This window comes from Pan troglodytes, chromosome 19 (assembly GCF_028858775.2).
Source record: "Pan troglodytes isolate AG18354 chromosome 19, NHGRI_mPanTro3-v2.0_pri, whole genome shotgun sequence".
Classification (NCBI taxonomy): Eukaryota; Metazoa; Chordata; class Mammalia; order Primates; family Hominidae; genus Pan; species Pan troglodytes.
In genome coordinates, this window is record NC_072417.2 from 72,978,447 (window position 1) to 73,093,799 (window position 115,353).

The window sequence follows — 115,353 nt, forward strand, 5'->3', positions numbered from 1 at the left end:
GTCACCCGGGCTGGAAGGCAGAGGCACGATATCAGTTCACTGCAGCCTCAACCTCCCAGGCTCAAGTGATCCTCCCACCCAAACCTCCAAAGTAGCTCGGACCACAAGTGTATGCCACCACACCCAGCTAATTAAAAAAAAATTTTTTTTGTAGAGATGGGGGTCTTACTGTATTTCTCAGGCTGGTCTCAAACTCCTGGCCTCAAGTGATCCTCCCACTTTGCCCTCCCAAAGTGTTGGGATTACAGGTGTGAGCCACCATGCCCAGCCCATTATAAGTAATTTTAAAGTAATAATTGAATAAAATCAATATCTGCTCTGGCATTCCAAGATCCAAAACAAAATTTGAGCCAATTTTCTCATGCCCAAAAAGTTTAAGAAAAGCACACTAAGTACACATTTACCTATTTACTTTTGTACTTAAGCATAAGCATTTATTACCAAAATCCTCATATTTATTTTTAAATAGCTGCTTAGAGTGGAAACTTACCCTGTTACAGAATATTCAAAATACATGTTCACACTGTAGCATTTGACAACATCTCCCTCCTGTGGTTCAAAGCGTTCATTTCAAACATGAATATATTAAGTACAGAATTACAATTCCTTAGCTTGAAATTATGCTGTGAAAGTTTGGTTCATGCTTTGTGAGTTGTTTTTGGAGTTGTTTTGGAGTAAAGATTTAGGAACATGTAGACAAAGAGAATATTCTCTTTTCTTGGCTAGTTCCAGAGTCCCAACATTTCAGCAAAGTGTTTCCCCAAAGTTCTTTATAAAAGCACCATTTTTTTTTCTTACAAATGAAATACCAAGTGAATGTTTTCATTGAAAACATGCGATTCTCCATTTAAAAAGTTTTCTTCCTTTCCTGTGGGCATAGTATGCAGAATAGACTCAGCATTCTACGTGGTTACTTTAACAGAATGGAACTTTGAAAATATTTTTTTTTTTTTTTTTTTTTGAGACGGAGTCTCGCTCTATCGCCCAGGCTGGAGTGCAGTGGCGCGATCTCGGCTCACTGCAAGCTCCGCCTCCTGGGTTCACGTCATTCTCCTGCCTCAGCCTCCCGAGTAGCTGGGACTACAGGCACCCGCCACCGCACCTGGCTAATTTTTTGTATTTTTTAGTAGAGACGGTATTTCACCGTGTTAGCCAGGATAGAGAACTTTGAAAACTTTACAGAGAAAATAGTATTGAAAATATTTTAGTCCAAAAATGCCTTAAGGTACTTTTCCCATTGTTCAAGATCAGAGATTACAGTAACTGGCAACAACCTGCTCTAATGACGTGAAACTGTCTAAAAAGTCCTCTTCTTCGATTCCAAATTTTGTGTACTGATGAATGTAGGCTCTGGTAGAAAAAAAAAACAGAAATTACAAAATAAAAAATGTCTGGCAAATGAGTAACTCTTAAACAATAAACAGACCTTTTCTAGCTGATGAACATTTGAAGATCACATAATCGTTCAGAAGTCTTATATTTGCTTTGTTTACTCCAAAGATTAGTGAATTTTCTTTTTTTTTTTTTTTTGAGACAGAGTCTTGCTCTGTCACCTAGGCTGGAGTGCAGTGGCGTGATCTCGGCTCACTGCAACCTCCACCTCCTGGGTTCAAGCGATTCGACTGCCTCAGCCTCCCAAGTAGCTGGGATTACAGGAACGTGCCACCACACCCAGCTAATTTTTGTATTTTTAGTAGAGACGGGGTTTCACCATAATGGCCAGGCTGCTCTGGAACTCCCAAGAACTCCCAACCTTAGGTGATCCACCCGCCTCGGCCTCCCAAAGTGCTGGGATTACAGGTGTGAGCCACCACGCCCAGCCTGAACTTTCAAAATTTATGTCAAGCTCCCTGGTTTTTCAGTGTCCAAAAAACTGGCAAAGGAGAGGCACCCGGGAAAGAGCAGCATGTTCAGATTTGGCTATCTACTCTCTCTCTCTCTCTCTCTCTCTCTCTATATATATATATATATATAACACCCTATATTCAGTATAAACTCTGAAAAGTGCCTGAAAAGTTTCATATAAGCCTTGAAACTAGAAAACACATCAGTCCAGTTCTAGGAATGGAGTGAAGCCTCCCAGGTGCTCCCAGGACATTTAATTTGTAGTTATGCCAGGGTGGTCGGTCCTCTCAATCCCTCCCACCCCACAAAATTTTTTTTTTTTTTTTTTTTTTGAGACAGGGTTTTGCTCTGTCTCTGTCACCCAGGATGGAGTGCAGTGGTGTGATCTCGTCTCACTGTGACCTCCGCCTCCTGGGGTGAAGCAATTCTTGTGCCTCAGCCTCTCAAGTAGTGGGAATTACAGGTGCGTACCACCACACCTGGCTAATTTTTGCATTTTTAGTAGAGGTGGGGTTTCACCATGTTGGCCAGGCTGGTCTTGAATTCCTGGCCTCAAGTGATCCACCTGCCTTGGCCTTCCAAAGTGCTGGGGTTACAAGCGTGAGCCACCGTGCCTGGCTGCTCCCCGCAAATGTTCTGAGGCACAAAAATCATGTGCAAAAAGAATATCAAGGGCAGACATGAATTAAATTGACATAATAATGGCTGCTACCATTTAACGAGAGTAGGAAGGGAATGACACCAGAAGAGGACAGAATTCATGGCCCTGTGGAGTGGGGTTTTTTTGTTTGTTTGTTTGTTTTTGAGACAGAGTCTCGCACTGTTGCCTGGGCTGGAGTGCAGTGGCACCATCTTGGCTCACCACAACCTCCACCTCCCAGGTTCAAGTGAGTCTCCTGCCTCAGCCTCCCAAGTAGCTGGGATTACAGGTGCCCGCCACCATGCCCAGCTACTTTTTGTGTTTTTAGTAGAGACGGGGTTTCACCATGTTGGCCAGGCTGGTCTCAAACTCCTGATCTTGTGATTTGCCCACCTTGGCCTCCCAAAGTGCTGGAATTACAGGTGTGAGCCACCGCGCCCAGCCTGAGTGGGGTTTTATGGAATGGTCACATGCAGGATGGCTGGGCCCTGGGGTATCCGAGCTAATGAAAGTTATAGGTGGCTGGGCACAGTGGCTCACACTGGTAATCCCAGCACCTTGGGAGGCCAAGGCGGGCGGATCACCTGAGGTCAGGAGTTTGAGACCAGCCTGGCCAACATGGAGAAACCCTGTCTCTACTAAAAATACAAAATTAGCTGGGTGTAGTGGTGCATGCCTGTAATCCCAGCTACTTGGGAGGCCGAGGCGGGAGAACTGCTTGAACCCAGGAGGCAGAGGTTGCAGTGAGCAGAGATCGTGCCATTGCACTCCAGTCTGGGCAACAACAGCGAAACTCCATCTCAAAAAAAAAAAAAAAGAAAAAGATAGTTAGAAGCCTTGTCCACTCATTTGAAGAATTTTGCTTTGACTTAAGTAACTGTGGTAGAGATCAAGAAATCTGCTAAAACATGTTAGTATGAAGTAGACATTTCTTAGTATCAAACTGAGTTGAATTTAATCATAATCTTATTGAGGAACATAAGGATCTTCCACTCTCCCAAGAATCCTATGTTTTTTAATTTAATTTTTTTTTGAGATGGAGTCTCGCTCTTGTTGCCCAGGCTGGAGTGCAATGGCATAGTCTCGGCTCTCTGCAACCTCCACCTCCTGGGTTCAATCGATTCTCCTGCCTCAGCCTCCCAAGTAGCTGGGATTACAGGCACCCACCACTATGCCAAGCTAATTTTTGTATTTTTAATAGAGATGGGGTTTCACCCTGTTGGCCAGGCTGGTCTTGAAATCCTGACCTCAGCTGATCTGCTCGCCTCAGCCTCCCAAAGTGCTGGGATTACAGGTGTGAGCCACCATGCCCGGCTGGATCTTATTTTTGAAAACTATCTTATTGTCCCTGCTTCATAATAAAATTCCACTTTAATAATGTCAAACAATTACTGAGCATTTACTAGCCAGGCACTGTACTAGCTGTTTTACAAGATTATCTTATCTTATCCTCGCCAGAAATGTCCTCAGTTAGGACCCACTTATACAGATGAGGCAATGAAGACTGAAGTCACGTGCCCAAGGCTTCATACCTTCACACCTACAAAGTAGTAACTATGCTTCCTGCAGATCAGACCTCATGCTTTAACGCTACAGTATCTGCTTATAAGTTAGAAAGGCTGCAGTGCATGGTGGCTCACGCCTGTAATCCCAGCACTTTGGGAGGCTGAGGTGGGCAGATCCCGAGGTCAGAAGTTCGAGACCAGCCTGAGCAACATGGTGAAACCCTGCCTCTACTAAAAATACAAAAATTAGCTGAGTGTGGTGGTAGGCGCCTGTAATCCCAGCTACTTGGGAGGCTGCAGCAGGAGAATCACTTAAACTCGGGAGGCGGAGGTTGCAGTGAGCCAGTGAGCCGAGATCGTGCACTCACTGCACTCCAGCCTGGGCAACAGAGTGAGACTCTGTCTCAAAAAAAAAAAAAAAAAAAAAAAGAGAAAGGTTTGTAGACTTATTTTATACTTACTTTGAAGCAAACATATTCCATGCCTTCCCAACAATCATATCAAGTGGTTTTACTAAGAACTGGCTGTTGCTGACCAACACTGCAGACTTCTCATATTTGCTAAAGGCCCGCTGGGTTTTCCACACGTTGAAAGCATTAACAGGCTTCAACCAGGAAGTATACAGAGCTGGATCTTTAAATCCCTCTAGAGTAAAAACAAGATAAGCCATCTTTTTATAGCATAAATTAGTAATTGTGAAAACAAATAAACAAACAGATATTTTCTTGTCTATTTCATCAGAGATCTTTTTTTTTGCCTTTTAAAACTTGTGATGGCTGGTGCAGTGACTTCCAGCAATTTAGGAGGCGGAGGAGGGTAGATTGCTTGAGCCCAGGAGTTTGAGACCAGCCTGGGCAACACAGTAAAACCCCAGCTCTACTAAAAATAAAAAATATTAGCTGTACATGGTGGTGTGCATTCTTCTTAACACTTTTCTGAAAGGTGTGAATTATTACTAATTTTTTTTTTTTTTGAGACAGCCTGTTGCCCAGGCTGGGGTGCAGTGGCATGATGTTGGCTCACTGCAACCTCTACTTCCTGGGCTCAAGCAATCCTCCCACCTTAGCCTCCTGAGTAGCTGGGATTACAGGTGCCCGCCACCATGCCTGGCTAATTGTTGTATTTTTTGTAGAGATGGGGTTTCACCATGTTGGCCAGGCTGGTCTCGAACTCCTGGCCTCAAGTGATCCACCTGCCTCAGCCTCCCAAAGTGCTAGGATTATAGGCATGAGCCACTGCACTGGTCCCTTTCTTTTCTGTACAATGAATATGGATCATTTATTCGAAAATAATATACTGCTAGTTTTGTTTTGTTTTGTTTTGTTTTGAGACAGGATCTTGGTCTGTCACCAGGCTGGTGTGCAGAGGCACTATCACAGCTCACTGCAGCCTTCACCTCCTGCCCTTAAGTGATCCTCCCACCTCAGCCTCCCAAGTAGCTGGGACTACAGGCACACGCCACCATGCCTAATATTTTTATTTTTTGTAGAGATGGGGTCTCACTATGTTGCCCAAGCTGGTCTCAAACTTCTAGGCCCAAGCAATCGTCCCACCTCTGCCAAAGTGCTGGGATTACAGGTGAGAGCCACTGTGACTGGCCCTATTTTAAATTATTATTTGTTCTTTCTCTAAGGGGCATTACAGGGACTAGATTGTTCGGTTTTCTTTTTTCTTTTTGATAATGGATCTCACTCGTCGCCCAGGCTGGAGTACAGTAGCACCACCATCATTGGTCACTGCAGCCTCAAACTCCTGGGTTCAAGTGATCCTCCTGCTTCAGTCTCCCTAGTAGCTGGGACTACAGGTGTGCACCACTATACTTGGCTAAAGTTTAAAATTCTTTGTGGAGATGGGGTCTCGTTATGTTGCCCAGGCTGGTTTCGAACTCCTAGCCTCAAGCGATCCTCCCGACTTAGCCTGCCGAAGTGCTGGGATTACATATACGTGCCACTGTGCTGGGCCTTGGTTTTCTTTGCATCACAACAAGAAGTAGCAAACATGATACTTGCTGAAGTCATGATAAAATGAACCTGGAAACTTGCCATAGAAAAACAAAGCTAGTAAGAATAATGCCCTTTCAGCTGGGCGCAGTGGCTCACACCTGTAATCCCAGCACTATGGGAGGCCGAGGCAGGTGGATCACTTGAGGTCTGCAGTTTGAGACCAGCCTGGTCAATATGGTCAAATCCCATCTCTACTAAAAATAAAAAAATCAACCGGGCATGGTGGCGCATGCCTATAATCCCAGCTACTTGGGAGGCTGAGGCAGGAGAATCACTTGAACCTGGGAGGCAGAGGTTGCAGTGAGCTGAGATTACACCACTGCACTCCAGCCTGGGTGACAGAGTGAGACTCTGTCTCACACACACACAAGAAGAATAATGCTCTTTCAACTTCCTGAAAAATTTGTAACAAAATGCTTTTCACAGATACCACTGGTTGTCCAGCAATTCCTGCTCCTTAGCAATTCCCGCTCACCCCTTCTTCCTTAGTATCAATTCCCCTAAACTTTAACTGAACTTGCAGTGAGGTGTGGCACAGAACTCGGTCCCAGTCAATGGGACAGAAATTCAAGTGTGATATGGGACTTTCAGAAAAGGAGGCAAGCCTAGCTGGGCGCAGTGGCTCACGCCTGTAATCCCAACACTTTGGGAGGCTGAGGTGGGCAGATCACCTGAGGTTAGGAGTTTGAGACCAGCCTGGCCAACATGGAGAAACCCCGTCTCTACTAAAAATACAAAAATTAGCCCAGCATGCTGGCATCTGCTTGTAATCTCAGCTACTCAGGAGGCTGAGGCAGCAGAACTGCTTGAACCTGGGAGGCGGAGGTTGCACTGAGCCGAGATCACACCACTGCACTCCAGCTTGGGCAACAGAGTGAGACCCCGTCTCAAAAAAAAAAAAAAAAAAAAGGAAAGGAGGCAGGTCCTTCTCTGCTCATTTCTATAAGGAGGCAGCCAGATGGTAAAGTAAGGGTGACAGGGCAGCCAGATGTTCAGAAAACAATTCTTTTTTTTTTTTTTTTTTAATAGAGACAGGGTCTTGCTCTGTTGCCAAGGCTGGAGGGCAGTGCCATAATGATGGCTCACTGCAGCCTTGACCTCCTAGGCTCAAGCTATCCTTCTGCCTCAGCCTCCCAAGTAACTGGGACTACATGCGTGTGCTACCACACCCGGCTAAAGGAATTATACTTTTATCTTCTTTAAACCACTTCTATATTGGTGTCTAGTCACATACTAACTGATGCCATGGTCAAATTTTGCCACTAAAACACACAGTTATTACTTTCCTTTCTCCAAGAACACAGGGACTTTTTAAAAACCATTTGTACCATATAGCATGTACAGGTACAAAATGTAAATCTTAATTTTCACCTGAATTTCTTACCCACATCTGCACTTTGCACATCTTTCCCACGAAGAATGACCAAGTTAGCAATGGAAGTGTTAAAATGCAGGTCCTTGTTGAGAGACATTTTACTAAGAGGAGGAAGTCCTGATAAAGGAGGCCGTACATGCCTATCAATACCTACCAAAAGAAAAAAAAAGCAAGAGGTTTTATTTTATTTTATTTACTTAGTTTTTTGAGATGGAGTCTCACTCTGTTGCCCAGGCTGGAGTGCAGTGGCATGATCTTGGCTCACTGCAACCTCCGTCTCCCAGGATCAAGCGATTCTCCTGCCTCAGTCTCCCCCAGTAGCTGGGTAGACAGGATTACAGGTGTGTGCCATCACGCCCAGCTAATTTTTTTGTATTTTTAGTAGAGATGGGGTTTCACCATGCTGGCCAGGCTGGTCTCGAACTCCTGACCTCAAATGATCTGCCTGCCTCAGCCTCCCAAAATGCTGGGATTACAGGCGTGAGCCACTGCACCCAGCCCAAAAGCAAGAGATTTTATAAATGGCTTTGAACAAGAGGAGAAAAATGGTCTTGTGGTATGTGTATTTTAGGTTTTTTTTTTGGACAGGGTCTCTCGCTATGTCACCCAGGCTGGAGTGCAGTGGCTATTCACAGGTGTGATCATACCTCACTGCAGCCTCAAACTCCTGGGCTCAAATGATCCTCCCGCCTTATCCTCTGATGTAGCTGGGACTATAGGCATCATTTTTCCTGTTTAAAAGGGAGGGTCTACCAATTCTCCTATGCCTACTCCACTAGACTTTGTTAGGGCAAAAAATTGTACTCAAAGGGCTATACTCAAGAAATCTTAGGATGGGTGTGGTGGCTCATGCCTGTAATCCCAGCAGTTTGGTAGGCTGCGCTGGGAGGATCTCTTGAGTCCAGGAGTTCAAGACCAGCCTGGACAAAATAGCGGACTCTGCTTCTTAAAAAAATACAAAAATTTGTCTGGCATCTGTGGCTTGCACCTATAGTCCCAGCTACTTGAGAAACTGAGTGGGGAGAATTGCCTAAGCCCAGGAGGTCGAGGCTACAGTGAGCCGTGATACTGCCACTGCACTCCAGCCTGGGTGACAGTGCGAGAAATCCCACTTGAGGAGTATAAATCCATGCTGCTTTTGGAGGATAAGATTTTGGACCGATGTGCTAATGGGATGTAACTTTTGGGGGCTTTGGGAGGGGAGGAGTGTACTGTGCATGTGGGAGGACATGACTTAGGGACAGCGCAGAGAACAGTAGTCAGCCTCCAAAATGACCCCAATCATCTTTGCTTCTTGGTATTCAAGCCCTTGGGCAGTATGCTCTCACACTGGAGAGGGCTGACCTTAACCAAAAGGATGTTGCAGAAATAACATCACAAAAGGTCACAAAAGGCGTTAACTTCAAGGCCGGGCATGCTGGCTTACGCCTGTAATCCTAGCACTTTGGGAGGCTGAGGCAGGCGGATCACTTGAGGTGAGGAGTTTGAGACCAGCCTGGCCAAAATGGTGAAACCCCATCTCCACTAAAAAAAAAAAAAAAAAAAAAATTAGCTGGGTGTAGTGGCAGGTGCCTGTAATCTCAGCTACTTGGGAGACTGAGGCAGGAGAATCGTTTGAACCCAGGAGGCAGAGGCTGCAGTGAGCCAAGATCGTGCCACTGCACTCCACCCTGGGCAACAGAGCGAGACTCCATGTCAAAAAAAAAAAAAAAAAAAGGGCATTAACTTCTGCCTTGCTCCCTCCTGGATCACATATTCTCCCTAATGGTAGAACATGCAGAAACAGATACTGATGGTGAGAGAAATAGGGTAAATCTTTACGTAGAGGCCAGGCGCGGTGGCTCATGCCTGTAATCCCAGCACTTTGAGAGGCTGAGGTGGAAGGATCACTTGAAACCAGGAGTTCAAGACTAGCCTGGGCAACATAGTCAGACCCCATCTCTACAAAAATAAAAGAAATAACAAAATTAGGCCAGGTGCAGTGGCTCATGCCTGTAATCCCAGCACTTTGCGAGGCAGAGGTGGGGGATCACGAGTTCAAGAGATCGAGACCATACTGGCCAACATGGTGAAACCCCATCTCTACTAAAAATACAAAAATTAGCTGGGCGTGGTGGCACACGCCTGTAGTCCCAGCTACTCAGGAGGCTGAGGCAGGGGAATCGCTTGAACCCGGGAGGCGGAGGTTGCAGTCAGCCAATATTGCGCCACTGCACTCCAGCCTGGTGACAGAGCGAGACTCCATCTCAAAAAATAAATAAATAAATAAATAAATAAATAAATAAATAAGAAAATTAGTCACTTATGGTGGTACACACCTGTAGTCCTAGCTATAGGAAGCTGCAATAGGAGGATCACTTGAGCCCAGGAGTTTGAGGCTGCATTGAGCTATGATTGCGCCACTGCACTCCAGCCTACGTGACAGAGTGAAACCCCATCTCAAAAACAAAACAAAACAAAATCTTCCCACAGAGCAAAGAATATATGAAGAGTTATAAAACTAGATCCTTCAACCTGGTTTGTGCCATATATATATATTTATTCATATACTATTCATACATGTGTATGAAAACATTTATATGTTCAAACTATACAACTGTGAAAAAATGCTGACACCCGGCCGGGCATGGTGGCTCCTGCCTATAATCCCAGAACTTTGGGAGGCCAAGGCGGGCGAATCACAAGGTCAGGAGTTCAAGACCAGCCTGGCCAATATGGTGAAACCCCGTCTCTACTAAAAAAAATACAAAAATTAGACGGGCATGGTGGTGCGCACCTGTAGTCCCAGCTATTCGGGAGGCTGAGGCAAAAGAATCGCTTCAACTGGGAGGCTGCAGTTGCAGTGAGCCAAGATCACGCCACTGCACTCCAGCCTGGGTGACAGAGCAAGATTCTGTCCCCCCCGCCAAAAAAAAAAAAGAAAAAAGAAAAAATGTTGACACCCTAAAAGTTCCACATGGGAACTCAGCAAACTGTGGTTTATTGACCTAAGAGAGCTCTGAGCAGCATGTCTCACATGACTCTAAGGAACATTGTGTTCCTTGTGGTATTAACAGGTATTGCTCGAAAAACAGGTACTATGGCCAAAAAATTCAGGAAGCACTATTTTTACATGTAAACTTTCTACTTATCTCCAAACCTCTGGCACTATAATCTAAAATCCGTAAGATATTACAAATAAATGTTGAGAAAATCTACTCTCATAGTATAAAAGCTTAACTTAATTTGTGGTATAATATATGCTATTAATACCTAGTAGTGATTTCTAGTTACACACGACAGACTGAGCATATCAGTTTCCTGCCACTCTCTCTCCAGATCCTGCTTAATCACTAAAAGGATAAGCACAAACAAGAAAAAAAGGAACAGGAGAGAATACAACAGCAATAAAATTTTGGAGCTGGAGAGCAAATGGTTACTGACTGCACAACAAGAAAAAGCTAAAAATTTTGCCCACAATTGAGGTCCTGGAAGTAGACCAGACACTTTTCAAAGTGAAAAAAAGGCTGCGCACGGTGGCTTATATCTGTAATCCCAGCACTTTGGGAATTTGAGGCAGGTGGATCACTTGAGGTCAGGAGTTCAAGACCAGCCTGGCCAACATGATACAACCGCATCTCTACTAAAAATACAAAAATTAGCTAGGTGTGGTAGTACACATTCATACATTGGTAATCCCAGCTACTTGGAATTCTGACTAAGGTGGGAGGATCACCTGAACCTGGGAGGTGGAGGTTGCAGTGAGCCAAGATGATGCCACTGCATCATCTTAGGCGACAGAGTGTGACTCCATCTCAAAAAAAAAAAAAAAAAAAAAAAAAAAAAAAAATCAAAGTGTAAAAATACAGGAGGATTAACTAAAAATCTATTTGAGAAGCAGTGAGAGCCCCTTCCCCACTCCCTGCAGTAGGAGGAGTGTGCTCTTCCACCCTAGAAGGTTTCTGCTGTGAAAAGGCTAAACCTGGGAGGCTCTGGCCTCAGTGACACCTGGCACAGCCCTGTAGAGAACCTTTGGAAAACCAGCAGCCTTTGCAGGAAAGTGTAACAGTCCATGTCTTCCCTGTCCAGCTCTAAAAAGGCTGGCAGCCAGGCTTATCATGCCTTCAGGAAAGAGATGGAGGAGGAAGCAACTGATCAAGAGATAAGATACGCTGAGTATGATATTTGGAAGTCCAGCAATAAAATGGCCAGGCAGATCACCTTACTGTGAAACCCACACAAGTCTGCAATGTCCGTAAGGGTCCATTCAGTGCCCGGAGCAACTAACTCAGCAAATAATCACTGAGCGTTTACCGTTCCAGGCTCCAAAGATGCAACAGTAAACCAAATAGATTAAATAAAGCTTACCTTCTACTGAGATAAACCAAAGACCCATGTCAAGTACTTTCAGAATGCTGGGGACAAAGAGAAAATCCTAAAAGCTTCAAGAGATAACAAAATAGGATTGGGAATCAGAACGACCTGAGACTTCTCAACAGCAACGCTGCAAGTGAGAAGATGATAGAGCACTGGCTTCGAAATACTCAGTAAAAAGAAAATGATTCCCAACCTAGAATCCTATCCCTGGCCAAACTATCATTCAAATGCAATGGCAGAACAGAATTATGATATTTATTTATTTTTGAGACAGGGTCTCGCTCTGTCGCCGAGGCTGGAGTGCAGTGACACGATCTCAGCTCACTGCAACTTCCCTCTGCCTCCCAAGTTCAAGCAATTCTCCTGCCTTAGCCTCCTGAGTAGCTGGGACTACAGGCGCCCGCCACCATGCCTGGCTAATTTTTTGTATTTTTAGTAGAGACGGGGTTTCACCATGTTAGCAAGGATGGTCTCGATCTCTGACCTCATGTTTCACCTGCCTTGGCCTCCCAAAGTGCTGGGATTACAGGTGTGAGCCACTGCACCCGGCCAGAATGAAGATATTTGTAGCCTCAAACATTTTAATTTCCTTGTACTCTCTTAGGGAGCTCCTGAAAGGTATGGTCCATCAATATGAGGGAATAAATCAAGAAAGCAGATTTGAAATCTAGGAGGTACAGATATAAATCAGGATGAGGCAAGCAGAGATGCCAGGGCTGGCTGCTTATCAAGCCTAGAGAGCAGTCAGTCCAGAATGGAATGGGAAGATAAATGCCTTCCAGAAGATGTCTCTAGGCAGATAATGGAAGTAATCACTTACCTGATGGGTTTAAACATATTGAGAAAGAATTCTTTTTTTTTATTTTTGAGACAGGGTTTTGCTCTGTTGCCCAGGCTGGAGTGCAGTGGCATGATCACAGCTCATTTTAAACTCAAACCCCTTGGTTCAAGGGATTCTCCTGCCTCACCCTCCCAAGTAGCTAGTACTACAGGTGCATACCACTATGCCCAGCTAATTTTTTTTTTTGAGACAGAGTCTCGCTCTGTTGCCCAGGCTGGAGAGCAGGGGTGTGATCTCAGCTCGCTGCAACCTCTGCCTCCTGGGTTCAAGCCACTCTCCTGCCTCAGCCTCTTGGGTAGCTGGGATTACAAGTGTGTGCCATCACGCCTCACTAATTTTTTGTATTTTTAGTAGAGATGGGGTTTCTACTACATCCGTGTTAGCCAGGATGGTCTCGATCTTCTGAACTTGTCTGCCTCGGCCTCCCAAAGTGCTGGCTAACAGGCGTGAGCCACCCTGCCGGGCCAGCTAATTTTTTTAAATTATCTTTTTAGAGATGGGGTCTTGCTTTGTTGCTCAAGCTAGTTTTGAACTTCTGGCCTCAAGCGATCCTCCTGCCTTAGCCTCCCAAAGTGCTGAGATTACAGGCGTGAGCCATCACATCTGAGAAGGGATTCATTTTTTTACAGAAAAGTTTCAGGATAAGTTGGTAATAGGTACAGAAAATATCAACTGAATAAATATAATGATTAACAACTCCAGGAGGGAAAAATAAACTGTACACACAAAAAAATATAATCTATGTACACAAGGCTCTACTCTGAATAATATTTAGATAGCAAAAGTAGTACAAACATTGAAAACTGATCTAACTCCCAAGTATGTTAGAAGGAAGAATGAAGAATGTGTGAGTATGTGTGAGTGTGCACATGTGTCAGTATATATATGAAAATGGGAGTGTGTGTGTGTGTGTGTGTGTGTGTGTGTGTGTGTGTGTAGAGGGGGTGTAAGATGATTCAATTCTCAATTTTCTTTTTTTTTTTTTGAGATGGAGTTTCACTGTTATCACCCAGGCTGGAATGCAATGGCACTATCTTAGCTCACTGTAACCTCTGCCTCCCGGGTTCAAGCAATTCTCCTGCCTCAGCTTCCCAGGAATTACAGGCGACTGCCACCACGCCCGGCTAATTTTTTTGTATTTTTTAGTAAAGAAGGGGTTTCGCCATGTTGGCCAGGCTGGTCTCGAACTCCTGACCTCAGGTGATCCACCCACCTCAACCTCCCAAAGTGCTGGGATTACAGGCGTGAGCTACTGTGCCCAGGCCAATTCTCAATTTTCACACTAGGAATGCAAGAGATAACAATATAAGTAAGACATTTATAACTATGGAGGCAAATTGTAGATGAAATAGCTAGACGTTGAAAGTAGTTTCATCTGTGTAATGGGGAGGTGTAGGATTGCTGTTTTTCCTTGTCATAAATTCATACCAGACATTACTTAAGTTGTTTTCTGTTGTTGTTTTTTTTTTTTTTTTGAGAAAGGGTCTCACTCTGTCACCCAGGCTGAAGTGCAGTTGTGTGATCACAGCTCACTGCAGCCTTGACCTCCTGGGCTCAGGTGATCCTCCCACCTCAGCCTCCTAAGTTGCTGGGAATACAGGCCCATGTCACCATGTCCAGATAATTTTTTATATTTCTTGTAGAGATGGGGTTTTGCCATGTTGCCCAGACTGGTCTCGAACTCCTGGGCTCAAGTGCTTCTCCTGCCTTGGCCTCCCAAAGTGCTAGGATTATAGGTATGAGCCACCATACCTGGCCCATTACTTGACCTTTTAAAAAACTGAGATATAGGCCGGGCGCAGTGGCTCATACCTGTAATCCCAGCACTTTGGGAGGTCGAGGTGGGTGGATCACAAGGTCAGGAGTTCGAGACCAGCCTGGCCAATATGGTGAAACCTCGTCTCTACTAAAAATACAAGAAAATTAGCCAGGCATGGTAGCACACGCCTGTAATCCCAGCTCCTTGGGAGGCTGAGGCAGAAGAACTGCTTGAATCCGGGAGGCAGAGGTTGCAGTGAGCCGAGATCGCGCCACTGCACTCCAGCCTGGGTGACAGAGCAAGATTCCATCTCAAAAAAATAAAATAAATAAAAAATAAAAAACTGAGATATAATTGGCCAGGCACGGTGGCTCACTCTTGTAATCCCAGCACTTTGGGAGGCCAAGATGGGTGGATCACGAGGTCAGGAGATTGAGACCATCCTGGCTAACACGGTGAAACCCCGCCTCTACTAAAAATACAAAAAATTAGCCGGGCGTGGTGGCAGGCGCCTGTAGTCCCAGCTACTCGGGAGGCTGAGGCAGGAGAATGGTGTGAACCCGGGAGGCGGAGGTTGCAGTGAGCTGAGATCACGCCACTGCACTCCAGCCTGGGCGACAGAGCAAGACTCAGTCTCAAAAAAAAAAAAAAAAAAAAAAAAAAAAATTGAGATATAATTTAAATACAGTGCAATGTATGGATTTAAGTATATATTTAAATGAGTTTTGGCTACTTGATTTTTAAAACTATGTTCATTTATTACTTTGATTAAAATAAAAATTAAAAAAAAATCTGGCACTCATTTGAAATGTCTTTTGGTAATGAAACTGTGAAGTGATTAAGAAACCCTCCTAAGATGTCCTGGTGAGTTTCTGCCGGAGTCTCTCTAGCCAGAAAAAGGGACCATTATTTAAACTGGTCCAAGCCAGTTTATATTGAGACTTCAGGACAGACATTTTTTCCAGCTTGTGGGCTGCATATTTTTGGACTACTCTTTACCTTCTTCCATCTTTGCATTAGAAATGAGCATCTGTCTCAAATGCTTGAGGAGGCCAGCCCAAGTAAATGTGGTGTATGCCAATGAATTCTCAGACATGTGAGGAATGTTACGAACGCTCAGCATCTTGAATTCAGGATGGGGAACTAAATGCTCCATTAAGTCTCCTGTAAAGAAAAAAAAATCTGAACTAATTTTTTTTTATTCTACATTGTTGCCAATAGTCTATATATAACCATGATTTGAAGGTTTTCTGGGCCAAATGTTTTTTCTCTTCTCAGATCAGAATTATTTAATCTTTAATATAAATACAATTTCAGAGACAATGTCTATTACACACCACCTCTTTGCTTCAATTAGCACTGACTTGAGCATGAGTGAGAAAATACACTTTGCCAAAAAGCAAACTACAATTTAGAAGCTGAATAACTGGAAATGTGAATGAAATATTTAGGTAAACTCCAGGAAAACAAAGTACACATGAGAACTGATATGCTTTTCTTGTCATTCTATGTTCACTAAATATTATTATATTCTTTTTTTTTTTTTTTTTTTGGGATGGAGTCTTGTTCTGTCACCAGGCTGGAGGAGTGCAGTGGCGTGATCTCGGCTCACTGCAACCTCTGCCTCCCACGATCAAGCGATTCCCGTCTCAGCCTCCTGAGTAGCTGAGACTACAAGCACGTACCACCACGCCCAGCTAACTTTTTGTACTTTAGTAGAGATGAGGTTTCACCATGGTGGCCAGGATGGTCTCGATCCCCTGATCTCATGATCTGCCTGCCTTGGCCTCCCAAAGTACTGGGATTACAGGTGTGAGCCACCGCACCCACCCTACTACTCTTTTAGAAATGTTACTAGATTTTTACATACCGTATCTGGTTAGGTGATAATCAAACCCTGTTAACATGAAAGTTAATATAAGCCAGGCACGGTGGCTCACGCCTGTAATCCCAGCACTTTCGGAGGCCTAGGTGGGCAGATCATGAGGTCAAGAGTTTAAGACCAGCCTGCCCAACATGGTGAAACACTGTTTCTATTAAAAATACGAAAATTAGCCAGGCGTTGTGGCAGGCACCTGTAATCCCAGCTACTTGGGAGGCTGAGGCGGGAGAATCGCTTGAACCCGGCAGACAGAGGTTGCAGTGCATCGCACTCCAGCCTGGGCGACAAAGCGAGACTCTGTCTCAAAAAAAAAAAAAAAAGTTAACATGAAACTCTATTTGGAAAGAAGACAAGATTAGATATTCCTTAAGATAGGAATGTGCCTATCTTTAGAAACTTGTATTTACAATGAAATAGAATTAAGGAGAAAGGCTACTTTCCTTTACATTTACAGCTGTCTCATATGTTTATAGAAAATACCTTGAGGATAGGGAAAAATATATTACCATAATATGAAACAAACTTTATAACACTGAGTACAAACTCATAATGTACATCCTAAAGAAAAGAACAAATTTTGACACAAACATCTATAAGATGCTACACAGGCGGGCTTGTGCTAATGGAGTGTCCTCTAAATGTAGAATTCTTTTCTGTAAAATACCTAGAGTTGAATTCTATTGCATAGCACAAGTAAATATACAATAGTCAGAAAATAATTCATGAGCACCAAGGCATGAATTCTTTTTTTTTTCTTTTTAGACAGTGTTTTGTTCTGTTGTCCAAACTGGTGTGCAGTGGCGCAATCAAAGCTCTGCAACCTTGAACTCCCAGGCTTAAGCGATAGCCCCACTTCAGCTTCCCTAGTAGCTGAGATTACAGGTGCACACCACCATGCCTAACTGTTTTTTTTTTTTTTTTGAGATGGAGTTTCACTCTTATTGCTCAGGCTGGAGTGCATTGCGTGACCTCGGCTCACTGCAACCTCTGCCTCCCAGGTTCAAGCAATTCTCCTGCCTCTGCCTCCCAAGTAGCTGGGATTACAGGCATGTGCCACCATGCCTGGCTAATTTTGTATTTTTTTAAGTAGAGACAGGGTTTCGCCATGTTAGTTAGGCTGGTCTCGAACTCCCAACCTCAGGTGATCTGTCCGTCTTGGCCTCCCAAAGTGCTGGGATTACAGGCATGAGCCACCACACCCGGCCACTTTTTAAATTCTTAGTAGAGATGAGGTCTTGCTATGCTGCCCAGGCTGGCTTCGAACTCCTGGCCTCAAGCGATCTTCCCACCCTGGCCTCCTAAAGCACTGGGATTACAGAAGTGAGCCATGGTGCCCGGCCAATGCATGAATCATTAATTGTTGCAATCTGTTCTCCCTTCCAGCTTTCTTGTTCAGCTACTCTTACCTTAACCATTCTTTTTTTTTTTTTTTAAATGGAGTCTCGCTGTCGCCCAGGCAGGAGTGCAGTGGTGCAATCTCAGCTGACTGCAACGTCTGCCTTATGGGTTCAAGCAATTCTCCTGCCTGTCTTCTGAGTAGCTGGGATTACAGGTACCCACCACCACGCCTGGCTAATTTTTGTATTTTCTGTAGAGCTGGGGTTTCACCATATTGGCCAGGCTGGTCTCAAACTTCTGACCTCAGGTGATCCACCCTCCTCAGCCTCCCAACGTGCTGGGATACAGGCGTGAGCCACCACGCCTGGCCACCTTGACCATTCTTAAACCTCCTTGAGACCTTAATCCATGGAGCACCTGCCTTTCAATCAATCAGTCTTCCTCTTTCTGGCAAAATCCCAGTCTTGGGCCAACCCTGCTCCTCACCTTCTCTGTCAGAGCACAACTACGGAAAGTCATGCCACATGGCAGACTCGGACCTCTCTGAATTCCCAATCACCAAACACAATGCTGACGTGCACATTGACAACTCTGGATGAGATGGGAAACCTCAGGAAGGTTCTGAAAAGGGGAGCAACAGGATCTGACTTATGCTTTTAAAAACTGCAAAGCCAGAGTTCAGTCTGGCTGCTGTACTTAAGAAAAGGCTAGGGCCGGGTGCGGTGGCTCACGCCTGTAATCCCAACACTTTGGAAGGCCGAGGCGGGTGGATCATTTGAGACCAGCCTGGCCAACATGGTGAAACTCCGTCTCTACTAAAAATACAAAAATCAGCTGGGCATGGTAGCACGTGCCTATAGTGTAGTGTAGTCCCAGCTACTCAGGAGGCTGAAATAGGAAAATTGCTTGAACCCAGGAGGCGGAGGTTGCAGTGAGTCAAGATCGTACCACTGCACTCCAGCCTGGGCAACAGAGTGAGACTCTGTCTCAAAAAAAAAAAAAATCATTGACTTGTACACTTTAAATGGGTGAATTGCATGTTAGGTGAGTTATATCTCAACATGGTTTCTATTAAAAAAAGAAAAAAGAGAAGAGAAAGAATCCTGAAGAAGAGCAGTGGATACCCACTGCCCTTTAGCAACTTCTCAAAGCTTTTCAATAAGACAGTTCAGAGAACTAGCAGATGTGAAGAAAGGGTTTTGAGATGAGCAAGACTTAAGTGTATCTTCAGGCAGAGGAGGAGACAGAAAGAATAAACTTTGAAGCTTTCAGAACCTAAGGCTTTCCTATAATTAACGTATAGAGGGACAAATACCTAGTGGATTTCGTCTGTAGTGAAATGAGCTTTCTGCAGAATAAGTAGGCTGGAACACACTTCCCAGCTGATGTGCGAGGACTTGATTGATATCACTAAAGGAGATCTGCTTGATATTCATCAGTTTTGCACAGATCTTATGGATGGCATCATTCTCATGAAGAAGGAGGGCGTCTGAAGATCGGTACAAGTGAGAAAGTGTCAAAATGGAGTTGTAGTTTTGAACAATAACCTGCAGAGGAAAAGGTCAGAAAAAAGAAAGGTAGGAGAGAATAATGGTTAAGATTACAGATTCTCAAGGCATCCTGGCAGGGTTCAAATCCGGGCTCTGTCACTTTCTAGCCGTATGACCTTGGACAAGTTTTTTAATCTCTCTATGCTCAGTTTCCTTTTTTTTTTTGAGATAGAGACTCACTCTGTCGCCCAGGCTGGAGTACAGTGGCACCATCTCTGCTCACTGCAACCTCAGCCTCCCGGTTCGAGATTCTTGTGTCTCAGCCCCCTGAGCAGCTGGAATTACAGGCTTGTGCCACCATGCCCAGCTAATTTTTGTGTTTTTAGTAGAGACAGGGTTTCACCATGTTGGCCAGGCTGGTCTCAAACTCCTGGCCTCAAGTGATCCACCCGCCTTGTCCTCCTAAAGTGCTGGGATTATACGCGTGAGCCACTGAGCCCAACCAGTTTCCTCATTTGTAATGGCTTCCTAGAACTGTAAGGATTAATGATATAATGCAAGTTAAACACTTACAACAATGCCTTGTATGGGCACAACAAAAATTGGCCATTATTATCATACTTATCTCCTATTTCATTTCCTATAGTGACTTGTCTCACCTGATTTGTTTCTTCAGCTAGGTTGATCAACAGGAAACTGGCTTATATAGAAATTTTCAAGCTGGGAGCGGTGGCTCATGCCTGTAATCCCAGCACTTTGGGAGGCTGAGGTGGGTGGATCACCTGATGTTGAGGGTTCAAGACCAGCCTGACCAACATGGAAAAACCCCCACCTCTACTAAAAATACAAAATTAGCTGAGCGCATGCCTATAGTCCCAGCTACCCGGGAGGCTGATGCAGGAGAATCACTTGAACCCGGGAGGCGGAGGTTGCGGTGAGCCAAGATCGTGCCATTGCACTCCAGCCTGGACAACAAGAGCAAAACTCTGTCTCAAAAAAAAAAAAAAGGAAAGAAATTTTCTCCCAATGGAAAGAAAAATTACTTGAGGGTGGCAATGGCACCATGAATCCCAACATGAGGTCAAGGTGTCTGCTTTATGTACTGGAGTGAGAGACATTCTCAGCAATCAGTTCCTGAAAGAAGCACAATCATCTTCTCTGACTTTTTTTTTGAGACAAGAGTCTTGCTCTGTGGCCCAGGCTGGAGTACAGTGACATGATCTAGGCTCAATGCAACCTCTGCTTCACAGGTTCAAGTGATTCTCCTGCCTCAGCCTCCCAAGTGGCTGGGACAACAGGCAGGAGCCAAAACACCTGGCTAATTTTTGTATTTTTAGTAGAGAAGAGGTTTCGCCATGTTGGCCAGGCTGGTCTTAAACTCCTGGCCTCAAGTGATCTGCCCATCTCAGCCTCCCAAAGTGCTGGTATTACAGACGTGAGCCCCAACTGCCTGGCCATTCTCTGAAAAAAAATTTTTCTTTTTTTTTTTTAAGACGGGAGTCTTGCTCTTGTTGCCCAGGCTGAAGTGTAGTGGCTTGATCTCGGCTCACTGGAACCTCTGTCTCCCGGGTTCAAGAGATTCTCCTGCTTCAGCCTCCGGGTACCTGGGACTACAGGTATGTGCCACCACACCCAGCTAATAATTGTATTTCTAGCAGAGATGGTGTTTCTCCATGTTGGCCAGGGTGATCTCGAACTTCTGACCTCAGGTGATCCATCCGCCTCGGCTTCCCAAAGTGCTGGGATTACAGGTGTGAGCCACTGCGCCCAGCCATTCTCTTAAAAAAATTTTTTTTTGAGATGGAGTCTCGCTCTGTCACCAGGCTGGAGTGCAGTGGCGGGATATCAGCTCACTGCAGCCTCTGCCTCCCAAGTTCAAGCGAAATCTCCTGCCTCAACCTCCTGAGTAGCTGAGACTACAGGCCAGCGCCACCATGCCCAGCTAATTTTTGTATTTTTAGTAGAGACGGGGTTTCACCATGTTGGCCAGGATGGTCTCGATCTCTTGACCTCATGATTTTTCCACCTTGGCCTCCCAAAGTGCTGGGATTACAGGCGTGAGCCACTGCACCCGGCCTCTCTGAAATTTTAAATGCAAGGATACCTCATCTGTTTGGAAAAGTTTAAGGGAAGATATATATATATACCATACATAATATGGTACTCATATTAAATAACCATTCTGGAAGCCATAACTTAACATTTCCAATGAAAGGGTGAGCACAATCTTTATTTTTATTTATTTATTTTTTTTGAGACGGAGTCTTGCTCTATTGCCCAGGCTGGAGTACGGTAGCGTGATCTCGGCTCACTGCAAGCTCCGCCTCACGGGTTCACGCTATTCTCCTGCCTCAGCCTCCCGAGTAGCTGGGACTAGAGGCGCCCGCCACCACGCCTGGCTAATTTTTTGTATTTTTAGTAGAGACAGGGTTTCACCATGTTAGCCGGGATGGTCTCGATATCCTGACCTCACGATCCGCCCGCCTTGGCCTCCCAAAGTGCTGGGATTACAGGCATAAGCCACCGCACCTGGGCGGTGAGAGCAATCTTTTACCCATATTTATTTCTATTGCAAAGAACATAAAACATAAACTTTTCAATTAACATGTCCATACCTCACCAGTTCCATAAGGCCAAATAATCTGATTCATTTTCAATGAGTTTGAGTACTGATCTTCTAAATTCTGTGTAACGAAAGCTCCTAATCCTGATCCTGTGCCCCCAGCCATACTCATTATGATGAAAAAACCACTGAAAGAGTCACATTTCTCCACTTCCTTCCGGATTATGTTCATTATAGATTCTTCATGCCTGGGTCCATGAACAGAGTAACTATGCAATGGCAAAAGAAACAAACACAAACACTTTTCAATTTAACCACAGATATGTAATACAGAGAGAAAGATACAGGATAGAGAGGTTTTTTCAAAACTACGGAAGTGAAGGAACTCTCATGAAAGGTACAGGTACCCTGACTGACAAAATTTTAAATACATAAGTTGAATATATTTAACCCACTTATGCCTAGTGTTCCATTATTGGAACGCTAAGCATGTGGGAGTTATTTATATCCTATTGCTCAAGGTTATTGCTAAGGTCGGATTTTTCACTCATGCAAAAATTTAAAAAATTGCAACCTCTGGCATAAATGGGTTAACAGGCGAACAGGACTGCTAGCAGAGGGAATTTACAGAGTATAGAAAGTTCTCTTTATTTTTGAGGTTTTAATCAGATACTTTAATATTTGGGGTTTTCATAGCTGTACTTATTTTGGGGGTACATGTGATATTTGGATATGTGTATACATGTGTAATGATCAAATCAGGGTAAATGGGATATCTATCACCTCAAACATTTATTTTTTCTATGTGTTGGGAACATTACAATTCTTCTCTTTAAGCTATTTTTTTTTTTTCTGAGACAGAGTTTCGCTCTTGTCACCGGGGCTGGAGTACAATGGCGCGATCTCGGCTCACTCCCCCTCCCGGGTTCAAGAGATTCTCCTGTCTCAGCCTCCTGAGTAGCTGGGATTACAGATGCCCGAACCACACCAGGCTAATTTTTGTATTTTTAGTAGAGACGGGGTTTCACCATGTTGGCCAGGCTGGTCTCAAACTCCTGAACTCAGGTGATCAGCCTGCCTCAACCTCCCAAAGTGCTAAGATTAGAGGTGTGAGCCACTGTGCCTGGCCGCTTTTACTATTTTGATATATACAATAAATTATTGTTAACTATAATTTCCTAACTGTATTATTGAATACTAGAGTGTATTTCTTCTAACTGTATTTTTGTACCCATTAGCAACTTTTTTTTTTTTTAAACAGGGTCTCACTATGCTGCCCAGGCTGGTTGTGAACTCCTGGCCTCAAGCAATTCTCCTGCCTCAGTCTCCCAAAGCGCTGGAATTACAGGCATGAGCCACTGAGCCCAGTGAGCAACTTCTTTTAATCTTCCTCTAAAAGCTCTCTTTTGTAGGCTATTTTCTCCTTTTTAATTTTTTTTGTTTTTGTTTTTGTGTTTTTTGAGACGGAGTCTCACTCTGTCGCCCAGGCTGGGGTGCAGTGGCACCATTTCAGCTCACTACAACTACCTCCGCCTCCCAGGTTCAAGTGATTCTCCCACCTCAGTCTCTTGAGTAGCTGGGATTAAAGGTGCGCGCCACCACACCCGGCTGATTTTTGTATTTTTAGTACAAACAGGGTTTCACCATGTTGGCCAGGCTGGTTTCAAACTCCTGACCTCAAGTGATCTGCCCACTTCAGCCTCCCAAAGTGTTGGGATTACAGGTATTAGCCACGGCACCTGGCACCCCCCATCCCACATCTTTTTTCCTTTTTGAGTTAGGGTCTTACTCCGTCACCCAGGCTGGAGTGAAATGTGAAGTGCAGTGGCAAAATCACAGCTCACTGCAGCCTTGCCTTGACCTCTCAGGCTCAAGAAATTATCCCATCTCAGCCTCCCAAGTATCTAGAACTACAAGAGCGTGTAACCATCCCTGGCTAATTTCTTTCTTTTTTTTTTTTTGAGATGCAGACACGCCCTGTTGTCCAGGCGGGAGTGCTGTGGCATGATCTCTACTCACTGCAACCTCTGCCACTTGGGTTCAAGTGATTCTCCTGCCTTAGCTTCCCGAGTAGCTGGGACCACAGGCACAGGCCACCACGCCCAGCTAATTTTTGTATTTTTAGTAGAGACAGGGTTTCACCATGTTGGCCAGGCTGGTCTCAAAGTCCTGACCTCAAGTAATCCGCCCTCCTTGGCCTCCCAAACTGCTGGGATCACAAGCGAGAGCCACCATACCCAGCCGCCCGGCTAATTTCTTTTTTCTTTTTTTTGAGGCAGAGTCTCACTCTGTTGCCCAAGCTGGAGTGCCGTGGCACAATCTCGGCTCACTGCAACCTCTGCCTCCCAGGTTCAAGTGATTCTTCTGCCTCAGCCTCCCAAGGAGCTAAGGCCACAGGCACAGGCCACCACACCCATCTAATTTTTTTTTTTTTTTTAAATATTTTTTGAGATGGAGTTTTGTTCTTGTTGCCCAGGCTGGAGTGCAATGGTGTGACCTTGGCTCACTGCAACCTCTGCCTCCTGGGTTCAAGCGATTCTCTTGCCTCAGCCTCCCGAGTAGCTGGGATGGCAGCCGTCACCACGCCCAGCTAATTTTTTCTAGTTTTTAGTAGAAACAGGGTTTTACCATGTTGGCCAGGCTGGTCTCAAACTCCTTTCCTCAGATGATCTGCCCACCTCGGCCTCTCGCAAAGTGCTGGGATGACAAGCGTGAGCCACTGCAACAGGCCTAATTTTTGTATTTTTAGTAAAGATGGGGTTTCATCATGTTGGCCAGGCTGGTCTCAAACTCCTGACCTCAAGTGATCCACCTTGGCCTCCCAAAGTGTTGGGATTACAGGCGTGAGCCACTGTGCCTGGCCTCACCTGGCTAATTTCTTTTTAAAATTTTTTCGTAGCGATAGGGCCTCCCTTTGTCGCCTAGGGTGGACTTGAACTCCTGGGCTCAAGCGATCCTCCTGCCTTGGCCTCCCAAATTGCTGGGATTATAGGCATGAGTAGTGGCCATTCCTTTACCTGGGGCTTTTGATACCAGGTAGTTCTACAAGTTTATGATACAGTATAATATTTAATATTCCTAACAGTCCTGAAACAGTGGTTCTCAAACTGTGCTGCACATGGCTGGGCACGGTGGCTCATGCCTGTAATCCTAGCACTTTGGGAGGCGGAGGTGGGTGGATCACTTGAAGTTAGGAGTTTGAGAGCAGCCTGGCCAACATAGGGAAATCCAGTATCTACTAAAAATACAAAAATTAGCCGGGCGTGGTGGCATGTGCCTGTAGTCCTACCTACTCGGGAGGCTGAGGCAGGAGAATCACTTGAACCCGGGAGGCAGAGGTTGCAGTGAGCCGAAATTGCACCACTGCACTCCAACCTGGGCAACAGAGCGAGACTCTTGTCTTAAAAAAAAAAAAAAAAATTTGCTGCACATTAAAGTCACCTAGGGACCTTTAAAAAGTCCCAACATCAGGCCAGGCACAGTGACTCACGCCTGTAATCCCAGCATTTTGGGAGGCCGAGGCGGGTGGATCACCTGAGGTCAAGAGTTCCAGACCAGCCTGGCCAAACTGGTGAAACCCCGTCTCTACTAAAAAATACAAAAATTAGCTGGGCATGGTGGCGGGCACCTGTAATCCCAGCTACTCGGGAAGCTGAGGCAGGAGAATCACTTGAACCTGGGAGGCAGAGGTTGCAGTGAGCTGAGATTGCGCCACTGCACTCCAGCCTGGGCGACAGAGCGAGACTCCGTCTCAAAAAAATAAAAAATCCCAACATCAGGCTGGGTGCAGTGGCTCATACCTATAATCTCAGCACTTTGGGAGGCCGAGGCAGGTGGATCACTGGAGGCCAGGAGTTCCAGACCAGTCTGGGTAACATGCTGAATCCTTGTCTCTACTAAAAAAATACAAAAATTAGCTGGGCATAGTGGCACACACCTGTAGTCTCAGTTACTCGGAAGGCTGAGGCAGGATAATTGCTTGAACCCAGGAGATGGAGGTTGCACTGAGTCGAGATCATGCCACTGCACTCCAGCCTGGGTGACAGAACGAGACTCTCTCTCTTAAAAAAAAAAAACACCAAAAACCCAACATTAGGGCTTTACCCCAAACCACTTAAATCAGAATCTCAGCAGAAGGGAAATGTGAAGGTGAAGATGGCAGTGGCCAGGGCCAGGGTCCTGGGAGTCCAGTGGATGCAAAGGGCATCCCAGAAAGTGGTGCTGCTGGGCGCACGGACAGCCTCCCGCATGACCAATGACATGCTCTCAGGGTCCTATCCTAGGACCCCAAAAGGACAGGCCACTGCCCTGAAGAAGTATAACATGTGTGTGGGAGACTACGAGCCTTACCCGGATGATGACATGGGGTATGGTGACTACCCAAAGCTCCCTGCATGAGAGGGATCCATGGTATAGCTGGGACCAGCTGGACCTGAGATTGAACTGGGGTGAACCGATGCACTGGCAGCTAGACATGTATACCAGGAATACGTCCCCCACACCTGTTTCTTGGAATGTCATGTGTATGCAGCTGTTCGGCTTCGTGGCTTTCATGATATTCATGTTCTGGGTGGGGGACATGTACCCTGTCTACCAGCCCGTGGGACCAAAGCAGTATCCTTACAATAATCTGTACCTGGAACGAGGCGGTAATCCCTCCAAAGAACCTGAGTCGGTGGTTCACTACGAGATCTGAGGAGGCTTCGTGGGCTTTTGTGCCCTCTAACTAGGACTCCCTCATTCCTAGAAATTTAACCTTAATGAAATCCCTAATAAAACTCAGTGCTGTGGTTAAACAAAACAAAACAAAACAAAACAAAAATCAGAATCTCTCAAAGTGAGCCCTAGGCATCAGGACTTTTCCAAAGAACCTCAGGAAATTCTAATGTGCAGCAAAGTTTGGGAACTACTGTCTTGTAGTATTCTCTATCATTGAGATATCTGCCAGATATGGACATTACATTGGTAAGTTAGTTTGCAGCATGACAGTGAGAAGATGGAAAACCCTGCTGAAAGATATCCTTCATTTCAACATTACCTGTACCTTAAGCACAGACATAGGCATGGAATGAAAGTTTCTTCTGGGTAAAATAAAATTCTAAATCTAAAACAGCAATTTCAAGATTATGTGCTTGGTATATCAACTATACAGTTCTAACTTCGCTATCTATTAATTGACTGTGTAGCTGTCACTAAACTGAAAATCACAAGAAATTATTCTTACCCATATGCCCAGTTGTTTCCAGAACCTTGTTTTTGACAGAAGCATGCATGTTGACCATATTTCCATTGGCCAGACTGGGCAGCCTTTGACAGCGTTTGATTGATAACTTTGGGTTCCATGTCAACAAGAACAGCCCGGGCAATTGGAACTAGAGGGGGAAAAAAACCCAAAAACATCAAAAGAAAAAAAGATTTATTATGTCTTATTTGGGTAACTCAGAGCATAAGTGTCCAAATCCAAAAAAAAAAAAAAAAAAAATTCCAGGGGTTGTGGTTAGAAAGATCTGTCGTACTGCTTAGAAATCTCAGTGGGCAGCAGCAGGCATATGCAGATGTTCACCAAGCCCAGCATTTGCTAAGCAGGCTGAATCAGTGTGGGCCTAAAAGAGTACCTGGGTCAGATTAGCCGGCGTGGTGGCATGTGCCTGTAATCCCAGCTACTCGGGAGGCTGAGGCAGGAGAACTGCTTGAACCTGGAAGGCAGAGGTTGCACTGAGCCAAGGTTGCACCACTGCACTCCAGCCTGGGAGACAGAGTGAGATTCTGTCTCAAAAAAAAAAAAAAAAAAAAAAAAAAAGAGTACCTGGGTCAGGTCTACAAACATATGCTGAATGCTTATGATGTGCCATGGACTGTGCTGGGAATATGGAAATGAAGACATCAAACTAGCCTTAGAAAGGGCAGGTGGGAGGCTGGGCGTGGTGGCTCATGCCTGTAATCCCAGCATTTTGGGAGGCTGAGGCAGGTGGATCACTTGAGGCCAGGAGTTGGAGACCAGCCTGGCCAACATGGTGAAATCCCGATGCTACTAAAAATACAAAATTGGCCAGGTGCGGTGGCTCACACCTGTAATCCCAGCACTTTGGGAGGCCGAGGCGGGCGGATCACCTGAGGTCAGGAGTTCAAGACCAGACTGGCCAACATGGTGAAACCCCATCTCTACTAGAAATACAAAAAATTAGCTGGGCGTGGTGGCAGGCTCCTGTAATCCCAGCTACTCCGGAGGCTGAAGCAGGAGAATTGCTTGATCCCGGGAGGTGGAGGTTGCAGTGAGCCAAGATTGAGCCATTGCACTCCAGCCTGAGCAATAAAAGCAAAACACTGTCTCAAAACAAACAAACAAACAAAAAACAAAAATACAAAATTAGCAAGACTTGGTGGCGTGTGCCTGTAATCTCAGCTACTCTGGAGGCTGAGGCACGAGAATTGCTTGAACCCAGGAGGTAGAGGTTGCAATGAGCTGCAATCACACCACTGTGCTCCAGCTTGGGCAAGAGTGAGACTCTGTCTCAAAAAAAAAAAAAAAGACTTGTGGGAAAGATAAATACATCAATACTTAATCACACTGCAACATGATATGACCAAATAAATCCACACCAAAGGAACATCATATTTAGAGGTACAAAGTACCATGGGTACAACATCCAGCTCAGAATTGTTGGAGCAGAGGATGGAGAAGGAGAGGGTAGAAGTGATGGATGGGGATGAAAAGCAGGTAGGGCTCAATCTTGGAAATCTTTATAGGCAATGCTAGAAAAGCCTGAACTTTATCTTTTAGGCCATGATAAACCACCAAAAATTTTCAAGCAGGCGAGGAATAGTTAAATGTCTGTCAATCATAATTCACTGCAGCCTCAAACTCTTGAGCTCAAGCAATCCTCCCACTTTGGCCTTCTAAGTAGCTGGGACTTCAGGTGTGTGCCATTACACCTAACTAATTTTTATTGTTTATTTTCTAGAGACAGAATCTTGCTCTATTGCCCAGGCTGGTCTTGAATTCCTGGCCTCAAGCAATCCTCCCACCTTGGTCTCCCAAAATACTGCAATTACAGTGAGACACTGTGCCCAGCTGTTAGATGTCTTTTTTTTTTTTTTTTTTTGAGATGGAGTCTCGCTCTGTCCCGCAGGCTGGAGTGCAGTGCTGCGATCTCAGCTCACTGCAAGCTCCGCCTCCTGGGTTCACGCCATTCTCCTGCCTCAGCATCCCAAGTAGCTGGGACTACAGGCACCCGCCACCACGCCTGGCTAATTTTTTTGTATTTTTAGTAGAGACGGGATTTTACTGTGTTAGCCAGGATGGTCTCGATCTCCTGACCTCATGATTCGCCCGCCTCGACCTCCCAAAGTGCTGGGATTATAGGCATGAGCCACTGCACCCGGCCGATGTCTTTTTAAACACAGCAGTACGGAGACTTCAGGCAAGGAATCCTAAAAGGAGTGTCTTGAGACAGTCCAGGTAAGAAAGAACAAAAGCCAGACTAAAGCAAGTCAGTGAAGGTGGAAAGGGAAGAACAGTTTCAAGGAGTAGATAGGAGGTCAAATAAGCAGATCTTGTTTGATGGTATGTATGCAGCAAGAGCACAAGGAACAATAATGAATGCCTTGGGCATAGAGATGTTGAGTTTCAGGTTCATATGAGAGATGTGGGTGGAGATATCCACTAATCTGTCTAGAGCTTTTAAGAGAGGCTGGGCTAGAGGTCTGAAAGTCACAGGTGTAATAAATGTAGCAAACTATGACAGTGAAGTTGCCCAGAGAGAACTATGCAAGTGAGGACAGGGGAGATGCAACAACTGGAGAAGAAAAGTGGGGTGACTAGGAGAAGGAGGTTCAAGGAAAGAGTTGTTTTTTGTCTTTTTTTTTTTCTTTTTTGAGACGGAGTTTCGCTCTTGTCACCTAGGCTGGAGTGCAATGGCACAATCTCCGCCTCCCGGGTTCAAGCGATTCTCCTGCCTCAGCCTCCCAAGTAGCTGGGATTACAGGCACGCACCACTACGCTCGGCTAATTTTTGTATTTTTAGCACAGATGGGGTTTCATCACGTTGGCCAGGCTGGTCTCGAACTCCTGACCTCAGGTGATTCACCCACCTCGGCCTCCCAAAATGTTGGGATTACAGGGATGAGCCACCATGCCTGCCTTTTTTTTTTTTTTTTTTTTTTTTTTGAGACAGCATCTCGCTCTATTTCCCAGGCTGGAGTGCAGTGGCGAGATCTCGGCTCACTGCAACCCCCCTCCCGGGTTCAAGTGATTCTCCTGCCTCAGCCTCCCGAATAACTGGGATTACAGGTATGTGCCACCATGTCCGGCTAATTTTTGTATTTTTAGTCGAGACGGGGTTTTACCCTGTTGGCCAGGCTGGTCTCTAACTCCTGACCTCAAGTGATCTGCCTGCCTTGGCCTCCCAAAGTGCTGGGATTATAGGCGTGAGCCACTGCGCCCTGCTGGAAAGAGTTTTTATACGTTACTGTTATCAAACGCAGTAGAGGAGTAAAGTGAATTAAGAAAAGAAAGAGGCTGGGCACAGTGGCTCACGCCTGTAATCCCAGCACTTTGGGAAGCTGAGGTGGGCAGATCATTTGAGGTCAGGAGTTCGAGACCAGCCTGACCAACATGGTAAAACCCTATCTCTACAAAAAAAATTAGTTGGGCGTGGTGGCGCATGCCTGTAGTCCCAGCTACTCATGAGGCTGAGGCAGGAGAATTGCTTCAACCTGGTAGTCGGAGGTTGCAGTGAGCCAAGATCGCACCACTGCACTCCAGTCTGGGCGACAGAGCTAGACTCTGTCTCAAAAAAAAAACAAAAAAGAAAAAAAAAAGAAAGACAGCCTGTAATCCCATCACTTTGGGAGGCCAAGGCAGGCGGATCACTTGAGATCAGGCATTCGAGACCAGCCTGGCCAACATGGCAAAACCCTGTCTCTACTAAAAATACAAAAATTAGCCAGACATGGTCGTGGGCACCTGTAATTCCAGCTACTTGGGAGGCTGAGGCAGGAGAATTGCTTGAACATGGGAGGTGGAGGTTACAGTGAGCCAAGATCACATCACTGCACTTCAGCCCGGGTGACAGAGCGAGACTCTCTCAAAAAAAAAAAAAAAAAAAAAGAGAGAGACAGAGAAAAGAAAGAGCCAGGCATGGTGGCATGCACCTGTAGTCCCAGCTACTCAGGAGGCTGAGACCTGTGAATAGCCACCGCACTCCAGCTTGGGCAACATAGTGTAGTAAGAACCTGTCTATACAAGAAAAAGAAAAAAAGAAAAGAAAAACAGTAGTTGGATCTGGTGATTCGGAGGTCACTGGAAACTTTTGTTAGAGCAGCTTCAATGATGCTATGTGGGGCAGAAGCAGGATCATAGGTGGTTAAGCAGGGTCCTTTTATTTTTTTTGGAGATGGAGTCTCGCTCTGTCACCAGGCTGGAGGGCAGTGGTGCGGTCTCGGCTCACTGCAACCTCTGCCTCCTGGGTTCAAGTGATTCTCCTGCCTCAGCCTCCCGAGTAGCTGGGATTACAGGCACATGCCACCACGCCCAGCTAATTTTTGTATTTTTAGTAGAGATGGGGTTTCACCATGTTGGTCAGGCTGGTCTTGAACTCCTGACCTTGTGATCCACTCGCCTCGGCCTCTCAAAGTGCTGGGATTACAGGCGTGAGCCACCACGCCCAGCCAGCAGGGTCCTCTTTTGAGAATCTTAGATGAAAGGCAAAGAGATAAGAAGAAGAAAGCCAGTCAATAGATGAGTTTTGTTTGGTTGGTTTTAAATTGGTGAGATCTGAGCATGCAGAAGGGAAAATGCCACTGGAAAAGCAAAGATTATTAACATAGAAATGAAAAGCAAAAACAAAGTAATTCCCTAGTGAGATGGGAAGGAATGGGGTTTGAAAACCATGTGGAAGGCCTGGCTTTGAAGGGGTTGGTTAGATCAGAGTAAAGGAGAGGACTGTGGGCCACACCTACCTCCATTCTCCTCCTCACTGAAGAATCTTTCTTTGCAAGATGCTTGATATGCCTCATTCTCTCTCATAGAGCAGAGTCCCTGGGAACTGTGTGAGTCACTAAGCAAAGCATCAAAAACTTCAAAACCAATCTGATTGCCACACTGACCAAGTTGCACTGTTACAATTGACATGCTGAGCCACAAACTAGGTGTATTACCTCTAAAAACAACCTGTAATCGAAAAAAATACGCTTTGAGAACCACTACATTACTAATAAGAACAAATAAAATGCCATGTATGTTAATTATACATCAATAAAAAGTCTTTTTTTTTCCCCCTGAGACGGAGTCTTGTTCTGTCACCCAGGCTAGAGTGCAGTGGCATGTTCTCGGCTTAATGCAACCTCCGCCTCCCAGGTTCAAGCGATTCTCCTGCCTCAGCCTCCCGAGTAGCTGGGATTACAGGCACGTGCCACCACGCCTGGCTAATTTTTGTATTCTTAGTAGATATGGGGTTTCACCATGTTGGCCAGGTTGGTCTTGAACTCTTGACCTCGTGATCCACCTACCTCAGCCTCCCAAAGTGCTGGGATTACAGGCGTGAGCCACCACGCCCGGCCAAAAAAGTCATTTTAAAATGCCACATACGTATGTAATATTGGAGATAGAACAGTTGTGTTGTCTAAGGAGCTAGTCATTCAAGGAAGTTCTCATACTCTCTACATGGTTTTGGGATTTGTGATTTACTGTACCTGAATCCATTCATACACAGCTCAATAGTTTCCAAAATCTGATTTGTAATCACTTTTTTCCTAAACATACGTTTAAAACAAAACATTCTCCTCAGTTGAGGAGTGATAAAAGAAAAAAAGAGGCTGGGTGCGTGGCTCACACCTGTAATCCCAGCATTTTGGGAGGCTGAGTTGGGAGAATCACATGAGCCTGGCTGTTCCAGACCTGGTCAACATGGCAAAACCCTGTTTGTACAAAAAATACAACCATTAGCTTGGCGTGGTGGTGTGCGCCTGCAGTCCCAGCTACTTGGGAGGCTGAGGTGGGAGGATCCCCTGAGCCTGGGAGGTCCAGGCTGCAGTGAGCCAAGATCTTGCCACCGCACTCCAGCCTGGGTGACAAAGTGACATCCTCCTGTCTCCAGAAAAGAAAAAAAAAAAATTAAAATTAAAAAAATAAAAGCAAGACAAAACAAATGCTGATTGAAGAAATTAGTAGTACCACCCTTCACACCACATGAATATGTAGAACACAGAAGTGTGCTCAACATTGTACATTCAATTAACATTAATTTTCTCTCTTCTAAATAATAGCTTACGCTTTCTCCACTAGTCTAGCCTGGTAACTTTAGTAAGACCTGTAAGAAAGATTTTGTGTTTAGCTCAGGTAGGACAGCAAGAAAGATGCAGCTTGGAGAAAGAAAACCAGATGAAATATTAACCGGGCGCAATGGCTCATACCTGTAATCCCAGTACTTTGGGAGGCCGAGGCGGGAGGATCACCTGAGCCCAGGGATTCCAGACCAGCCTGGGCAACACAGCGAGACCCTGTCTCCATTTGAAAAAGAAAGAAAGCAAAAGAAACATTAGAGCAGGTCCTCATTATTTTTACCTAAGAAAAGACAAGTTTTGATAAAGACTTCACATCAGGTCTATGCAGCACTGGAAATGAGCCGTGGGTTGTGAGACAGACTCTGCGCTTAAAATGTCAAACCGGCAAAGTAGGTTTATTATTATCCTCATTTTACAGATAAGGAAACTGAGGCTCTGAAAGGTTATTGACTTTTCCAAGGCCACAGAACTAGTAAAGAGCAAAGCCAAAAGGTCCCCCGTTCCCCACGGGCCCCAGGAGTTCTCCACATGTAACCCGACTCACCGCCAGACGCCGACCAGCGCTTCTGTCCGGTTCAAACTTCGGACCAACCTACTCACCATGCGCATGCTCACTTTCAAAACGAAAACCTTACTGAGAACAAATGCGCATGTTCCATAAACGGAGAGTTTTGTTGTGTATATATTTTTTCCTATTCAGAAAGATTAATTACGCATGTTCAATTTCAATTTACGAACTTCAGATATGGTACGCATGCTCACTGTCCACCGAACGCTCCAGCTGACAATGCGCATGCTCTAGTCCTCCAAGCGCGACTTCGGCTGGTGTTTTGCGCATGTTTCTGCCAGCGCCTGGATCCTGGCGATAGTTCTGCGCATGTCCACTGCCCACTGTTTGGCTTCACGGAACCCTGTACGCATGCTCCTGCGCTGAACTTTAGGAGCCAGTCTAGGGCCTAGGCGCAGACGCACTGAGCCTAAGCAGCCGGTGATGGCGGCAGCGGCTGTGGTGGCTGCGGCGGGTCCGGGCCCATGAGGCGACGAAGGAGGCGGGACGGCTTTTACCCAGCCCCGGACTTCCGAGACAGGGAAGCTGAGGACATGGCAGGAGTGTTCGACATAGACCTGGACCAGCCAGAGGACGCGGGCTCTGAGGATGAGCTGGAGGAGGGGGTGAGGCCCGGGGTCCCCGGGGGCCCGAGGTGACAGGGCCGGGGCGGCGGCGCGGGCTCAGGAAGCGCGGTGTGTCCTAGAGCGTGGAGACCCAGGGGGGCTCCTGAGGAGCTGAGGGTCGCGCGGCCCGAGACAGGGGAGCGGGCGGGGCGGTCATGGCCCTAGGTGTGAGGCCTCTGCGGGGCTCGCAGGTGCAGGTCGCACCCTTAGCCCCAGGTCAGCGCAGCCCCGAGCGATCTGAAGAGGGAAAGAGAACGGGCGCGTGGTCGATTCCTCGAGCTGTTGGACTTGAGTGTGGCGGGGAGCGGGTGGCGTGAGCGTGTGTTGGGGAGACGGGGGCTGCTCTTGCTGGGTGTCCCGTAAGTGCAGGCGAAGTGTGGAGGGTTTCCCTTCGAGTCTAGAATTTCAAGTATTGAATCTTCAGACCTCCCACAACCACCTCTCTTCTCGGCCTGTCGCTTCTCTCCTAGGAAGCGCTCAGCTGTTAGAAGTGACAGCTGAAAACTTCTGTCGGGAGTAGCACTGCCGCTGCTGTTACAGCCACCAGGAGTTTTATTTCGGGAGCAAGGGGGCTCTGCTGCATCTTCCAATCTTCCAGGGTTTGTTTGTTTGCTTTTTTTTTTAACCCCCTTCCGTGTGACTTTTTAAAATAAGCATTTATAAGGACACACGGCACTTGTAGCCTTTCCCCAAGTTGAAGATGTCTGTATTTTTTTCAGAATAATTAATGTAATTTTGAGGTGGAAAAAAAAAAACAAAAACCAGTTGACAGCCTTGATTTAGCTTGCCAGAAATAAGTTGCCTGAACAGAGACTTGTGAATGGTGGTATGAGGGCTTTCTTTGCTGTAATTTAGGGTGCTAAATTTAGAATTGTATTTCCTAATGCATAGCTTGGTTTCACCTTGGCTGGCTTAGTGGTTTGTTAATCTTTATGGAATAACTTTTTTTTTCCCTAGATAAATTTATCAAAAAATGACAAATTGTACCTGAAGTTCAAAAATGTTGTCATACTAAATCACTGATCCTGGACCAAATGATCATCAGTTGATAACCTCTTGGTAGTTTAGCATCTAAATTCCAATGTCTAGTTGAATACATGGGTTAATGACTGATGTCAGATGTTTGCTCTAATTACACAGGGGCTTCCTTTCCCTTGCCTCACCCTCAGTTTTTCTCCTCTGGCACCTGCCCTACTGTTGACAAAAGATTGAGATGGTGTATATAAAGAATTTTGAACACTTTAAGAAACTAAGTGGCCTAAAATAATACTGTTCTTCTTGTTTGTTTCTTTTGTTTTGTTTTGAGTTGGGTCTCACTCTATCACCCAGGCTGGAGTGCAGTGGTACGATCTCAGCTCACTGCAATCTCAGCCTCCTGGGTTTAAGCGATTGTCATGGCTCAGCCTCCCAAGTAGCTAGGATTACAGGCATGCGCCACCACATCTGGCTAATTTTTGTATTTTTAGTAGAGACAGGGTTTCACCATATTGGCCAGGCTGTTCTCGGACTCCTGACCTCAAATGATCCACCAGCCTCGGCCTCCCAAAATGCTGGGATTATAGGCATAAACCATCATACCTGACCAATACTGTTCTTTTCATAATCAAATAAGACTAAATCAAAATCACACGGTTTAGAAAGTGGGTATTGAGTTGTGTGCTTTTTCTTTTCTTTTCTTTCTTTCTGGTTTTTTTGTTTTATTTTGTTTTTGAGACAGTCTTGCTCTGTCACCCAGGCTGGAATGCAGTGGCGTGATCTCGGCTCACTGCAACCTCTGCCTCCTGGGTTCAAGCGATTCTCCTGCCTCAGCCTCCTGAGTAGCTGGGACTACAGGCGCGTGCCACCACACCTGGCTAATTTTTTGTATTTTTAGTAGAGATGGAGTTTCACTGTGTTAGCCAGGATGGTCTCGATCTCTTGACCTCGTAATCTGCCCGCCTCGGCCTCCCAAAGTGCTAGGATTACAGGTGTGAGCCACTGCGCCTGGCTTTTTTTTTTTTTTTTTTGAGACAGGGTCTTCCTCTGTCACCCAGGCTGGAGTGCAGTGGTGCGATCTCGGCTCACTGCAGCCTCTGCCTCCCAGGTTCAAGCGATTCTCCTACCTCAGCCTCCCAAGTAGCTGGGATTACAGGGGTGCGCCACATCACCTGGCTAATTTTTTGTATTTTAGTAGAGATGGGGTTTCACCATGTGGCCCAGGCTGGTCTTGAACGTCTGACCTCAGGTGATCACCCGCCTCAGTCTCCCAAAGTGCTGGGATTACAGGTGTGAGCCACCCCACCAGGCTTTTTACTTTATTTTATTTTAATTTTTTTTGAGATGGAGTCTCACTGTGTAGCCCAAGCTGGAATGCAGTGGCCTGATCTCGGCTCACTGCAGCCTCCGCCTCCTGGGCTCAAGCGATTCTCGTGCCTCAGCCTTGCGAGTAGCTGGGACTACAGGCACGCACCACCATGCCTGGCTAATTGTTTGTATTTTAGTAGAGATGGGGTTTCACCATGTTGCCCAGGGTGGGCCTGAACTCCTGAGCTCCAGCAATCTGCCAGCCTTGACCTCCCAAAGTGCTGGGATTACAGGCGTGAGCCACTGCATCCGGTTGGTGTGTGCTTTTTCAATGATGTTTTCATGCAGAATTCCAATTAGCCTCTTAATCGAACATAATGGTACACTAGATACAATTGGAAACAAATATGAGATTACTTTCATTATTTATACCATATACCATACTCTTTATCAGTTATGTTGGTTCTCTATGACAGTGGCTTTGGAGCAGGGCAGGGGAGAAAACTGGATAGGAAGGTGCTTTATATCTTCATTAGTTGAACTGATAGAATTTCCATACTGGGTTTATTTTATTTTATTTTATTTTATTTTCTGAGGCAGAGTCTTGCTCTATTTGCCCAGGCTGGAGTGCAATGGCGCTATCTCGGCTCACTGCAGCCTCCACTTCCCGGGTTCAAGCGATTCTCCTGCCTCAGCCTCCCGAGTAGCTGGGATTACAGGCACCCGCCACCAGGCCCGGCTAATTTTTGTATTTTTAGTAGAGACGGGGTTTCTCCATGTTGGTCAGGCTGGTCCGGAACTTCCAAACTTGGGTGATCTGCCTGCCTTGGCCTCTCAAAATACAGGTGTGAGCCACCACACCCAGCCAGGTTTATTCTTTTTTGAAAGTACAGTACTCTGTTAAAATTCCTGTGTAAACTGGGACTTTTCTTTTCACTTTCTTGTGTTTCAAGAACAGTAGGTGTTCCAGGGCTTTTGTCCTGCTGGGTACAAGCAAGTAGGATTTTGAGAAGGTGTGAGGAGGAGGTCAGAAAAATTGGTGGAAATAGGAAAGAGAAAGAAATATGGCCCCGATTTTGGGGAGAGAAAGTCTGGGGAAAGAGCAAAGGCAATTAAAGAGGATTTTGAGGAAGAGACTTCTGTAAAATATGTCTTAGCAACACTTTTTGGAGTTGAAAATATTTCTTTTTAGTGTGTTATTTTTTCTAAGAGGTGCCTCAAGATGGATAATGGAAGATTTGGAGTAGGATTGGGTTGGCAATCCAAGGAGATTCGGTGACATCCAGATTACCCTGAAATTAAAAAAAAAAAAAAAATTCTGGAAAATGAGAGAAGTTTAGATTCTTAGAAAATCTTCTGATAGTTTCTATTTGTGAATTTATAGACTTTAATTAATTTACACAAAGTTTTTAAACATTGGTGCATATCAGTCTTCCTCATTTTATAGTAAGGAAACTGAGGCATAGGCCATATGATAGCCAAAGATCACATAGTGGTAGTGTCTTCTGACTTAATTCAGCAGGCTTCATTGCACAGGTTCTTCATTGCATTTACTAGTTGTGTTTATAATGTTCCTCTTTGTGGTATGTCAAAAGTGAATTCAGATTCCTTTGGCCATACTCACTCTGTGACCTGGAGTAAATTCCTTAATCTCTGATGTTTTCTGTAACATGAGGGTTACATTAAATAAGTACGTAAAGTACAGTACTCTCAAAATATCCTGGCGTATTAAGCAATTAGCTAGTTCACAGAAATTCAGCTTGTCTTGTCATTGCTAAGGAACCAATCATTCAGGTTTAACCTCGTATACCTAGAGACTTAATAATTGCAGTTAAACTCGAGGTGCTGTATTTTCACAACTGTAGTATCATAGTGTGTATTTTTTTTTTAAAATATACACACTGTTTAGAGATCCTGTTTAGAGAGATGTGCCTTTCAAGGTACGTTACAGAGTGACTATGCGTTAGTAAATATAGGTATTTCCATAGTTTATTTAATTAGAGATTAAAAGATGAGACTAAATGATACATTTATGGACAAAGTTGAATATCTGCCACCTAACTTAAAAAAGATCCTGTTTAAGGCCGGGCACAGTGGCTCATGCCTGTAATCCCAGCACTTTGGGAGGCCGAGGCAGGTGGATCACGAGGTCAGGAGCTGGAGACCAGCCTGGCCAATATGGTGAAACCCAGTCTCTACTAAAAATACAAAAATTAGCCAGGCATGGTGGTGCACACCTCTAGTCCCAGCTATTCAGGAGGCTGAGGCAGGAGAATCTCTTGAACCTGGGAGGTGGAGGTTGCAGTGAACCGAGATCACACCACTGCACTCCAGCCTGGGCGACAGAGTGAGATTCCGTCTCAAAAAAAAAAAAAAAAAAAAAAAGATTCTGTTTAAATATCTCAGAGGAATATAATCAAAGCCTATTGGTAAGAGGGGAGTTTTTGGGCGGAGGGTGTCTTTTTTGTTTGTTTTTTTGTTTCACTGTTGATGATATCATTTGGGGCAGTAAATTGAAACTAAGGAAAAGTTTTCCTTCAGAGAATTTAGATTGCAAAAATGTTGGTATCTTCTCTGCTCTCTATAGCATTAAGAGTAGTAGAAAACTGTAATGCAATTTTAAAAATTCTCACTTTGTACTCTAATTCAAAATTTGAAATAATCACGCAGGCTTACTGTACAAGTTTCAGATTGGGACATCAGATTTTTATTGAGTAAAAGGTTTAAAATTTTTGAAAACCAAAGTGCTATATAGATAGTATATACTCAAATATTCATGATTATGAAAAATTATAGAAAAAATATCAATACTTATCTTGCTTTGTAATATATACTTACTATAAAGCAGCAACTTTTTTTTATTTTTTATTTTTTTGAGACGGAGTTTTGCTCTTGTGGCCCAGGCTGGAGTGCAGTGGTGTGATCTCGGCTCACTGCAACCTCTGCCTCCTGGGTTCAAGCTATTCTCCTGCCTCAGCCTCCCGAGTAGCTGGGATTACAGGTGCCGACTACCACACCCAGCTAATTTTTTGTATTTTTTTGGTAGAGACGGGGTTTCACCATGTTGGCCAGGCTGGTCTCAAACTCTTGACTTCAGGCGATACACCTGCCTCAGCCTCCCAAAGTGCTGGGATTACAGGCATGAGCCACCGTGCCTGGCCAGCAGCAACTATTTTTAAATAGCCCAAGAGTTTAGGCAAAGTTCTACCCTTTCTTCCATTTCCTCTAAGTTACTGAATCTTGTCAATCCTAATGAACACAGCAGACATTGGATAGGCCATAAAGCTTAAGGTAGCAGAAAAAAATTAGGAGTAAAGAGTTTCCTGGCCAGGCGGGGTGGCTCATGCTTGTAATCCCAGCACTTTGGGAGGCCAAGGTGGGCAGATCACCTGAGGTCAGGGGTTCGAGACCAGCCTGGCCAACATGGTGAAAACCCCGTCTCTATTAAAAATACAAAAATTAGCCGGGCCTGGTGTCAGGCACCTGTAATCCCAGCTACTCGGGAGGCTGAGGCAGGAGAATCACTTGAACCTGGGAGGCAGAGGTTGCAGTGAGCCAAGATCGCGCCATTGCTCTCCAGCCTGGGGGACAAGAGCAAGACTTCGTCTCAAAAAAAAAAAAAAGGAGTAAAGAGTTTCCTGTGAAAGAGAGTTGTCAGTATGTATTACATAATGTTATTTGACACTTCTTGTGTGAGCCTTCTAGAGGTAACACTGAGTAGCAGAAAAGATTTGTGCCTCAAATGCTTCTGTCCTAGACAGTAACGGTAGAAGTTATTAGCACAATATGCAGGTGCCAGCATTATAGGTCTGGCCAGCTTAGGAAATGAAACATAGCTACAGGGCGTATCTTGTGAGGTGGCTTCAAAATCATGGTCCAGTCTTAACTACTCTGTAGTCTTTAATTTAGAATTAAGTAAAACTAACATTAAAGAAAAAACAATTATGTAATACCAGTTTTATCACATCTGGAAGAAGTTAGTCTTTTGTCATAAAAGTGAAGCCATCCTAGGCGATTATGTAGAGCAACAAAGACAAAAAAAACCTTTAACCATGACCACCCCCATATCCCACACATAAAAGAAACTGTATCCAGTTAAAATGGTGAGAATTGGTTTTTTCCCCCTTGATACTGCCCCATCTCTTTGCCTGTGTATAATCATGAAGTGTACATTCCTGGTATTACATGTTATCGTGATTTGGTCACACCATGAGTGAGTTATGACTAAAATTTTGTGTTTTGGGGGCATTTGAACATTTATTCTATAAGAATACTATCAGTTTTTGGCTGGGTATGATAGCTCGTGCCTGTAATCCCAGAACTTTGGGAAGCTAAGGTGGAAGGATCATTTGAGGCCAAGAGTTCGAGACCAACCTGGCCAACAAAACAAGACCCTATCTGTACAAAAAATTAAAAAAATAAATAGTGGGCATAGTAGCACACAGCACACGCCTGGCACTAGTGACTCCAGAGGCTGAGAAGAGATGATCACTGGAGCCCAGGAGTTTGAGGATGCAATGAGCTATTATCCTACTACAGCACTCCAGCCTGGGTGACAGAAACCGAATTGCTAAACACACACACACACACACACACACACACACACACACACACACACACACACACACACACACCCCTATGTGTTTTTGTTGTGTATGTTGGCTGTGTACTGGTAGTTTTGAAGAAAGATATATTCACTTTAATATCTTAACTACTCTAAAGTTTTGACATGATTGCTTAAAGACTTGTAATGTTTTAGAGTCTATTTTCTTTTTCTTTTTTTTTGAGATGGAGTCTCACTCTTGTCACCCAGCCTGGAGTGCAATGGCGTGATCTTGGCTCACTGCAACCTCCACCTCCTGGGTTCAAGCGATTCTCTTTCCTCAGCCTCCTGAGTAGCTAGGATTACAAGTGTCCGCCACCAGGCCTGGTTAATTTTTGTATTTTTAGTAGAGGCGGGGTTTCTCCATGTTGGCCAGGCTGGTCTCGAACTCCCAATCTCAGGTGATCCGCCCGCCTTGGCCCCAAAGTGTTGGGATTACAGGCGTGAGCCACGCGCCTGGCCTGGAGTCTATTTTAAATTAATTAGTATTCTTTCGTGTAAACTGAGAGTTCATAATCAGATTAGATTCATTTTAAAGCTATATATTATAATGTCAGTAACTGAAATTCTGCTGCCAAGTTTTTTGTTGTTTTTTGTTTATACAATTCAGTGACTTTGAGTATATTTACAGAGTTGTGCAGCCATCACCAAAATTAGGTTTTAGAAATTTTTACCACTCGGCCGGGCGCAGTGGCTCAGGCCTGTAATCTCAGTACTTTGGGAGGCCAAGGCAGATGGATCACTTGAAGTTGGGAGTTCAAGACCAGCCTGGCCAACATGGTAAAATTCTGTCTCTACTAATAATACAAAAATACCCAGGCGTGGTGGTGCATGCCTGTAATCCCAGCTACTTGGGAGACTGAGGCAGGAGAATCGCTTGAACTTGGGAGGCGGAGTTTCCCATGAGCCGAGATTGCACCACTGCACTCCAGCCTGGGCAACAGAGTGAGACCTTGCGTTTTTTTTGAGACGGAGTCTCGCTCTGTTGCCCAGGCTGGAGTACAGTGGCGCGATCTCGGCTCACTGCAAGCTCCGCCTCCCAGGTTCACGCCATTCTCCTGCCTCAGCCTCCCGAGTAGCTGGGACTACAGGTGCCCGCCACCACGCCCGGCTAATGTTTTGTATTTTTAGTAGAGACGGGGTTTCACCGTGTTAGCCAGGATGGTCTCGATCTCCTGACCTTGTGATCCGCCCGCCTCAGCCTCCTAAAGTGCTGGGATTACAGGCGTGAGCCACCGCGCCTGGCCGAGACTCCATCTTAAAAAAAAAAAAAAAATTTTTTTATCACCCTATAAAGAAATTTTGGGGCTGGGCATGGTGGCTTACGCCTGTAATCCCAGTACTTTGGGAGGCCAAGGCAGATGGAGCGCATGAGCCTAGGAGTTTGAAATCAGCCTGGGCAACATAACAGCACCCTATCTCTGAGAAAAAAAAAAGAAAAAAGAAACAGAGTTTTGGCCAATTCAGTTACTTCTGATTCTCACCCTCAGCCCCAGGCAACTAACCTATTTCTCATCTCTATAGATTTGGCTTTTCTAGGCCCAGTGTGGTGGCTCATACCTGTGATCCCAACACTTTGGGAGGCCGAGGCAGGAGGATCACTTGAGACTAGCCTGGGCAACATAGTGAGACCCGTGTCTCTACGAAAAATAGAAAAAAATTATCTGTCTTGGTGGTGTGCGGCTGTAGTCTCAGCTACTTGGAAGGCTGAGGTTGGAGGATCGCTTGAGTCTCCAAGGTTGAGTTTGCCGTGATCCTGCCACTGCACTTCAACCTGCGCAACAGAATGAGAACCTGTCTCTAAAAAAAAAAAAAAAAAAAGCTTTTTCTGGACATTCCATATAAATGGAATCATATAGTGTATGACCTTTTTTATTTGGTGGCTTTCACTTTTTTTTTTTTTTTTTTTGAGATGGAGTCTCACTCTATCACCTAGGCTGGAGTGCAGTGGTGTGATCTCTGCTCACTGCAACCTCTGCCTCCTGGGTTCAAGTAATTTTCCTGCCTCACCCTCCTGAGTAGCTGGGACCACAGGTGTGCGCCACCACACCTGGCTAATTTTTGTATTTTTAGTAGAGATGGGGTTTTGCCATGTTAGCCAGGCTGGTCTCAAACTCCTGACCTCAAGTGATCTGCCTGCCTTGGCTTCTCAAAGTGCTGGGATTACAGGCGTGAGCCACAGCGCCCAGCTGCTTCTTTCACTTAACATAAAGTTTTTGAAGATCATCTATGTTGTAACATGTATCAGTACTTCATTTCTTTTTAGGGCCAAATAGTTATTCTGTTTTATGGCTACAGTGCATTTTGTTTATCCATTTACCGGTTGATGTTCATTTGAGTTATTCATTCAGATGTTCAACTGAATTGTGATTAAAGCATTTTTTGTTTCTTTTTTTTTTTTTTGGAGATAGGGTCTCACTCCGTTGCCCATGCTGTAGTGCAGTGGCGTGAAAAAGCTCGCTGCAGCTTCACCCTCCTGGGCTGAAGTAATTCTTCTGCCTCAGTCTCTCATGTAGCTGGGACCACAGGCACGTGCCACCATTCCCAGCTAATTTTTTGATTTGTTGCAGAGATGGGGGTCTCGTGATTTTGTCCCGGTTGGTTTTAAACTCCTGGCCTCAAGCAATTCTTCTGCCTCTGCCTCCCAAAGTGTTAGGATTATAGGCATGAGCCACCTCCTCGCCTGGCCTGAATAAACCTTTTAGAAGGCTGGGTGTGGGGGCTCATGCCTATAATCCTAGCACTGTGGGAGGCTGAGGCAGGTGGATCGCTGGAGTCCAGGAATTCCAGACCAGCCTGGGCAACATGATGAAACCTGTTCTCTACAAAAAATGAGCCGAGGCTGGGCACGGTGGCCTGTATTCCCAGCACTTTGGGAGGCCGAGCTGGGTGGATCATGAAGTCAAGAGTTTAAGACCAGTCTGGCCAAGATGCTGAAACCCCATCTCTACTAAAAATACAAAAATTAGCCGGGCGTGGTGGCGGGTGCCTGTAATCCCAGCTACTCAGGAGGCTGAGGCAAAGAATTGCTTGAACCTGGGAGGCAGAGGTTGCAGTGACCCGAGATTGCACCACTGCACTCTAGCCTGGGCGACAGAGCGAGACTCTGTCTCAAAAAAAAAAAAAAAAGAAAAAAGAAAAAAAAAGAGCCGAGCATGGTGCTATGCACTTGTAGTCCCAGCTGTTTGGGAGGCTGAAGTGGGAGGATCACCTGAGTCCAGGAGGTTGAGGCTGCAGTGAGCCGTGATCGCACCACTGCACTCCAGCCTGGGTGATAGACTGACACCCTGTCTCAAAAAGAAAAAAAAGAAAAAAAAAGTTTTTATGAACATTAGTGCCCAGATCTTTGTGGAGCATATACTTTTCATTTCTTTTGAGTAGATACATTGGAGTAGATTTGCTGGGTCATGCAGTAGTAAGTCTATGTTTAATTTTTTAAGAGACAAACTTTTCCAACACGGTTGCACCATTTTACATTCTCACTAGCACTGTATGAAGGTTCCAGTTTCTCTCATCCTCCCCCAACTTACTTTTCCTCTTTATCATCTATTATCCTAGTGGGTGTGAAGTAGTTTCTCAGTGTGGTTTTGATTTGCATTTCCCTAACAACTAATGATGTTGAACATCTTTCCATTTGCTTATTGTTCATTTGTATATTTTCTTTGGAGAAATACCTATTCAGATCCTAGCTCATTTTTCAAAAATTGGGTGTGTCATCTTTTTCTTTATATATTTTATTTATTTATTTTAGAGATGAGATCTCACTTTAGAGTTCTGCTCTCAAACTCCTGGCCTCAAGCAGTCTTCTACCTTGGCCTCCCAAAGTGCTGGGATTACAGGCATGAGCCACTGCGCCTGGCCTATTTATCTTTTTATTGTTGAGTTGGAGTAATTATTTATTTATTTATTTATTTATTTATTTATTTATTTTGAGATGGAGTCTTGTTCTGTTGCCCAGGCTGGAGTACAGTGGCGTGATCTCGGCTCACTGCAACCTCCACCTCCCAGGTTCAAGTGATTCTCCTGCCTCAGCCTCCTGAGTAGCTGGGATTACAGGTGCGCACCAACACGTCCGGCTAATTTTTGTATTTTTAGTAGAGACAGGGTTTCACCACGTTGGTCAGGCTGGTCTCGAACTCCTGACCTCATGATCCGCCCTCCTTGGCCTCCCAAAGTGTTGGGATTACAGGCGTGAGCCACTGCGCACAGCCCGGAGTAATTCTTTATATATCATTTTTGTTTTTTGAGACGGAGTCTGCTCTATTGCCCAGGCTGGAGTGCAGTGGCGCCATCTCTGCTCACTGCAACCTCTGCCTCCTGGGTTCAAGCAATTCTCCTGCCTCAGCCTCCCTAGTAGCTGGGATTACAGGTGCCCATCACCACGCCCAGCTAGTTTTTGTAGTTTTAGTAGAGATTGGGTTTTGCCATGTTGGCCAGGCTGGTGTCGAATTCCTGTCCTCAAATTATCCGCCTGCCTGGGCCTCCCAAAGTGCTGGGATTATAGGCATGAGCCACTGCACCTGGCATTCTGTTTTTTTTTTTTTTTTTTTGAGGTGGAGTCTCGCTCTGTTGCCCAGGCTGGAGTGCAGTGGCGCGATCTCAGCTCACTGCAACCTCTGCCTCCCAGTTTCAATCAATTCTCCTGCCTCAGCCTCCCGAGTAGCTGGGACTACAGGCACTCGCCACCATATCCAGCTCATTTTTGTATTTTTAGTAGAGATGGGGTTTCACTATGTTGGCCAGGCTGGTCTCGAACTCCTGACCTTGTGATCTGTCTGTCTCAGCCTCACAAAGTGCTGGGATTACAGGCCTGAGCGACTGCGCCTGGCTGCATTCCTTGCATATTCTTATTCTGTGGTTTTTATTTTCTTTTTTGAGACAGGGTCTCAGTCTGTCACCCAGGCAGGAGTAGCGCAATTTTGGCTCACTGCAGCCTTGACCTCTTGGACTCAAGCAATCCTCCTACCTCATCCTCCTGAGTAGCTGGGACTACAGATGTGCGCCACTATGCCTGGCTAATTTTGTAGAGACCAAGTTTCACCATGTTGCCCAGGCTGGTCTCAAACTCCTGAGCTCAAGTGATATGCCCACCTCAGCCTCCCAAAGTGTTGGGATTACAAGCATGAGCCGCTGTGCTCAGTCTCTTTGAGCTTTCTTGATGGTGTTGGTGTTTTTGACATGCAAAGGTTTTACATTTTCAGTAAATCGATTTATTGATTTTTTAAATTGTTTGTGCTTTTGGTAATGTATATAAGAAACTATTACTTTCCCCAGGATCATGAAGATTTACTCCCTCCTATGCTTCTTTTAAGAATTTTATTTTGTTGTTAAGTTTTGGGAGGATTTTTTTTTTTTTGAGACGGAGTTTTGCTCTTGTTGCCCAGGCTGGAGTGCAATGACACGATCTCAGCTCACTGCAGCCTCCGCCTCCTGGATTCAAGCAATTCTCCTGCCTCAGCCTCCTGAGTAGCTGGGATTACAGGCTCCCGCCACAATGCCCGGCTAATTTTTTATATTTTTAGTAGAGACGGGGTTTCACCACGTTGGCCTGGCTGATTTTGAACTCCTGACCTCAGGTCATCCACCTGCCTCAGCCTCCCAGTGTTGGGATTACAGGTGTGAGCCACTGCGCCTGGCCCTTGGGAGGACCTTTTTTTTTTATTATTTTTTTTGAGACAGAATCTTGCTCTGTTGCCCAGGCTGGAGTGGAACTCCCAGGCTTAGGTGATCATCCTGCCTCAGCCTCCTCGATAGCTGGGACTACAGGCATACAACACCACACTCAGCTCGAGTTTTATAGTTTTAGCTCCTGTATTTAGGTCTTTGCTCCATTTTGAGTTAATTTTTGTGTATAGTGTGAAGTAGCATATAGATATCCAGTTGTCCTAGCATCATTATTTGAATTGTATGTGGATATCCAGTTGTTCCAACACATTTATTGAAAGATTGCCTCTTGCCTAACGAATATTTTTGGCAGTTTTATCAAAAATTAGTTGACAATATAAATGTAAGAGTTTATTTCTGGGCTCTCAATTCTATTCTGTTGATCTGTATGTCTTTCTTTATGCCAGTACCACACTGCCTTGATGGCTGTAGCTTTGTAACATGTTTTGAAATTGGGAAGTGTCAGTCCTCCACCTTTGTTCTTTTTCAAGATTGTATCAGTTATTTTGGGTCCCTTGCCTCCCTTCCCCTTCCCCTTCCCTTTCGACAGAGCCTAGCTTTGTTGCCCAGGCTGGAGTGTGCAGTGGCGCGATCTCGGCTCACTGCAACCTCTGCCTCCTGAGTTCAAGCCATTCTTCTGCCTCAGCCCTGAGTAGCTGGGATTACAAGCATGGATGACCACTCCAGTTAATTTTTGTATTTTTAGTAGAGATGGGGTTTCACCATATTGGCCAGGCTGGTCTTGAACTCCTGACCTCGAGTGATCCACCTATCTTGGCCTCCTAAAGTGCTAGAATTACAGGTGTGAGCCACCACACCCGGCCTGGCTCCTTTGCATTTCTTTCTTTCTTTACTTTTTTTTGTTTGTTTGTTTTGAGATGGAGTCTCGCTCTGTCACCTGGGCTGGAGTGCAATGGTGTGATCTCGCTCACCGCAACGTCTGCCTTACGGGTTCAAGCAATTCTCCTGCCTCAACTTCCCGAGTAGCTGAGATTACAGGCGCCCTCCACCACGCCTGGCTAATTTTTGTATTTTTAATAGAGATGGGGTTTTGCCATGTTGGCCAGGCTGGTTTCAAACTCCTGATCTCAGGTGATCCATGTGCCTTGGCCTCCAAAGTGCTGGGATTACAGACGTGAGCCGCCTTGCCCGGTCCCTTGCATTTCTTCTTTTTTTTTTTTTTGAGACAGAGTCTCACTCTGTTGCCCAGGCTGGACTGCTGCAGTGGCGCGATCTCGGCTCACTGCAAGCTCCGCCTCACGGGTTCACGCCATTCTCCTGCCTCAGCCTCCCGAGTAGCTGGGACTACAGGCGCCCGCCACCACACCTGGCTAATTTTTTATATTTTTAGTAGAGGCGGTGTTTCACCATGTTAGCCAGGATGGTCTCGATCTCCTGACCTCGTGATCTGCCTGCCTCGGCCTCCCAAAGTGCTGGGATTACAGGCGTGAGCCACCGTGCCTGGTGGTCCCTTGCATTTCTATATGAAATTTAGGATCAGCTTGTCAATTTCTGCAAGAAAGGAACCTGGGGTTTTGATAGGATTCAGTTGAATCCGTGACCAATTTGGTTAGTATTGCCATCTTAACAATGTTAAATCTCTGATCCATAAACATGGAATGCCTTTCCATTTATTTAGGTCGTCTTTAATTTTATTCAGCAATGTTTTATTGTTTTCAGTGTGTAAGTCTTACACTGTGGTTAATTTTTTTTTTTTTTTTTTTTTGAGACAGGGTCTCACTCTGTTGCCCAGGCTGGAATATAGTGGCACAATCACTGCCACATTGTAGCCATGACCTCCTGCACTCAGGTGATCCTGCCACCTCAGCCTCCTAAGTAGCTGGGACTACAGGCATGTGCCACCACACTCAGCTAATTTTTAAAAATTTTTTTGTGGAGGCAGGATCTTACTGTGTTGGCCAGGCTGGTCTTGAACTCCAAGTAATCCTCCTGCCTTGGACTCCCGAAGTTATTTATGCCACTGTACCTGCCATAAATTTTTTTCTAAGCTACTTCTTAGTGATGGTATTATAAATGGAATTGTTATCTTCATTTCATTTTGGGATTGTTCATTGCTAGTATATAGAAGGTTATTTAAATTTTGCACTCATTTATTCTATGGTCAGAATAAATGTGTGGCCAGCATGACTTCCAACTGTTTGACAGTGTTGCTTAATTATTTTGTCTCAATCAGCCACATTTTACACTAGATACCCTGGACTAGTTGTGGGTACCTTAGGCTTAGTTTATAGCATTATGTTACTCTGTGTATTAAAAGCACATCAAAATAGCACTGTGTGTAAATCATTTGATTTAAGTCATATTCAGAATGTAGTGCCTTTAATTTCATAATACACAAAATTACATTTTTTTTTTTTTTTGAGATGGAGTCTCACTCTGTCACTCAGGCTGGAGTGCAGTGGCGAGATCTTGGCTCACTGCAACCTTTGCCTCCCGTATCCAAGAGATTCTTCTGCCTCAGCCTCCCGAGTTGTTGGGATTACAGGCACCCACCACCATGCCTGGCTAATTTTTGTATTTTTGTATTTTTAGTAGAGATGGGGTTTCACCATGTTGGCCAGGATGGTCTCAAACTTCTGACCTCAGGTTATCCACCCGCCTCGGCCTCCCAAAGTGCTGGGATTACGGGTATGAGCCACTGCACCCAGCCGAAAATATACATTTTCGAATAGATAAATGTACATTTTGAAGGAAAATTCACTTGGTTTTATTTTTTGATTAGTCATGAGTAGCCTCTACAGTTAAGTTGTCATGTAAAAAAAAATTTTTTTTTTTTCGAGACAGGGTTTCGCTCTTGTTGCCCAGACTGGAGTGCAATGGCGCGATCTCGGCTCACTGCCATCTCTGCCTTCCAGGTTCAAGCGATTCTCCTGCCTCATCCTCCCGAGTAGCTGGCATTGCAGGCATGGGCCACCACGCCCGACTAATTTTGTATTTTTTTAGTAGAGATGGGGTTTCTCCATATTGGTAAGGCTGGTCTCGAACCCCCAACTTCAGGTGATCTGCCCGCCTCGGCCTCCCAAACTGCTGGGACCACAGGCATGAGCCACCGCACGTGGCTTTTTTTTTTTTTTTTTTTTTTGAGATGGAGTCTTGCTCTATTGCCCAGGCTAGAGTGCAGTGGCGTGATCTCGGCTCACCGCAACCTCTGCCTTCTGGGTTCAAGCAATTCTCCTGCCTCAGCCTCTTGAGTAGCTGGAACTACAGGCATGCGACACTGCACCCGTCTAATTCTTGTATTTTTATTAGAGACTGGGTTTCATCGTATTGGCCAGGCCGGTCTTGAACTCCTGACCTCGTGATCTGCCCGCATCAGCCTCCCAAAGTGCTGGGATTACAGGTGTGAGCCACCATGCCCAGCCTGTCATATAAAATTAAAAGCAAAAGCTGGGGCTGGTTGTGATGGCTCACGCCTGTAATCCCAGCACTTTGAGAAGCCGAGGAGGGCGGATCACCTGAGGTCAGGAGTTCGAGACCAGCCTGGCCAACATGGTGAAACCCCATCTCTACTAAAAATGCAAAAATTAGGGCCGGGAGTGGTGACTCACGCCTGTAATCCCAGCACTTTGGGAGGCTGAGGTGGGCAGATCACAAGGTCAGGAGATCAAGACCATCCTGGCTAATATGGTGAAACCCCATCTCTACTAAAAATATAAAAAATTAGCCAGGCATGGTGGCAGGCACCTGTAATCCCAGCTACTCGGAAGGCTGAGGCAGAGGAATCACTTGAACCTGGGAGGTGGAGGTTGTAGTGAGCCGAGATGGCGCCACTGCACTCCAGCCTGGGCAACAGAGCAGGACTCCATCTCAAAAAAAATATATATATATACACAAAAATTAGCCAGGCATGGTGGTACATGCCTATACTCCCAGCTACTCAGGAGGCTGAGGTAGGAGAAACACTGGAACCTGGGAGGCGGAGGTTGCAGTGAGCTGAGATGGCACCGCTGCACTCCAGTCTGGGTGACAGAGTGAGACTCCATCTCAAAAAAGAAAAAAAAAAAAAAAAAAAACCCGGGTGCCTATAGTCCCAGCTACTTGGAACGCTGAGGCAGAAGAATCACTTGAGGAGTTTAAGGCTCTGGTATGCTATGATCATACCCCTTCATAGCTATTGACTGCATTCCAGTCTGGGCAACATAGAAAGACCTCATCTCTATTTGTAAAATAATTTAGAGTGAAATTCCCATAGTGTTGTTTGTGTACTGTATTTTGTTCATTACCATATTTGCCTGTTGTTGAAGTATAAGAGAATTGTTAGGCTGGTTTATTTCATTCATTCTCTTTCGGTTATGAGACAAAGAATTAAACCTTTAAATTTTATGTTTATTAGATTATTTCTGAAACTTTTAACATATTTTTCAGGGTCAGTTAAATGAAAGCATGGACCATGGGGGAGTTGGACCATATGAACTGTAAGTTTATATGAAGAGATTTTCATTGTGTTGTCTTTCTTACAAGTAGGTTTTATCAGTTCTATTTCGTAGCAATCATGTGATTCCTGTAACCTGTTCTTAAATATGTAGTCATATTTATCAACTCGATGTATTGAATTTGGCACCAAAATCTGATCAATATAACCTATCAGAGTTTTGAGATTATGTATGGATTTTGAGGAAAAGATATTAATTCAGATTCAGAGTACTAAATATGAATCTGAGTTGTTAGTTTAAAGAGCCACAGTTTTAATCTTTTCTTACAGAAAAATTTGTAGAAATGCCTCAAAAAGTCAAATGCTTTCTGTTTTGCTTAAATATACAAACAGAAATTCATACAGTCATTCAAACAGAAATTCATGCAATCCCGCTGGGCACAGTGGCTCACACCTGTAATCCCAGCAGTTTGGGAGGCCAAGGTGGGCGGGTCATTTGAGGTCAGGAGTTCGAGACCAGCCTGGCCGACATGGCGAAACCCCGTCTCTTCTTAAAATTCAAAAATTAGCCGGGCGACATAGCGAGACTCCGTCTCAACAGCAGCAACAAAAAAGAAATTCATGTAATCTTAAGTCATTTTAGACAAGCTCCATTAGGTGAGTATGGTGATTAATCTGCTCTGTATTGTACTCTCAAGTAAAAAGCATTGGTGTAGGAGGAGAATGAGAAGATAGATCACTCATGTAGAAAGCATTTAAATGACAGAGACAATTGGTACCCCTTTTGGATTCTTTATTTTTATTTTTATTTTGGAGATGGAGTCTCCCTCTGTCACCCAGGCTGGAGTGCAGTGGCACAATCTCGGCTCACCACAACCTCCACCTCCTGGGTTCAAGCGATCGTCCTGCCTCAGCCTCCCAAGTAGCTGGGACTACAGGAGCGCACCACCACACCTGGCTAATTTTTGTTGGGGTTTTTTTTTTTTTTTTTTTTTTTTGAGACAAAGTCTCGCTCTTGTTCCCAGGCTGGAGTGTGATGGCATGATCTCAGCCCACTGCAACCTCTGCCTCCCAGGTTCAAGTGATTCTCCTGCCTCAGCCTCCCGAGTAGCTGGGATTATAGGTTCCTGCCACCACGCCCAGCTAATTTTTGTATTTTTAATAGAGACGGGGTTTCACCATGTTGGCTAGGCTGGAATTTTTGTATTTTTAGTGGAGACAGGGTTTTACCATGTTGGCCAGGCTGGTCTTGAACTCTCGACCTCAAGTGATCCGCCCACCTCAACCTCCCAAAGTGCTGGGATTACAGGCATGAGCCACCATGCCCATTGGATTCTTTAAATCAAGCTAATAACTTGAAAAAACAGATACAGAGAAGAAGTTTTGTACTATGATGTGAACTAATTGGGTAGTTTTGGAAAGATCCCTAATTTTCTGCTGACATTGCCAAATGAGGTTGGATAATACCTAATTTCATAGATATTTTCAATGAAGTAAATTTGAATAACTGCAAGACTTTTTTTCTTTGTCAACTTAATGAACTTTTTCTAACTTACCTTAGTTTTGGGGTGCTTGATGCTTATGAAAATAAATAATTGTCTTCTTTTACTTTGTTGCACTCCTAAGAGCAAGATGGGTCACCAGCAGCTGTATTGGAGTCACCCATGAAAATTCAATCAGGGTTCTTGCTCTTGTTGCGTCTGCTCAAACCGGCAAGGTCTGATCCAGAAATACGGCCTCAATATGTGCGCCAGTGTTTCTATCAGTAAACGAAGGATATAGATTTCATTAAGTTGGACTAAGTGATCTTACTTGAATGGATTATCCAAGGCATCTACCCAATGAAAAACCATAGTACCCCTTTATGCATAAAATAAACAATTATAAAAATAAGTAAATAATTGATTGCCCATTCTATGAACAAGGAGGCAAACAATTATCAGGCCACCCTCCTCTTGACCTGCTGTTCTGTTTGTTTAGAGCACAAATAATTTGGTGTCATGTACTTTTTTACTTTTACTTACTTAGATTACATTTCTCTTTCTCCTTTTTCTTGACTATATGCTGAAAGTAATTTAACTTTTTGCAAATTTATTTTTGGTTTTACTTTTCTTCCCAGTGGCATGGAACATTGTGAGAAATTTGAAATCTCAGAAACTAGTGTGAACAGAGGGCCAGAAAAAATCAGACCAGAATGTTTTGAGCTACTTCGGGTACTTGGTAAAGGGGGCTATGGAAAGGTAGGCAATATTTTTGAAATGAGAGCTGTTGTCTGTCTTGAATAGATTGATTTTTATGCCCTGGTTCCAGCAGTCATCTTCAGTCTTTGTCAGCTATCAGCAAAGGATGTGATCATGACCACTTAGCTGGTATGTTTGAGGGATGTACAGAAGTTCGGTTTTCCCTTCTTTTCATACCACCACACATGTAAAAGCCTGGCACATAATAGGTACTCAGTCAATGTTCATAGAATACATAAATAGACAACTGTACCAGGCAAAGTCTATTATTAAAGGGTTCATTCTTTACTTTAGTTAAATGGTATCCTCTTTAAAAATAAAGCCCTCCTTGCTTACAAGAGACATGGCAGTCTGAGTTGTTATCCATTACTGAGACCTTAATCTCAACTGGTTTTCTGGAGCAATAGAATTGGGGAAGCTGAAGGAATATAAAAAGGGGGAAGAAAACTATTTAGTTTCACAGTTTTGCCCAAGGCTTTACAACTTAAGACGTCACTTTTATGAGTTCTGCCCACAAAAATTTTTACCAAACTATTCTCTTATCAAAATAATTTAGATAATAACTTGGTTAGTATTAAGTTTTAAGAATTATTTTTGCTATTGTGTAGTGTTAATTTTTGCAAAGCAGACATTTGTAGCCTATTCTTATGCTTAAGAACACATTGTAATTTCTAATCATCCTGAATGTGCAACACATGCACTTTGAATCTCACATGTTTTAGGTGTTGCATGAAAATGTTTATAGTTGTCTTTCAGTATGGGGGAGGGGTAAGGGAGAACTGATTCCAAGACCTTTGCAGATAACAAAATCTGCCGACGCTCAAGTGCCTTATATAAAATGGCATAGTATTTGCATATAAGCTACACACATCCTCCCATATGCTTAATTTTTTATTTTATTTTTTATGATTTTTGAGACAGAGTCTCGTTCTTTCCCGCAGGCTGGAGTGCAGTGGCACGATCTCAGCTCACTGCAACCTCTGCCTTCCAGATTCAAGCGATTCTCCTGCCTCAGTCTCCCGAGTAGCTGGGATTACAGGTGTGCGCCACCACATCCGGCTAATTTTTGTATTTTTAGTAGAGATGGGGTTTCACCATGTTGGCCAGGCTGGTCTTGAACTCCTGACCTCAGGTGATCCACCCGAGTCGGCCTCCCAAAGTGCCAGGATTACAGTTGTGAGCCACCTCACCTGGCCATATTTGTATTATTTTTTATTGTTTGTATTGTTTATTGTTTTTTCCCCCAAATATTTTCATTCTGCGGTTGGTTGAATCCACGGCTGCTGAACCTGTAGATTCAGAGGGCCAAGTATTAGTACAAACTATTTTAAGTAATAGGTAAACAGTAATTTCCTGCCAACTATTTTTAAATAGTTTTATGTGAAGCAAGGGCAGTGGCAAGCAACCTTGAAAGAAATTTATGAAATATTTTATAATTTTTAAGGTGGTATTATGCCTCTGGGAACACTGTTTATAGCTTGTTCTAAGTAGGATTTTATATATTAATATAAAGTAACAGTGTTTATTATTAGATGGTCATTGTCCAACATTACCACCAGATGGCAGCAGAACAAACAGGAAAGTCATGATCATTAATGTGGTCTGTTCTTTTAGCTGATCATTTTTGCACATAGTTTTTATAATATAAACTGCTGTGGCATATGTTTCTTATAACTAGGAATTAAGGGAGTATGCCTGACATAGTTTGCCTTTGAATAACACACACTTTTTTTTAATCCAGGTTTTTCAAGTACGAAAAGTAACAGGAGCAAATACTGGGAAAATATTTGCCATGAAGGTGCTTAAAAAGGTGATTTCCACTCCCCCTTTTTAGTCCTCACACACCATATTTTTACACTTGATCTCAGCCAAAAGGCTGGGAAGCAATCACATCATATTTTTAATTGTTGTAACATTTTGGCCTAAAATTTGCAGTCAAAAAAATGTATCTCAAGCCAGGTACAGTGGTGCACACCTGTGGTCCCAGCTACTTGGGAGACTGAGTCAGGAGGATTGCTTGAACTTAGGAGTTCAAGGGTAGCCTGGGCAATGTAGTAAGACCCAGTCTCTTACAGAAAAAATGTATTTCTTTTCTTTTCTTTTTTTTTTTTTTGAGACGTAGTTGCGCTCTGTCACCCAGGCTGGAGTGCGGTGGCGCGATGTCGGCTCACTGCAACCTCCACCTCCCGGGTTCAGGTAATTCTCCTGCCTCAGCCTCCCGAGTAGCTGGGACTACAGGTGCATGCTGCCACGCCCAGCTACTTTTTTGTATTTTTGATAGAAATGGGGTTTCACCATATTGGCCAGGATGGTCTTGATCTCCTGACCTCAGGTGATCCAACTGCCTCGGCCTCCCAAAGTGCAGGGATTACAGGCATGAGCCACCGCACCCGGCAAAAAATGTATTTCTAACACAGTTGCAATACTTTTTAGAATGTGAGGTATGTTTCATTACTGTTATTCCTATTTTTATTTCTGCTTGGTGAGTGTGGAAGAGCTCTTGCAATTCTTTGCTGAGGTAACTCTTCACTGTTTCTGATCTCCTTATTTCTAAGTAATAAGCATGTACTGCCATCTCTTTTTTTTTTTTTTTTTGAGATGAACTCTCACTCTGTTGTCCAGGCTGGAGTGCAGTGGTACAATCTCAGCTCACTGCAACCTCTGTCTCCCAGGTTCAAGTGATTCTCCTGCCCTAGCCTCCCTAATAGCTGAGATTACAGGCACCTACCACCACCTGGCTAATTTTTGGATTTTTAGTGTAGACGGGGTTTCACCATATTGGCCAGGCTGGTCTCGAACTCCTGACCTCAGGTGATCCACCTGCCTCGGCCTCCCAAACTGCTGGGATTACAGGCATGAGCCACTGCGCCTGGCCTACTGCTATCTTTTTTTTTTTTTTTTTTTTTTGTGACAGAGTTTTGCTCTTGTTGCCCAGGCTGGAGTGCAGTGGCGTGATCTCGGCTCACCACAACCTCCGCCTCCCAGGTTCAAGTGATTCTCCTGCCTCAGCCTCCCTAGTAGCTGGGATTACAGGCATGTGCCACCACGCCTGGCTTATTTTGTATTTTTAGTAGAGACGGGGTTTCTCCATGTTGGTCAGGCTGGTCTTGAACTCCTGACCTCAGGTGATCTGCCCGCCTTGGCGTCCCAAAGTGCTGGGATTACAGGCATGAGCCACCATGCCCAGCCAACTGCTATCTTTTTAATTCAGCAGTTTTCAATTTTTTTTTTTAGACGGAGCCTCACTCAGTTGCCCAGGCTGGAGTGCAGTGGCGTGATCTCAGCTCACTGCAACCTCCACCTCCCAGGTTAAAGTGATTCCTCTGCTTCAGCTTCCTGAGTGTCTGGGATTACAGGCGCCCACCACCACACCCGGCTAATTTTTGTATTTTTAGTAGAGATGCGGTTTCGCCATATTGGCATGCTGGTGTCGAACTCCTGACCTCAGGGGATCGGCCCGCCTTGGCCTCCCAAAGTGTTGGGATTACAGGCATGAGCCACTGAGCCTGGCAGTATTAACTTTCTTTTATTCGAGTTAAGGATTTGTTTCTTGTTTACTTCACACCCTCCTTTATCCTCATCCTCTCATTTTGTTTTGCTTTCTTTGAATCTACTATTGTCCTCTGATGTCTTCCAACAACTTTGTAAAACACCTTTCAGTCTAATGTTCTTTGATCAGGCTTATAAGATAATCTATCAGTTCCATTTATTTCCCAGAGGCATATCTTAGGAACTTTCTATCCACCTGTTCCCATCTGGAGTGGTAGCTCTTTAGTCGCAACTGTTATGACTGGACTCTTTCTTCACCACAACCCTGGAATCCTCTTGGCTCCTTCAGTGTTGGATCTTTTGTTTCCTGGATCCCATATCTTCATTTTTTTCCTTTTTCTTAGTTTATGTCCTTGTTTTGGTGACACTATACTAGTGGCTCCCTCAGAAAAGGTACATAAAGATACATTTATAATAAAAATATATCCATATTGCATATTTGAGAATTTCTTTACATTTTTATTTACTTGATTGTTTATGTTATTGGAGTTGAAAATTATTTTCACTTAGAATTTTGCTCAGTTTTCTTCTATTCTTGAGAGTTTCTGTTGAAGTGCTTTGGCATTCTGATTCCCAGTCCTTTACACATGGCCTATTTTTTCTGTGGAAATATTTAAGATTTTCTCTTTATTTCTGATCTAAGTTTTTATAGTGATGTGTGTTGCTTTGACTTTGATTATTATTTTTATTTAGTTAGTTTTTGAGATAGGGTCTCGCCCTGTCACCTAGACAGGAGTGCGGTGACACAATTATAGCTCAGTGCAACCTCAAATTCCTGGGCTCAAGCTGTCCTCCCACCTCAGTCTCCTGAGTAGCTGGGACCACAGACACGCACCACCAGGCCTGGCTAATAAAAAAAAATGTAGAGATGGGCACTCACCATGTTGCCCAGGCTGGTGTTGAACTCCTGGGCTCAAGTGATCCACCCGCCTCGGCCACCCAAAGTGCTGGGATTGGATTACAGGTACGGCCCACTGCGCCCGGCCTATTTAATTTAATTAATTAATTTATTTATTTTTAAGAGACAGGGTCTCACTCTGTTTCCCAGGCTGGAGTGTGGTGGTGTGATCATACTTCACTGTAACCTGTAACTCCTGGGCTCAAGCGATCCTCCTGCCACAACTTCTGAGTAGCTAGGACTGCAGATGCATGCCACCACGCCCAGTTCATTTTTAAAATGTTTCGTAGAGACAAGGTCTTCCTGTGTTTCCCCGGCTGGCCTGGAACTCCTGGCCTCAAGCAGTTGTTCTGTTTTGGCTCCCAAAGTGTTGGGATTACAGGCATGTGCCACTGTGCCCAGCCTATTTTTATTCTTTTAATCTTAAAGCTTTAGTCTTTCAGTTCTAGGAAATTTTCTTATGTGATTTATTTGGTAATTTCCTTCCCACTGTTTTCTCTTCTTGGAATTGCAATTAGTTGGATGTTGGATCTCCTGGACCGATCATCTAATTTTTCTTATCTTTTCCACGTTTCCATTTCTTTGTCTTGTTGTTTACTTTCTTCTACTGAATTTTTTTTTGAGATGGAGTTTTGCTCTTGTTGCCCAGGCTGGAGTGCAATGGCGCAATCTTGGCTCACCGCAACCTCCGCCTCCTGGGTTCAAGCGATTCTCCTGCCTCAGCCTCCCGAGTAGCTGGGATTACAGGCATGTGCCACCATGCCCGGCTAATTTTGTATTTTTAGAAGAGACAGGGTTCCTCCATGTTGGTCAGGCTGGTTTCGAACTCCTGACTTAGGTGATCCGCCCGCCTTGGCCTCCTGAAGTGCTGGGATTACAGGCGTAAGCCACTGTGCCCAGCCATTTGACTAAATTTTTTTTAAAGCTGTTGTATTTGTGATTCTCCAGAATTCTTTCTGTTGTTTTTGTTTTATAGCAACCTGTTTAATGAGTATATCTTCTCTTACCCCTCTGAGAGTTTTATTTTATTTTTTTTAATGTTTATTATTTTTTTTTGAGACAAGAGTCTCACTCTGTCGTGCAGGTTTGAGTGCAGTGGTGCGATCTTGGCTCACTGCAACCCCTGCCTCCTGCGTTCAAGCGATTCTCCTGCCTCAGCCTCCTGAGTAGCTGGGATTACAGGTGCCCGCTACCACACCTGGCTAATTTTTGTATTTTTAGCAGATACCGGGTTTCATCATGTTGGCCAGACTGGTCTTGAACTCCTGACCTCAGGCAAAACGTCCACCTCGGCATCCCAAAGTGCTGGGATTACAGGTGTGAGCCACCATGCCCAGCCTGAGAGTTTAATTATAATTATTTGAAATGTTCTTTTGTTTTACGCATGTTCTTTTTTGACTTTCTGTTTTCTTTGACTTTGATTTAGTCAGTTTTAGTCACTTTGTTCCATGTTACAGGCCTTCTTTAGATGTCTGGTGTCATTCACTGATTCTTCTTCTTTTTTTTTTTTTTTTTTTTTTTTTTGAGTTGGAGTCTTGCTCTGTCGTCTAGGCTGGAGTGCAGTGGCACAGTCTCGGCTCACTGCAATTTCCACCTCCTGGGTTCAAGCGATTCTTGTGCCTCAGCCACCCAAGTAGCTGGGATAACAGGCATGTGCCACCCTGCCTGGCTAATTTTTGCATTTTTAGTAGTGACAGGGTTTCACCATGTTGTCAGCCTGATCTCGAACTCCTGACCTCAAGTGATCTGTCCACCTAGGCCTCAATAACCCATCCACTGCGCCTGGCCTGATTATTCATATTTAAGAGTAGAACTCTGAAAAGCTGATCAGAAGTTCTGTGTGTGTAAGCTTCTCTGCAGGGTAGTCAAGTGGTTAGCTGGCACTTGATCAACAACTTCAAATAATAGTGTCTGTAGGGCTGGGTGTGGTGGCTCACGCCTGTAATCCCAGCACTTTCGGAGGCTGAGGCAGGTTGATCACCTGAGGTCAGGAGTTCAAAACCAGCCTGGCCAGCTGGTTTGGGGGCGCTGAGGCAGGAGAATCGCTTGAGCCTGGGAGGTGGAGGTTGCAGTGAGCCGAGATTGCACCATTGCGCTCTAGCGTGGACAACAAGAGCGAAACTCCATCTCAAATAAATAAATAAGTAAATATTGTGTGTAGATCTTTTTTTTTCTGGGGAGGATCAGTTGGTGCTAAGAAAGTTCTGCCATTCTTTTGCCTGGAAAAAGCATTCTGGAGCTGAGTGAGAGAAGATGGAGATCTTACCTCTCAACACACGGACTTTTACTAAACTCGAGTTTTTACATTAGTACTTTACTCTGTGGATCTAATCTTTCACTTTTTTTTTTGTCCGGGAGAATTTAACTCTCCTAGGGTTAGTTCTTCGACTTAGTATGGAGATGGGAGCCTTTTTGGTCTGTCTGTTCCTTATACAGACTTGTAGATGATCTCCCTGTTTTTAGCACTCCACCTTCTGCCTTCTACAGTCTTCAGTTCCTTTAATTTTTTCCCTTCCTTCTAATTTTTCCTCTAATGTTTGAACCTTGCTGGGGTTCTATAGATAGATTCAACTTCTTTTGTGTATTCCCCTTTGCAGGCACTTAGGTTTGATCTTACCCCACTCTGCTACATCATGGACCATTGCTTTATCCCCACTCTGTCTTTTCAGGTGTCAGATTCCACATGTCTTCTAGTTTTACTGATGGATTATGTGTGTGTTTGTTTTCTTATTCTTGTTTGGGATTGATTACTGAAAAGATTCCACTGTCTTTTTTTTTTTTTCCTGGGTTCAAGTGATTCTTCTGCCTCAACCTCCTGAGTAGCTGGGATTACAGGTGCCCGCCACCACACCCAGCTAATTTTTGTATTTTTAGTAGAGACGGGCTTTGCCATGTTGGCCAGGCTGGTCTCGAACTCCTGACCGCAGGTGATCCACCCTTCTTGGCCTCCCAAAGTGCTAGGATTACAGGCATGAGTCACTGCGCCCGGCCTCCACTGTCTTAAAACAAAAGTTCCAGTGGAGAACTACTTTCAAAGGCAATCAAAGTGACTTTTTAAAAAAATTATAAGACTTGTAAAACTTTGGTCCTTCTTGCTGATTTTTATTTAAGCAGTATAAATGACTCCTCAGTTTAAAAGCTGAGGAACAAATACTGTGACCACAATTTTATTGGTAATTGTCTTTAAAAAGCCATCTAGCTATTCTTCACATCAGTTTCTGCTTCAGTGGGTTGACATTGATATCGGCTATTTGACTTTCCTGTTGGAATTGTTTTAGATTAATGATTTTTTAATCTATAAAACATGTTAGGTATAGAATTGAAGGCAGCATAATAGTGCTTGTCCCAGAAATGTTAAAGGAAGTACTGGTCAAGATTTCTTCTTTTATTTGAAACAGAGTCTCACTACATCACCCAGGCTGGAGTGCAGTGGAGCGTTCTCAGCTCACTGCAACCTTTGCCTCTTGGGTTCCAGTGATTCTAGTGCCTCAGCCTCCCAAATAGCTGGGACTACAGGTGTGTACCACCACGCCTGGCTAATTTTTGTACTTTTGGTAGAGACAGGGTTTTACCATGTTGGCCAGGCTGGTCTCAAACTCCTGACCTCAAGTGACCGCCCACCTCAGCCCCCTAAAGTGCTGGAATTATGGGTGTGAGCCACTGCACCCAGCCTCTGGTCAAGATTCTTAACTGATTCATTCCTTATGATGTGTTATTTATGTCGGATAATCAGGCCTGACCATATTAGGCATAAGCAGATCTTGGGTGAAGTATGTTTTTGGCACAGGTATCTAGTGAAAAAAAGAGTGCTGGTTTTTTTTCCCCACTCATGGTGGGTGGGGTGGTATATTGGGAAATCCATAGACTTAATTACTGCTAAGTGCCAGGCCTCATTCTGGGGCCCAGGGATCCAGGACCTAAGCTGTTTGCCTCTGCTTTTGCTTGGTTGCCATTGTTTCCCATTCTTGGGGTTCTTTTCTTAATCCTGGCTAGAGGATCTGATACTGTCTCCTTCCTTGTCCTTGAAAGCAAGCTCATAGCAAAAATAATGAAAATAAAGATGTCATTAGGGTTAAGTTCAGGGCTTTCATTTCTAAATCCCCAAGTAAGATGACTATGGGCTCCCTTTGAGTTCCTTCCTTCTGATTTTAATTATCCTGGAGGCAGAGTACTAACTCCTCTGACCTGAGTGTGTGGTAAGTGTATACCTCTTCCCCCAGACTTTAAGATGAAATCAGAGTAGAACCAGGTATCCCCTTAAAGTTAGTTGTTTCAATCTGGACATTCTGTCTGGATTTATTAGTTCTCCTGGGACTGTTTACTTCTTATAGGAATGGTACCATTCAGGTATTTGCTTAGAGTGGAATAGTGAGGAAAAGACTATCAACAGCCATCACCCGACCCTACCAGTTGCAGCAAAAATATACCATGGAAGCAAAATACTATTGCCTACGGCATTAGTTCACCTCCCACTGTACATTTTAGAACCTTTGGCCAAAGGTGTTCTCCACCTCTGAAATATTGCGGTTTCATAGAACAATAACTTTCTCACTTTTGACTTACTTGATTCCTACAATGCCTGTTTTTTGGCCCTAAGCCCTTTAGTTAATAAATTTTAGTTAATAAATTTTCCTCATGTACAATTTGAGAGTTAACTGCAAATTTCATAGCACTTCACCCCTAATTTCATCTATACATCTCCTAAGAATAAGGGCATTTTTTTTTTTTTTTTTTTTTTTTTTGAGAAGCAGTCTCACTCTGTCGCCCAGGCTGGAGTGCAGTGGTGCAATTTTGGCTCACTGCAACCTCCACCTCCTGGGTTCAAGCGATTCTCCTGCCTCAGCCCCACAAGTAGCTGGGATTACAGGTGCCTCCTACCACGCCTGCCTAATTTTTGTAATTGTAGTAGAGACGAGGTTTCACCATGTTGGCCAGGCTGGTCTCAAACTCCTGACCTCAGGTGATCCGCTCTCCTCGGCCTCCCAAAGTGTTGAGATTACAGACTTGAGCCTCCGTTCCCGGCCTCTTTTTCCTTTTGTAGTTAACAAGTGATCTGTGGAATGATAGAAACGGTGTGAATATTCTGTCCTATAATAATCTTTACTTAATGGTTTTATCTGGATTGTTTCTTGCCCAAATATTACTGTAGTGATTATAAAATGGAGACTTTTCTATTTTTTCTGTATTTTTTCTATATTGTCATTCTGTAAAGATTTTTTTATACTCTTTTTTTTTTTTTTTTTGAGATGAAGTCAGGCTGGAGTGCAGTGGTGTGATCTCAGCTCACTGCAGCTTCTGCCTCCTGGGTTCAAACTATCCTCCTGCCTCAGCCTCCAGAGTAGCTGAGACTACAGGCGTGCGCCATCGCGCCCAGCTAATTTTTTGTATTTTTAGTAGAGATGGGGTTTCACCACGTTGGCCAGGATGGTCTCGATCTCTTGACCCCGTGATCTAGCCACCTTGGCCTCCCAAAGTGCCAGGATTACAGATGTGAGCCACTGCGCCTGGCCCTATACTCTCTTTTAAAAAAAATTTTTTTTTTTTTTTTTTTTGAGATGGAGGTTCACTCTGGTGCCCAGGCTGGAGTGCAATGATGTGGTCTTGGCTCACTGCAACCTCCATCTCCCAGGTTCGAGCAATTCTCCTGCCTCAGCCTCCTGAGTCGCTGGGATAGGTGCGTGCCACCATACCCAGCTGATTTTTGTATTTTTAGTAGAGATGGGGTTTCACTATGTTGGCCAGGCTGGTCTTGAACTCCTGACCTCATGATCTGCCCGCCTCAGCCTCCCAAAGTGCTGGGATGACAGGCATGAGCCACCGCACCTGGTCTTTTTTTTTTTTTTTTTTTTTTTGTGAGACAGGGTCTTCCTCTGTTGCCCAGGCTTGAGTGCAGTGGCATGATCATGGCTCACCACACCCTTGGACACCAGGCTGCCTCAGCTCACTGCAACCTCTGCCTCCCAGGTTCCAGTGATTCTCGTGCCTCAGCCTCTGGAGTAACGGGAGTATAGGTGTGTACCATCACACCTGGCTAATTCTTGTATTTTTAGTAGAGATGAGGTTTCTCCATGTGGGGCAGGCTGGTCTCAAACTCCTGGCCAACATGGTGATCCGCCTGCCTCGGTTTCCCAAAGTGCTTCATATTGTTAGCCCTAATTCTAGTCCAATTACATAGCGTTCTTTTTTATTTTTATTTTTTTATTTTTGAGATGGAGTCTCGCTTTGTCCCCCAGGCTGGAATGCAGTGGTGTGATCTCGGCTCACTGCAGCCTCCACCTCCTGCGTTCAAGCAGTTTTCTGCCTCCACCTCCTGAGTAGCTGGGATTACAGGTGCCTGCCACCACGCCCGGCTAATTTTTGTATTTTTAGTAGAGACGGGGTTTCATCATCTTGGCCAGGCTGGTCTTGAACTCCTGACCTTGTGATCTACCTGCCTCGGCCTCCCAAAGTGCTGGAATTACAGGTGTTAGCCACCGTGCCCGGCCACATTCTTCTTTCAGTTCATATTTGGATATCCTTTTTTTCTACAGTGAGAAGAACTCTGGTAACAACATAAACGCACTCATTTGTTCAGTTGTACAATATGTGCATAATGAAAATTGTAATACCAATAGTATTTCCAGCTACAAACCTACTAAGTTTGATTTAATATTTCTTTGCAATTTTTTGTGTGCTTACATGTAGGCCACTAAGGGTGTGCAGTCTAAAATTACTTAAATATCTTTTTCTCGCTGGGTGCAGTGGCTCACACCTGTAATCCCAGCACTTTGGGAGGCCAAGGCAGGCGGATCATGAGCTCAGTTCGAAACCAGCCTGGCCAGCATGGTGAAACCCCATCTCTACTAAAAATACAAAAATTAGCCAGGTGTAGTGGCAGGTGCCTGTAGTCCCAGCTACTCGGGAGGCTGAGGCAGGAGAATCACTTGAACCTGGGAGGCAGAGGTTGCAGTGAGCTGAGACCACGCCACTGCACTCCAGCCTGGGTGACAGAGTGAGACTCTGTCTAGAAAAAAAAATCTTTTTCTCCTATATCTTTTTTCTCTTTCTCTTTCTGTGGTAAAGTTATTGGTGTAATAGTCAATTAAATTTGTGTATTCCTATTGTATTCAGTTGTACTTCCTACCCCTCATCCTTGTTGATTTTATTTTATTTTTGGAACGCATTAAACATTAATATGGTTCAAAAAGAAAAATCTACATTTTATAATTACAGTAATATTTGATTTAGGGAAGAAAAAAATGGATGATAAAACCATTGAGGTTTTACTCAGAAGGTATTCTCAAAAGTCTTATTTCTTTTCCTTCCCTTCCATTATCATTAGCTTTTAGTTTATCTTAGTTGTCTTCATTTTTGCAGGCATAAGCAGATACATATTATATATATTCTCATTTCCCCTTTCTTGTACAAAAGATAGCATAGTATCCATGCTGCTGTACTTTTAAATACTCTTTTGTATCTTGTTTTTATAGAGATTTTTCTTATTTTTATTTTATTTATTTATTTATTTTTTTTTTTTTTGAGACGGAGTCTCACTTTGTCACCCAGGCTGGAGTGCAGTGGCGTGATCTCGGCTCACTGCAAGCTCCGCCTCCCAGGTTCATGCCATTCTCCCGCCTCAGCCTCCCAAGTAGCTTGGACTACAAGCACCTGCACCACGCCCGACTAATTTTTTTTTGTATTTTTAGTAGAGATGGCATTTCACCGTGTTAGCCAGGATGGTCTTGATCTCCTAACCTCATTATCCGCCCTCCTCGGCCTCCCAAAGTGCTGGGATTACAGGCGTGAGCCACTGCGCCTGGCTGATTTTTCTTATTTTTATAGCTTTGTTACATGTTGTGTAGATTCCATAGGTTTTGGGCCAATATCCTATGTCTGAGCATTTAGGCTGTTGCTAGTGTTCCACTTTCACAGATAATGTTGCAACCAATTACCTGTGTATTTGCTTTCCATATTACTTATGGAGATGTGCCATCAGGGTAACTTCCTGGAACTTATACCTGGCATGTCTAAAACAGGGCATCATTTTCCCAAAACTGTTTCACTTTCTTTTGCCGATATTGAATGGCACCGTTATCTATCCTATTACTTATGCAGAAATAAAGGTATCATCATTTCTTCTCATAACTAGTTTGTCAGCAAATGCAAATTATGTATTAGCCTTTCATTTTTTTCTATCTTCATTTTTTTATAGATCTTCTTAGTTGGTTTATTATACTAGCCTCCTAACTAGTCTCATTTCTTTCCTAATACTCCCTACTGCTACTAGATGTGTCTTTCATAAAGCCAAAGGTGTGTTCATTTCACCCAGACCTTCCTTTGCCCAGACGTTCCATTTCCTGGCCTTTGCCTACTTCTCTAGCCTAATCTCTAACCACTTCTAACCATACCAAACTACTTGTAGATTTCCCAGACGTATTCTGTCCTCTTTTGCACTGGAATGCCTTTTTTTTACCTTCTACATTTCTTTCTTTTTTGTCTTTTTTTTACCCTTTTTGTGGAGAATGGGGTCACGCTTGTTACCAGGCAGATCTCGAACTCCTGGGCTCAAGCGATCCTCCTGCCTCTGCCCACCTAAGTGCTGGGATTACAGACACGAGCCACCGCGTCCAGGCCACATTTCATTTTAATAACTTTCAAGCAAGACTTTCTGCTAGGTCAGATGTAGTTCCCCTGTTTACCCTTACCATCCTGCACTTGCCTACATTGACTTGTCTTTTTTTCCCTGAGACTTTGGGCTCCTGTCGACTTTTAGACTCCTATGGACAGGGCATTCCTTCTATTCTGCTTTCTTGGCACAGCCTGGAGGATGGTAGACACTCAATGGTTTGTGAATATATGAATAAACTTGATCTGATTACAGATTTCTTTTTTAAAAAGTCTCTTTAGGTAATTCATTTACATGTTCACTGCAAAAAATCCAAACTGCACAGAGGCATATATAAAGTGAATGTTTTCCATTACCCCATCTCAGTTTCTAGTGGGAACTATGGTTAATAGTTCAATATTGGGAGGAAAAACACAAAATAGATTTTAGAATAAAATAGATTATAGAATAAAAATGTTCACTATTTTGTTCTTATAGATGATCTCTTTTCCTTTAGGCAATGATAGTAAGAAATGCTAAAGATACAGCTCATACAAAAGCAGAACGGAATATTCTGGAGGAAGTAAAGCATCCCTTCATCGTGGATTTAATTTATGCCTTTCAGACTGGTGGAAAACTCTACCTCATCCTTGAGTATCTCAGTGGTCAGTACACAGAGTTTGGTGTAATTATTTGCATTTGCTCCAGAAACTGGGTCAAAATGTTATTTTTCAATGGAAGAATACTTTTTCCCATTATGATCAAATAGTGCTTAAAATTGATGAGTACACTGAAGTACAAAATTCAGATGTTACCAAATGTTTCTATTGGCAGACAAATACGGAGGAAACTAAATATTTTTTTCCCTCATCTGTAAAATTTTATTTTAATTCCTTTGTAATCACTCACTTAACAGAAAAACGAATACCTAAGTGATGCAGAGCCATCAAATTGTACTGGGGTAAGATACTGTAATTTAAATAATTGGGAAGATTATTTAACATACTGACTATTTTTGGAATTGGGTCTTTAAACAAGAGTTTTTAGTTTAATGTAGCCTTAGTGATGGGGTATGTAGCTTATAATGGAAATCATCCACATTTGCCAGGGCCTACCACCTCGTAGGAACTTGTTGATTCCATATCATTTCTAGATCACAGGTGTCTATTTATTTATTTTTTTGAGATGGAGTTTCACACTTGTCGCACAGGCTGTAGTGCAATGGTGTGATCTTGGGTCACTGCAACCTCTGCCTCCTGGAGTTCAAGCGATTCTCCTGCCTCAGCCTCCCGAGTAGCTGGGATTACAGGCATGTGCCACCACACCTGGCTAATTTTTGTATTTTTAGTAAAGATGGGGTTTCACCATGTTGGTCAGGCTGGTCTCGAACTCCCGACTTCAGGTGATCCACCTAACTCGGCCTCCCAAAATGCTGGGATTACAGGTGTGAGCCACTGCACCCGGCCACAAGTATCTATTTCTAGCAAACACAGTTCAGTTCTCTGAGAAAGATTTTGCAGTAACGTGTAACATGGAACAGAAAGCTACAGAATGTAGCAACTGTTTTGTGACTATTGCCATTGGAAAAACTTTTTTTTTTTTTTGAAGATGGAGTTTCGCTCTTCTCTCCCAGGCTGGAGTGCAGAGGCGTGATATCGGCTCACCGCAACTTCCGCCTCCCAGGTTCAAGCGATTCTTCTGCCTCAACCTCCTAATTAGCTGGGACTACAGGCATGCGCCACCACACTTGGCTTTTTTTTGTATTTTTAGTAGAGCTGGGCTTTCACCATGTTGGCCAGGCTGGTCTTGAACTCCTGACCTCAGGTGATCTGCCCGCCTTGGCCTCCCAAAGTGCTGGGATTACAAGTGTGAGCCACTGTGCCCGCCCGGAAAAACTTTATTTTAACATAATTTCATACTTAACACAAAAAGTTTTAAGAGTAGTATAAAGAATTCCTATGCCAGGCTCAGTGGCTCATGCCTGTAATCCCAGCACTTTGGGAGGCTAAGGTGGGCGGATCATGAGGTCAGGAGTTTGAGACCAGTCTGGCCAACATAGTGAAACCCTGTCTCTACTAAAAATAGAAAAATTAGCTGGGTATGGTGGTGCGCTCCTGTAATCCCAGCTACTCGGGAGGCTGAGGCAGGAGAATCGCTTGAACCCGGGAGACGGAGGTTGTGGTGAGCTGAGATCGCGCCAGTACACTGCAACCTGGGCAACAGAGCAAGACTCAGTCTCACACACACACACAAAATAAAAGAATTCCTATATATTTCTCACCTAGATTCCCCAGATGTTACCATTTCACCACATTTATTTTGTTTTATCCTATGTATATGTATATATGTGTATACATATATACATGCATGCATACATAATTGTTTTGAACTGTTTAAGAGAGTGTTACAGACATGATTTCCCTTTACCCCTAAAATTTCAGTGTATGTTTTCTTTATTTTCTTTTCTTTTTTTTTTGAGATGGAGTCTCACTCTGTTGCCCAGACTGGAGTGCAGTGGTGCAATCTTGGGCTCACTACAACCTCTGCCTCTCGAGTAGCTGGGATTACAGGCACCCACCACCCACGCCCAGCTAATTTTTGTATTTTTAGTAGAAATGGGGTTTCACCATGTTGGCCAGGCTGGTCTCGAATTCCTGACCTCAGGTGATCCGCCCACCTTGGCCTCCCAAAGTGCTGGGATTACAGGTGTGAGCCATTGCACCCAGCCTATTCAGTGTATATTTTCTAAAATCAAGGACAGTATCTTACATAACTATACTAAAATGATCAGAAATAGGAAATTAACATTGATGCAATTATAACTCTTCTTAGTTTCCTTTAATCTGGAACATTTCCTCAGTCTTTCTTTGACTTTCATAATGTTGACATTTTTGATTAGGACAGGCCAGTTAGTTTGTAGAATGCTTTGGGTTTAGCTGATGTTTCCTTAGTATTAGATTCAGGTTATGCAATTTTGGCAGGACCATTGAAGTGACATTGTGTCCTCCTTAATGCATCAGATCAAGAGGTACATGATATTTATATCTTTGTCCCATTACTTGTGATGTTAACTTTGGTCACATGTATAAGGTGGTGTCTGCTGATTTTTTCCCTGGTGACGTTTTTGCCTTTGTAATTAATAAGTATCTTTTGAGGAGATACTTTGAGATTATTTAAATATCTTTCATCAAGCTTTCATGTTCAGTTTTGTTGGTTTTTTTTTTTTTGAGACGGAATCTCACTCTGTTGCCCAGGCTGGAGTGCAGTGGCACGATCTCAGCTCACTGCAACCTCCGCCTCCCAGGTTCAAGTGATTTTCCTGCCTCAGCCTCCCAGGTAGCTGGGATTACAGGCATGCACCACCACACCCAGCTAATTTTTTTATTTTTAATAGAGATCACCCCTGACCTCAGGTGATCTGCCCGCCTCGGCCTCCCAAAGTGCAGGGATTACAGGCGTAAGCCACTGCGCCCAGCCCACATTCAGTTTTGACATCCATTGAATCTTGCCTGCAACAATTAATTGTGATGTTTGCCAAGTACTTTTTCTTATTCCGTCACGTCGTCTTCATTTATTACTTGGGATTCTACTGTAATAAAGAACTTTCTCTTCTTCCCCCTTTAAAACATTTATGTATTCATTTATTTATGTCATTGTGGACTTAGGGATCCTAATATCATTCAATGTGATATAACCTTTTATTATCATTATTTATTTTGATACTCAAATTGTGCCATGTTTTTTTACTAGGCCACTGCCAGGTTTATTCTGTTTATTTAAGGGTTCTGAAAATACGAAATATGAGTATTCACTAAAATTAGTGAGGGTGATTTAATTGTAGACTATCATTTTTCTACCTATGGGTAAAATGTTAAAGAGTCTTTAATCAATATATATATATTTTAACCTCAGGTCTGGAATCTACAGATATTTTAAAGTTTGTAGATATAAAACCTGGAATTCCAAGCCAGTTCTAGTTTTTAAATATATGTGTGTCACAGAAGAATAAGAATGCTACTAAAAATAGAGTCCTGAGGACTTAGTTTTAAAACCTATAATTTTTAGGATCTGTTTTTCATTTTTAAGGGGCTGATGTCTTTTAATTATGGTTAGAAGGAAAGCACAAACTCTCTCATTAGAAGTGGGTTGGAAATAAATATTGTTTTATTTCTAATGTTTTTTCTTTTTCTTTACAGGAGGAGAACTATTTATGCAGTTAGAAAGAGAGGGAATATTTATGGAAGACACTGCCTGGTAAGTGAACTTTTTGTGGTTGCATAGATTCAGGTAATTACAAGCAAAGCCCCATTCCCACTATGGGCAGCCACATGATTCAGTAAATTGAGCTGGAGCCAGTCACTCACTCAGGACCTCAAGGGGGAGAAGCAGTTTTGGGACTGGGCAGCTATGGAGGTCACATCATTCCTTTGCCCTTAGGCTTGAGTGGAACGCTCTTCACACCAGTTGTTCCTAACAGAACCATTCTCATTGCGGCTTTCTTTCCTTGAATTGGTAAGCTGCCTGCCTTGGCTGTGGGTGAGTGTGGTTTCCCAGTGAACCTTTATGTGTGGAACAATGGAAATGATCAGAAATCATCCCTTTTTTTTTAGGCTTTCTATTTCTCAAGGTACAGTCTTAGGGAGGTGATAAACCTGGGCATATCATCTGTAGATTGATTATATAGTCAGGGTGGGATTTACCCTCCTATTTCTAAACATGTCATCTGCTTCAAATTAAAAATATGCACATCCTTTTGTGAAGCAACAATATTGGGTCACAATAAATCAGTTTATCCTACACATTAATTTAATAGAAAACAACACTTAAATGTTTTTTTCTACCTTGATTACCAAAACTGCATTCCATTGTTTAATTTCAGGCCTTTTCTAACAAAGAAGCTGCATTTAAGAGCCTTAGGGATGAAGTGCCCTTTTTTGGAGGAGGCTCACTGAGCCGTGTTGGAGGCTGTGTTTGTGGTCGTGCTGGCTGTGAAACTGCCTCAGTCCTCTAGGACACACCCTCTCCATCCTGGAGTAATCTGCAGGATTGCAACATTGTTATGCAGCCAGTATTGCAGTGCCTTGTGCTTTTCGAATCCAGACAGGGTTGATTCAGCCCTTTATTCTTTTGAGGTAGATAAATTTGAGTGTCACACAGTTTATAGTTGTGGGCTGGCTGGCAGGTGGGAGGGCAGATACTGTGGGCCTCAGCTGTCTATAAATATGTAGCTGTATTAAGTAAGGGATGAGTGGGCTTCTAAGGGTCAGGTTATAAGATACCTTTTGAAATCAAGATGTGATCTCTGAGAATAACAAAGTTCCTATTTCCTATGGGATTTTAAAGTTGGGTGTGGATGGGAGAAATTTGCTTGAAATGAATGGCTATTAGCTTAATTCCTACACAGACAGAACAAAACATGACCAATGGCAGTTTAGCATATTCTGGACATCTTTGCAATTTTAGCAATATATTCTAATGGCAAAATAAAGCACTTTATAGTTTCACTAAAATGAGTGAAACATAAATGTCCCCATGCCTTTTGGCAGCATCCTATGCCATCTCTTTTTCCAATACATCCCCCTACCCCACTAATTTGGTCTTTGGTGCATGTCTGTTTCTTTCAAGGAATTTTGCTCCATACATAAACTGCTTTGGATAGATTACACTCTTTTTAATTTTATTAAATCACTTTTGTTTCCAGCTTTTACTTGGCAGAAATCTCCATGGCTTTGGGGCATTTACATCAAAAGGGGATCATCTACAGAGACCTGAAGCCGGAGAATATCATGCTTAATCACCAAGGTGGAGACATACCGTAAACAATTCTATAGTAAATAATCATCTTAAAATCCTCCCACATAGGTTGTGGCCATTTTCAAAGCCCCAAACTCATCTCTCTATTTTGTATATTTCCTCCCTCAGAATTCATGGCATCATAGTGCTTGCTGATATTTTAAGTCTTTAGGTAATTACACTTGGTGAGAGTAAAAGAAGTTGAGGATAATAGTCGCTCAACTGCCTTTTTTAGTTTAATCCTTACTCTTTATAGTTTTTCATGTTTTTGGAATCTTTACATCAAATGTTGTATAATGTTTTAGACTGTAAAAGCCAGTCTAAACATTAATTTTGGCTTGTTACTTAAATTGAAAAGTGAATCTCAATTATATAAGTTGAGTTTTAATAATGAAAATATGTAAATATTGGCTGGGCGCAGTGGCTGACACCTGTAATCCCAGCACTTTGGGAGGCTAAGGTGGGTGGATCACCTGAGGTCAGGAGTTCAAGACGCCTGGCTAACATGGTGAAACCCCATCTCTACAAAAATACAAAAAAAAAAAAAATTAGCTGGGCATGATGGTGGGTGCCTGTAATCCCAGCTACTCAGGAGGCTGAGGTGGGAGAATCGCCTGAACCCAGGAGGCGAAAGTTGCAGTGAGCCAAGATCGCGACATTATACTCCAGCCTGAGTGAAAGAGCGAGACTCCGTCTCAAAAAAAAAGAAAATATGTGAATATTAGAAGCTATGCTTCTTACAGTAGGTTTTATTAATGCTGGGAAAAGGATTGAAATTGAACCAAAGTATTTGATAAAACTTTGGAAATATGATGTTTAGTAGGCATCAGGTTACTTTTTTTTTTTTTTTTTTTTTTTTGAGATGGGGGTCTCACTCTGTCATCCAGGCTAGAGTATGGTGGCATGATTACAGCTCACTGCAACCTCCGCCTCCCAGGCTCAAGTGATCCTTCCACCCCGGCCCCTCAAGTAGCTGGGGCCACTGTGGCACACCACCACGCCTGACTAATTTTTGGTATTTTTTGTAGAAATGGGGTTTCATCATGTTGCCCAGGGTGGTCTCAAACTCCTGAGCTCAATTGATCTGCCTGTCTTGGCCTCCCAAATTGCTGGGATTACAGGCATAACCCACCTTCCCCCCAGCCAGAATCAGTTTATTCTTGCTGTTTGTTTGTAACAGCAAACATAAACATCAGAGAGACTGATAATCTATACAACTATAGATATAGCACAGTGAGCCTTGACTACAACTGCATGCTGCTACAGACAGCTCAATTTATGCTAATCTGGGCTGTAGGTAGACTTGGCAATTCACTCGTACCCCAAAGGAGCAACCAGCTGACCCAGGGTATCTAGAAGGTGGTAGCAGCTGCTAATCCTTAGATGTCTACAGAATAATCCATGAGGTAGTTAATTGTTTCAAACTCTTAGAAAATGATGTATGAACAACTGAGGCTCATATAAACATTCCAGATTATACTCCTCCACCCACCTTTTTTTTTTTTTAAGGAGAAATGATATACTTAACTGAATATATCACGGGAATCAGTGTCTCTTCCTTCCTCTCATCAACACCTCCTCACTCCCCAAAACGTGGATTCTGATCTGAATTATAAGTCACAGGATAGAATAGGGGAGCGATAGAATAGTTAACTTCTTCTTTGATTTATAAGGTTGAGTGTATCAGATGGTTCTGTGAAAATAAAGGCCATACTTTTTCTGTATCAGAGTGTAGTATATATTTACATTTGAATCAATAGGTCATTGTGCCTTTTCTGTGAAATGAACCTCAAATACTAGAGTCCCTGAGATTGTTGAACCACTTGTTATGACAGTCCAGTAAAGAAAGCTAAACTTGAACTGAAATGATCTTTGTGTAAGGTGGTAAGTTTTTTACTTTCTGGATCAGTGATGATTGATTCATACTATCTAGCAATTTTCTTTCTTTCCCCTAATTGGTAGCATTGGGCAGAATTAGCTACCTTGTTATAATGAGTTTCTGAGACCATTTTAAGAACTCTTCACAGTTCACTGTGATAAAAGCTATATATTTGAAGTACTGTCTCACGCCTTTGTTTAAAAGGTACAGATTATGTTTATTGGGGTCTGTGTACTTAAACTAGACTTCATAAAACAGTTTTCCCAGGATTTTTCTTTTTCAGGATGGTAGAGGATTTTGTATATACTTAAAGCTAGAGCCTTAAACAGGTTATTTCACTTTTTTCTCTATCTTTATTTTCTCTTTACTAGATAGATTGTATCATTGGCAAAAGGTGACTTTGCCCTAGCCTTAAACAGTTAGCATCCCATTTTATGGATGGTACCTTGTTCTTGACATCTGCAAGAAAATTTGAGGCAAGAAAAGTTAAATGGAAGGATAGATTAAGGTATTATGTGACATGTTCAAACACTGCACATACTTAGAATTCTGAGAATAATCATGCTGTAATCTTTCATTGTAGGTCATGTGAAACTAACAGACTTTGGACTATGCAAAGAATCTATTCATGATGGAACAGTCACACACACATTTTGTGGAACAATAGAATACATGTGAGCTACATGTTAAACATAATTGGTTTGGGGGTAATAGCTAATTTTACCTGTTTTAAGGAATAGTATCTGTTTTCTGTACCCTCATTGACTCTGTATATTGTTTTTAAAATTCTAATTCAGATGATATGCAAATGGGTGAATTTTTAAGCATATTATTTTCCTCATTGTAGGGCCCCTGAAATCTTGATGAGAAGTGGCCACAATCGTGCTGTGGATTGGTGGAGTTTGGGAGCATTAATGTATGACATGCTGACTGGAGCAGTAGGTGCACAGTTAAAAGCTGCATGTATTATTGGTCTGTGCTGAGTCACTATAGCAAGAGACCTGTCCTGTGCTTTCTGAACATGTTACCAGTGGAGTTTTCAAAGCCCAAAGATTTGTTATTAGCAGTTTAACACTAATAATGCTGTATGATTATATGGGATCCCATACTTTCCGAAACATTTTCTTTTAAATGATCTATGTCATGGCAGGCCTGTGAAATAGATGTTGAATAGATAATGCCCTTATTTTATAAATGGAGAAATTGAAGCATAAAATCACATAGCTCACTTATCACACAGAAAGTTAATGGTGGAAACACAGGCTTCCTTCCAGGACACTGCTACTTCCTCTGTCCTGTTGCTTAAAAACTGCACGTCTGCCGGCCACAGTGGTGCATGCCTGTAGCCTAAGCTACTCAGGAGGCTGAGGTGGGAGGATCATTTGAGCTAAGGATTATTAATAGAATCTAGCCTTGACAACATAGTGAGACCCTGTCTCTAAAACAAAATAAAGGTCTTTAGCAGTTAGCCCATTTCACAGCATACATTTCTGATCTCCATGTATAACTAATTTAGGAAATGGATAATATTATTTAAAATTTGTTTCTTATATGCTAATATTTTTCTCTCCCTGCTAACATTTTTCACTTGTCTTCTACTCTTAGCCCCCATTCACTGGGGAGAATAGAAAGAAAACAATTGACAAAATCCTCAAATGTAAACTCAATTTGCCTCCCTACCTCACACAAGAAGCCAGAGATCTGCTTAAAAAGGTAAGGTTCTTAAATGGTCACTGACACTACAAGATTCAATGACTAGGATTTAACTAGATAGAATTTAATGTATATTTTGAATAAAGAGTCATATATAAATATTGAACAAAAAAAGTCTTCAATTTTTGAAGGTGAAGTACAGATTTGTTTAAAGACTTTCTTTTCATATTCTTTTTTTAAATTCTTTTTTTTTTTGAGACAGGGTCTTGCTCTGTCACCCAGGCTAGAGTGCAGTGGTGCGATCTTGGCTCACTGCAACCTCAGTCTCCCAGGTTCAAGCGATTCTTCTGCCTCAGCCTCTCAAGTAGCTGGGATTACAGGCACTCGCCACCACGCCCGGCTAATTTTTGTATTTTTAGTAGAGACAGGGTTTCACCGTGTTGGTCAGTCTGGTCTGGAACTCCTGACCTCAGGTGATCCACCTGCCCTGGCCTCCCAAAGTGCTAAGTGCTGGGATTACAGACCCTTAAACAATATTAAGTAGTAATTAGTAAACTATATTTTCTTTTCTTTTCTTTTCTTTTTTTTCTGAGATGGAGTCTTGCTCTGTCGTCCAGGCTGGAGTGCAATGGCATGATCTTGGCTCACTGCAACCTCCATCTCCCAGGTTCAAGTGATTCTCCTGCCTCAGTCTCCCTAGTAGCTGGGATTACAGGTGTTCACCACCACGCCAGGCTAATTTTTGTATTTTTAGTAGAGAAGGGGTTTCACCATGTTGGCCAACCTCGAACTCCCAACCTCAGGTGATCCACCTGCCTCAGCCTCCCAAAGTGCTGGGATTACAGGCATGAGCCACTGTGCCTGGCCAATAAACTATATTTTCTCAAGCCAAAGTAGACAAGCAAAGTCTAAAAAGGAAAAAAAAAATCAGTTTGACTAAGGTTCTTTATCCAAGCTTTTTTTTCCTCTTTAAAGCTGCTGAAAAGAAATGCTGCTTCTCGTCTGGGAGCTGGTCCTGGGGACGCTGGAGAAGTTCAAGTAGGGATTGGCATCTTTGGTGTTTTGTGGGGAAGATAATGCTAGTTTTATGTATTTCTGAGGGTTATATGTAGTTGCTTATAAGTTTAGCTTATTTTGTGACTTGTAACTTCAAAAAGGTGATTAATTTATCAATCCAGCAAAGTCTAGTCCCCTCAACTTTTCTTCCTGCTTTTTTTTTCCTAGGCTCATCCATTCTTTAGACACATTAACTGGGAAGAACTTCTGGCTCGAAAGGTGGAGCCCCCCTTTAAACCTCTGTTGGTAAGTATACATGAAAGTGTATAACTGGGTGCAGTGGCTCACGCCTGTAATCCCCAAACTTTAAAGGGCCAAGGTGGGAGGATTGTTTGAGGCCAGGAGTTCAAGACCAGCATGGGCAACATAACAAGACTCCATATCTACAAAACATTTAAAAGTTAGCTGGGTGTGGCGGCTTGTGCCTGTAAGTCCCAGCTACTTGCAAGGCTGAGGCAGGAGGATCGCTTGATATTTTTTTAGAATAAGAAAAATCTCAGAGCAGACAGAAACATTATTTTTATTAGCAGTTCAAAGATCTCTGGTCTATCCTCTCCAGCATCTTTATTTTATTTTATTTTATTTTGAGATGGGGTCTCACTCTGTCACCCAGGATGGAGTGCAGTAGCACGATCACAGTTCAATGCAGCCTTGACCTCCCCAGGCTCAGGTGATTCTCCCACCTCAGCTTCCCAAATAGCTGTGACTACAGACACGTGTCACCATGCCTAGCTAATTTTTTTGTATTTTTTATAGAAATAGGGTTTTGCCATGTCACCCAGACTGGTCTTGAACTCCTGGGCTCAAGTGATCCACCCACCTCAGCCTCTCAAAGTGCTGGGATTACAGGTGTGAGCTTCTGCACCCAGCCAAGCATCTTTTATTTTTGTACTATCTTGTAAAGAACTAAACCCAGTGGCAATTGACTGTATTAGCTATTTTTAAGTCAGTTACCTAAGACAAATATTTCAGGTAGTTGGGACTTTCCTTTTTTTGGTTTGTTTTATTTTGCTTAATTTAACCATTTTAAATATGATTCTCTGGGAATTTTTTCTTCAAAGTATAGAATATGTGTGCATTCGTTTGCTAGGCTTGCTGCAACAAAGTACCACAAACCGGGTGGCTTAGACAACAGAAATTTATTATCTCATAGATCTGGAGACTAGAAGTTCTAGATCACATTGTTAGAGTTGGTTTCTTTGACTACTGTGAGAAACTGTATGTTCCATGCCTCTCCCCTGGCTTCTGGTGGTTTGCTGGTAATCTTTGTCATTCTTTGGCTTGTAGGTGCATCACCCGGATCTCTGCCTTCATGTTCACATGGTGTTCTACCTGTGTGCATATCTGTGGCCAAATTTCCCCTTTTTCTAAGGATACCAGGCATATTGGATTAGGGCTCCTCTCTACTCCAGTAGGACCTCATCTTCACTCATTACATCTGCAATAACCCTTTCCAAATAAGGTCACATTCTGAGGAACTAGAGGTTAGAATTTCAACGTACGAAATTTTTTGGGGGTGGGTAAGGCACACGATTCAACCCATAACAATATGTTTGTGAGTAAATCAGTTAGTGTGTTAGTTATTGTCCTTCTCCCACCTCAGAATCTGAGAAAATACAGTTTCTTTTTCCATTCCTTAGGATGTAGTTGGAGAAGGAGGAGGATGATGATGGTGATTATTTTTTGGTCATGGAGCATAATGTCCCCACTTTAAAAAACAACAAACAATTGTAAGGAAGATAACTGTCATATACCTACTGCCCAGCTTAAAAAATGATTAGGTCATCTTGTTTAAACATAACTGCCATCCCATCATCACACCTCAGAAGTTGACAGTTTCCTTAGTTTTTTTTTTTTTTCCTTTTTCTTTTCTTTCTTTTTTTTTGAGATAGGGTCTTTCTCTGTTGCCCAGGCTGGAGTGCAGTGGCATGATAGTGGCTCATGGCAGCCTCAACCTCCCAGGCTCAAGGGCTCCTCCCGTATAGCTGGGGCCCTAGGGATGCATCACCACATCCAGCTAATTTTTAAATTTTTTCTAGAGATGAGGTCTCCCTGTGTTGCCCCACCTAATTTTTTTTTTTTGTTGTTGTTTTTCCATTTTTTTTTTCTCCTGTTTGTAAGGATTTAATCAAGGTCTGTATATAGTTTGGTTACTATGTCTCTTAGGTCTCTTTTCATTTATAGATTCCCCTTGTGATTTATTGAAGAAACTGGGTCATTTGTCCTGTAGAATTCTCAAATTTTGATTTTGCTGATGTTATCCCCATAGTTTCATTGACCATGTTCATCTGTTCTCTGAATTTCCAAAAACTGGTAGTTAAATTTAGGTGGTTGATCTAATTCAGATTAAACTCTCAGTATTGCATGCTTTGATCAGGAGGCATAATGTGTAGTTTGTGTGTGTGTGTGTGTGTGTGTGTGTGTGTGTGTGTGTGTGTTTAAGTGATGTTAGTGGTCACTGATCATTGCCTATGTCAGCATTTCACTACCAGGGTAATTTGGCAATGTCTGGAGATACACTGATTGTCACAGGTTGGGGGAGGGAATGCTATAGGTACCTTCAGGAGTAAGAGTCAGCACAGCACAGCCCCCTACAGCTAAGCATTAATAGGCCTAAAATGTCAGTAGCACTGAGATTGAGAAACTCTGGCCTACTTTTATAATTTCATCAGGTGTTTGTGAAATGGTCTTATTCTAACTGTTATTTCTTCTTTCTTTGTTAGCTGGAATTCTTTCATAAAGAGAAACTCTTTGATCAGTTAGTTACCCAAGGTATAGTTCATACAGTAAAGGCAGGATGTATGTTTGATTCTTTCCTAGTTTTCAAAATAATGAATTAGTTCCCTAGCATCTTCCAGAATTGACCAATGAACTTTGTGTGTGTGTTTTTTTTTCTTTTTTAGTATATTATGAATTTACATGTTTTAACACATTTGTGTTTCATTTCATCGCAGTTATTTTTATTTTATTTTTATTTATTCATTTATTGTTTTGAGGCAGGGTCTTACTCTGTCACCCAAGCTGTAGTGCAGTGGTATAATCGCTGTCCACTGCAGCCTTGACTTCCCGGCCTCCAGCAATCCTCCCACCTCACCCTCTTGAGTAGCTGGGACCACAGGTACACCGCCATGCCCAGCTAATTTTTGTGTTTCTGGTAGAGACGGGGTTTTGCCGTGTTCACCAGGCTGGTCTTCAACTCCTGAGCTCAAAAGCAATCCACCTGCCTCTGCCTCCCAAAGTGTTGGGATGATAGGCATGAGCCACCGCACCTAGCAGTTATTTTTATTGGTGCTCAATTTTTCCCTTCGTTGAATGCTGGGTGCAGTGAATGCTGGGTGCATCTTCATGTTGGTTTCTGAGTCCTTTTGACATGACCACATGGTCTGGTGTTGTACGAGAGAGCAAAATAAGGAAACTGGTGTTCTATGCTTATCTTGTACATTTTCCCCACACTTGGAATCAGCCATTCCTCCAGGGAGTGCAGGTTCACAGTCTGGGCTCTAAGAGAATTATAAGGTCAATGTGGTCATCTTTTAGTATTAAGTCAGATATTCTAAATTATTATTTACTTCCTACATTTGGCCCAAGAGTCTAACCAGATATTTTGGGAAAGAGAGAAGGAATTAAATAAATAAATCTCATGGTTAGAACTGAAGTGATAACTATACTTTCACAAGGAAATATAACTTATAAACCATGCAGAATAGAAAATTATTTTTGTTCCTTTAGATTTCTAAAGGAATGAAATAAGCTGTGGGAAGAAACTTTAACTGGAACATCTTACCAGTGTTATTCATGTTTTAACTCTGCTTCAGTAGTTTTTCAGGTTTATTACAAACCTGCAGTAGCCAACTGAACTAATTATCTCTAAACAGGGATTTAGCCAGTGGACTAGGCACACTGAAGCTTTGTGAGAGGGGAAATTGATATTAACATTTTTTCCAGCTTGTTTTGAGCTCGATATATTCACTTTTTTTTTTAATTGAGACAGACTCTCGCACTGTCATCTGGGCTGGTGTGCAGTGGCACGATCTCTGCTTGCTGCAACCTGTGCCTCCCGGGTTCAAGCAATTCTCCTGCCTCATCCTCCTGAGTAGCTAGGATTACAGGCACATGCCACCATGCCTGGCTAATTTTTTGTATTTTTAGTAGAGATGGGGTTTCACTATTTTGGCCAGGCTGGTCTCGAACTCCTGACCTCATGATCCGCCTGCTTCAGCCTCCCAAAGTGCTGGGATTACAGACGTGAGCCACCATGCCCAGTCGATATATTCACATTTTTAATAGGAATAACTGTATACTAAAATCTATTTTAGTGCATGTTTAAGATTTGAAGATGTAATTTGACTCAGTACTTTCCACCTACATTTTTTTCTTCATTCTGTGCCTGCTAAGACTATTCTAATACTTTATTATAGTTAACCCCCGTGAAAAGAGCTCCCAGAGCTTACAGTGCATTTGATTGATGTAACATGGACTATTTATTATTTTCTAAATTATTTTGTTTGTATAAAGCAATCTGAAGAGGATGTAAGTCAGTTTGATTCCAAGTTTACACGTCAGACACCTGTCGACAGCCCAGATGACTCAACTCTCAGTGAAAGTGCCAATCAGGTCTTTCTGGTAAGTGAAAGAATTTCCATGTAGTCATGGGAAATTTTAGTGTGAGGATGGGCTCTTCAAAGAAAATTCAGTTTGCTTGCTTTGCAGTTCATGTAGGTAACCTGGCCCACTTTTTTTTTTTTTTTTTTAAATAAGCCATGCCTTTATAACTTATTGATACCTACAAAATTTATTTTCATAATCCAACATTTTATTTTAGCAATTAGAGTGGGAATGTACAAATCTTTGGAAAGTATGATTCCCTTTTTTTTTTAGGCCACAGACTTAAAATGATGTTTGGCTTAGCATCTCAACCAAAAATTAGTCATAGCAGTCGGGGAGAAAAACCTCACTGACTACATGTATTTTATTCCTGAAACAGCTATAGATTTTTGGTACTTTTTTTTTTTTTTTTTTTTTTTTTGAGACAGGGTCTCACCTTGTAACCTAGGCTGGGTGTAGTGTAGTGGTGTGATCACAGTTCACTGCAGCCTTGACCTCCCAGGCTCAAGTGATCCACCCATTTCAGCCTTGTGAGTACCTGGACCACAGGTGTGTGCCACATGCAGCTAATTTTTTATTTTTTTGTAGAGACAGAGTCTCACTATTTTACTCCTGGACTCAAGCTATCTTCCTGCCTTGGCTTCCCAAAGTGCCAGAATTATAGGCATCAGCCATCGTTCCTGGCCCTATTTTTGGTACTCTTAACATAAGTAGGGGATTTTTTTTTTTTTTTGAGATGGAGTCTTGCTCTGTCACCAGGTTGGAGTGCAGTGGCGCGATCTCAGCTCACTGCAACTTCTGCCTCCTGGGTTCGAGTGATTCTCCTGCCTCAGCCTCCCGAGTAGCTGGGACTATAGGCGTGCGCCACCACGCCCAGTTAATTTTTGTATTTTTAGTAGAGACAGGGTTTCACCATGTTGGCCAGGATGGTCTCGATTTCTTTTTTTTTTTTTTTTTTTTTTTTTGAGAAGGAGTCTCGCTCTGTCGCCCAGGTTGGAGTGCAGTGGCGCAATCTCGGCTCACTGCAAGCTCCACCTCCCGGGTTCACACCATCCTCCTGCCTCAGCCTCCTGAGTAGCTGGGACTACAGGCGCCCGCCACCACGCCAGGCTAATTTTTTGTATTTGTAGTAGAGACGGGGTTTCATCGTGTTAGCCAGGATAGTTTTGATCTCTTGACCTCGTGATCCGCCCGCCTTGGCCTCCCAAAGTGCTGGGATTACAGGCGTAAGCCACCACACCCAGTCGATGGTCTCGATTTCTTGACCTCGTGATCCACCCGCCTTGGCCTCCCAAAGTGTTGGGAATACAGGCATGAGCCACCGTGCCAGGCCAAGTAGGGGATTTTTTTAACATTAATTGTAAATATTTGACATCAAAACATATTGGTTCATATGTAATAGTGAATTCTCATTGTAGAAATGTCTGTATAGATTTATAGCTTGTGTCCTCAGAAAAGTAAAGGTTTTTGATGTTGGCCAACAGAAATGATGGATTTATATCAGAAGACCATGAATGCATACTATTTTGCTCAAATAGCACATATGCTTGTTGATTTTATTACTGTACTTAATATGTCACATGAACATCTATCTCATTTTGTATCCTTTTTTTTCTTTTGTCATTTGTTTTTGGACTACTCTAGGGAGAATAGAATATGGGGAAAATAATTGTTTGGGAGTGTTTTTTCCCTGTTTTTGAGTTCACTGGATTTGTCACTAACTTAATTCTTAAGCTTTTCTTCCCCACATTGCTCACTATGTAATACAAGTAGTGTTGTATCTTATGGGATGGGAAATAAGCTCTAAAGTTAGCATGGAGTTGGGGCATGGTCGCTTATGGCTATAACCTTGAGGTCAGGAGTTCAAGACCAGCCTGGCTAACATGGTGAAACCCCATCTCTACTAAAAGTACAAAAATTAGCCGGGTGTGGTGGCATGCACCTGTGGTACCAACTACTTGGGAGGCTGAGGCAGGAGAATCACTTGAACCCGGGAGGCAGAGGTTGCAGGAGCCAAGATTGTGCCACTGCACTCCAGCCTGAGCGATAGAGTGAGTGAGACTCCGTATCAAAAAAAAAAAAAAATTAATTAAAAAAATTAAGTTAGTATGGGATGCAAAAGTTGTGTATAGTACAGTATGGTTTTGAGTAAACAACACTGAATAGTAATAATCCTATAAATTAATATAGAGCACATAGGCAAAATATAATCTTACAGTATTACATAAGAGATAAAAGATGAGTGAGTGCATGCATGTTTTTAAATTCAAGTTTGATGTGTGCATGATCAAAGTTATGGCATCTCTGTTAGTAAAATCTTAGGTTCAGTTAGGGAAGTGGGCATGAATCACTTTAATTTTGGCATTTTTTTTTCTCTCATGTACTACAGATGTGGAATTTATACCTTTGATTTAACATAGAGACCTTTTCCTCAATTGGACATTGCAGAATTTCAACTTATGTGACAGTTTTCCCCCCACAAAATAGAAGCATTTTATTTAGCTGCCAAGAAATCCAAAGTTGTGGTGGTAAAAGTGAGATATTGAAGCTTTCATTGCCAGTTAAAGTATTGTTGAGCTTTTCACAATTACTTAAATTGGCTAATGAATAGAGCAACTCATTTGTTAGGTTGTAGCCAGAATTCTGTACATAAAATGGATCTCTTTAAACATTAATAAAAAAAAAATAGGCCAGGTGCAGTGGCTCACGCCTGTAATCCCAGCACTTTGGGAGTCTGAGGTGGGCGGATCACAAGGTCAGGAGTTCCAGACCAGCCTGGCTAATATGGTGAAAACCCATCTCTACTAAAAATACAAAAATTAGCCAGGCGTGATGGCTGTAGTCCCAGCTACTCGGGAGGCTGAGGCAGGAGAATCGCTTGAACCCGGGAGGAGGAGGTTGTAATGAGCTGAGATCACGCCCCTCACTGCACTCCAGCCTGGGCGACAGAGCTAGACTCCATCTCAAAAAAAAAAAAAAATTATATATATATATATATATATATATATACACACATACATACATACATACACACATATAGTGACATCCCACTTATCTGGATAATGTGGTTCTAGCAACCTCATTTCAACAAATATTTTAATTCCTGTTGTAAGACCCCATCACAAAATTAGAGGAAATTCAAAGATGATTAAGGCACAGCCTGTACCTCTTGGTAGTTACAGCTTTAGTCCACCAGAACGTTTGTAAAATTATTCTCTGAAGTTCACATATAACTGTCACAAATCATATGCACTTCAGAACTGCACCTCACTGTTTGGGACTTCACTCAGAGCTTTGCTGAGTCTTATTTATTGTAACACATAATGCTTACTCATAGATTTTGATAAATAGAAGATAGGTGAAGATGGTTAAAAGAATGAACATTGACAGCTAGAGAAATGACAGCTGGTAGCCTAATAGTAAGATCCAAGAGAGAACTAAAATGAACAAAACTGCATTTTTGCCTATTACAACTGAAGGTTTTTGAAATGTTGATACTTATTCATCAAGAAAACACCAAATTCTAGCTGGGCAGAGATCACACGTGCCTATATAGTCCCAGCTACTTGAGGGGCTGAGGTGGGAGAATAGCTTGGGTCCAGGAGTTTGAGGCTGCAGTGAGCTATGATATCACCACTGCACTCCAGCCTGGGCAATATAGGGATACCCCATCTCTTAAAACAAAACAAAAAACGAATTCTGTCCAATCATTGGCGTAAAACCAGAAAGATCACAAGATCTGACTTTGATGCCAAGTCAGAAAATTGTTTTTACTTTGGTCTGATTATAAGAAACTGTTTTAGGGTGATAAACTTAATTGCTTATATGCCTGTGGCTAGAAACACTAGAAGTTTCTTTACATTTCTCCTAGTATTTAACATCTTTTTTTTTTTTTTTTTTTTTAATTTTTGAGATGGAGTCTTACTCTGTTGCCCAGGCTAGAATGCAGTGGTGCGATCTCTGCTCACTGCAACCTCCACCTACCAGGTTCAAGTGATCCTCCTGCCTCAGCCTCCCAAGTAGCTGGGATTACAGGCGTGCACCACCACGCATGGTGGTGTATTTTTGTATTTTTAGTAGAGACGGTGTTTCACCACATTGGCCAGGCTGGTCTTTAACTCCTGACCTCAGGTGGTCTGCCCGCCTTGGCCTCCCAAAGTGCTGGGATGACAGGCGTGAGCCCCCGTGCCTGGGCGTATTTAACATCTTCATATGGAGCCTGAATTTTCCTGTTTTTTTTTCTATACCTGTCAGTAGGGTAGAATTTTGTTTGCTAGCATATCAGGCTCAATGGAATTCTGCTTTCTTGAAGTGTGTACCTCACGAAATGACTGGAAAGAAGTTAACGGGTCTAAAAATGAGGTTGAGGATGTGGGAGAGTGTACACATTGGTGGTTTTAGGTGTGCATCATTGTGTAGGTATGTCAGACTGAACAACCCCATTCTCTTGAGATACATGACAAAATGCCATTCTGTAGTCCACTGTTACTGTCTTTCAGGGTTTTACATATGTGGCTCCATCTGTACTTGAAAGTGTGAAAGAAAAGTTTTCCTTTGAACCAAAAATCCGATCACCTCGAAGATTTATTGGCAGCCCACGAACACCTGTCAGGTATTTCACACTCTTATTTTCACTTTTTTTTTGTTTTTAAACAACCTACAAGAGTGTTTGCTTAAGAAATTTATGCCAAGTTATATAAATGAAAGACTGTCATACTCCTTTGGTTGACATAAGCACAGCATCTATATCTTACATTGCAAAGGACTAGTCTGACTAATCTATGATGTTATATGGTTTACCTTCCCTCCCGAAAGTAAGCAGCCATACTGGCAAATGTCCTCTTTATCCATTCACTCAGCATTTATTGTGCACCAAGAGCACCAGCACTACATGCTGCATGTTATGTGTGTGTATCTATATAGTACTATAATACAGGAATTGTCCCTGTCCTGATGAAGCTTACAATTTAGTGGGAAAGTCACAATAGACAAAGGATATACAAAAATATAATTACAAGTGGTGCAAAGTGCTATAATTTAAAAGGGGAAAAAAAGAATGTACTGGTAGAGAGCAGAGGAAAAACAAGGGGGCTTCTACTCACAGTGATCAGAGAAAGGCCTCCCTGGTGTAGTAACATCTAGCAGTGAACGGAAAGAGCCAGCCCTACAAAAATAGGAGGTATAAGAATGTTGCAGGCAGAAGAACAGCAAATGCAAAAACCCTGAGGGAGGAGAAAAGTTGCCCTTTTCCTGGAAGTGAAAGGGAAATCAATGTTCCTGGAGTGTGTGGTGAGTGAGGAGAAGGGCAGAGGTTTGGAAAAGTATTTTATTTTAAATGCAATAGAAAGCTGTTTTGAGCAGGGGAGAGTAAAATGATATATATAATACGCATTTAAATGTATATATATCTCATTGAGGGTTTTGGGGGTCAGGTGTAGAGGTAAAGAGACCAGTTAGGAAATTCTAGCAGTTAATCTAGGCGGGGGAGAGATGGTTCAATTTTTGCCTTTGTGCTAATCCATGTGAAAATAAAATTAAATGAAAATAAATGTCATGTTACCCCACTCCCTTTAAATCTAAAGGAAATATGTCTTGTTGAGATGACCCTTAAGCAAATGAATGATAGCTCTTCCTTGTCTTAAAGCCCAGTCAAATTTTCTCCTGGGGATTTCTGGGGAAGAGGTGCTTCGGCCAGCACAGCAAATCCTCAGACACCTGTGGAATACCCAATGGAAACAAGTGGCATAGAGCAGATGGATGTGACAATGAGTGGGGAAGCATCGGCACCACTTCCAATACGACAGCCGAACTCTGGGCCATACAAAAAACAAGCTTTTCCCATGATCTCCAAACGGCCAGAGCACCTGCGTATGAATCTATGACAGAGCAATGCTTTTAATGAATTTAAGGCAAAAAAGGTGGAGAGGGAGATGTGTGAGCATCCTGCAAGGTGAAACAAGACTCAAAATGACAGTTTCAGAGAGTCAATGTCATTACATAGAACACTTCGGACACAGGAAAAATAAACGTGGATTTTAAAAAATCAATCAATGGTGCAAAAAAAAACTTAAAGCAAAATAGTATTGCTGAACTCTTAGGCACATCAATTAATTGATTCCTCGCGACATCTTCTCAACCTTATCAAGGATTTTCATGTTGATGACTCGAAACTGACAGTATTAAGGGTAGGATGTTGCTTCTGAATCACTGTTGAGTTCTGATTGTGTTGAAGAAGGGTTATCCTTTCATTAGGCAAAGTACAAAATTGCCTATAATACTTGCAACTAAGGACAAATTAGCATGCAAGCTTGGTCAAACTTTTTCCAGCAAAATGGAATCAAAGACAAAAGAAACTTACCAATTGATGTTTTACGTGCAAACAACCTGAATCTTTTTTTTATATAAATATATATTTTTCAAATAGATTTTTGATTCAGCTCATTATGAAAAACATCCCAAACTTTAAAATGCGAAATTATTGGTTGGTGTGAAGAAAGCCAGACAACTTCTGTTTCTTCTCTTGGTGAAATAATAAAATGCAAATGAATCATTGTTAACCACAGCTGTGGCTCGTTTGAGGGATTGGGGTGGACCTGGGGTTTATTTTCAGTAACCCAGCTGCAATACCTGTCTGTAATATGAGAAAAAAAAAATGAATCTATTTAATCATTTCTACTTGCAGTACTGCTATGTGCTAAGCTTAACTGGAAGCCTTGGAATGGGCATAAGTTGTATGTCCTACATTTCATCATTGTCCCGGGCCTGCATTGCACTGGAAAAAAAAATCGCCACCTGTTCTTACACCAGTATTTGGTTCAAGACACCAAATGTCTTCAGCCCATGGCTGAAGAACAACAGAAGAGAGTCAGGATAAAAAATACATACTGCGGTCGGCAAGGTGAGGGAGATAGGGATATCCAGGGGAAGAGGGTGTTGCTGTGGCCCACTCTCTGTCTAATCTCTTTACAGCAAATTGGTAAGATTTTCAGTTTTACTTCTTTCTACTGTTTCTGCTGTCTACCTTCCTTATATTTTTTTCCTCAACAGTTTTAAAAAGAAAAAAAGGTCTATTTTTTTTCTCCTATACTTGGGCTACATTTTTTGATTGTAAAAATATTTGATGGCCTTTTGATGAATGTCTTCCACAGTAAAGAAAACGTAGTGGCTTAATTTAGGAAACATGTTAACAGGACACTATGTTTTTGAAATTGTAACAAAATCTACATAAATGATTTACAGGTTAAAAGAATAAAAATAAAGGTAACTTTACCTTTCTTAAATATTTCCTGCCTTAAAGAGAGCATTTCCATGACTTTAGCTGGTGAAAGGGTTTAATATCTGCAGAGCTTTATAAAAATATATTTCAGTGCATACTGGTATAATAGATGATCATGCAGTTGCAGTTGAGTTGTATCACCTTTTTTGTTTGTCTTTTATAATGTCTTCAGTCTGAGTGTGCAAAGTCAATTTGTAATATTTTGCAACCCTAGGATTTTTTTAAATAGATGCTGCTTGCTATGTTTTCAAACCTTTTTGAGCCATAGGATCCAAGCCATAAAATTCTTTATGCATGTTGAATTCAGTCAGAAAAGAGCAAGGCTTTGCTTTTTGAAATTGCAACTCAAATGAGATGGGATGAAATCCTATGACAGTAAGCAAAAACAGAACCATGAAAAATGATTGGACATACACCTTTTCAATTGTGGCAATAATTGAAAGAATCGATAAAAGTTCATCTTTGGACAGAAAGCCTTTAAAAAAAAATCACTCCCTCTTCCCCCTCCTCCCTTATTGCAGCAGCCTACTGAGAACTTTGACTGTTGCTGGTAAATTAGAAGCTACAATAATAATTAAGGGCAGAAATTATACTTAAAAAGTGCAGATCCTTGTTCTTTGACAATTTGTGATGTCTGAAGAAACAGAACCCGAAAAGCTATGGTGATATGTACAGGCATTATTTCAGACTGTAAATGGCTTGTGATACTCTTGATACTTGTTTTCAAATATGTTTACTAACTGTAGTGTTGACTGCCTGACCAAATTCCAGTGAAATTTATACACCAAAATATTCCTCCTAGGTCCTATTTGCTAGTAACATGAGCACTGTGATTGGCTGGCTATAACCACCCCAGTTAAACCGTTTTCATAATTAGTAGTGCCAGCAATAGTGGCAAACACTGCAACTTTTCTGCATAAAAAGCATTAATTGCACAGCTACCATCCACACAAATACATAGTTTTTCTGACTTCACATTTATTAAGTGAAATTTATTTCCCATGCTGTGGAAAGTTTATTGAGAATTTGTTTCATAAATGGATATCCCTACTATGACTGTGAAAACATGTCAAGTGTCACATTAGTGTCACAGACAGAAAGCACACACCTATGCAATATGGCTTATCTATATTTATTTGTAAAAATCCAAGCATAGTTTAAAATATGATGTCAATATTACTAGTCTTGAGTTTCTAAGAGGGTTCTTTATGTTATACCAGGTAAGTGTATAAAAGAGATTAAGTGCTTTTTTTTCATCACTTGATTATTTTCTTTAAAATCAGCTATTACAGGATATTTTTTTATTTTATACATGCTGTTTTTTAATTAAAATATAATCACTGAATTGAAGTTTACTAATTTGATTTTATAAGGTTTGTAGCATTACAGAATAACTAAACTGGGATTTATAAACCAGCTGTGATTAACAATGTAAAGTATTAATTATTGAACTTTGAACCAGATTTTTAGGAAAATTATGTTCTTTTTCCCCCTTTATGGTCTTAACTAATTTGAATCCTTCAAGAAGGATTTTTCCATACTATTTTTTAAGATAGAAGATAATTTGTGGGCAGGGGTGGAGGATGCATGTATGATACTCCATAAATTCAACATTCTTTACTATAGGTAATGAATGATTATAAACAAGATGCATCTTAGATAGTATTAATATACTGAGCCTTGGATTATATATTTAATATAGGACCTATTTTGAATATTCAGTTAATCATATGGTTCCTAGCTTACAAGGGCTAGATCTAAGATTATTCCCATGAGAAATGTTGAATTTATGAAGAATAGATTTTAAGGCTTTGAAAATGGTTAATTTCTCAAAAACATCAATGTCCAAACATCTACCTTTTTTCATAGGAGTAGACACTAGCAAGCTGGACAAACTATCACAAAAGTATTTGTCACACATAACCTGTGGTCTGTTGCTGATTAATACAGTACTTTTTCTTGTGTGATTCTTAACATTATAGCACAAGTATTATCTCAGTGGATTATCCGGAATAACATCTGAAAGATGGGTTCATCTATGTTTGTGTTTGCTCTTTAAACTATTGTTTCTCCTATCCCAAGTTCGCTTTGCATCTATCAGTAAATAAAATTCTTCAGCTGCCTTATTAGGAGTGCTATGAGGGTAACACCTGTTCTGCTTTTCATCTTGTATTTAGTTGACTGTATTATTTGATTTCGGATTGAATGAATGTAAATAGAAATTAAATGCAAATTTGAATGAACATAAAATAGAAGTGATTTATTTTTTTATTATCTTAAAGATAGGAAGGAATTAGTATACGTATCAGGTGTATAAATGGTTTAAATTTATTTTCATTGACATGTCAGATGTGTTCAAGTTGTCATATAAATAAACTATGTAAGGAATGGGTTAAAAGCTATTCTGCTGAGAAATTGAAGCTATTTAAGTATGTAACAAGTTTTAGTATTGATTTTTATGTTAGATGTTACACATCTTTGATTTTCAAGTTATGTCAGATAGTAGATATGAATTGTTTACTTAAAAAAATACATGTAACAATCTACGTGAAAGCTAGCTTCATAAAAAACTCTAGGAAGACCTTCTTGTGCTAACAATCAACAATCTGTTCAGCTACACTTGGTCAGCTACATTTGATAATTTGATATATATGCACAAAATAACGTAGTGAACAAATGTGTTTTAACTAATGTCTCAATATATCTAGTGTAAGCTGGGTATTTTGCATTAACCACTTCTTTTCTGTGAGGTAATTATACCACACTTGGCAAGGGGATTTCTCTACAGAAGCTCTCAAACTGATCTTACCTTGCTATACAACATAGTAGCCTATCAATACTGGTAAAACAATCTTTTAGAAGTCATGATCTGAATTCACAGAGTAAATGAGTTTCTGAATCTACATTACCTGTTTTTGAGGTGAAGGAATAGAGGGATGGAAGAAATGCTTCCAGTTCATCAGCATTGTTATTGGATGGCATAGCTCCTTAGATTTTCTCCCTTTTCAATTTACAGGTAAACTGCATTCCAAAAAAAAAACCCCACCATGCACCTCCTTGGTTATGTAATCACATTAAGAAACAGTGCTGTCTGAATAGTTACAGAGTAAGCAAATGTATTAAATAGGTATTCTAACAGGGCTGAAGTAAAATGCTATTCTTGTGTTTGAACAGGAAGTCATCTTGGCTATCCTTCACAGCCGAATTGTAATCCCACATTGCTTTTCTCACCCATTCTCTGCCGTATACCTAAATAATACAACTATTAGCATCACCACAAAGCCATTTAAATAATATTTGTAGTGGGTCTCAAAGTAGATAACAGAGTGAAATATACTGTAATTGAATATAGTTGTACTTGCAACCTGGTAGTATTTACCTGGAGAGAAAAAAATGGTACAGGCTTCCTAATGTTTGTTTGTCAATTTGGATGGCTGTACAGTCATGAAAGTGCCTTCTATAACCAGTTGGTCAGTTTGCTAAACTAAACAATTCATTTGCTGGTTTAGCTTTTGTCTTATCAGTACAGCAAATCTGTTTTCTACCTCTGCTTCCTAAGTTCTCCTTTCTACCACCTTTTCCTCGACTACAAACTGATAGATGTACTCTAAACTTGGATATAAGCACTAGCAGCCCTTCAGACATGTTTTAGATTTCAGATTCCTCCTTAGAGGTAACAAGGGGAGAAAGTGCTTCATTCTCTTTTCTAGCACCCTGCACAAATACCTAGAGGCGAACAAACCACACTATCAAAACCTCATGACCACCTCTCAGTGCAAGCTTTAATCTTCCAATTGATGGTGATTCAAGCATAAAATTCCAAAACTTTTATGGAGAAGACTAATTATAAGAGCAATTTTTTATAAGATTTTAGGGCATCTGTCTTGAAACTTTTTTCTTTTAAATAGAGATGGGATGTTGCCCAGGCTGGTCTTGAACTCCTGGGTTCAAGCAGTCCTCCTGCCTCTGCCTCCCGAAGTGCTGGGATTACAGGTGTGAGCCACCATGCCTGGCCATTTGTCTTGTTTTCTATACTATTCAAATCATCAAGTAAGCCAGCTGTTTATAATCCACATGAATTATTTTAATAGTTACTTCGAGATACTCCATGGTACTATACAAAAAGCATGATCATGAACATTAAAGCTGATGGCAGGAAGAATTCATGACGTCCAGAGACAAAATGAATTTAAATCATTTATTTTCACTTATTACTAATCTTACTACAGAGAATAATACAATACTATAATGTATCATCCTCAGTAAATTAATCTTCACTTAGAAAATGTTACTGATAAAATACAACATTTAGAATTTTCATTTAAAAATACAAATTTTATGAAAATATTAAGAATTTTTAGGATGGGAATTATAAAAGTCAATGCTGAACAAAATTCTACTTTTAGATAGTATGTATCTTAAAATATTATGAAAAATATTCTTTATTCTGAAAACAATGTCAGGAAAGAATACCTGAGTTCTCTAAAACCACTAGTTCTAATTTCAAATTGCTGTTTTGGTAACATAAAGAAAACACATTTACAATTTAACACTGCAGTTACCTGTCAAATAATTAGAATAGAATAAATGTTGCATATACATTAGGTTGAACATTATATATATTTTAAAACACAGGGTTCTTTCATTTAATCTTTTGGTGAATTGGACCATAAGTCCTACATTCTAAAACCATCTGGAAACATTTTTCTGGTAGCCCTGAAAATCCATTCTGATGCCTTATCAGTAGTCATTATGACCAAGTGACATTAGTATTTTGTGGCCTTGATAGTTTATACAACTTAATATATTTGAAGGTGTGATGAAGTGGCTCCATCCTTCCATTTGTTTATATGGTCTGAAATCACAGTTCTGCAGAGTGGACATGTTTTCTCTCTGTTAAACCATAAGGTCATGCACTCTTCACAAAATATATGCTGTAATGGAATTAAGAATTAGATTTGATATTTGATAATCATTTTAAATCCATCACATTGTAGGGAATGAAAGGGATTCTCTTTTTTTTTTTTTTTTGAGATGGAGACTGAAGTCTTGCTCTGTCACCCAGGCCGGAGTGCAATGGCACCATCTCGGCTCACTGCAACCTCCGCCCCCCACTGGTTCAAGTGATTCTCCTGCCTCAGCCTCCCAGGTTGCCGGGATTACAGGTGACCACCACCACCATGCCCAGCTAGTTTTTTTATTTTTAGTAGAGACAGGGTTTCACCATGTTGGTCAGGCTGGTCTTGAACTCCTGACCTCAGGTGATCCACCCACCTCGGCCTCCCAAAGTTCTGGGATTACAGGCGTGAGCCACTGTGTCCAGCCTGAAAGGGATTTTGAAGAGCACTAATCCCCTCATTTTACAATTGTGAAAATGGAGAACGTATGAGACATTCAAGAAGGCAAAGAGCAGTATGATTGGTAGAGCCACTAGTGTTCTGGCTGTACCATCCATTTAACCATAAAAGCTATCCTTAGGTGACACCTTCAAGATTAAGTATGATAACTGCTTAAAGTCGTTGAGTTACTAGTAACTGCCATAAAGTATAGGAAAGGGCCACAATCCAGTAACAAATGTCAGTATTGTTCTACATGGCTAGTATCCAATTATAAAATAGCCTGTTTTTTAATCACTTTGGTATTCAATCTGCCAGTTGAATTATTTTTTCCCCTTCATACGCTCCTCTGCATAAAAATTATCAGAACATAAGGGACAAAACTTAGCCAATCCACTAGTATGTACCCTGAATGCTACCTTCCACTAAACACTAGATTTTTTTTTTTTTTTTTGCCTTACAGCAAACATAAATTTGACTTTTGCAAGTCACAGAGAACTGTTGTATTTAGGTTTTTAAATTTAAAAATGTAATTACCTGACAGATGAGAAGAATTGGCTTCTGAAATTCAGCTTGACATATTGAACAAATATCATCCACATCTGAACACTGTCTCTTGCTGGCAGCCACTCCATAACTCTATGAAGATAGTAAGTTCTGTTCATCTTCAAATTTCTTTCTTTCCTGTTCCTCAAATTACATAAGTAATGCTGTACTTCTCAAATCTCCCTGGAACCAGGCATTTGAAAAACTTCCCAAAGGATACAAACATCTCAAAGCTGAGCCATATACAGAACCACCTCTTGAGTGCACCAAAATGAAATCATTAAATAATACATAATAGGATTTTGAAAGATTGTTAGATCTACTAGCTTTACAAAGGATGATAGTGCTTCAAATTCAACATAACTGGCTTAAGAGACTAAGCAATCTGAAATGTAACTATTATAAAATCTATAGCCATGTATTATTTGACCCAGGACTGCCAAATTGAGCTTATTACCTGCAGCAGCGGTTCATAAAGTCAATCCAGCCAGAGGTTGGCTGGTTGAATGTAACTCATGTGGAAAGCTTGCTTTAAAAATAGATTTCTCTGTTCCACACAATATCAATTCACTAGGACCAGACATATTGGGATGTGACCCAGTAATCTATTATTTGAAAGGTCTCCAAGTGAGTGCAATATGAAGAAGACTTAGGGACCACTGAAGAATTTTCTGCCACTAGGTCTAAAAATTATTCCAAATTATAAAAAGCATTTAGTGCTAAACATAAAAAAGTTTTACGGAGAAACTGCAACTGTAAATGTCGCTTTGGTAAAATAACTACTGTCAAAACTAACTGAACAAAAATGCAATTATTTGAATTTTCTTCTCTTCTAATGTCCTAATAACAAGTTTCTCGTCTCTAAGATTTTAACTTCCTCACCAGATTCAGAACTTAGTCATTAACTAGATGTGATGTCAATAACCCTCAGTGAAATTTGGAGAAATCAAAATGTTACAAATGAAACCTGCTTTCTGTAGAAATGATGGGGAAGAGGTAACTAAAGAGATGTAAGAACACCCAAGTCAGTCACGGTCATGAGGGTAAAGCATGACTTAACATAGCTGAAGTTATCTAAACTTCTTGTACTAAAACGTCTCAGGCTAACAACATCAAAATCAAAGTAAAACTCAAAGGATAAAGATATTAAAAATTGAGGTTTTTTGAAACTGGTAATAAAGATTTCAGAAACAAGTCAGGATACTGTTAGATGATCTTGGTGTCAATTTCCCTTCAGTAAGGTGTCATTTAGCAAAGTACATTTGCAGATAATTATGCTGACAAGCTTTTAAAACATTACTCATCTGGCATCTTGGAGACTCCCTCTCCAGATAGTAACTGCCATTTCCCTGGTAAAGGAGACTTGAACAAATCCAAGTATTGATGACTGATATCCTCTCTGTAGTTTGTCTCAGAGAAAGAATATCAGGGTATTTTCTTGAGAGTATTTCGGCACAAATCTTACAAGACCAATTATAGTAAAATGGTTGATGCTCACATAATCATCAGTTGAACTGACTTGGACAAAGCTGAACTCTGAATTTTATTATGTCTTGTCTAGAGAAAGAAGCTTGCATAGGATGTAGCAAAGTTTGTTTCTACATTGCTAACTCTATCTTAGGGAAAAGGCCCTGGCCAGTTAGTCTCGTTTACTTTGTAGACATAATTCTTTTTTTATTTTTACGGTATATTATTCGGTTGGCATTCTTTTAAGTCAGTCTCCTTGGGCCCTGATGAAATGACTGCAAAATTGAGAATCAAACCCTGAAGTCTGCTGACCACACATAGGTACTAGGAACCTTTCAGGCTACTAAGTAGTAAATTAGGGTTCTCTATGACATCCTTTCACTGCAATTTGCAACATCAATAGAATCACACAATAATGTTATAAATGACACCAGAGACTCAATTAATTGTTAAATTTCATGCCATGAATGTATTTATGCACATATAATTGAGCAATGGGGAAATTTGCTCCAGTAAGAAAACTGCAAGAGACATGATTTTTGGCAGTGAGCTTTCTAAACAATAAATTACAGTGGAAGGATTTTCACAGGTGAATAAGGAGTTAATAGGAACAAACAAAGCCCCCATTTGTGGATTAAAAAAGAGGAACAAAATTTCATAAGATTGTTAAGGGTTTACAAGCCTTAAAAATGTCCAGTGGATTGAAGAGGCAAGAGACAAGTTCAAATATATAAGCACTGCAACAATTAGCAGGTGGTTGTCAATGTGTGATTCAAGAATCTGATCACAGAGATAAAACTCCTAAATTATTATAGCCCCAAGTGCCAAAGTACTAGAAAATAATCAAAGTAAAAGAAAAGGATCATCTATTTATGAAATCCATTCTTGTAAAACTGCCGAACTAAAAATATTTTTGCAGTGAAGAAAGGTGAAGGTGTTTTTCTTAACTGATAAAAAGTACTTACTGGTTGTGTAAAAAATATTCGTAAAACCTGTCTGAAAGTTCTCAGATGCCCAAAAAATTCCAAAAGCTGAAAAGAGAAATAAGAGATCATTTATTAATTCAAACAGTCCTATTTGCTAAACCCAAAAACCAAAGCTGAAATCCCATAACATCAAATCCTCATATTAACTTAATGTTCATTATATGTCACATCTAATCATTTTGTGCTGAGTATTTTATTCAATTTATAGATTTGAGCCATCTCAGCAAGCTGAAGTACATTTAAACACCTAGAGTAACAATTTGATCAAGACAAATACAACTATGTCAAAGTCAAAGCAATTTTATCTGATTCACCTGTTTTTAACATTTAGATTTCAAAGTTTCATAAAGTGATTATTAGGTTGAGGGGCGCAGGCATGGAGAGAACAGGACAAGATACTCTACTAGTTTAAGAATTATGTGTATGACAGTGTTACTGTTGAGGATGGGTATGTTCTATTCCACTTGTTTTCCCTACTTAGATAATCCACGCTATGTGAAGGTCTACTCCCCTTCCCTCCAGTGAAACCTGAGGACCGCTGGATTAAGATAGTCTATTTCCATTTCTCCATTTCTAAACAAATATAGAACCTGCTATTACTTCAAACTAGTGATATGAAGATAAACTATAAAACTGTTAAAAGAGGAAAACAGTAGTATGTATCAGTAATAATTAATGTGAATCATGCAGTGACAAGATTTGTAATGTTACCTACTTTTAATATGAGGTAGAGTAAAGCCAGCAGTATCCCAAGACTCCATCTAGTTACGTTACCAAACTCCCCATAGCTTATAAGGTAGCGAAACCAAACTGGTATGGGAACAAAAGTTCGGTAGTATTGACACAATTCTTCTAAAAGCATATACCAGTAACCCTAAAAAATAAGAAGAAAACAAATAGAGCTACCCAAACTACTTAACTACATAGCACAAACAATATCAGACTGAGAACACTGAGTATATGATACAATAATATAAATAACTATAAAATTAATCTTCATAATGATTATGACTGAACCTCAAGCTGGTTCTCACATATTACAGTCACTGAGTGGTCTGCTTTGAAAGAATTTCTAGGTTGGACGCAGTGGCTCCCAGCACTTTGGGAGGTCGAGATGGGCAGATCACCTGAGGTCAGGAGTTCGAGACCAGCTGGCCAACATGGTGAAACCCCGTCTCTACTAAAAATACAAAAATTAACTGGGTGTGGTGGTGGGCACCTGTAATCCCAGCTACTCAGGAGGCTGAGGCAGGAGAACTGCCTGAAACCAGGAGGCGGAGGTTGCAGTGAGCCAAGATCACACCACTGCACTCCAGCCTGGGCAACAGAGCGAGAGACAATCTCAAAACAAAACCAAACCAAAAAAAAAGATACAATGAGAATGTTTTATGTATACTGCAAGTAAAACCTATGTGAGTATGTTTTTGCTGATTATAAGAATTTAAAAGTTTTTAGTGCATATGGGAAACCACTGAATAATTGTATATAGTCAACTGTCAATTGATAATGCCCTGGAGAACAGAAGTACACATCTAAATAGTTTCCCACATATGATGTGGGGACTGATTTTAAAATTATTCTGAAGCAAATATAATTCTGATTTTATCCAAATAGGTTAATAATCAGGTTCAAGTGCCTGAATAAATGGTTGCTAAGCTGAAATAATACAGATAATTGAGCTAGTTAGCAAACTGAAAAACTGCAAAAGGAGGATTCATTTAAACAAAGACTAAATAGCATTAATGTGATTCGATAACATCACTCCAATAAAGCATAAGTGAGTTTCTTACCTTAGATTTAAAAGGCATGATGAAAGAAGGCACCAATAAAATAAGGCATTTTAAGCCCATGAAAAAGAATTTCAGAATGAAGTCTGTAATTCCAACAATCCAAAATACTTCCCAGAAGCTCAAATGGTCCAAAGTAGGATTTAAAAAAATTAAGCTACCAAAAGAAAAACATCAAAATTTATCAGAGCAACATACAAAGATAAAGTATTAATAAAGGGTTTTAATTTGCTACAAATATTTTATTTTGATATGTAAAAAATATGAGTTTGGCAGGATGTCAGAGTTCACAATAATGGAATGGAGGATCATTTTGCTTAAAGAGACTTTTTAAACCTGTTTGGATTTTAGATCTTCCCTTCATAGAATAAGGAAAAAGTCTTCACGGTTTGTCATAGTTGACACCTTTCTAGCCTGTAAATGAAAAAAACTCATCAATACCAGACATCTGCTGTGTTTTTCTTAACCAATTCCAATCAGGATTCCATCTCTTCCTTTCAATGAATTGCTTGTCAAGATCATCAACTCCCTCTGTATGGCTAAATTTCAAGGTCACTCTCTTTTTCCATCTTCCCTCCCTGAATAATTTTCTTTCTAGACTTTTAACACAACACTTTTCTATTTCTCATATTTCACTGCTGGTTTCTTCTTAGTCTCCTTTGCTGTTTCTCTTCTAATTGTGGTCATGTCCAGTACTGGGCTCTCTATCTACACTCTCTTTCCTGGGTTAGTTTTGTCCAGTCCTGTGGTTTTTAAATATCAACCATATGCTCCTGATACCAAAATTTATTGCCTTAACCTCTACCCTGAGTTCATGACATATATTTGGAACCACTTTCTTATCAATTCTACTTAGCCTCTCAAACTTAACATGTTCAAAACAAAATTATTGATTTTTCTCCTCAAAATCAGTTCCTTCCTCAACCCAATGAAATGACACCACCATCCAGCCAGCTGCTTAGACTAAAAACCCAGAGGTCATTCTTGCTTCTCTCCACCCACCTATCCAATCCAGTCCATCTGAGGGATACTGGCTCCACCTCCAAACTATATCCCAGATTTGCCCATCTCTCCAACTCCAGTGAAACCAGGTCTTCTAATATTCTAATAAAAGCTGAAAATTCAGAATACTCCCATTTGACATGGAGACTTATCAGCTACTGTCATTTAGTAAGTGTTCTTACTTTCAGAAACAAAGACCAATAATAACAACCTAATGGTACTTTAAAAATACAAAATATGTAAACAAAAACTCAGGTGTCAAAAAATTAAATATTTATTGAGCATCTGCTATGTGCCAAGGCACTGGGGATACAAAATCTGAGTAAGTCACTTAAAGCTCTCACTTATGAGGCTGGGTGCAGTGGCTCACACCTGTAATCCCAGCACTTTAGGAGGTGGAGGCAGGCAGATCACGAGGTCAGGAGGTCTGACCAACATGGTGAAACTCCATCTCTATTAAAAATACAAAAATTTGCCAGGCGTGGTGGCATGTGCCTGTAATCCCAGCTACTCAGGAGGCTTAGACGGGAGAATTGCTTGAACCTGAGAGGCAAAGGTTGCAGTGAGCCAAGATCAAGACACTGCACTCCAGGCTGGGCGAGAGAGTGAGACTCCGTCTCAAAAAAAAAAAAGCTCTCGCTTATGAAAGGAGAAAGTTAAAAACTGAACTGAATTGAATACAATAAGTACTATGTGAAGTAAGATACAAAGTGCTATGAAATATATGATTACATTAAAAATGTAATTGTGTATTTGGACCTCTAATTACCTGTAATAAAGTGACTGAGAATGAAAGGTGTAATATAAAAGAACAGAAGATCCTGCTAAGAATACCAGTAACCAAGCACACTGAATCTTTGAGGACCTTTCCTGAAAGATAAACAATTTTATAATGTTACTTTGATTTTGCCAGAATTTTAAATATCATTAAACTGTTTTACTTTAATGACTATTAACTTAGAATATTTTTCTAAATCTTAATATAGAATATGTTAAACTGTACATAATCATCACAGTTACGTTTTATACAACTTTAGTGACCAAACAGAACTCTTATATTAAACAAATGTTTAAAATACAAGTTTCTTCACTGTATAAAAAACATTACCTATGTTTCAAAGAAGCCAAGTCTTCTCTCAAAAAAAAAAAAAATTAAATTAAATTAAATTAAATTAAAAAAAAAAAAAGAAGCCAGGTCTTCTACAAGCTGACATAAAGGACCCACCCAGGACGGGGGCAGTGGCTCACACTTGTAATCCCAGCACTTTGGGAGGCCAAGGTCGGCGGATCGCTTGAGGTCAGGAGTTTGTGACCAGCCTGCCCAACATGGTGAAACCTGTCTCTACTAAAAAAAGTACAAAAGTTAGCCAGGCGCCGTGGCACGTGCCTGTAATCCCAGCTACTCAGGAGGCTGAGGCACGAGAATCACTTGAACCCAGGAGGCAGAGGTTGCAGTGAGCCAAGATCACGCCACTGCACTCCAGCCTGGGTGACAGAGCAAAACTCCATCTCAGAAAAAAAATGGACCCACCCACAAAAGAAAATTTCAAAATGCATTTTAACCTTGACTCACTTGTCAAGGTTTATATTTTTTAAATTCTCAGATTATAAGAATTTAATAAATTAATGTTTTAATCTCACTTTTTAAATATATGGGGTCTCGACACATTGCTCAGAATTCCTAGGCTCAAGCATTCTTCCCAACTCAGCCTCCCAAGTAGTTGTAATCTCCCTTTTTTTTTTTTTTTTTTTTACTTTTTTGAGACTGGGTCTCACTCTTTCACCCAGACTGGAGTGCAGTGGCATGATCACAACTCACTGCAGCCCCAACCACCTGGGGTCAGGCAATCCTCCCACCTCAGCCTCCCAGATAGCAGAGATTACAGGCACGTGCCACCACGCCCAGCTAATTTTTTGTATTTTTTGTAGAGATGGGGTTTTGCCATGTTGCCCAGGCTCGTCTTCAATTCCTGGGCTCAAGCAATCTGCCCATCTCAGCCTCCCAAAGTGCTGAGATTACAGGCATGAACCACTGTGCCTTGCCTGTAATCTCACTTTTAAAGTCAAGTTTTAATGAAGTTTTACTAATTTTAAATCATTAAGATTTTTCTAGTTTGATAGGTTTAACTATAAATTTCCAGGTCAGAATGCATGATACTTTACACAGACATAGCCATTTAAAGTTGCCTTAAGGTGAAATTTTAGAAACTCATCCTCTTTTTCCCAATGATTTATATGACGGGCTCGTGTAACTTATGTTATGGAAAAATTCCTTGGGTTTCATTTTCTCTCTCTCTCTTTTTTTTTTTTTTTTGAGATGGAGTCTCACTCTGTCGCCAGGCTGGAGTGCAGTGGCACAATCTTGGCTCACTGCAACCTCTGCCTCCCGGGTTCAAGCAATTCTCCAGCCTCAGCCTCCCAAGTAGCTGGGACTACAGGCAAGCGCCGCCACGCCCAGCTAATTTTTGTGTTTTTAGTAGACATGGGGTTTCACCACATTGGCCAGGCTGGTCTCAAACTTCTGACCTCAGGTGATCTGCCTGCCTGGGCCTCCCAGAGTGTTGGGATGACAGGCGTGAGCCCCTGTGCCTGGCCCAGGTCTTTTTTTTTTTTTTTTTTTTTTGAGACGGAGTCTCGTTCTGTAGCCCACGCTGGAGTGCAGTGGTGCGATCTCAGCTCACTGCAACCTCCACCTCCCAGGTTCAAGTGATTCTCCTGCCTCAGCCTCCCGAGTAGCTGGGAATACAGGCACATGCCACCACACCTAGCTAATTTTTTGTATTTTTAGTAGAGAAAGGGTTTCACCGTGTTAGCCAGGATGGTCTCAATCTCCTGACCTCATGATCTGCCCGCCTCGGCCTCCCAAAGTGCTGGGATTACAGGTGTGAGCCACCATGCCCAGCCACTAAAAGTTTTTCATGATGATGGTCTTACTTACTATGGTCAAAGTAACTGATACAACATGAAGCGACTTGCCAAATCAGATCAGATACCGTGTTCTAACTCTTTTAATCCTTTTTACTACTTTAACAGTAACCAATTTTTTTTTCTTACAAAGAAGGTAAGGTGAAGGAATTCAGCATTAGGAGAGATAATTTATTCCAGGATTTAGATAACAAATTTAACATAACATGGATGTTACAATATATCCTATTACTTCCTATTTCTTTCAAGTTATTTCCTATTTCTCTCAAAATTATTTCTCTAAAATCTATGGAGAGAAACAGTTAATAATTTTTTAGTTGCTTGTTATACTTACTCTTAGAAAAACCTGATTTACAATGCTTTTGTTTGCATACATAAAAGTTGTTAGCAGCCCAATTCCAAGAGAAATTCCTGTTAGAAAATAAGTTCCAGTTAATTGAAAGAAAAAAAAATCAAAGAGGATTATATAAGCTAACAATGACACAAATTAAAAATAAACATATACAATAATAAAAGCTCACAGAAAATAAGTAACTGGATGCATTAAGTAGATTACCAATAATGAAAGAAAATTAACTGAATTTAGGAATGAAAACAAGTCAATGTTTTATTATGTCCTACCTGTTATATGCTGCATAACAAGTTTGACGCTCAGAATCAAAATATATGGAAGACTTTTTTGCAGCCACTTGAAGAGATAGCGGAATTCTGAGAAGGAGCTACTACCATGATCTCCAGATTCTGCGGCAGTATCATCAGTCAGCCTTGCTTCACTGTGGGAGTGACCCCGTAAGCGACTGTGTACACATCCATGGGCACAGCTATGGACACCTGACCTTATATTTCTGGAGCTTGCATTTTCTGCACATTCTTTAGGTATGGAGTTTATCTGGATATGAACATCTCCAGAATGAGGGCAAGAACCCTCTCCTGTCAATCTTGTGTGGACACACTGAGGGGTTGAGGCATCCTCACTGCTTCCAGTTCCTGGAGGACTGTGCAGTTGGCTACGATTGGCTTGCATGGCCCTTAAATACTTTTTCTCTGACCCAGATGTCTTTGCTTCAGGCCTCTGTCTCCTAAAAAATCAAATAAAAGATATTCTAAGTAAACAGGCAGTTAAATACCAGCAGTATATTCCTCACTGGGTATCCTTTATTCACTAAAGGAGTAGCAAATAATCACAACAGATGAATTTTCAGGTTATTTATCACTGGACTCCTCCCTTCTCCCTTAATGCCAAGGCTCTGCTGCCCTACACAAATGATCTTTTAGGGAACATTTGCACCAAAAAAAAAAAGTTGAGCTGCAAATGCTTCCAGTTCTCTAATGGCAGAAGGCATCCGCAAAACAGTCATGAAGTATGGGTACCCAGCAGATGTTAATGAGCACCAGTCCTCACTGGATACTCTGGTACATTTACTTTTCCCAAATGGTGCAGTTTCATCTCTGATGTAGATTCTACATCAAAGAAGTTTCATAAGGAAGAGTGAGCCAGTATTTTTTAATGGTTGGAAATGTTAGGAAAAAAAACAACATTAAATCTTAATGTCTTATTATCATCATAGGTAACTAATAATAAACACTGCACTTAGGTGACCTACAAATTAGATTTTCTGCTCAAGCAGCTTTCCCAAAGCTCATAAAGTTTCCAATAATTAATGGTGCCACCAAGAATATTACCTCCCCGCGCAAAAGAATGTTACCTAAATACATTTAAAGCATAGATACTTTGGAGAGTCACCACGTAATTGCTAGGTAACTCTTTAGTCTGAATAAGCAGTTACACAGTCCGCCCAATAAAATGCCACCGTCGGTGGTGTGTGTATTACTGAGGGAGGGGTGTGAGGAAAGAGGACCCTAGCAGAGAAAGATCTCTCTAATAAATGATCCAGTGTGGACCTCCTAGAAACAGAAGAACAGAGTCGGAATCCCAGCTGACAAAACGCAGAGGCTATCCCACACTGCCGTGCTTTTCCCGTTTGTCTAGGAGGAGGCTAGAGTTAACGTCAGGGAATGTTCTGTGTCATTCTATTTCACTCCCAGGACTGAACAGTGGTGCAGTCACCGTGTCTGGCGGTTTGGGTTTCAGTGCTTTTCACTAAAGGCTTTCACCGAGGCCCCGACGCCACGGGTGTTATTTCGTCAAAACTGAAGAGCGACGTTGGACAGCAGGCTTTCAGTGTCTTTTCTATAAATAACATAGAACCCTCCCACTTTCCTTCATGCACAGACAAGAAAGAGGAGAAAAAGGGAAGAAAATTCAACACAACTCTTCCGGAATCTCCGAGGGCAGAGTTCTCCACCCACGTCCGAGCCTCGAGTGCCTATTCTCCCCAGAGCCCCCTGCGCCGCGGCCCCTCGCCGCCTCCTCCTCTGCCCGCTTCCCCCAGGCCTAACCTCTCATGACCAGAAGCGGACGGAGGTGTCGGGAGCGACAGCGAGAACAGCGGCATACACCGCCTCCAGCCCTTCAGTCGGGGCCATCAACCGCAAACCCCGCAAGCTCTTCTCTCAGCCCGGCGGCAACGGCGGCGGCGCGCGCGCTCCCCGGACGTTCTCACGCGCGCGCGCGCCCTGCCCCGGCTCCACCTCCTAGCCCCGCCCCCGCACCGCGCCGAGTGGAGAGCCCACGGCTGCCGGGGTGTTTTGGCAGCGAGAACAAGCGAGCTGCGCCTGAGAACGGCCTGCAGGCCTGGCGCTAAATAATAAGTCGTTGTTATGTGTTATGTATTTATGTGGCATCCACCACACGCCTCCGAGATCCTGGGCGTTTTGAGGTTAAAAATGTTCAGGCTTGGAGAACCTACCCCTGGAGGAGTGTTAGGGTTTCCGGGCTCGGATGTCCTCGAGCTTGACGCCTGACCTAGTTGTGTCTGTCTGGGCGGTGACGTTTGGTCTGAGCTGACCTTTCCTCACAATCGTGAATTTGGGCTGTGAGGATCAGGCCTTGCCAGAACCCGAGATGAGAGGTGAGAGGTGCGGAGAGTCTGCGTGGGGTGGAAGTAGAAGTTAGAGTTGAAAAACCTGTCTTGCGTGGGGTATAGAGGACCCTACTGCCCTCAAAATAATTATATTAATCTAAAACTGTTCTAAAATTAAAAGGTTATTAAGAAAACGAAGTTTAGGTCGGGCGCAGTGGCTCACACCTGTAATCCCAGTATTTTGGGAGGCCGAGGCGGGCGGGTCACTTGAGCTCAGGAGGTAGAGACCAGCCTGGCCAACATGGTGAAACCCGTCTCTATTAAAACTACAAAAATTAGCCGGGGGCGTTGGCTCACACTTGTAATCCCCGCTACAGATACTCGGGAAGCTGAGGCATACGAGAATCACTTGAACCCGGGAGGTGGAGTTTGTAGTGAGCCAAGATCGTGCCACTGCACTCCAGCCTGGGCAACAGAGTGAGTGAGACTCGGTCTCAAAAAATAAATAAATAAAATAAATTCTGTTAATCTAAAACTGTTCTAAAATTAAAAGGTCATTAAGAAAACAAAGCTAAGGAGGGGAGTGGTAGCTCACACCTGTAATCCCAGCACTTTGGGAGGCCAAGGCGGGTGGATCACAAGGTCAAGAGATCGTGGCCACATCCTGGCCAATATGGTGAAACCCCGTCTCTACTAAAAATACAAAAATTAGCCGGGTGTGGTGGCGCGTGCCTGTAATCTCAGCTACTCGGGAAGCTGAGGCAGGAGAATCGCTTGAACCCGGGAGGCGGAGGTTGCAGTGAGCCGGGATTAGCCACTGCACTCCAGCCTGGCAACAGAGCGACACTCCGTCTAAAAAAAAAAAAGGTTTAGGCCTGGCGTGGTGGCTCACCCCTGTAATCCCAGCGCTTTGGAAGGCCGAGGCGGGAGGATCACTTGAGGTCAGGAGTTTGAGACCAGCCTGGCCAACATGGCGAAACCCTGTCTCTACTAAAAATACAAAAATCACCCGGGCTTGGTGGCGGGCGCCTGTAATCCCAGCTACTCGGGAGGCTGAGGCAGGAGAATCCCTTGAACCCAGGTGGCGGAGGTTGCAGTGAGCTGAAATCGTGCCGCTGCACTCCAGCCTGGGCGACAGAAGGAGACCCCCATCTCAAAAAAAAAAACACATTGGCTTTCTTTTTTTGTTGGGGGTGGGGGTAGGGGTGGTCGGCGGTGGTAGAAGGCATACTTAAGTCTCTCTGTGCTTACTAATTTAAATCTTTCTGACAGATTTCTGGGTCAGTAAGGGTGAGAGCCAGGCTCCAGACTATAGTGAATTTTCCGAGGAGATTTGTGTAAGTATTCTAACATTTCAACTATGTCGTGGATATTTTTAAACTTCAAAATGTGTGAACATTTAGGAAACAGGAAAAAAAAACAGAATATAACATAATTCAGCCACAGCCACGATGCAGCACCAATATGTATTAGTACACTGATAATTTTAGTACATTTGGTACATTTGTAAATTTAGAATACCAAATGTAGTGTTTAAATTCTCATCTTGGCCAGATACTATGGTTCATTCCTATAATCCTAGCACTTTGGGAGGCTGAGGTGAAAAGGTCGCTTGAGCCCAAGAGATCGAGAGCAGACTGGACAACATAGAGAGACCCTGTCTCTAGAAAAAAATGTTAAAATTAGCTGGGCACGGTGGCAAGGGCCTGTAGTCCCAGCTACTCAGGAGGCTGAGGTGGGAGAATCCCTTGAGCCAGGGAGATTAAGGCTGCAATGAGCCGTTATTGCTCCAGTCTGGGAACAGAGTGAGACCCTGTCTCAAAAAAAAAAAAAAAAAAAAAATTCTCCTTTTGACATACTCATAACACTGCAGGTATATTAGTCCATATTGAAAGTTTATTAGTGCACTTGGAGCTGCATTTCACCCAAGTAACTTGACTGAAAAGTGACATATTTGAAGAAAGAAAGTACTGAATTGATGAGAAGATTTGACTTGGTGACAGGCTGTTATCTGATAAATTTTCTTTCCACTGGCATCTGGACTGTTGGAAATAGACATTTTAATTTTAATTGGTTAATTCAAAAAGCATTTTCCAAGTACTTACTGAGTGTTAAGAATAATACTAGATGTTGGAGAGAGAGACATAATAAAGAGTCTCGGGCCAGGCATGATGGCTCACACCTGTAATCTCAGCACTTTGGGAGGCCAAAGCAGGTAGATCACTTGAGGTCAGCAGTTCAAGACCAACCTGGCCAACATGGTGAAACTCCATTTCTGCTAAAAATATAAAAATTAGGGCCAAGCGCAATGGCTCACGCCTGTAATCCCAGCACTTTGGGAGGGTGAGGCAGGCGGATCACCTGAGGTCAGGAGTTCAAGACCAGGCTGGCCAACATGGTGGAACCCCGTCTCTACTAAAAATACAAAAATTATCGAGGCATGGTGGCACGCGCCTGTAATGCAGTTACTCAGGAGGCTGAGGCAGGAGAATTGCTTCAACCTGAGGCAGAGGTTGCAGTGAGCCAATATCATGCCACTGCACTCCATCCTGGGCAACAGAGCAAGACTCCATCTCAGAAAAAAAAGAAAAAGAAAAGTTTCCATCTCACGGTGATGGAAATGGTTAGACCTGCAAACAAATAATTACAGTATTTTGGAGAAAACACTATAATTGAAGGTTCTGTGAGATGCAATGGAAGCAAAAGGTAGAAGCATTTAATTTTGTCAGGGAAGAAATCTTTTATTAAATTTGTGATATTTAAGATGAAATCTTTTTTTTTCTTTCTTCTTTTGATAGAGTTTTGCTCTGTTGCCCAGGGTGGAGTACAGTGGCGCAATCTTGGCTCACTGCAACCTCTGCCTCCTGGGTTCAAGTGATTCTAGTGCCTCAGCCTCCTGGATGAAATCTTAAGAATAAGTTGATATTTACCAGGACAGAAGCAGTAATAGGGCATTGCAGATAGAAACATTATATGGAAAATGGTGGTATTGAAATGCCATGGTCTTTTAAAGAGTGTTTTTCGTATTTGGAAGAGTAGAGTGGATAGAGTAGTAAGAGATAAGTCAGGTAAGTATGAGCTAGAAAATGAGTTTGTGGGCCTCACTTAGTTTATTCTAATGGCCAAAGGGAAGCTATTGAGTTTTAAGCAACAGAATTGTGTGACTGGATTTGTGTTTTTCAGAAAATTCATATGCTGATAGTAGCAGTGCAAGCTCCATTAGGAGACTGTTATAAGTAGTTCAGGAACAAGATGAGGTCTTGAACTTGTCAGTGAAGTGGGATTCAAGAAGAAGAATGAGATTGGAGAGGTTATGAAATAGAATCAGTAGGGTTAAGTGTCCTAGATTGTTGCAGTTAAGCTCGTCGCCCCCTCTACTACCCACACCAATTTTTCACACCTACCAATGTCCATATGCTTGGGTAGTCTCCTCGCAGACTGATTTAAGTGATTTGCTTTGGTCCTTGGGACAATAGCAATTGTAATGTTAATAGAGACTTGAAAAATTCTTCTGCATTGGGATTCACACTCTTACTGTTGGCAACCCTTTGCCACAATTTGATTAAATTAAGGCTGGCCTCCTAGAAGATGAGACCACTTTGAGAGTGTCCCTAGCTCTACCAGCCTTCCCAGTTGTCTCAGCATTCTCTGTTGAAGCCCCAAACATATGTGTGAAGCCATCCTAGAGTGAGCCAGTCTACACATAGAATTATAGGAAATACAGATTCTTTTCTTTCTTTTTGTTTGAGATGGAGTCTCGCTCTGTCACCCAGGCTGGAGCGCAGTGGCATGATCTCGGCTCACTGCAACCTCTGCCTCCTGGGTTCAAGCTATTCTCCTGCCTCAGTCTCCCAAGTAGCTGGGACTATAGGCACCTGCCACCATGCCCGGCTAATTTTTGTATTTTAGTAGAGACGGGGTTTCACCATGTTGGCCAGGCTGGTCTTGAACTCCTGCCCTTGTGATCTGCCCGCCTTGGCCTCCCAAAGTGCTGGGATTACAGGCATGAGCCAGCGCACCCGGCCTATAGATTATTTTCTTTTAAGCCTCTAGGTGTGGGGCAGTTGGTTTCATAACAAGATTAACTGATAGCTAACTGACCAAGCATATGGGGCAGGTAAGAGGAATAGTCTAGGACAAATCTTCATTTTTTAGCATGGATGGATGGATAAATCAATATTAGGAAGCTATGTTAGAATAAGTAAACTGGTGGCATTACCAGATGAATAGGGAATTTTTTTGAAAGACCAAGTTTGGAGAGATATCAATAAATTTGGCTTGGAAACACTGAGTCTTAGGAGTTCCTGGGAAACACACAGGTGAAGATATCCAGTTGGCGATTTGATATAAGGATCTGGAGACAGAAAATTTGAAGTAAAAGCTGTGGCTTTGAATAACATTGCCCATTCCTCATTTATGCATTTTCAGAGCCTTTTTTTGTAGATTCTTTGTAGACAGTGTTGTCTACAAATAGAAACAGCTTCTTCCTTTCTGATGCCTATGCCTTTTATTTCTTGCTTTATTGTATTAACTGTAACTGCCAATGTGATGTTATGAATAAATTAAATAGGAATGGTGACAGTAGACATCTGTGCTGTGCTCCTGATTTTAAGGGGAATACATTCAGCCTTTTACCATTAAGTATGTCAGTTGTAAGTTTTGCTCATTTGTTTGTTTCCTTTTTCCTTTTTTTTTTTTTTTTTTTTTTTTTGAGACAGAGTCTCACTCTGTTGCCCAGGCTGGAGTGCAGTTGTGTCATCTCAGCTCACTGCAACCTTTGCCCCCAGGGTTCTAGCGATTCTCCTGCCTCAGCCTCCTGAGTAGCTGGGATTACAGGCGCCTGTCACCACGCCCGGCTAATTTTTTTGTGTTTTTAATAGAGATGGGGTTTCTCCATGTTGGCCAGGCTGGTCTCGAACTCCTGACCTCAGGTGATCCACCTGCCTTGGCCTCCCAAAGTGCTGGGATTACAGGTGTGAGCCACCATGCCTGGCCTGTTTGTTTCTTTTTTTTGAGCTGGAGTCTTGCTCTGTCGCCCAGGCTAGAAGTGCATTGGTGTGATCTCGGCTCACTGCAATTTCCACCTCCCAGTTTCAAGCGATTCTCCAGCCTCAGCCCCCCCAGTAGCTGGGATTACAGGTGTCGGCAACCACACCTGGCTAATTTTGTATTTTTGGTAGAGATGGGGTTTCACCATGTTGGCCAGGCTGGTCTCGAACTCCTGAGTTCAGGTGATCTGCCTGCCTTGGCTTCCCAAAGTGCTGGAATTACAAGTGTGAGCCACCGTGCTTGGCCTCTAGTTTTTTTTGTAGGTGTCATCTATCAGGTCAAGTAAATTAATTCCCTTCTACTCCTAGTCTGCTAAGAATTTTTATCATGAGTGGATAGTGAATTTTGACAAATCTTTTTCTGCCTTTATTAAAAAATCATACAATTTTTCTTATTTAGCCTGTTGATATGGTGAAATTTTCTTTTGTCTTTTTTTTTTTTTTTTTTTTTGGATATAGAGTCTCCCTCTGTTGCCCAGGCTGGAGTGCAGTGGTACGATCTTGGCTCACTGCAACCTCTGCCTCCTAGGTTCAAGCGATTCTCATGCCTCAGCCTCCCGAGTAGCTGGGATTACAGGCATGCACCACCATGCCCGGCTAATTTTTATATTTTTAGAAATTTATCAATTGATTTTTTTGTTTGTTTGTTTGAGACAGAGTCTTGCTCTATCCTCCAGGCTGGAGTGCAGTGGCATGATCTCAGCTCACCACAACCTCCATCTCCCAGGCTCAAGCAATTCTCCTGCCTTAGCTTCCTGAGTAGCTGGGATTACAGGTGTGTGCCACCATGCCTGGCTAATTTTTGTATTTTTAGTAGAGACAGGGTTTCACAATGTTGGCCAGGCTGGTCTCGAACTTCTGACCTCTGGTAATGTACCCGCCTTGGCCTCCCAAAGTGCTGGGATTACAGGCGTGAGCCACTATGCCCAGCCTATCAATTGATTTTTAAATGTTAAGCCAGCCTTGCAGTTCAAGGATAAACTCCACGGAGTTGTAGTGTATTACCCTTTTTATATATTGCGTTCATTTTACTAATATTTTGTGGTAGATTTTTGCATCCCTGTTTATGGGAGATACTGGTTTTCTTACAATGTCTTTAACTGTTGTTGATGTCAGGATAATGCTGGCCTGAATTGGAAAATGTTTCCTGTTTGTAGAAGAGATTGTGTTGAATTGATATCATTTCTTACTTAAATGTTTGGTAGAATTTGCCAGTGAGGCCATCTGGCCTAGAATTTTTTTTTTTTTTATGGAAAGGTTGTAAACTACAAATTTCAGTTTCTTTAATCACTATAGAATTATTCAGGTTATATATTTCTTCTTAAGTGAGCTTGAAGGAATTGGCATAAAGTTGTTCATAATATTCTCTTATTAGCCGTTTAACATCTGTAGGTTCTGTATTGACATTAGCACTTTCATTGCTGGTATTGGTAATCTATGTCATCTTTGTTTTTTTCTTGGTCAGTATCGCTAAAAGTTTATCTATTTTATTGGTATTTTCAATACAATTTGGTTTCATTTATTTTAGTTTTATTTACTTTCTAATATAAGCATATCGTTTAATTTGATTAATTTATTTTGAGACAGAGTCTTGCTCTGTCACCCAGGCTGGAGTGCAGTGGTGCAGTCTGGGAATCACTGCAGCCTTGAACTCCCAAGCTCAAGTGATCCTCCCTCCTCAGCCTCCCAAGTTTCCGGGACTACATGTGCACGCTGCCACACCCAGCTGAGTTCTAAAATTTTTTGTACAGATGGGATGTCACTATGTTGCCCAGGCTGGTCTTGAACTCCTGTGCTCAAGTGATCCTCCCACCTTGATCTCCCAAAGTGCTGGGATTACAGGCATGAGTCACCACACTCAACCAAGCATATAATTTTATATATGATCCTCCCACCTCGGCCTCTCAAAGTGCCAAAGTGCTGGGATTACAGACACGAGCTACTGTGCCTGGCACCTTTGATATTTTCTATTAGTATAGGTCTGCTGCCAATGAATTATCTTAGTTTTTCTTCATTTGAGAATATCTTTAGTTTTCCCTTCATTAATGAAGGATATTTTCATTGATATCTAATTCCGGGTAGACAGTTTGTTTTAGCAATTTAAAGATATTCCACACCGGGCACAGTGGCTCACACCTGTAACCCCAGCATTTTGGGAGGCCGAGGTGGGTGGACCACTTGAGGTCAAGAGTTCTAGACAAGCCTGGCCAACATGGTGAAACCCCATCTCTACTAAAAATAAGAAAATTAGGTGGGCATGGTAGCATGCGCCTGTAATCCCAGCTACTCTGGAGGCAGAGGTGGGAGAATTGCTTGAACCCAGGATGCAATGAGCTGATATCGTGCCACTGCACTTCAGCCTGGGCGACAGAACAAGACTCCGTCTCAATTAAAAAAAAAAAAAGATATTCCACTGTTTCTACTCCTCAAGGTTTCTAATAAGAAATCCACAGTCACTCAAATCAATGTATGTACAATACATACATTGTAATGTATTTTTTTCTGCAGGTATCTCTCTCTGTCGTAGTATCTGAATAATACCCACCCAAAGATGTCAAGTTTTAATTCCTGAAACTCATAAATATTATTTTATTTGGAAAAAGGGTCTTTGCTGATGTAATTAAGGATTTTGAGAGGAGTCGGTTACCTTGGATTTTTCAGGTGGGTCCTGAATGCCATCCCAAGTGTCCTTATAAGAGAGAGGCAAAAGAGGCAATAGAGACACAGAAAAGAAAGCCATGTGAAGATGGAGCAGAGAGATACACGGCCATAAGCCAAGGAATGCTGACAGCTGCCAGAAGCTGGAAGAAGGCAAGGAATGGACTCTCCCCTACAGCCTCCAGAGGCAATGCAGCCCTGCCAACACTTTGATTTTAGACTTCTGGCCTATAGAACTGAGAAAGAATAAATTTCTGTTCTTTTCAGCTACTAAGTTTGTGATCACTTGGTGCAGCATTTACAGGAAACAAATACACCTCTCCTTCTAGAACTCCAATTATGTGAACATTAGACCATCTAATATTGCCCCACATGTTCCTGAGGCTCTCTGTTCATTTTCTTTTTAATCTATTTTTCTCTGTTCTTCAGATTGGACAATTGCTCTCTTTTTTGTTTGTTTGTTTTTTTGAGATGGAGTTTCGCTCTTGTCGCCCAGGTTGGAGTGCAACGGCGCAATCTTGGCTCATTGCAACCTCCGCCTCCCGGGTTCAAGTGATTCTCCTGCCTCAGCCTCCTGAGTAGCTGGTATTACAGGCACCCACCACCATGCCCAGCTAATTTTTGTATTTTTAGTAGAGACAGGGTTTCTTTTTTTTTTTTTTTTTGGCAGTTTTTACTTTTATTTAAACAGAAAACATGCACACGAGCTGTCTACTCATTTTCTTTGCTGTGCAGCCTGGCATTGGGGTTGGTGACTTTGATGGCCAGTTGGGCAGCTCTTTCCACGATGGCTTTGCGGTTCTTGGAGGAAACATGGTGAGCGATCTCGGCACAGTAAGATTTGTTGCACATCAGCAGCACTTCCAGCTCCTTGACGTTGTGGACCAGGAACTTCGGGAAGCCACTGGGCAACATGTGCTTTGTTTTTATTTTTATATTTTTGCAACGGAGTCTTACTTTGTGACCCAGGCTGGAGTGCAGTGGTGTGATTTTGGCTCACTGCAACCTCTGCCTCCTGGGTTCAAGTGATTTTCCTGACTCAGCTTCCCAAGTAGCTGGGATTACAGGCATGTGCCACCACTCCTGGCTAAGTTTTGCATTTTTAGTAGAGACAGGGTTTTGCTATGTTGGTCAGACTGGTCTCAACTCCTAATGTCAGGTGTTCTGCCCGACTCTGTCTCTCAAAGTGCTATGATTACAGGCATGAGCCACTGCGCCCGGCCTGGCTTTGTTTATTACTGTATCTAATGCCTAATATAGTTCTTGGCATATACTAAGTGGCCAATAAATATTTATGGAATAAACGAATGAATGGACACTTTTCAAACCTCATCCTGCTTGACATTTTTGCAGCATTCTACGCTATAGGTTGTTCCCACCTCCTGGAATCTTTCTTCCCTAAACTTTCATATTCTACTGATTTCCCCACTTCTGTAGGCTTTCTTTACAGGCAAGCTGCTACTTCTTTATGAATCTTACAGCTTCAGATATTGCTGTGAAAACGGGGACACCTACATAGTCACCCACATATGCACAAGTACAAACTTAAGAGAATAATAAATGCTCAGTCACCATTTCCTCATCCGAGAAGGGAGTGGATACAGTCATCCCTTAGTATCTCTAGGGAATTGGTTCCAGAACCCCATGTGGACACCAAAATCCATGGATGCTCCGGTCCCTTATATACAATGATGCAGTATTTGCATATAATCTATGCATACCCATATGCTTTAAATCATCTTAGATTACTTAAAATATTTAATACAAAGCAATTGTTATATAAATAGTAATTATACTATTATTACTTAGGGAATAATAAGGAAAAAAAGTCTATACATGTTTAGTTCAGACACAACCATCCTTTTATCCACTCCCCCAATTTTTTTTTTTTTTTGAGGTGGATTCTCACTCTGTCACAAGGCTGGAGTGCAGTGGCATGATCTCAGCTCAGTACAACTTCTGCCTCCCGGGTTCAAGTGACTGTCCTGCCTCAGCCTCCCGAGTAGCTGAGATTACAGGTGTGTGCCACCATGCCCAGCTAGTTTTTGTATTTTTAGTAGAGACTGGGTTTCACCATATTGGCCAGGCTGGTCTCGAACTCCTGACCTCAAGTGATCTGCCCACCTCGGCCTCCCAAAGTGAGCC

The 115,353-nt window shown here is 42.4% G+C and overlaps 3 protein-coding genes and 2 pseudogenes across 36 annotated transcripts; 3 read left to right on the forward strand and 2 right to left on the reverse strand.

Annotated features, from left to right (window-relative positions):
* Nucleotides 1–407: 407 nt before the first annotated feature.
* TUBD1 (tubulin delta 1) lies at nucleotides 408–33,873 on the reverse strand. Of its 17 annotated transcripts, none has more exons than XM_024350703.3 (10): nucleotides 33,425–33,873; nucleotides 33,010–33,096; nucleotides 31,558–31,768; nucleotides 26,822–26,969; nucleotides 21,650–21,866; nucleotides 18,860–19,091; nucleotides 15,324–15,488; nucleotides 7,378–7,518; nucleotides 4,452–4,635; nucleotides 408–1,350 (listed from the first exon to the last, which is right to left on the reverse strand). In XM_024350703.3, exons 3-10 carry the CDS (start codon nucleotides 31,727–31,729, stop codon nucleotides 1,248–1,250), a joined length of 1,362 nt encoding a protein of 453 aa, XP_024206471.1. In that variant the 5' UTR covers nucleotides 31,730–31,768; nucleotides 33,010–33,096; nucleotides 33,425–33,873; the 3' UTR covers nucleotides 408–1,247. The 17 variants fall into 17 exon arrangements, with proteins under 17 accessions (XP_024206471.1, XP_054526505.1, XP_001138509.1 ...); XM_054670530.2 differs by having other exon boundaries at nucleotides 33,010–33,100; nucleotides 33,425–33,647; XM_001138509.7 differs by lacking the exon at nucleotides 33,010–33,096.
* LOC735804 (NADH dehydrogenase [ubiquinone] 1 beta subcomplex subunit 8, mitochondrial-like) lies at nucleotides 25,513–26,378 on the forward strand (annotated as a pseudogene).
* Nucleotides 33,760–87,810, forward strand: RPS6KB1 (ribosomal protein S6 kinase B1). Of its 15 annotated transcripts, XR_010153054.1 has the most exons (18): nucleotides 33,913–34,053; nucleotides 50,990–51,039; nucleotides 53,116–53,236; nucleotides 54,978–55,046; nucleotides 66,785–66,932; nucleotides 70,464–70,521; nucleotides 70,705–70,779; nucleotides 71,147–71,399; nucleotides 71,969–72,069; nucleotides 74,523–74,613; nucleotides 74,787–74,877; nucleotides 75,545–75,652; nucleotides 76,568–76,630; nucleotides 76,817–76,894; nucleotides 77,936–78,132; nucleotides 81,164–81,271; nucleotides 85,753–85,865; nucleotides 86,898–87,810. XR_010153054.1 is itself a non-coding variant. In XM_001139182.8 (15 exons), exons 1-15 carry the CDS (start codon nucleotides 33,913–33,915, stop codon nucleotides 87,133–87,135), a joined length of 1,578 nt encoding a protein of 525 aa, XP_001139182.1. In that variant the 5' UTR covers nucleotides 33,760–33,912; the 3' UTR covers nucleotides 87,136–87,810. The 15 variants fall into 15 exon arrangements, 4 of the variants coding, with proteins under 4 accessions (XP_001139182.1, XP_009431245.1, XP_003315714.1 ...); XR_010153051.1 differs by lacking the exon at nucleotides 77,936–78,132 and having other exon boundaries at nucleotides 74,787–74,881; XR_010153050.1 differs by lacking the exon at nucleotides 77,936–78,132.
* On the forward strand, nucleotides 52,496–52,893 carry LOC134808896 (small ribosomal subunit protein uS14-like; annotated as a pseudogene).
* Nucleotides 87,811–92,713: 4,903 nt separating the features above from the next.
* RNFT1 (ring finger protein, transmembrane 1) lies at nucleotides 92,714–105,467 on the reverse strand. Of its 4 annotated transcripts, none has more exons than XR_010152719.1 (9): nucleotides 104,979–105,157; nucleotides 103,200–103,657; nucleotides 102,913–102,989; nucleotides 100,423–100,523; nucleotides 98,655–98,808; nucleotides 97,580–97,738; nucleotides 96,844–96,909; nucleotides 94,403–94,667; nucleotides 92,714–93,463 (listed from the first exon to the last, which is right to left on the reverse strand). XR_010152719.1 is itself a non-coding variant. In XM_024350099.3 (9 exons), exons 2-9 carry the CDS (start codon nucleotides 103,600–103,602, stop codon nucleotides 93,329–93,331), a joined length of 1,197 nt encoding a protein of 398 aa, XP_024205867.1. In that variant the 5' UTR covers nucleotides 103,603–103,657; nucleotides 105,389–105,467; the 3' UTR covers nucleotides 92,714–93,328. The 4 variants fall into 4 exon arrangements, 3 of the variants coding, with proteins under 3 accessions (XP_024205867.1, XP_009431229.2, NP_001267233.1); XM_024350099.3 differs by lacking the exon at nucleotides 104,979–105,157 and adding an exon at nucleotides 105,389–105,467 and having other exon boundaries at nucleotides 94,403–94,504; XM_009432954.4 differs by having other exon boundaries at nucleotides 94,403–94,504; nucleotides 104,979–105,427.
* Nucleotides 105,468–115,353: the final 9,886 nt, after the last annotated feature.

Bases quoted from the DNA above. Each gene is read 5' to 3' on its own strand.
- TUBD1 (XM_054670530.2), bottom strand. From the start codon at position 33,489: ATGCGCATGGTGAGTAGGTTGGTCCGAAGTTTGAACCGGACAGAAGCG. The intron at 19,092-21,649 runs GTATGGACATGT...TTTCCTCTGCAG, and splicing joins GGCCTTATGGAACTGGTGAG to GTTATTGTTCAAAACTACAA. The intron at 1,351-4,451 runs GTAAGTATAAAA...TTTTTCTACCAG, and splicing joins TGGAATATGTTTGCTTCAAA to AGCCTACATTCATCAGTACA.
- RPS6KB1 (XM_001139182.8), top strand. From the start codon at position 33,913: ATGAGGCGACGAAGGAGGCGGGACGGCTTTTACCCAGCCCCGGACTTC. The intron at 70,522-71,968 runs GTAAGTGAACTT...TTTTGTTTCCAG, and splicing joins TTTATGGAAGACACTGCCTG to CTTTTACTTGGCAGAAATCT. The intron at 76,631-76,816 runs GTAGGGATTGGC...TTTTTTTCCTAG, and splicing joins GGGACGCTGGAGAAGTTCAA to GCTCATCCATTCTTTAGACA.
- RNFT1 (XM_009432954.4), bottom strand. From the start codon at position 105,034: ATGCCGCTGTTCTCGCTGTCGCTCCCGACACCTCCGTCCGCTTCTGGT. The intron at 102,990-103,199 runs GTAGGACATAAT...ATTTTCTAACAG, and splicing joins TGTTATGCAGCATATAACAG to GAATTTCTCTTGGAATTGGG. The intron at 96,910-97,579 runs GTAGGTAACATT...TTCTCTTTTCAG, and splicing joins TACTCTACCTCATATTAAAA to CTTTTGGAATTTTTTGGGCA.